Consider the following 144179-nt stretch of genomic DNA (forward strand, 5'->3'; position numbering starts at 1 on the left):
TTCTTTTCTATGAGAGAATCCTAGGAAAGACTTCTAAATGCCCAGAGAGCGCATCCACACTTATCATTGATTCACATTCAATATTAGTCCACACAAAAGTGCTCTAGCAATATGCTGTTAATCCTACTGTGTCAATGTTTTCCACTTTATATAAATGACAGATGCATTAAATATTTTTCTTCTTATTACTTTTATACCATACATAGTTTTCATTAATTGAAGTGGTTAAGGTATATTTTCCTAAAAGTGGTTAAGTTTACATAAATAATCGATGCAACAATTTTTTCTCTGATTATTCTTAATTTTCTTATAAATAGATCAATAAGTATTTTTTTAATAAAAGCCTTCTTTATTTTTTAAGAACAAATTTTTTATTATTATTATTTTGCATTAGGAGAATTACATATATATATATATATATACACACACACACACACATACACAACATTTTTTTTTTGTTAAATACGAATGAACAATTGTAGATTTTATGGATACGAGTTAGAGATTCTTATTATATTTTTCATTTTTGAAAAATAATAAATATTTTAAATATTTTTCTAATATTGACTTGTATATATATGTTTATAAAGTGACATTTATTTTTTAAATTTAATTAATTTTTTATAAGTTACATAACATGTAAAACTATTAGGGTCTGTTTGGATACAGCTGAAAACTGAAAACTGAAAAATACTGTAACAAAATAATTTTTAAATGTGTGAATAGTACCGTGGGACCCATTTTTAAAGAAAAAGTTGTTGAAAAGTGAGATTTGTAGGTCCTGTGAAGAGTGCACGGGACCCACTGATGTGCTAAAAAGGGATTGAAAAGTCAAATATTATGGCTACTGTTCATGAACAGTGCATAAATAGTAGCCGTAACAGTGAATTTGTTAGGATGCCCAAAAAAAAAAAAAAAAAACGCTAGACGCAAACGCGCTGGCTTTTTCAGCCAAATCCAAACGTAACCTTATTATACTCCTAACTGCATAATGTTTAAATTATTTTTCAAAAACTCTTGTTCTAAGATATTTAAACTTTAAAGAATGTTAATTGTGATCAATATGATTTAAAAGATAGTTAACACCTTACAACACTGGCTAAATGTTATAAAATAACATATGTTAAATTATGTGATCAGCATACTTTATGTGTATAATCTATTTGTGTGTGTTTATATATATATATATATATGAATGTAAAACTATTAGGGTCTGTTTGGATACAGCTGAAAACTGAAAACTGAAAAATACTGTAGCAAAATAATTTTTAAATATGTGAATAGTATCGTGTAACCCATTTTTAATGAAAAAGTTGCTAAAAAAATAGATTTGTGGGTCCTGTGAACAGTGCACGAGACTCACTGATGTGCTAAAAAGGGATTGAAAAGTCAAATATTATGGCTACTGTTCATGAACAGTGCATAAACAGTAGCCGTAACAATGAATTTGTTAGGATGCCAAAAAAAAAAAAAAACACCAGACGCAGATGCGCTAGCTTTTTCAGCCGAATCCAAACGTAACCTTAGTATACTCCTAACTGCATAATGTTTAAATTATTTTTCAAAAACTCTTGTTCTAAAATATTTAAACTTTAAAGAATGTTAATTGTGATCAATATGATTTAAAAGATAGTTCACACCTTACAACACTGGCTAAATGTTATAAAATAACATATGTTAAATTATGTGATCAGCATACTTTATGTATAATCTATTTGTGTGTGTGTTTATATATATATATATATATATATATATATGAATTTATATTATCTTAATATATTTAGTTTGACCCTCTTATAATAATAAATTTGACATCAACCCTCTTATCTGTCATCACGCATATCATAAAATTAGATTTCAATGTATCGTGCTTTGAAAAATAAACAATCAAAATGGAGATTTCAGAGAAAGTCATTTCATATTTACCTTGAAAAAGAAACATAATGAAAATTGAAAATGAGATTTCATTTGACTAATTAAAAGCAATATAAAGCAATTCCCAAAAAAAAAAAAATGCAGTGAGCTCAAGTATAATAAAAAAACCAGATGTATGCCAAAAATATATGCAATCTCCAAACCTCAACATAAACTATTCATAGAAATGGCACTTGCCCTTTACAAAAGGTGGACGAGATTACTGAGCCAGCTCACCAGAACCAGTGATTATGAGAGATTTGTATGGACCTTGAGGTTTTGGCACTATATAAATTGGGAGCTTAATGTACAAACCGAAGAGGAATAACTATAGATCATTGGGATGTGAATATTCATTGTTAAAGGACATTGCAGGGTCGCTAATACTAACCATTTATATAATTATTAAATTTTCTCAGTGGTATATACATGGTTTTAAAAACTAAACCGATCAAAGATCCAAAAAAGAGAGTGGTTCTCGGTTTTATGGTCTAATTGAGGTTGGACCGATAGTTAAACTGATGACATCATAATTAATAAAATAAAATTATTTTTATGTAAAATTTTCATATCTTATATTAAAATAATTGTAAAATAAAAGAACTTTTATACATAATTTTTTTTTCTAAATCTTTTTTTTTTTTTTTTTATAGAGAGTTTTAACCTACAATGTCTGCTCCTTATGATAGCTTTTGGTGTAGGTGGGATTTGAACCCTAGAGTTCTTATTCAACCATCAAAGACTTTACTAGTTGAATTAACTAGAACCCACTTTTTTTTTCTTTTCTTTTTTTCTTTTTTTATATGAGACATCACAAAATTTTACACATTTGCAAAAACAAATGTACAACATTATACACATTAATGTCCCCCACTGTTCAAGTTGCTGCTTTTCTTTTATATATATATATATATATATATATATATATATATATATATTTTTTTTTTATATATATATATATTTTTATTTATATATATATATATATATGTATGTATGTATGTATGTATGTATATAATTAATTTCATGGGAAAATGTCTATTAACTTTTTTTTGGGTTTCATAAATTAATTTATTATGAAATGTCTATAATATCTCTATATTTATTTGGATTTTTTATTCAATTTTTTAATTTTTACTAATTTAATATATTTATTTATATTTTAAATAATTATTAAATTAATTATAACATTATCACGGTTCAATTTCGGTTTGATCTCGGTTGGAACTCAAAAACTTTAAACCTTTCTCTTTTACGGTTTATTAAACGGTCCGGATCTGAAAACCATAATAGTGTATATAGACTGACCGTCAATGATAAATGGAAAGAAGGTTTAGCGATAATACTATTATAATCGACAGATTCCATACTACTTTAATTAAGTCCTTTTCTTTTTGCTAGATACTGTAATTAAAAATACTGCTTCTCCAGTCTATCTTTTGATTAATTTAAAAAAAAAATTAAAATCTTCTTCTTCAACATATATGCATAAAATCATTTAAATATAACAAAATGAGTAGTTAAAAAAAAAAAAAAAAAAAAAAAAAAAAAAAAAAAAAGAGGAGTTTTATGCATAAAATCATTTAAATATAACAAAATGAGTAGTTTAAAAAAAAAAAAAAAAGGAGTTTTATGGAAAATGGGTCGTTTTCTAAAAGCGTTTTCCATAAACAAATTGAGGATTAGTTTACTTATATCCATCAAAAGTTATCATATGCTCATCTTCATGAACATTTGAATTCGATAATAGTATGTAATAAATTTTCATGCAACATCTTTTTGCATGATTGATTTTGCAAACTTTCAATTACGAAGTAAAACAGATAATGCTGAAAAAGATAAGAAAAACATTGTTGTATTTTCTAAATGATATTTAAGAATCCCAAAGTTATATTGTCATCTTAAAGCTATAAGTATAAGATTTATTTTTTGAGGACGGGGTAATGAATTACCATTTCTCTAAAAACCTAAACTATGAGAATATGATAAATTTAATTATTTAATCATGTAATTTTAATACTCTCCCTTATGGGTTCTAGTTGGCTCAATTGATAAAATCTCTGATAGTTGTATAAGAGATCTGAGATTCAATCTCCGCCTATACCAAAAACTGATTGATATTTTGGTTTAATAATAAAGAGCTATCATCAGGAGCAGATGTCATAAGTTGAAACTTTCTTTTAAAAAAAAAAAAAAAAAAAAAAAAAAAACTACTTTAATAGGAGAACCCAACAAATGAGATTTTGAAAATGGGAAGTAGAGTGGAGGAGATAAGGAAATAAGGATTGAACTCAAAACTTCTTACTCTAATATCATAATAAATTATCGATTATCTTAAAAGCTTATTAAATTACCGATTCTCCTAAAATTTTAAGTTATTGAGATATGATAAATTAATTATATTATTTAACCACATAATTCTAACATGAGAGAGTATTGTAATGAGACATGCATCTTGTATTTTTGTTGAAGCCAAACAATCCAACAATAATATTTAAAACCTTTCCAAAACTTACCGAAATCAATATCTGGTAGACATGTTTGTGTTTGAAGTTTAATATAGATTGAGAGTTTAATTTGTTACCTGCTTAAAATGAAATTTACCACACACACCAAAAAAAAAAAAAAAATTTGCTTTTTTTTTTTTTTTTTTTTTTTTTTTTTTATTTTTTTTTTTTTTTTTATACCGTTCAGAAAGAAAAGTTACATAAAGTCTTGGTTGACCATACAGTGATGAATTGGCATAGTGGTTGCCAACTTAGCTAGGTTACTGACATAGCTATTTACAATTCTTGGGACATAGATAGAGTGAAAGTAAACATCATTTTGGGCTAAGGAAGCCCAGTCAGTTAACAAAACTCTCTCCTGCCAGCTGGGAGGCAAAAACCATTTGTGACATTTACAGCTCTCTTACTACCACATAGGAACAAAAATTGGTTGAATCCCAAGCTCCTAGCCTTAACTGCTGCCTCGATCATTGCTTCCTGAATGGCTATAGAGATTAACTTCCCTGTACAACTGGTAATCCCCTGCATAAGCATAACTCCTTGAATGCTCTTAGCTTCGTAGGCAAGTCCAGTCCGATTAAGCCTCTTCTCTCTACCAGCTGCAACTTTGATGATAAGCTGCCAGGGTCCAGGGACCACCAACTTTAGAAGCAACTCTATGCTTGGACAAGCTGCAGTGGGATGAGGAAGATAAACATCTAAAAGCCTCTTTGTACTTTTGTTGTCCATCACTTCAGTGTGAAACAAATTCTGAGACTCATAAATAATCTGAACCAGTTGTCTGTGCCTCCAAGCCAAGAGAAAACCACCACTGAGACCTTCTCTTGGAAGCTCCCAACCTTCAAGAAAAACCACAGTTCTGCCAGTGGTTATATAGACAAGATATTTTTTTGTCTCAATTTCAATTTTTTATTGTAAAGTTTTGCTCGTCTCTACTAAAGGTTTTTTTGTCATTCATGTCTTTACAGATTTCATTTCCATTGAAATTTTTTTATTCACTTAGGAAAAAACTTTAGTAATTTATATTGAAAGTGAAACTTTTTAATATTTTATTACGGAGATGTTAAAATATGAATTTTTTTTTTTTTTTTTAATGACTAGAATATGAATTTCATATTATGAAAGATTAACCATTGAGCATAAATTGATAGGATCCTTTTTTTTATAGTTTTTTAATGATATATATTTGTATATATCTAACATTATTATACAATACAACTTTTTATACTCATTTGAGTTTAAAAACTTTAAAGTTTTCCTACAAAATTATTAATTAAACATTTTAAAGTAAACATTGGGTTCAGGTTAGTTAGCTCCATTTTGTTATAGGCGTGTTGCCAGTACTTAGGCCTCAGTGGCCAGCTTGTAATTGCTGTTTGTTGTTTTATATATGCACCTGATTAACCCCAAAAAAAAAAAAAAAAAAAAAAAAAAAAAAAAGAAGAAGAAGAAGAAGAAGTTAGCTCCATTTTGCTTCAGGGGCAGGAGGGGCAATTAATTGTGTCAGATGAAAACGATTTGGTCAAGATTTAAACAAAGTTTTGAGTGTTTTGAGGTTTTGACTTAAGAGTGAAGGAGTCATATGGGTACCCTACCCACCTTGCTCTAATAATTTTAGCCTGCTTTCACAGTTCTTCCTTATCCAATATCCAAGTCAACTACCTGTTAATATATGTTTTCTTTGTTATGAAAATAAGTGAGAGAAAGAAAGTTCTACTATTAAAATCATGCTTCTCAAATTCGGACATGACCGTACGGTCCGATCCAATTAACCGTGAACTCTCATCATTTTAGTTCTTTTAATTCTAACTATCTGACCCGATTAACTGTGAACTCTAATCATTTCGGTTATTTTAACCCTAAGAATTTCTCTTTGTGAAAAAAGCATGGAACTACTCGAACAACAATCAAACCATATGGTTTCAAGAATCGTGGCCGGCTTTATAAGCAGTTCGTACAGTTCCAAATTTTTTTACTATATTTTTTAAACGATAGCTCTTCGAGTTTTCTTTCTTAATGTTCAATTATTCAGCTCCCAAAAAAAGAGTGTACAGATAATGATAAACTGTTTTCACTCTTAAGTGCTGAGTTCGACCTTGAAGTACCTGTATACGATGCTTGTAGCAGATGTTATGGTGGAGCAGGCCTATGTGTACTTGACAAGAATGGAAAATTCCAGTGTGCCATTGCAAAGAAAGGTATGGACATCGAATAACTCCAAAAATTTTGGGCCTACACACATATATTGAAAATGCATGTAGAGTTCTTTACATATAAATTTATTTACATTCTTATTTATGTTAAATCCTAATACAAGTGCTACAAGTATTTCTATTTCAGGTTTGACTTATCTTCGGTAATTTTTTTAATGGAGGTCTCTTTTTATTTTAAATACACAATGGCAAGTGGTATTGGGTTTTAATCTCCACATTTTATTTAGTTAGTGGGTGATGTAGCAATTGCTTATTCAAATAAAAGGAAATTCCAATTAAAATGTACTGGAGGTAAGCTAGACCTTTCTATTTCATGCCAATATGCCATGATGCATCCTAATGTGTCCCTCCCTCCCTCCAAAATCTTGGCCCCCTCCCTCCAATCTTGGCCCTTAACCAAAATCTAACATAAATAGCATCACAAATCAAACTAAACAATCACAAATCATCAACCCACAAAATTTGATAAAAAAAATTGGCAAAAATTAATAAAAAAATTTAATACCCGCAATCCACATATCCACAGATCAACCCATTTTATCATGAGATATTGACCCAAAAAAAAAATTGAAAAGAGTGTTAAATTACTGATTATCCTAAAAGTTTAAACTATTGGGATATGGTAAATTTAATCAATTGTCTCAAAAGTTTAAACTATTGGATATGGTAAATTTAATAATTTAACCATACACTTCTAACACTTCTCCTCGTAGACACCGCATTTTGTACCTCTTACGATTCAGGCCCCTGTTCCCCAATGATGGTAAAATTCTAAAGCCCTTGATTTAGGGCCTAATTAGATTTAAATTGACTTGAAGAAGGTTTTTATGAAAAATATAACTCTTTTATGAGCTGAGTAAAACTATTTTTGGAAAATAAAGGCCACATAAACCCTAAGGCATGCGTACACAGACATGCGTATGCGTACGCATGCTCTAAACCTGCGTATGCATGCTAGGTTTCCAAAAACTATGAAAGGCAAGTGTTTTGTATTAAAGTTGAGATTTGGAATTAATTTCACATCGTTTGGGAACCATTCCAACCCCCCATTTTTCCAATATAAAAAACCATACATAGTACCTATTCAAAACACACACAAAATTTTATGGGAAAACACAAGATTCACTAGAAATAGTGAATCAAAGAGGGAGTTTTTGACAAAACATCCTCAAGTCAATATTTTCTAACTGGGGCCTTTTTTGGCATTGATTTTCGAGTTTTAAGATTACTAATTACTTTTATATTTGATTATGAATAGATTGATTGAGAGAAACGATCAAAATCAAGCCAATGAGCTTTGTTCTTGAGGTAATACTCCAAGTCCTTTTTCTTTTCTTTAATTTGATTATTGTTTTCCTTGTTTTTCTTGTTTATATATGCTATAATATTTTTGTTTAGTTTAGGTTTACATAGTTTTTCTGTCTTTAAGCATGTTAGGTTGTTAGATTTATTAGTTTTAGTTTCTGGCCTGTTTTTGTTCTTGCTGTTTCTGGGTTAGGGTTCTGGGCGTGTATGCGAACACAAGCGTTCTACATGCGCATACATACTCGAAGTATGCATACGCATACAATTGGGTTGCGTACGTAATCCCTATGTATGTACATCCATACTCAAGCCCAAAACCTCTAATCCAAATCTTTTTGCTTATGTTTCTTTGTTTCTTTGATACAACATGCTTCTGCCTTGTTCCTTTCTGTGCTCATAAGTCTCCGTTTCTTTGTTTTTGTGTGTTTGTTTGTCTTTAACACATTAGATTAAGGTTTTCCTTCAATGTTTTATTTGATATACCATGAACACGCATTCATATGATCATGCATTGATGCATAGGTGCTATGATGCAGTGAGGTAAGTGAGGTAAGTCATGCATTCACATGAACATGCATTTTGGATGATGAACATAATGAATATGTTTGTTTGATGCTTTGATACTATGCTTAGATGTTTGGGTTGTATTTAATGTTAATACCTTGCTGCCATGTCTATGTTTCTGCTATTGTGATATCTTGTTTGTTTGTTTCTTGGATGAGATAATATGATATGTATGATAGATGTATGCTAAGCTTGATGTAAGTTGCCATGATAGATGTATGTTAAGGTTTTGGAATGATTGTTACCATGTTGATTGTTAGATGAATGTTAGTGTGTGTGTGTGTGTGAGTTTACGATGCAATATTGAACATGCCTTTAATGAGATTAAGATATAAGACATAATGAGTGGAAGTCAACCCATGGGTCAGGTGGGGTTGGGTAACTAACACCTTTCCATCCCCATACTTAAACTCCAAACCCATACTCTGGTAGTAAGATCAGTCCTTCCACATAAAGGGACTATATTTATGGTTCTTATACCTAATTTAGGTGGCGAGTCCATCTTTTTTTCCACCCCAGTCTACTCAGTCAAGGCGTACTCCGTTCTCTTAGGAGAAGACCGTTATGCCCACACCCCTCACGTGTGGACCGAAACTACCTTTTAATAGGTGAGGCCTAACACATGGGAATTTTAAATGGGAGGTAGAGTGGAGGAGACAAGGATCGAACTCAGGGTCTTTTGTTCTGATATCATGTTAAATTACCAATTGTTCCAAAAGTTTAAGCTATTGGGATATGGTAAATTTAATCATTTAACCACATACTTCTAACAAAGACCAACAATATTGTTATATAGACTAGAAAAATAAAGTCCAAGAGTTGTACAAGAAAATGGGGAGAGAGAGAGAGAGAGAGGCGTGGAGCTGCAACACCGACAAACCACGATCACGCTGCCACTAGCCACTCCTCGGTCCTCACCTCGCCAGATCTGTGATTCTCAACTCCCATCGCACAAGTATTTCTCTCACTTCAAAGCCTCTTTCTAATTTTCTATTTGTGAATTAATTGAATTGATCAGTCTCTGTATTGTTAGTGACTAACGTATTTGTGTGTTTTGCTGAGCTGAGATGTGAGAAGTAAGATGTGGCAGACTATTTCTGTAACTTTGTGTTTTAGAGACAGAGAGTTAGAATAAAGTAGTTAAGTTGTGTAATAGAAGGGTAGTGTGTTATTATAAATTAATAGTGTTGGTAGTGGGGTAACAACATGTGTGGGGGCAACATGTGAGTGATAGAGTGAGTGTAGACCATATGCTTGAATAATTTATATAGTGTATTCTAACTCTTTCTAATTAATACACTATTCTAACTATTTTTGAGATAGAGACAAAGAACTAATAAAATAAAAATGTAACACAAATATAACAAAGTAAAATTGTCACACTTGCCCACATTGCTAACTCATAATGCTATAATTATTAACTGAAAACTAATAAATTTGTAAATCAAGAAGTATGAAATTTATAATTAATGCATCATGCATATCACCTACATTCTTGTATTTGTCATTACTTGTGACAACAATCAATCCTTTTGTGAAATAATAAACGTAATTCTTGTTTGATTTGTGTCGTTGTCTTTGTTGGTAGATTACATTGTAATGTATTAAGAAACAATGATTGTGTTTTGTATTTTTGTTTATAGTTTGTTAATACTAAATGGATGCTTATTTGGAGCTCTATGATATTATTTTTTTTGCTTATACCCGGTCCCCCCTAACTAGAAATCCTAATTTTGTCCTTGCCCGCCTACACCATACATGATGCATACTAAGAGGCACCACACACACACAAGCATTGCTCGCCCATACAGGCCAATTTGGATTGGGTTGGGCATGTGCTGGACCATGATTAATGATGATGAAGACATACTTAAGTATTTTATAGCATTTAACATTGTGTCAATTCTAAAAAAAAAAAACATTGCGTCATATGGGCCTATTTTTAGAGCGGTTGTAGTGAGTAAAATTGTGGCCCACCTAACAATCCCTCTCTCATAATTTCACTTCCATGACTCGAACTCATGACCTTGGCTCTGATACCACTTGTCAAACCATGTTATATCACTTCATTTCAAAACCAATTGGAAATGAGAAAGACAGACTAGAATTTTTTTTATAACATTCAACATCACATCCCCCAATATATTCAAATTAACTCCTTTTATATTAATAGAATAAGTAAAAAATAATGAACTTTCTTGTTATAAAATCTATATCAAATAATTGTAGACGGATCTTCCTTGTTCTTTTTAAAATACTATCAGGATTCTAATAATAAAAAATAATAATTAAAAAAAATTGGCTCTGTTAATTTGTTACATTAAAATTTTTTTATTATTATTATTTAACTAAAAGTTGGACAAAAAGGAATTTCGATCGAGCAAATATGATTTGCTATTCAGTAAAAAGGCATGTGAGAGAATTTGAAAAGAAGTTGAGGCAATGATCTCGAGAGACACTTGGTAGACCGAAATGGTTAGAACCTGAGAGAATTTTGTTACAAACTCCCTTGCTGTTCCAACCTTAGTTCCGCCATTGATTTAGGAAAAACCAAATTTTGCCCAACAATACGTATTTAAGTGGGTTAATCCCACATTCCCACATTGGAAAATGAATGTAATTTGAAAAGGTTTAAAGATTATGCTGTATATTCAAGAGTTAGACCCTTTTAGATATACAGCACTATCAGTTTCTTTAAAATCTTCTCCCCTCTCCCCATGTGTGTTTGTTAAAATACTTAGTATTCTTAACAACAACAACAACAACAACAAAAAGGAAAAGAAAAGAAAAGATATATGCTTTCCAAAGCTCAACTAAAGCTATGCTTTCCAAAGCTCAACTGAAGGTATTCATTAGTAGCAAGGGCAGCTCTTCTAGCAATTGAAGTTGCTCCATGGTTCTAGCTTTGCATTATCGAAGGTAATTCGGCTATTGTACCGTGCCCTCTCTCTAATAATGTAGATGATGTGAAAACTATTCTCTCTAATTTTGTTGCTTGGGACTTTGTTCATGTTGGTAGAGATGTTTATATTTTGGCCCATAGTGTGGCTTTCTTGGGCTATGTCCTATTTACTGATGGGTAATTGCCATCTCTTCTCGTCCCTCCTCTATTTTGGACTAAGAAGAAGGAGATGGGCGGCATGAGCCTGGTCCTTTGGGTATTTTTGTAAAATAAAAATGATTATTCAACAAAAATATACCCTCAGAAACTATTTGTATTTTAATAGAAAGAAACGATACTTTTTTTTCTTTTTCTTTTTTTACTGAGAAACAACACTTTCTTACCACCACAAAAGGTGTACAACATTAAACCCTTTGAATTGGATACTTAAGAGTTATGCTGAGAATATTGAGCCAGATCACTAATACCAACGTTATGATAATTTATATGGTCCTTGAGGTTTTGGCTCTAAATTGGTAGCTTACAGGCCATTTGGGTGATTTTGGGGTAGAGGAAAATAGGGGAGAAAATAGGTTTTTTGATTGTTTGGTTGAGGGGAAAATGTGAAAGATTTTTGTGGGATTTGGGTATTTTCTCTCTGCTCTGAACTCACTAAAAATGAATTAACCCCCAAATGACTTGAATATCATTCTTCTCTAGTTTTTATTCCTCTCTCGTCACTGCTTGTTTGCTTTTATTTATTTAATTTATTGGTAATGATTATTGGGCGTGATTGCTTTTTGATTGTTTGCTTTTATTTATTTATATTTTTACTAGGCATGATAAATTATTTGTGTTGGCTGTTTGCCTTTTTTTTTCGTTTTTAATGAGAAATGCTACAAACACAAATTATGTTACTACATTTTTTACAAATTGCTGATGTGACTTAATTATTTTCTAAATAATTATTGGTAAGTAAAAATGTTATATTAGTGGTGGCCCAGATTAGAACTAGTAAAAATTTGTCATATCAATAATTTGTAAAAATATTGTAAAATAGTTTGTGACTGTAGTATTACTCTTTTTTAATTTGGTGGATTGCTTCTTCTTCTTTTTTAGTTTTTTTTTCCTATTTTAAACTGGGCATGAATTTTTTTTAATAAGGTCAATGACTAAATTTATATAAACTACCTTTTACATTCTCTCTTTTCTTCTCAACTATACAAATGAGTTTTAGTCTCTCAACTTTTTCATTATCCTAACCAAACACACATAAGAGAAAATTAATTTTTTTTCCATTCTCCTATCATTTTCCATCCCCCCAACCAAATAGAGACTTAATGTATGAACCGACCCATAAAATAGGGATTGATGTAAGTATGGGCTTCTCATTATCCCATATGAACCCCATTGTTAAAGGGCATTGCAAACCGGAGCGGCCCAACATAATTTGGGACCTAAGGCGAAAAATTTATGCGGGGCCTTCAATATGTAAATATTAATTAAACAAAATTATTTAATACTAATCAAATTAAGGTTAATTTGATATGTTAAATACATAAATAATACTAACTAGACTAATGTTAATTTCATATAGAGAATTGAATATCATAGTTGAATTATAAATATTAATAAAAAGAAATAAAAATATATTGCAATTGAAAGAGATACTTTATTTTGGATATAAGACGATGCATAGTTAAATAAAGTTGTAATCTAATTTTTAATTTTATATTTTGATTTTAAGAGAGAGAGATAGATATTATTTGGTATGTGGCTTTGTAGGATATTAGTTTACAAAAATCAAAGTCTCAAACTATCAGGGGAGATTAATCTATAATTGATGATTTAACACATTTGCAACATCTTTTTGAAATATTTTAGGGTTTTAATTGAGTTAAAGTTCTATTGGTCTTGTAATTTGAGAGTCTTAATAGAAATGAAAAAGAAAAATGCATTAATTAAAAGTACTATAAAATGTTCAAAATATAATGTGACATTGTCTCTCATTGATGAACTTCATCAATTTAACTAATAACTGTTTATATCAATTTTTTGTGATTAATAACATGACAATTTGTAAACCAATAGTAAAATTTGTAGTATCTTTAACATCACTAATAAAAAAAATGTACAACCTTTAGAAAATATATATATAGTTTTATAAAAATTTGGGATTTTAACTATGGAAAGAGGGGCCTTTTTTCCTTAAAATTTTTTTATATTTTGGTGGGGCCTTAGGCCTAGGCCTAACTTGCCTAGGCCTTGAGCCGGCCCTGAAAAGTTGCTAACATTTGATATTATGTATTAGGATCATACATTAATATTTTATGGAAGGACAATGGCTATTAAATTTGTGTGCATCTATTACGAACATGTGTGGATGCACACAAGTGTGTAACAAGTTTTCCCCTAACCACAGGCTTGTCAATGGAGGAGGATAGCATGTGGGCTGGTGAAATTTAGGTTTAGGTTATCTCCATTTTGATTCAAGCTCCTCTTTTCTTGGGAAATTAATTGTACCAAAACACACACAACTCACACCACACATCTTCACGATTCTTACATGAATAATTATTAGATACTTCTAGAGTACGGTGATGTGGTATTTCCTTCTCTTATATTCTATTTTCTCACATTTATGATGAATCTCACTAATTAAATTCATAATACGATCTCTCACGAATGTGAAATGAAGGAGCACCACATCATTATTCCTGACAAAAAGTGTCTAATAATTTACCTTCATAAACAAGTCACATAGATTTCCGCAAAAAATTTTGACTGCTCCGACGTTTTGAAGAGCATAAAAGAAGTGAGTCTTTCATCTGCGCGTTAATGGGGATGATGATAAGGAACTTTCCTCGGTGGTGTCCCTAGCCGAGGTATGAAAGGGATATCGCCATGCAATGCACAGACCATGTTCCAACAAGTACCTAAAGACGGTAACAAGGACAATTGTAATACCTAAAAAAAGAGGGAGTCTGAAGCTTTTTGTGAAACTTTCGGTGGATTTAGACTTATTGCCATGTTTCGGATGAGTACCACCCTTTTTTCACTAGTCTACCTTAACCAATTTTCAAGTCTATTACCGTGTTAAACAGTGAACCCACATAATTGGCAAAAACAGAGAACCCATATGTATTATATAAAATATGGAGTAATGACTAATGAAGCAAGAAGAAAATAAACTATACAAACACGTTGGGATGTCGTGTGTCTCTCTGTTTGTTTTCTTTCTTCTCTCTCACCTCTTGCTACTTCACTCAGCTGAAGAAGTAAACAGAACGCTCCCAAATTGTTCACCCATTCAATGTGGAAAACTCGGTATCATTGGTTTTCCATTCACAGATAGCTCACACCCATATTGCGGTTTATTGCCAGTAAAATGTGACGAAATACCTCCGACGATCCAACTGGGGTGGAGTAGAGGACCATATGAAGTTATAAATTTCTCTTACAATAACACCACACTGTTCACACACATCAAGGGCCTTTTACTTTCCGATGCATTGAATACCCAAAAATGCGAATCCGTAACCAATTTTATTCTTCCCAACTCTCCATTTATCTCTTTCAAACTCACCACACCTTGTCAGACACTGTATAAATGCAATCGCACTCTTAATATTACTTCCCCTAGAAATTTCACGTATAGGAGCTGCGGAGACTATAACATCTACGATAGTCATGTAAACGATGACTCTGAGTTTTTCTTCTGATGAATGTTCCTTTATTCAGCTCCCAAGAAAAAGGCATTCAGATAAAGATACACTGTTTTCACTCGTAAGTGCTGAGTTCGATCTTCAAGTGTATGTATCTGATGCTTGCAGCAGTTGTTATGGTCGAGGAGGTCTATGTGAACTCGAACAGAATGGAAAGTTTCATTGTGCCATTGCAGACAAAGGTATATATAGACATCGAATAACTCAAAACAAAATTGGACCTACATGTACACATATATTGAAAATGCATGTAGGGTTCTTTGCATATAAATTTCTTTACATTCTTACGTTATGGTAAATCCTAATGCAAGTATTAGGGCTGTCCAGATCCGACCGGAGCCTGACAACCCAGCCAAACCGCCTGACGCCGACCTAATTCTAGCCCGAACCGAAGGTCTAGTCGGTCGGCGGTGGGTTTCCGTTCTCAAGAACTAATACCGACGGGTCGAGTGGCGGGTTTGCTTCTCCAAAACCCAAGCAACCCGAACCTGACCAGAGTTGTATAAAAAATCCGGCCAAATCCTGCAAAATCAAGCCAGATCTGGCGAGATCTCAACCAAATCTGGCGAGATCTTGACCAGATCCGGCTAGATCTAGTGGGATTTAGCCAGATCCGGCCAATTCCAGCAATTTTTAGTGAAAAAATTCAGATTCCAGCGAGAAAAAATGAAGATACTTGAGAGATTTTTTAGATTCTGGCAATATTTTTCAGATTCCGGCGACTTTTTTTTTTTTTTTTTTCAGATTTCGATATTCTTTGTACTTCGGCAACCAACCGAATCGACCGACACTCACCCGCACCTGAAACCGACTCGACCGATTTTTCCAGCGGTCAGTTCCGGGTTCCTCTGCCCCTCCACCCGACGCCGGTGGGTCGAGTCTAGGTTGGGCCCAAAACCGACTCGGCCCGACCTGTGGACAGCCCTAGCAAGAACTACAAATATTTCTGTTCCATTCTATATCAAATAATTGTAGACAGATCTTCCTTGTTCTTTTTTAAATACTATCGGGATTATAATAATAAAAAATAACAATTAAAAAAAATTGGCTCGGTTAATTTGTTACATTAAATTTTATTATTATTATTCAACTAACAGTGATGTTCTTTGGTGCTTTAGATACAAGGTGTCAGAAATTGAAGGCGATGGTGATAAGTAACATACTTCTTTAATCAAATTGTTTTGTTGATACTAATATACACATGTTTGCTTGGATAGCATATCCTCTATAGAACTCAAATGATTCTGTGTGGAAGTGATCTAATCTGTCTTCAACAAATAAAATGTGACCCCTTTTTTACCCCTTCACATAGTGTGTCTAATAGTAATTATTGTATATTCATGCAATGATATAAGGTTCTGTTGGGAAAATTTAGACCCCGGTTGATAGAATTAATAAGTTTTAAATCCAATTTGTTAATTAGATTTATTATCAATAAAACTTATTAAAACAAACAAACATCAATATCATGTCAAAATAATGCAATGGAAAAATAAATAAGACAAGATATGATGAGCCAGGAAATCCAATGAAACCAACCAGTTTCACAGTAAAAAACCTAGGGGGAAACCTTCCTGAAAAGCAATCCATTATAGAAAAGAGAAGTTTCAGATCTAGTACAAAATCTTTGTCCCTAGACTCTACAATCCCAGTAGATGAACTCACAACAGAAATCTTCTACCGGTTCAAAACCTCTGAACTCTTCAATATATGAATGTCACCCATTGATGCACGAATCCCAGTACGTGACTAACTCTTTTGCATGAATCCCAGTACGTGACTCACTCACCAACTTGAGAAAGAAGTGTAAGGTTGAATTTATTCAACCATCTAATTGGCTTTATTCCGTGTCAAATTTGCTTGTAATTCAGCATTTAGTAACCCTGTATTTAGGTGGGTTTGATGTAAGGGTAGTGAGTGAGATAGAGTGAAGATTGCTCAAGAGTGTGCAAGAAAATAGAGACTCGTGGCTGGGACTTGCGGCTGCAAGCCGCCAGACGCAGCACACGTGCCAAGCATGCTGGAAGATGAACAATCATACTAGCTGGAGCACTACAAGACAAAATAGGACAACTGGCCTTACAGTTAACTCGCGACTGGATCTCGCGACTTGGTCAAGCCGCGAGCCACCCCTGTTTTGTAAAACCTGACGTTTCACATTCCTCTCCCACTCCAGTATAAATACCCATTTTACCCACGATTGAGAGAGAGCTTCCAGAGAGAATTTTGAGAGAGAAACCCTAAAGAAAAACAAGATTGATTCACCCACAATCTATACCTTAGAGTCTCTCCAAATTCCTCAACTCTCTTCCTCTCTATTGTCAAATCCTTGAGAGGCATTATACCAAACCTGGTTCTCACCATCATCATCACTGTGAGACAGTTGTTTGGATTTCTGGGAAGCAGTTAAGAAGGAACCAATCTTCATTGGTTGATGCTATGGTCTAGTAGCGGAATCCGGGAAGCTAGAAAAGAAAAAGGTTCGGCGCAACCTCGTTGGAGCAAGAAGCTTGAAGGGCTTAGGTACATCGGGTAGATTAGGCTTGGAGGGTCTATTGCTATTCATGTATCTCAACTACATTTTCTAGTGGATTATTGATCGCTTGGAGGGCAGCGGAGAGGTTTTACGTCGAGTGCTTCGGTTTCCTCTTCGATAACGCATCGTGTGTTGTCCTTGTGTTTGCATCTCTCTTCCCTTTATCTTTGCCATTTTATTTTCTGCTGTGGATGTGATTTATAATTGGCTTAGATTGTTTTCCAATTTTGTTTATAGCTTATGTTCATTTTCCGCACACTAGTTGTTTGATATAAAGTTTGATACGGTTAATTTGTAAATTGGGGGTTTAAACGTTCAAGGGTGTTTATACACATATTTGAACTTTCAATTGGTATCAGAGCGGGTACACTTGTTGTGGTTTAAATACCTAAGTGTGATCCTTGACCCCTTGTGTTTATTTGCCATGGATTGTGCTTTGTATGACTCTTTGCATGATTTGGTTGGTGATGAATGTAACATACCACATGTTTGTGAAAATGCCTCTATGAGTGTTAATCCTTATAAGTGTGATGACATGTTATTTGAATCTATGGATGTTGTTGACAAACTCTTGAAGAAAAATGCTAAGAAGTTTCAAAAGAATTTGAGCAAGTTATTTTGTGAAAAGGATGATTTGATTGCTAAGCTCAATGAATCCAACAAATTGGTTGAGAAATATAAAAAACTTGCTGAAATTTCTCTTGAAAAGCTGAAAGAGTTTGAACGTTTGAATATAGACTTGGATGCTAAACTTGTTTTGTCTAACAAACTTGTTGATGATCTTAAATGTGAAAATGAATCTCTTAAGATGCATGCCAAGTGTTTGATTGCTGAACCTATTATTAAAAATGATGAAAATATTTGTTGCAATCATGTTGTGGTACCCGATTTTGTGCCTAGTGTGTGTTCTACCTTAAAGGACAAATCGGTGTACATTCCTCCACATAAAAGAAATCAAAAGGTGGAGAGAAAGGCTGTTAAGTCAAAGCCTTCGTTTAGGTCTCAACCTAAGGTTTTGAATGGATCTAAGTTTGTTCCAACTTGCCACCATTGCGGTGTGATTGGTCATATAAGACCTCAATGTCATAAGTTGAAGAAGGAACAAAACCATGTTGCTAGATCTCTTCCCAAAAAGCCTGGTGGACCTAAACACATTGTCTGTCACCATTGTGGTGCCTTTGGTCATCTAAGACCTCAATGCTCTAAGTTTCATGCTTTTAAAAGAATCAAAAGAAAAGAAAAACTTGAGCTTTTTGGAAGTTGTGATAAAAAGAGTAAACCGGTTTTGAGTGAAAATAGCATGTTGTTAAAGAAAATGTTTAATGCTCTCAACTCCTTGACTATGTGCATCTCCGGTTCTCATTCTTCCAACCCTCGTCTCACTTCTCTTGAGACACTCATTCCAAACCATCATTCTGTTTGGATGAGGAAGGGTTCCTTTGGTTGAGCTTTTGCTCTTTTGGTCCTTGATCTAATTCTTTCGATCTTTATAGGACCCTTCATGCATTAAATGTCATATCTTCATGCATTTTGTGCATCTTAAATTTATTTATATGCATTGTTTTGTTTTTTATCTTACTTTTATATTTCAGTTTTGTGTGAGTAAAAAATCCAAAACCACATAAAAAGTGAAAAATTCAAAAAGTTTGATCGTATATGTTTGAACACATATCACATGTGAGTTTGGCCTTGTACCTTTGTACAAATGGCTTTGTGCATTTACGAGCTTAGCTTGTTATTTTTGCACTTATATCTTCGTGGAAAAAATCTTGACATCTTTGTGTGATTGTTGTAAATCGATCTTCAAGCTTGTCATGAATGATTAGTCAATAGTTATGTTGGTATTGATACATGCGTAGACTTGTGCTTATATCTCTTCCCACTCTTTTATTTTTATTGCTTAAAGAGCTCAATAAATGTAAATCTCAAAATGAAAAGAGATACTGAACTGCAAAAGCCGTCGCATATGCTAGTATTTGACTAGGAAAAAGGGAAAGCGACTTGTATTGAAAATGTTTGATGCCCAAAAGCCAAAGGCTTGTTCATCAAATTGAAATATCAAAAATTTCAGGCATCAACCTCAAAAATGAGATGTATTGCTCAAAATGAGTTGTATTGATTCAAAATGATCAAATGATATGAATTGTAAGAAGCCAAATGAAAAGCTTCAATCTTATGTAATCATTTTCTTGTGGGAGGTCATATATGTTCATTTCTATAATTGAGATAGACCACTTGACTTAGTACTAGTTGTGTATGACTTGATTGAATTGATCATTGAAACTTCACTCTAGACTAAGGACTATTCCACATTTGATACACACACATAACACACTTGCCTAATGTTCAATGAATGTCTTATTCATTTGTTAGATTGTACTTGTCTAAATGTGATGTGTGTGTGCTCAATCTTATATGGATTAATCCAAAAAGATTTTTGATCATTTTATATGTTTTTGGAAGTGATTTTTATCACTTTTTGTGTTTATGTTTAGTGCTTACTTTGTTTTTCAATGTTTAAACATGTTCTGTATTGAAAAACAGGTGTCAGAGTTTTTCGCGGCTCAGCTGGCGACTCGCCAGTCGCGAAACCCCAGTCGCGAGCTCATCCAGAAGCTTTTGGCGACTCTCGCGACTCGCGAAAATTTTCGCGACTGAACCTGCGACTCGCCCAGTCGCGAAACGCCCAGAAACAGCTTTTTAAAGGGCTTTTTGTGGGAAACTTGTTTTAAACCTCTCTCATCCTCTCTAAAACCCCTCTTTCAATATTTTTACATCAAAACCCAACCAATTTGAATGGTTTTTCATTCCATTAACATTTCTAAGGTATTTATAAACTCTTTTCATTAATTTTGATCCTTAGATTATGTTTTGGAGAATTTTGTGCTCTTGGTTGGGATTTTTATCATAGGGGTTGGGAAAACTTAATTTTTGTCAAATTTCTTCATGGGTTTGGTTTCTTTTGCTGATTTGCATTGGTTGTTGGCCCCTTGTGGCAAATAGAACTTGTATTAAGGGTGGATTTCATGATGTTCATGCATTGTTTCACATTATTGTTCATAGTGTGCATGCTAGGTGTTTGATAAAATGCCTCTTAGACTTTTTCTCGCTTGTTTGGACTCCAATGAGTACCAAACTTTGGGGTTTCTCATGTTTCCTCAGTAGGAACATGTTTGGTTCATTGGTTGTGTATTTAACACACCTTGCCCCACATGTGCATTTTTCATGCATTGTTTATGCATTGCACTTAGCCACCTCTTGCACACACTTTTGCTACCTTTGTCATGCATTGATCTGACCTTGCTTCTTCATCCTAGCATGTCATGTCTACCTTATGCTCTGTAACATTTTACATTGTCTTAGGTTTAAGCTTCATTTTCTCATTCATCTCACACCCCTCATGCATCATTAGCATTGTTCGTACTTTCATCTCTTGCCCTCGTTTCTTCTTGACCCTTTGTCTATTCCTGACAAAAAGGGGGAGAGTATACTCTAGAGAGTATACCGGAGTGTTTTGTCATTTATATATGACTCTTGTGCACATCCTTAGGGGGAGAAATTCTATTTCTCATGCACATTTGTAGGGGGAGAGTTATTCCATAGGGGAGATGCATATACCAAGGGGGAGAAGACATTGTGCTAACTAGGAAACTTTGTTCTGTTTGTTTTTTTGTTGGCTTTATGGTGCTTTGAGTTATGCTTTGTTGTTCTCATTACATCATGTTTGTGCTTTGGACATGCATATATCCCTATACTATTGTGCTTCTTTGAATGCATGTTCGGATGATCATTTACTTTGCTATAAGATCATTTTAGTCATTTCTATATGACTGTTTTGGTGTATGATCAAGTTACTCACATGTTTCACATCATATTTACTTGATCGCAATTTACTTGTTACATTATACTTGTCCTTTTATTACTTGCTTTACCTTGAGGGTCTAATGTGTTTTATGCAAGTGTTTCAGGTTACAAGTATATATGTTCCAAGTGCATCACAGCCTCTCATCACTTTGAAGGGGAGAAACTTTAAGCACTTTTAGTTTATATTGTTTAAATTTATATTCAGTATTATGTGTTTTGTACCCATGTGCTTTTGTAAGCTTTTAGGGTTTATGTTTTATGCATAGTTTGTAGGCTTTATGGTATGTACCTTGCTTAATGCAGCCTTTATGCTATGTTGAAATCAGTACTTTAATCTAAATGTTATGCATTTTGGTTTATGTACTGTCACTCTTGTGCCCTTGTAGGATTGTTCCTAGATGTTTATACCTTATGTGTTATGCATTGGTTGAGTGTTGAACATACAAGTGTCTTGCCTTGTGCTTGTTAACTTGTATGTCCTTGTGTTCATTCCAAGTGTGAATGAGCACTGTGATCACTACCTTGTGGTGTTCACTTGGTTGATCAAGTCATGGTTTGTTTCTTAACTCCATCTTTGCTTGATCACATATTGCCTGTTTCATATGCATTTTATAATTTTCTGCTTACAATGATCATGGTGTATTGTTGTGTTTCAGGAGTATTATGTTCATATGATTCAAGTGCTTCACAGCTTCTAGAGTTAGGTGTGAGTGAGTTTTGTTCAACTGTTCCCAACTCACATGTTAAGTCTAGAGTCTGTTTTAGAGTTTTGTCACGAAATAGCCAAAGGGGGAGATTGTAAGGTTGAATTTATTCAACCATCTATTTGGCTTTATTCCGTGTCAAATTTGCTTGTAATTCAGCATTTAGTAACCCTGTATTTAGGTGGGTTTGATGTAAGGGTAGTGAGTGAGATAGAGTGAAGATTGCTCAAGAATGTGCAAGAAAACAGAGACTCGCGGCTGCAAGCCGCCAGACGCAGCACACGTGCCAAGCATGCTGGAAGATGAATAGTCATGCTAGCTGGAGCACTACAGGACAAAACAGGACAACTGGCCATACGGTTAACTCGAGACTGGATCTCGCGACTTGGTCAAGCCGCGAGGTCAAGCCGCGAGCCACCCCTGTTTTGTAAAACCTGACGTTTCACATTCCTCTCCCACTCCAGTATAAATACCCCTTTTACCCATGATTGAGAGAAAGTTTCCAGAGAGAATTTTGAGAGAGAAACCCTAAAGAAAAACAAGATTGATTCACCCACAATCTATACCTTAGAGTCTCTCCAAATTCCTCAACTCTCTTCCTCTCCATTGTCAAATCCTTGAGAGGCATTATACCAAACCTGGTTCTCACCATCATCATCACTGTGAGACAGTTGTTTGGATTTCTGGGAAGCAGTTTGGAAGGAACCAATCTCCATTGGTTGATGCTATGGTCTAGTAGCGGAATCCGGGAAGCTAGAAAAGAAAAAGGTTCGGCGCAATCTCGTTGGAGCAAGAAGCTTGGAGGGCTTAGGTACATCGGGTAGATTAGGCTTGGAGGGTCTATTGCTGTTCATGTATCCCAACTACATTTTCTAGTGGATTATTGACCGCTTGGAGGGCGGCGGAGAGGTTTTACGCCGAGTGCTTCGATTTCCTCTTCGATAACACATCGTGTGTTGTCCTTGTGTTTGCATCTCTCTTCCCTTTATCTTTGCCATTTTATTTTCTGCTGTGGATGTGATTTATAATTGGCTTAGATTGTTTTCCAATTCTGTTTATAGCTTATGTTCATTTTCCGCACACTAGTTGTTTAATATAAACCTTGATACGGTTAATTTGTAAATTGGGGGTCTAAACGTTCAAAGGTGTTCATACACATATTTGAACTTTCAAGAAGAATGTTGGCTGCAAAGTTCTTCACTTTATCAACAATGAAGATCAAGAAGCACTTGGTTACAAAACCCTAAGGCACAAAGACGCAGTAGCTTCTTTCAGAGAGAATAAGGCATCGGTCACCTTTTGCATATATTCTCCTTGTATTCTCTTATGTGACGACCTCTAAAATAAGCCTTATATAGGACCAAGGTTGTGAGAAAAGAAAATCTACACAAATACATAAGCTTGGGCCGAAAATCAGATCTGGAAATCTGAATTCCCATAACCTCAATCGATCGAGAGGTGTCGAGGAGGTGTCGAGATTTAAACTTCGATAGATATAGCTATCAAGAAGCTATCGAGGAGCTGTCGAGGAGACAGGAGCTTTCTCGATCGATCCACCAGCTATCGAGAGGTGTCGAGCAGTTGTCGAGCTATCTATCCGCAGGTGTCGAGCTATCTGTCCAGCTTTAATGAACAGCTTTTCTTCACTTGTTTCTTGGTCCAATCTTTATGGCTTTAATACTAGACTTGAACAACATGTTTCTTGAAGTATTAAACACATCCTTGATCTACCCAAATACAAGTAAAGTGCATTTTGTCAAAGGATTAGCCAATTACATAAATGAATGACATATGTTCTTAACAAATGAAACACATATGTCCTAACAGGTTCCACTATCAATTTTTTATGGTTCGATATGATGCACTTGTATCAATTACATGGATGGAATCCATTAGTACAATAGCTAAAATTTTCATAGTTCACGATTTTCCACCAAGGCTCTCTATCTCCTGTCAATCAAAACCTAACTCCTTTATTCTACTTAAGGTACTAGATGCCAAATCATCCTTAGCATTTGCTTCTTCATTGTTAGTCATTTGTCACCACAAAGAAAATGCATTTTTATTGAGGGGCTCAAGACATTGTAAAATGCAATTTTATTGAGACTCGAGACATTATCACTAAGTTGTTTTGAGTTACTATCGTGTCACCACATAACTTCATAATCTCTATTTTTTTTTTTAATTCTAGTTACAATCACTTTATTTATTGGAATTGGAGCTCTGATGGTTATAGTTTGCTACTTTGGAAGAAAGTTCTCATCAATTAAGATAATTAATTTTTGGAAGAAGAAAACTCTAACTCATAAGAGTGTCGAGGCCTTTCTAAGGAATCATGAACCTCTTGTTATTAGAAGATACATATATTCAAATATAAAGTCAATGACCAAGTCCTTTAATAATAAATTAGGCCAAAGGGGCTATGGTTGTGTCTATAAGGGGCAATTACAAGATGGTTGTTTTATGGCAGTGAAGGTTCTGGAAGAATCGAAAGGTAATGGAGAGGAATTCATTAATGAGGTTGCAAGTATTAGTAGGACTTCCCATGTTAACATTGTCACTCTTAAGGGCTTTTGCTCTGAGGGATCTAAAAGAGCTCTTATCTACAAGCTTATGCCTAATGGATCTCTTGAGAAGTTCATATATAAAAGAAATCCTTCGAATTTTGATCATCAACTGGGGTGGGAAACATTATACAACATTTCACGAGGCTTAGAGTACTTGCATAGAGGTTGTAACACACAAATTTTGCATTTTGACATAAAGCCTCACAACATTCTATTAGATGAGAACTTCTGTCCAAAAATTTCTAATTTTGGCCTCTCAAAAATATGTCCTAAAGAAAAGAGTATTATATCAATGGTGGGTGCAAGGGGGACCATGAGATATATAGCTCTGGAAGTGTTTAGTAGAACTTTTGGAGAGGTCTCTCACAAGTCAAATGTCTATAGCTATGGAATGATGGTCTTAGAAATGGTGGGAGGCCAAAAGAATGTTGATGTTACCGTTAATTTTTCAAGTGAAATATATTTTCCACATTGGATTTACAAGCATCTTGAACTAAATGAAGAATTGGGACTGCTCCGCCTTTTAAAGGAAGGACATGAAGACTGTGCAAGGAAGATGATAATAGTGAGTTTGTGGTGCATACAAATTGACCCCTCAAACCGACCATCAATGAGTAGGGTGGTGGAAATGTTGGAAGGGAGTCTTAACTCCTTGCAAATCCCCCCCAAACCTTTCCTATTTTCTCCACCAAGAAGATCATTGACGAATTCTTCAATTGAAATGTTATCAATACAATAGGACTCTCTATCCTAGATATAATACATCTCTTCTTTAAGGGAAAAATTGAATTTAGGAGGTATTGAACTTTGTGAACTGCATTTCGTTTTAGCTTGTCAATGAACATTTTTTCATTATTGCTTAAAATATTTGATGAAATCTTTATTGCCTTAACAATGAAATCAATAATGCTGACAGTCCAATATTAATTATGATGTACAACAGACAACACATTCCTTCCTGGAGCAATAGGGGAGCAAGTAGTCACAACGCAAGATCAAAATGGGGTACTAGTAGAGGCCATCGGGGTGATAGTATTGGAATTGTATAAAATTTGGTAAGTTAAAGGGAAACGGCATTCTGATCCAGACTCATGGTATACCATGAGCATCACCTAAATTTAGGTGAATTCCTTTGTTAAGGCCTCGAAAACAATGTTTTTGCTATTTATAGTAATATTTGTTTTTCCTTAATAACTTTTAGTTTAAAAGTTAGAATAAGAATTCGTCTGTTTTAGGACAACCCTTAAGGTCAGTAGTTTATGCATTTAACTCAATTTTGCCATTTTTGGTAAATTTTAGTATTTTGTCACCTAATCGTATAATTAGTGAGAATTAGGATTTTAGACATTTTTTCTCAGTATTTATATGTTTTATAGCCGTCAAAGGTAAATCAAATTATTATCAATAAACACAAATTTTTTTGTCAAATTCTTTCTCTGATGGATTCCAGTTTTTCTCATTGTGGATTCAAGAAAACCCCTTGGGGATTCGAGGTTTACTACCAAAAGCTAATAGTTTAGTTTCTATTCCATTAAAAGATCATCGTGTGTGCTTTCTTTAGGCTTCTGCAACATCAAATTGAGAACAACAGTTTACTTGACAATACAATGAATGCAAATAGTATCATAGGCAAACTATTAAGTTTTAGATTGAAGGATACATTTTATATCTTTTTTCCCTTTTCATCGTGGAAAGTTGTGGACCTTATTTCTCTTTAGCATTAGCTATTTCAAATTTTTATTCCTTAGAACGCATAAAATCTAGAAAATTGCAGACTTGATCATAAAATATTTGATCCAGAACGCACATATATTTGACAGTAATATCGATCATTAAAACTAAAAATTTTAACAAATATCCAACTTTATTATTAAGAACATAGAATTGGTAGTGGATGCAATGTCAACCTATATAAAGCTTAGTTGAACATATAAAAAAAAAAAAAAAAGGCAAATTTTGTTTTCAGCTGACAGCTTATAGTAACAATATTGATCCATAATGCATGAATCTTGATTCCCTATAAGAACCATGCATTTTCTCTGTTGGATCATCAAAAGTTATGGCCCTTCTATGGTTACTTTAAAATCTAGACTCACTTCATTAAATTCAATCTCAGGATCATGATTGGTGTTAGGTTTCTTTTGTGTTGACATATTCTGCCAAAGTTTTCTTGTAATAAAACATTTGATTATTTTGTATATTGTGGATCAATTTGTAATTGGGTTGGGATTTCAAGAACTGAAATTGTAGTTGGACAATAAGGAATTTCGATCGAGCAAATGTGATTTGTTGTTTGGCAAAAAGGCATGTGAGAGAATTTGAAAAGAAGTTGAGGCAGTGATCTCGCAAGACACTCGGTAGACCTAAATGGGTAGAACCTGAGAGAATTTTGTTACAAACTCCCTTGCTGTTCCAACCTTAGTTCCGCCGTTGATTTAGGAAGAACCAAATTTTTTCCCTACAATACATATTTAAGATACATGCTTTCCAAAGCTCAACTAAAACTATTCATTAATAGCGAGGGCAGCTCCCCTAGCAATTGAAGTTGCTCCATGGTTCTAGCAGCTCTCCTAGCAATCAAAGGTGATTCAGCTATTGTACTGTGGTCTCTCTCTAGTATTATGGATGATGTGAAAACTATTCTCTCTACTTTTGTTACTTGGGATTTTGTCCATGTTGGCAAAGATGTTTATATTTTCTCCCATAGTGTGGCTTTCAAGTTCTTGGGCTATGTCATATTTACTGATAGGCTAGTTGCCATCTCTTCTCAATCCTCCTCTGTTTCGGACCTAGCAGAAAGAGATAGGCTTGGTCCGTCGGGTGGTTTTGTAAAATAAAAATCATTATTCAGCAAAAATAAACCCTCAGAAACTATTCATGTTTTTATAAAAAGAAACAACACTTTCTTATAGCCACAAAAGGTGTATGAAAATAAGCCCTCTAAATCAAAAACATAAGGGATGTGCTAAGATTACTGAGCTAGCTCACCAGAACTAGTAGTTATGATAAATTTATATGGACCATGCTATTTTTGGCTGTAAATTGGTAGCTTAGAGGCCATTTGGGTGATTTTTGGGTAGAGGAAAATAGGGGAGAAAATGGATTTTTTGATTGTTTGGTTAAGAAAGGAAAAGGTGAAAGATTTTGGTGGGATCCAGCTATTTTCTCTCTGGACCCACTAAAAACGAATTATCCCCCAGTTTAGGGAGAAAATGGGGAATAGAAGGGTAATTACAGTTAAATGACTTTTTTGAGAAGAAGTCAAATGACTTGACTACCATTCTTCTCTCGTTTTGATTGTTTGCCTCTTCTTCTTTTTTGGGTTACTTGTTTGGTTTTTTTTTTTTTTTTTTTTTTTTTTCCTCGTCAACTAGGTGTAATTTCTTGTTTGCTTTTGTATATTGATTTATTTTATTGGTAATGATTGCTTGTTTTTGTTGATTGTTTGCTCTCTCTTTTTTCTTTTTTCTTTTTTCTTTTTCAACTGGGCATGATTACTTGTTTGTGTCGGCTATTTGCCTTTCTTTCTTTTTTAATGAGTAATTCTACAGACACAAACTATTTTACAATATTTTTACAAATGGCTGATGTGGCTTAAGTATTTCCCAAATAATTATTGGTAAATAAAAATGTAATGTTAGTGGTGGCCTAGATTAGAACTAGTAAGAATATGCAACATCAATAGTTTGTAAAAATATTGTAAAATAGTTTATAACTGTAGCATTACTCTTTTTTAATTAGGCAAGTTGCTTCTTCTTCTTCTTCTTCTTCTTCTTCTTCTTTTCCTATTTTAAACTAGGCATGAATTTTTTTAATAAGGTCAATGACTAAATTTATATAAACTACCTTTTTCATTCTCTCTCTCTTTTCTTCTCAACTAAACATGTACAAATGAGTTTTAATTAAACTCAACTTTTTCATTATCGCAATCAAACACACATGAGAGAAAATTATTTTTTTTCCATCCTCCTATCATTTTCCATTCCCGCAACCAAATAGAGACTTAATGTATGAACCGACGAAGAATAACTATAAAATAGGGATCGATGTATGTATGGGCTTCCCATTATCCCATATGAACCCCATTGTTAAAGGGCATTGCAAAGTTTTTAGCATTTGATATTATATATGTAATATTAGGATCTTAAAATCTTTTATGGAAGGACAGTGTCTATTACAAAGTTTTGAGTGTTCTGAGGTTTTGACTCGAGAGTCAATGAGTCGAGTGAGTCTTTCCACTACGCGTCAATGGAGAAGATAAGTGGCAAATTCCCCATTGTGGTCTCTGGTTGTGGAACAAAGGGATTTTCCAATGCACATACTAATATATCATGTTTCATAATAATTTTAGCCTATTTTCACAGGTCTTCCTTATCCAATATCCAAGTCAACCACCTGTTAATATATATTTTTTCTTTATTATGAAAATAAGTGAGAGAAGAAAGTTATACTATTAAAATCATGATTCTCAGACCTGGACCGGATCGAATGGTCTGATCCGGTTAACTATGAACTCCTTGTTATTCCAGTTTTTTTAATCCTAAGAACCTTTCTATGTGAAAAAAGCATGGAACCGCTCGAATTGCAATCAGATTGTTCTAAGAACCGTGACCGATTTTAGCAGTTCACACGATTCCATTTTTTTTACTATATTTTTGCTAGAAAACATATCTCAACCCATAAAGAATTTGAATATAAAAATAAAAAATAAAATAAAAAATTTGCGAGAGAGAGAAAAAAAAACAAAGAGCCAAGTTACCAACATCACTGTTACTTTTCTAGTAGTATATTTTTCTAATCATCCCCACCTCCCATTTTCTTTCTCCTTCTTGGCAACACTTCGCCTAGAAGGCAACAGCTAGAAACTCATCCCCTGGTATTGTCTCTTATTTCTTGAGTAGTGTACTAAGCACTGGTAACTTGTATGATTATATTCTTGTTTGGGAAATGTTAACCAATATTTTTACAGTATTGATTTAAGAGCTATTTTTAGAAATATTTTATTGAAAAAATGATAAAACAATAAATATAGTTGACAATTTTTTATATTTTTTTTATCAAAGTAGTGTCAAAACCTTCCTATTATGATTTATTAATAATTGCTTTAAAGACATCTGTTAACATGACTCATGTTGTTTTTGTTAAGTCTGCCCACTGTTTTGCACAAAACCACTACCTCATGACGTCATGAGATTTGACTATTCACAAAAGTCTTTTGACGATGCGAGCCACACTGAGTACCCGTTTGGTTTGGACGTTTTACTGCGTTTCAGGGTTTGCATTTTGGGCATGGGACCCACGCTACAGTTGCACGCAATAAACGCGTCCTTCTTCTTTTCTTTTTTCTTTTTTCTTCACGCGTTTTAGGAGTAATGCGGCTACTGTTCATGAACAGTAGCTGCAAATGTTGACTTTTCCATGGTGAACAGTGCATCTGTACACTGTTCACGGACCCACAAATTCCACTTTTTAGCAACCTTTTCATTAAAAATGGGTCCCACGGCACTATTCACACATTTAAAAAATATTTTGTTACAGTGTTTTCAGTTTCAGTTTTCAGTTTTAGTAAAAGTAAGCTCAATTCAAACAGACCCTAAAACGAGGAAAAGACCTACACATCTTAGCCACCAAAAAAAAAAAAAAAAAAAAGGAGGAAAAACACGGCACCCAGAAGAACACAAAAAGAAGTTTTCAGTTAAGACTAACCAGCCTCGATTTAGTGGACTTAATACCTAGCACTACACCAAAAAAAAAAAAAAAAATGGGGGAAATGAATCTAATAAATGTCCAGAAAGTGCATCCACATTAATCAAAGTGTTTAAGGTATATTTTCCTAAAAGTAGATAAGTTGACGGAAATGCGTAGATGAGCACATTATGCAACATTTTTTTTCTTTGATTATTCTTATGTTCCTATAAATAGATTATTAAATTCGTTTTTAAAAGTCTTCTTTATTTTCTAAGAACAAAACCTTTTTTTTCTTTTTTTGCATTAGAAGAATTACAGATAAAAAATAAAATTAAAAAAAAGAGAGTAAACAATTGTGAATTTTATGGATTAGAGTTAGAGATCTTTATTGTATTTGTCATCTAAGAGTATATATATATGTATATATATATATATATATATATAATATTTCTTATATTAACTTGAATAAGTTTAGAGATATATAAAGTGAGATTTATTATTGAAATTATTTAAAATAAATTAATTTTTGTATATGTTTCATAACTTTTAAAACTATTAGTGTACTTTAACCATTTAATATCTAAATCACTTAACAAAAATAAATCTTGTTCTAAAATGTTTAACCGTTAAAAAATGTTAATTGTGATCAATATGATCATTTAAAAGATAATTCACAGCTTACAAAATTGACTAGATGAGAAAAAAATATTTTGAATTATATAAAACTTAATCAATTTGATATAAATATTTTATTATATATGATAAAATAACATATGTTAAATTAAGTTATCGACCTACTTTATATATAATATGTGCATGTGTGTTTGTATATGTATAGTCATCACTCATTTCAAAGACTTACATTCCAATATATCATGCTCTGACAAATAAACAATAAAAATGGAGATTGAAGGAAAAGTCACCTTCATTTTTTTTCACCTTGAAAAGTTAGCCAAAAAAATTGAAAATAAGATTTCACTAGATTAAAAGCAGTACAAATCAATTAAAAATAATAATAATTGTGAGAATAATGTACAAACATAGAAATTGGGATGTAGTTTCTAACAAAAATAAATAAATAAATAGGATGTGAGAATTAATGGGCTTCCCATTATCCCATATGAACCACATTGTTAAAGGGTATTGCAAAGTTTCTAACATCTGATATTAGGTAATATTAGGATCATACAATATTTTATGGAATGACAATGTCTTACAAACTATTGTGTGGATGCACACAGGTGTGTAACAAGTTTTCCCTTTTTTGGAATGATGCATCAGACCATAGGCTCGTCAATGGAGGAGGATGGCATATGGGCTGATCAAATTTAGGTTTGGGTTAGCTCCATTTTTATTCAGGTTCCTCTTTTCAGGGGAAATTAAGTTTGTGTTTGGTATTAGTTGAAAAAGTCTTTTTTTTTATCTTTTACTATTTAGCTTATTTTAGTTATTATTCAACTCATTTTTACTATTATTTATGGATTTCATTGCACTTTTTGATACTATTCATAGATCTCATTTTATTATTTCAGCTACTTTTTAACTTTATTTACAGTACTTTCAGTAAAAAGTTTTCAGTTACAACTAAATAAAATGTTCCCAAACGGACTCTAATTGTACCAAATCCACGTGACTCACATTATACATAATCTTCATGATTCTTACATGAATAAGTATTAGATATTTTTGGAATACGATGATATGGTATTTCCTCCTTTCACATTTATGGTAAATTTCACTAATTAAATTCATAATACAGTCTCTCATGAACATGAAATGAAAGAATTTCATATCACTATACCCTGGAAAAAGTATCATTTCATATCACCGTCCCCTAAAAAAAGTACCTAATAATTTTCCGTCTTAGACAAGTAACATGAATTTCCGCGAAAAAATTTGACTGCGCATCAATAGGAATGATGATGAGTAAGGAACTTTCCTCGGTGGTGTCCCTAGCCAAGGTATGAAAGGGATGGATATCCCCATGCAATGCGCCGACCATGTTTCCTACAAGTCTACAGACAATAATAACGATAATTGTAACGCTTCAAAAAAGAGGGAGTCTGAAGCTTTTCGTGAAACTTTCGGTAACTTTAGACTTATTGCCATGTTTGGGTTGAGTACCTCCGATTTTCACAAGTCTTCCGTATCCAAATTTCTAGTCTATTACCGTGTTAAACAGTGAACCCACATGATTAGCAAAAACAGAGAACCCTCATATGTTATATAAAATATGGAGTAATGAAGCAAGAAGAAAATAAATTACACAAATACGTTGTTTTAGTTTTTAGGGATGGCTTGTGTCTCTCTGTTTGTTTTCTTTCTTCTCTCACAACTCTTTCTGCTTCACTCAGCTGAAGAAGTAAACAGAACACTCCCAAATTGTTCACCCTTTCACTGTGGAAAATTCGGTATCATCGGTTTTCCTTTCACAGATAGCTCACACCCACATTGCGGTTTATTGCCAGTAAAATGTGACGAAATACCTCCGACGATCCAACTGGGGTGGAGTAGAGGACCATATAAAGTTAAAAATATCTCTTACACTAATACCACACAATCTACACGTATCAAGGATCTTTTACTTTCCGATGCCTTGAATACCCAAAAATGCGAATCCGTAACCAATTTTACTCTTCCCAACAATCCATTTATCTCTTTCAAACTCACCACACCTTGTCAGACAGTGTTTAAATGCAATCGCACTCTTAATATCACTTCCCCTAGAAATTTTACGTATAGGAGCTGTGGGGACTATAACCTCTACTATAGTCATTTAAACGATGACTCTTCGAGTTTTTCTTCTAATGAATGTTCCTTTATTCAGCTCCCAAGAAAAAAGCATTCAGATAGAGATACACTGTTTTCACTCGTAAGTGCTGAGTTCGACCTTCAGGTGTATGTTTCTGATGCTTGCAGCAGTTGTTATGGTCGGGGAGGTCTATGTGAACTCGAACAGAATGGAAAGTTTCACTGTGCCATTGCAGACAAAGGTATATATAGACATCGAATAACTCAAAACAAAATTAGACCTACATGTACACAGTACACATACATTGAAAATGCATGTAGGGTTCTTTGCATATAAATTTCTTTACATTCTTATGTTATGGTAAATCCTAATACAAGTACTGCAAATATTTCTGTTCCGTTGCTTGATGCATCCCAAGGGGCATCACACACGCGAGGGTTGCCCCGCTGCATGGCCGGTTTGGATTGGGCTTTGATTATCTGGTTTTAAAATTTTTTTATTATTTGAACTATTTTTTATCCAGAACAATATGTCTCTTTGCTACACTTTTTCTATATCGGTGCAAATGTGTGTATAAATAGTTCGACTCTCACTCATTTGATTCAGTTTTTACATTCTTATTTTTGTACATAGAGACAAAAACAGAAAAAAGATATAGTTCTATTTGTTGTACACTCAAATTGTTGTACTTCTTTTGTATGTTGTTAATCATTATGTCTTTGGAGACGGACGTCCAAGAAACTTAAAGTACTCGTTGTTAGGGGTGAAACATTCACAATCTATTTGTCTGCAATACCTTTTAGTCCATAACAATTTGTCAATTCACTAATGCACACGTTTTTGATTGGGTGCAAATGTTTCTTTAAACTATTTGCCCTTCTTTCATTTCAAACAAATTTGGCATGTCTATATTCATGCATAAAGTCAGAGAGAGAAAGAGACGCAATTCTATTTGTGTGCACTCAAATTGTTGTGCTTTTTTTGTGTGTTGATCATTGTATCTTGGGAGATATACATCCAAGAGACTCAAAGCATAGTTTTGAGGGGTTAAAAATCAGTTGTAGAAATTTGCGATGAAGAATATAAAAATAGATGAGAAAAAAACATGATAGTTTAATCTTGTGGCCTACATCCATTGGACAGGAGCCTAAAGGGCCACATTTTCTCACACTCTTTTTTTTTTTTTAGAATCTAGGATATCTAGATCTCTTCGAATATCTGACTACTTCCTAGTAAATGCGAAGTCCCTTCATCTCGCACACACCAAGTTATTACAGAAGGTAATAACTTGGGAATGATCTTAACATACTGACCAAAGGTTTTGAAACCAAAACCCCAAAGATGTCATGAGACCTTAAAAACCATTAAGTCAACCTCTTAGGATTCTCAGATATATACTTTTCCTGAAAATACTTCAAAATATAGTATCTATATTTATTATGGGATTAAATATAAAGTTAAAAATAATTTGAATTTGAATTTTATATTAATTGTTTCAATCCCACGATTTTCTCCAACAATCATTACTTTTTTTGAATCAACCTCTTGATTAGATCTTCAATGACATAAAAACGAATTTGTAGATTAATACATAGAAAAAAAATGAACTTTGTTATTATAAAATCTGTATCAGATAATCGTAGACTGATCTTCATTGCTCTTTGTTAAGTACAATTGAGATTTAAATTTAAAAACAAATAAACAAATTTGGCTCCATTAATTTGTTTCATTATTATTAATTTTTTAAATTATTCAACTAACAGTGATGTTCTTTGATGCTTTAGATGCAGGGAGTCAGAGATTGAAAGCGATAGTGATAGGTAACATTACTTGTTTAATCAAATTATTTGTTGATACTAATATACACATGTTTGGTTGGATCGCCTACCTATAGAAAAATGATTCTATATGGAAGTGAGCTTGTGTGTCTTTAAAACATAAACCGTGACCCCTTTTTTATTCCCTCTCAGTCTCTCATAGTGTATCTAACTACCAAATCTTTAGAGTATTATTCATGCAATTATATAAGGTTCTGCTATCAATTTGATAATGGTTCCATTTGCTCTATTTTATTATTGTTCAATGCTATGTACTAGCTTGTATGTACGAATCCATCAGTACAATAGCTAAATTTTTCATAGTTCATGATTTTCCTCCGAGGCTCCCAATCTCCTGTCAAATAAAACCTAACTCCTCTATTCTGCTTAAGGTATTGGATGCCAAGTCGTCCTTAGCTTTTGCTTCTTCATTGTTAGTCTTTTGTCACTACAAAGAAAATGCAAATATATTGAGGTTCAAGACATTGTCAATAGGTTGTTTGAGTTATGGTTATGTCACCACATAACATTATAATCTCTGTCCTTTAAGCATGCTTCATTTGTTGGACCACATAACTTTTTAATCTCTATTCTTTTATTACAGCTACTTCATCTGTTGGAATTGGAGTTCTAATGGTTATAATACGCTGCTTCTGGAAAAAGTTCACATTAATAAAAATAATTAATATTTGGAAGAAGGAAACTCTAACTCACCCGGATTTTGAAGCCTTTTTAAGGAATTATGGACCTCTTGCTATTAGAAGATACAGTTATGCAGATATAAAGACAATGACCAAGTCCTTTAATGATAAATTAGGCCAAGGGGGCTATGGTATTGTCTATAAGGGGACATTACAAGATGGCACTTTTGTAGCAGTGAAGGTTCTGATCAAAGAAACGAAAGATAATGGAGAGGAGTTTGTTAATGAGGTTGGAAGCATTAGTAGGACCTCTCATGTTAACATTGTCACTCTTAAGGGATTTTGTGTTGAGGGTTCTAAAAGGGCTCTTATCTATGAGCTTATGCCTAATGGATCTCTTGAGAAGTTCATATATAAAGGAAATCCCTCAAATTCTAATCATCAGTTGGGTTGGGAAACATTATATAAGATTTCAATCGGCATTGCACGAGGCTTAGAGTACTCGCATAGAGGTTGCAACACACAAATTTTGCATTTTGATATAAAGCCTCACAACATTCTATTGGATGAGAATTTTTTTCCAAAGATTTCTGATTTTGGCCTCGCAAAAATATGTCCTAGTGAAAAGAGTAATATATCAATGGTGGGTGCAAGAGGGACTACAGGATATATAGCTCCTGAAGTATTTTGTAGGAATTTTGGAGGGATCCCTCACAAGTCAGATGTCTATAGCTATGGAATGGTGGTTTTAGAAATGGTGGGAGGCCGAAAGAATGTTGATGTTAGTGTTGATTTTTCAAGTGAAATATATTTTCCACATTGGATTTACAAGCATCTTGAACTAAATGAAGAATTAGGACTGCCAGGATTTTTAAATGAAGGAGATGAAGAAAGTACAAGAAAGATGATAATAATGAGTTTGTGGTGCATACAAACTAACCCCTCAAACCGACCATCAATGAGTAGAGTGGTGGAAATGTTGGAAGGGAGTCTCAATTCCTTGCAAATCCCCCCTAAACCTTACTTGTTTTCTCCACCAAGAAGATCACCGACAGAGTCTTCAACTATAATGCTGTCAATACAATAGGACTCTTTGTCCTAGATAGAATACATCTCTTCTTTAAGGGAAACATTGAGTTGTATTTAGTTTTAGCTTGTCAATGAAAATCTTTTCATTATTGCTTAAAATATTTAATGAAACCTTTATGGCATTCGCAATGAAATTAGTAATGTTGACAATCCAGTACTAATTGAGAACTACAGTATACTTGACAATACAATGAATACAAATCGTGCGTATCATAGGCAAAATATTAAGTTTTAGATTGGAGGATACATTTTATATATATATATATATATATATATATATATATTTCCCCTTTCATCATGGAAAGTTATGGACCTTATTTCTCTTGAGCGTTAGCTATTTCAAATTTTTGTTCCTCAAACTGCATAAATTGTGGAAAGTTGTGGACCTTATCATTAAATATTTTATCAAGAATGCACTAAGTTTAAATTCCTCAATGGAATGGATTGGTACGTAATATCGATCATTGTACTAAAAATTTTAACAAACATCCAACTTTATTATTCAAAACACAGAATTGGTTGTGGATGCAATGTCAACATATATAAAGCTTAGTTGAACATATAAAAAAGAAAGGGCAAATTTCGTTTTCAGTTGAGATCTTGGAGTAATAATTGCTTCATAATGCATGAACCTTCATAGTTGATTCCCTATAAGAACCGTGCATTTTCTCTATTGGATCATCAAAAGTTATATGGCTCTTCTACGGTTACTTCCAAATCTAGACTTGCTTCATTAAATCCATTCTCAGGATCATGATTGATGTTAGGTTTCTTTTGTGTTGGCATACTATGCCAAAGTTTTCTTGTAATTAAACATTTGATTATTTTGTATTTTGTGGATCAATTTGAATTGGATTGGGATTTCAAGAGCTGAAATTGAAGTTGGACAAAATGGAATTTCGATCGAGCAAATATGACTTACTGTTCTGCAAAAAAGGCACATGGGAGAATTTTAAAATAAGTTGAGGCAATAATCTTGTAGGACACTTGGTCGACCGAAATGGTTAGAACCTAAGAGAATTTTGTTACAAACTCCCTTGCTGTTCCAACCTTAGCTCCGCCATTGATTTAGGAAAAACCAAAATTTTGCCCTAAAATATGTATTTAAGATATATGTTTTCCAAAGCTCAACAAACTATTCATTAGTAGCGAGGGCAGCTCTTCTAGCAATTGAAGTTGCTCCATGGTTCTGGATTTGCCATTATTAAAGGTGATTCTGCTATTGTTGTTAAAGCTGTATGTGAAAACCCAAAAGGTGTACCATGGTCTCTCTTTAGTCTTTAGTATTATAGATGATATCAAAACTCCACTCTAATTTTGTTGCTTGGGACTTTGTCCATGTTGGTAGAGATGTTAATATTTTGTTCCATAGTGTAGCTTTCTTGGGCTATGTCCTATTTACTGATGGGCTAGCTACCCTCTCTTCTTTGCCCTTCTCTGTTTTGGACTTAGCATAGAGATATGGGCCTGGTCCTTCTGGTGTTTTTTTTTTTTTAATGAAATAAAATATGATTATTCATCAAAAACAAACCCTCGGAAAGTATTCATGTTCATAGAAAGAAACGACACACTTTCTTACCCCCACAAAAAGTGGACTAGATTAAATTATTAAACCCTTTGAATCAAAAACGTGAAAGATATGTCAAGATTACTAAGCCAACTCACTAGAGAACAAGCAATAATGAGAAATTTATATGGACCATAAGGTTTTGGGAGCTTAGTGGCCATTTGATTGGGGGTGATTTGGGGGAGGTTGGAAAAGAAGCATAGAAAAATAAGGAAGAAAATTGGTTCTTAGCTGGTTGAGAGGGGAAAGTGAGAGATTTTCGTGGGGTCTAAGTGTTTTCTTTCTGGACCTACAAAAAATGAATCCTCCAATTTGAGGATAAATGAGTAGGAGAAGGGTAATTGCAATCAAATGATTTAACTATCCTTGATTGTTTGCCTCCCTTTTTTCTTTGGGTTGGTTGTTTGTTTTTATTGATTTATTTTTGAACTGGGCATGATGACTTTTTTTTTTTTTTTTTTGCCTTCTCTTTTTCTTTTGTTGGCTGTTTGCTTTTTTTTTTTTTTTTTTTTAACTTGGCATGAATGGTGATTGCTTTTTTTATTTTTTGGTTGGTTGGTTTTTTTCTTTTCTTTATATGATTTTTTTTAATAAGAGCATAGGAGTAAATTAATATAAACTACTTTTTCCATTCTCTTGTTTTTATCCTCAACCAAACAAAAAAAAAAAAAATTCCCTCCACTTTTTCATTCACCCAACCAAACACACGAGGGAAAAAAAAATTCCATCCTCTCACCATTTTTCATTTCTCATCCAAATAGAGACTTAGGGTTTGTTTGGGTGGGGTGATTTTAGGAGGGAGAGAAAAGCAAAGAGAAAATAGTTTTGTGGGTGTTTGGTTGGAGTGATTTTAGGAGAGAAAATTGGTGAGATCTGGGTGTTTTCTTTCTAGACCTACCAAAATGTTTTCTCCCCAAATTAGGGAAAAAACTAAAGAGAAGAAAATTTGGAACAAAAAATCCCACTTGGGGGCCATAATAACCCTATTGCAACTTTCACATTATTTTTACCATGTGTTTTCGGTTTTTTTTTTTTTTTTTTCTTCTTCTTCTTTTTATTCTTTAGTTTTTGTCTTTTTTTGGTACTTCTCATTCTCCATTTTTTTTTTGGGTTTGTCCACCCCTTTTTTTCATTTCTTTTTGGGAGTAGATTTGTATTTTCTATCCTTTCATTTTTCTTTCCAACCAAATACAAAAAAAAGAAAACTAAAATATTTCTGTCCTTCTACTATTTCATCCCCCAACCAAACAGAGCCTTAATGTATGAACCAGAATGGAGATCGATGTACATATGGGCTTCCCATTGTCCCATATTAATCCCCATTGTTAAAGGACACTGCAAAGTTTGTAACCATATTATGTAGTTTTCTCGGTGATATATGGCCCATTTAGATTTATCTTTCAATAATATTGGGATCATACACCATGGATTACGAAGGAATGGCATTGCAGACAAAGCTTGTCAGTGGCGGAGGATGGCATTGGGCCGATCAAATTTAGATTTGGATCAACTCCATTATAATTCAAGGCCCCTTTGCAAGGGCCCTTAACCGTACAGAATCTACATGACTCACTCTATACGTCTTCCTAATTCTTAAAAAGTAATTATTATATGTTTTTGAAGTACGGTGGTGTGATATTTCTTTCTCTCATATTCATGATGGAACTCACTAATTAAATTTATAATAGGATTTATAATTTCAAAAAATGTAAAAGGAGGGAGCACCTATCAAATAATTTTCCTTTGTTGTGAAAATTAATCCAATTACACAAGATTAAAGAAGATAAAAGAAAAATAGACACAGAATACTATTTGTCTATGTCCACATATAACAACATAAAAAGTTCCACTATAAAAATATGTAGATTATAATATTAGCACATAGACACTCTCACAACATCTACACCTTAAATACATCATTGGTCCTCGGAAGCACCTTGTTATATTTGACTATAATATTATTGCACTATTTTTCCTATACGACTAATTTTTCTCGTTTCTCCACAAAAAAAATATATATATATATTAAAAAAAGACCAATTCTTTCTCTCATTTGGACAATGGCTTGGCAACATGTACATAAAATAGCAAGGGGCGGTGCTTTTACACGAAGAAGCAAACCAAATTTTACATAGTTTTCATGCGCTTGTTATACACGGCCAACTCAATGTTCTAGATTAACTAGGATGGGGTCACACATCAATTGACCAAGCAAGCCACCGACTTAATAAATCTCCACCATGACATGAACTAATACCTCCGTTGCCACCACCATAGCGACTATCACAAGTTAGAAAAACCAACCAAATCCAAACAAAAAAGAGCTAACGAGTCTTTCAACTGCGTGTCAATGGGGTTGATAATGAGCAAGGAATTTTCCTCAGGTAGTATGCAGGGGATTTTCCATGCAATGCGCACGTCATGTTTCCAACAAGTCGACAGATATCGACAAAGTAATTTACACTTAAAAAAAAGGAGTCTGAAGCTTTTTGTGAAACTTTCGGTGACTTTATGTTTCAGATGAGCAGGACACCGTCTTTCACAAGTCTTCCTAATCCAAATTTCAAGTCTATTACCGTGTTAAACAGAGAACCTACATGTCATTGTATAAAATATGGAGTAATAAAGCAAGTAATTAAGAAAAGAAATTATACAATTACAAACACGCTGTTTAAGTTTTATTTTGGGATGGATTGTGTCTCTTTGTTTGTTTTCTTTCTTCTCACACACCTCTTGCTGCTTCACTCAGCTGAAGAAGTAAACAGAATAGTCCCAAATTGTTCACCCTTTCCATGTGGAAAACTTGGTATCATTGGTTTTCCATTTACAGATAGCTCAAACCCACTTTGCGGTTTATTACCAGTAAAATGTGACAAAATACCTCCGACGATCCAACTGGGGTGGAATAGAGGACCATATGAAGTTATAAATATCTCTTACACTAACACCACACTGTTCACACGTGTCAAGGACCTTTTACTTTCCGATGCCTTGAATGCCCAAAAATGCGAATCCGTAACCAATTTTACTCTTCCCAACTCTCCATTTATCTCTTTTAAACTCACCACACCTAGTCAGACACTGTTTAAATGCAATAGCACACTTGGTAATGCTTCCCCTAGAAATTTCACGTATAGGAGCTGCGGAGACTATAGCCTCTACTATAGTCAATTAAACGATAACTCTCAGTGTTTTCCTGCTCAATGTTCAATTATACAGCTCCCTAGAAAAAAGCATTCGGATAAAGATGCTCTGTTTTCACTCTTAAGTGCTGAGTTCGAGCTTGAAGTGAATGTATCTGAAGCTTGCAGTAGTTGTTACGGTGGAGGTGGTCATTGTGAACTCGAACAGAATGAGGAATTTCAGTGTGACATTGCAAAGAAAGGTAGACATCGAATAACTCAAAACACATTGGACCTACTTGTACACACATATATTGAAAATGCATGTAGGGTTCTTTTTGAATATATATATATATATATATATATATATATATATATATATATCTTTACATTCTTATGTTATAGTAAATCCTAATACAATTACTGCAAGTATTTCTGTTCCATGCCACGATGCATCCCAAGGGAAATCACACACGCAAGGGTCTGATTATCTAGTTTTAACTTTTTTTATTATTTGTGCGTACTATTCTTTATCCAAAACAAAATGTTTATTTGCTATACCATTTCTTGATCGGTGCAAGTGTGTATATAAATAGTTGTCCCTCCATCCTTCCAGACAAAACTTTTGTATGCACTGGCCCATATGCTCTTAGAGTGCGTTTGGGAAGCGCGTTTTGCGCTTCCCAAACGCACGTTTGCGTTTAAGATTTTTTTTTTTTTTTTTTTTTCAGAGAATGAACAGTAAAAGTATTGTTCATATACTGTGCGGGAGACAAATTTTACTGTGCATACACTGTTTACATACTGTTCATGAGACCCACATTCACTTTATTCGTAAAAAAAATATTAAAAATGGATCCCACGGTACTACTTACACATTTAAAAATTATTTTGCTACAATGTTTTTCAGTTTTCAGTTTCAGTTTTCAGTTTTCAGCTGTATCCAAACGGACCCTAGTCTCACTAACAGGCAGGTCCCATATGTGTGGGGCTCACCAGTCAGTGAGACAAAGGTCTCATATACCCGGTGCATGAGATGTCTTCTTCTCATTTGAGCTAGTTTTTACATACTTATTTTTGTACATATGATAAGATATAGTTCTATTTACTGTACACTTAAATTTTTGTGCTTCTTTTGTGTCCGGTTAATCACTAAATCTTTGGAGATAAATGTCCAATAAAGTTAAAGAATTGTTGTTAGGGGTGAAATCAGTCACAATCTATCTATTTGTGTGCGCTGCTTTTTTGGTCCATAACAATTTGTCAATTCACTAATTCACATATTTTGAATTGGTGCAAGTGTTTCTATAAACTGTTTGCCCTTCATTCATTTCAAACAAATTTTGTATTCTTATCCTTGTGAATAGAGTCAAAGAGAGAAAGAAACATAATTCTGTTTGGAGTGCACTCAAATTGTTGTGCTTCTTTTATATGTTGATCATTATATCTTGGGAGATATATGTCCAAGAGGCTCATAGCATAGTTTCGAGGGGTGAAAATTTGTTGTAGAAATTGGTGATGAAGAAGATAGAAAGAGGAGAGAAAAACGTGAGAGTTTATGTTCTTCAATCTTGTGGCCTACATCCACTGGACAAGAGCCTAAAGGGCCACATTTTCTCATACATTTTTTTCCTTTTAGAAATGAAGATATCTAAACCTCTTTGAGTATCCGGTTTGGCTTACCTCCATTACTTTTTCAACTTGACATTTAGTTAGTTTCTCCTTGAGATAGAATGATGTAATAGTGAGTTTTAATCTCCACATTTTTTATAGTTAATTAGTAATATGGCAATTTCTCATTAAAACAAGAGGAGATTCCAATTAAAAAAGTACTGGAAGTAAGCAAAATTCTTTGATTATCTGATTATTTCCTCGTAAGTGTACAGACCTCCCATCTCACACACAAGTTATTATAAGGGTAATTCCTTGGGAATGGCCCCAAGATATTGGCTAAAGGTTTCGAAACCAAAATTTCATGGATATCATAAGGTTTTAAGAACTATTAAACAACATTTTGGATTCTTATACTGTTTTCTTAATAAAACATGTATCCATATTTATTATGAGATTACATATAAAAGTCAAAAATAATTTAAACTTCAATTGTATATTAGTTGTCTCGATTCTGAATGGTGGAGAGAGTTCGAAAGTTACTTTGAGGAAAAGAGAAGAAAAGAAAGAAAGAATTAAACCAATAACATTGTTGATTATGATGATTTTGGGGAAGATAGAAAAAGAGAAAGAAAAAATAGAAGAGAAAATGGATGGGAGGAGTGTTTGACTAAAGGAGAGGGAGAGAGAAAAATAGTGGGGCCAACTAATTTCTCTTTGGGCCGACCAAAACATAATGTCACCAATCGGGGAGAAAATGAGAAATGTGCGTTATGGGTGAAATTCCAGAGCAACCAACAACCTTTTTTTTTTTTTTTTTTTTTTCGGTTTCTTCTATTCTTGGTTTTGGTGCTTATCTCACATTTTGTCTTTTTCTTCTTTTTGTTTTTATCTCTTCTATTTTCATTGGTTTTTTTTTTTTTTTACTCATTTATTTTGGATCCTTTAGCTTGTGCTCTTTTTTTTCTTTCTTTCTTTTAAATTTGAAGTGTCCATACAAAAAAAAAATTTAAGTAAAACATGTGTTACCTTTTGTTTTATTTAATAGGAATATAATTATAAATTCATCCAAACTTCAGTTTTCATTCTCTCATTTTTCATCTCAATCAAACAAATAAATTTTTTATATTTCCACTTTTCCATTATTCCTACCAAACACATATAAGAATAACAAAATCTTTTTTATCTTCCCACATTTCTATCTCTTCCTTATTTGTTATCCTCTGACTTTTTCACTATTTCAACCAAAATGGCCCTAAAGAAAGGCAAAAAAGGTGAGGGTAGAAAGACTACGTGGTAGTGTTTTGAGAAAGGAGCTAGCACTGGGGAAATAGAAAAAATGAAAAAAACAAATGTTACTTTGACTTTGATGAGGTATTGAAGTGATGTTGGCAGGTAAGGGGAGTAAATAAATGAGAAAATACAAAGAAGAAAAAAAAAGTTTTAAATTAGTATTTGGTTTTGGCTTGAGCGTAGTAGATAGTCCTATGATCCTATCTAAATCAATCCAAACTAAGGTCTAAACCGAATAAAAATACTGATTTTATTGTTATAAAATTTTATATAATAATAATAATAATAACAACAACTACAATAATCATAATGATTGGATAAACTAAAATTGAGATTATCACTCAATAAATAGCAATATAAATGATTTTTTTTGTAATTTATTTTAAATATTTATATTTATCTTTTAAGTGTATATATGGAGCGATAAACTCAAATGGTACACCAATATATACCAGTACCAAAATATTATGGTATAATAAAATGGTCACTAGAAAGGTATTCAAAACATTAGTCTCAATCTCACAAATATTTCCTCTTGCAATTGGTCCCATTATTTTCTTTTGATTCAATGTCTTGATTTGTCTTTCAATGACATGGAAACAAATTGGTAGATTAATACGTAGAAAAAGAATGGACTTTCTTGTTATAAATTTGTATAAGATAATTGTAGACTGATCTTCAGTGTTCTTCGTTAAGTACAGTTGAGATTTAAAATTTTCAAAAATAAAATAAACGATTTAGTTCCGTTAATTTGTTACATTATTATTATTTTTAATTATTCAACTAACAGTGATGTTCTTTAATGCTTTAGTTACATGGAGCCAGAGATTGAAAGCGACGGTGATAGGTAATATATTTCCTTAATCAAATTCTTTAAGGTTGTAGCCTTACTCAATATCTTTTTATTATATGTAAATTTTGACAAATTCACTATTGAATTAATTACATCTTATTCCTATATCCTTCATGCTTACAAGATTTCTAGAAAATTAAAAATCAATAATTATGTTATCAATAAATTGTTTAAATTGCAAGTTTTTGTAGTTTAAAATTATGCATAAAACATAAACTTATAGGTTATGTAGTAAATAATATCTAATTGATACAAAATTTGACATGTGTATTAAGAGCGTAAAGAACATACAATTTAACGGTTAGATTTTCAAAATATATAGTAATATTATTTTATTAAGTTACAACCAATTTTTTAGTTAAAATTTATCTTTTTTTATCCCTTCTCACAGTGTATCTAACTATCAAATCTTTATAGAGTATCATTCATGCAATGACAATCGGTTTTGGTAATTGGCTCCATTTGCTCTTTTTTCTTTTTTTTCTTTTTTTTGGTTCAAGGCGATGTACTTGTAGGTACGAATCCATCAATACAATAACTAAACTTTTCACAATTCATTGTTATCCTCCGAGGTTCCCTAAACCCTAAACCTAACTCCTTTATTCTGCTTAAGGTATTGGATGTCTAGTGGCAGCTTAAAAAAAAAAAAAAAAAATTCTAGGTAGTGATTAAGGAACTTAAATTATAAAAAAAATATAATAAAAAGATAAATTCATATATTAATTAACAAAAAAAACATATAAATACATAAAGTCTTACAATTTCCTCCTATGAGTTTTTTTTTATTTTAAAATCGTTGCATGTTAATATCATTACTAATGTAGCAAGCTAAATATCTTTCAAAATTTTAGTTGAATAAAATTTTTCTTGATTTTTTTTTTTTTTTTTTTTTGGGTAAGGGCCAAATATATTGTTAAAGGAACCAATCTTTAATGACAAATTTTGGCTACAAACTTAATTGTAGTCTTAGGCTACAGCTCTCACTAAATAAATTAACATTATTACATATTTTAAAAATCTAACCCTTGAATTGCATATTCTCTATGTTCTTAAAATACATGTCAAATTTCATGCTACTCGGATATTATTTATCATTCGATGTAGAGTTGCCCTTGTGGATGCCAAGTCATCCTTAGCATTTGCTTCTTCATTGTTAGTCTTTTGTCACTACAAATAAAATGCAATTTTATTGAGTTTCAAGACATTATCAATAGGTAGTTTGAGTTATAGTTGTCATCACGTAACTTCATAAACTCTACTCTTTTATTACAGCTACTTCATCTGTTGGAATTGGAGTTCTGATGATTACAATCTACTGCTTTTGGCGTAAGTTCTCATTAAATAAAATAATTAATTTTTGGAAGAAGGAAACTCTAACTCATCAGGATGTCGAGGCCTTTCTAAGGAATCATGGACCTCTTGTTATTAGAAGATACAGTTATGCAGATATAAAGACGATGACTAAGTCCTTTAATGATAAATTAGGCCAAGGGGGCTATGGTAGTGTCTATAAAGGGAAGTTACGAGACGGCTGTTTTGTGGCTGTGAAGGTTCTGAAAGAATCAAAAGGTAATGGAGAGGAATTTGTTAATGAGGTTGCCAGCATTAGTAAGACCTCCCATGTTAACATTGTCACTCTTAAGGGATTTTGCATTGAGGGTTCTAAAAGAGCTCTTATCTATGAGCTTATGCCTAATGGATCTCTTGAGAAGTTCATATATAAAGGAAATCCCTCAAATTCTAATCATCAATTGGGTTGGGAAACATTATACAAGATTTCAATAGGAATTGCACGAGGTTTAGAGTACTTGCATAGAGGTTGCAACACACAAATCTTGCATTTTGACATTAAGCCTCACAACATTCTTTTGGATGAGAACTTCTGTCCAAAAATTTCTGATTTTGGCCTCGCAAAAATATGTCCTAGAGAAAAAAGTTTTATATCAATGGTGAGTGCAAGAGGGACTATAGGATATATAGCTCCCGAAGTATTTTGTAGGAATTTTGGAGGGGTCTCTCACAAGGCAGATGTCTATAGCTATGGAATGACGGTTTTAGAAATGGTGGGAGGTCGAAAGAATTTTGATGCTAGTGTTGATTTCACTAGTGAAATATATTTCCCACATTGGATTTACAAGCGTCTTGAACTAGGCAAAGAATTAGGGTTATTGGGCCTTCTAGAGGAAGTAGATCAAGAAAGTGCAAGAAAGATGATAATAGTGAGTTTGTGGTGCATACAATCTGACCCCTTGAACCGTCCATCAATGAGTAGAGTGGTGGATATGTTAGAAGGGAGTCTTGAACCCTTGAAAATCCCCCCTAAACCTTTTTTGTGTTCCCCACCTAGTTCACCTACAGATTCCTCAACTATAATGGTGTAATTACAATATGTACTCTAGGGAAACATTAATTGAGGCTAGGAGGTAATGAACTCTGTGAATTGTATTTATTTTGAGCAATTCAAGAAAATCCTTTTCTTTATTGCTTAAATTATGTAATGAAACCTGGCTTTATGCCATTCACTATGAATTAGTAATGTTGCAAGTCCTATACAAAAAGAAAATGTGATATTGCATGTCACGCCCCAAGCCCTAAAGGGTCCAAAGCATGAGAAAGACGTCTCAAAGTACCTGTAGATTTTTTCTTTTTGACAATCCAATCCACATAAATCATATCAAGAATTATCATAATAATCCCATTAATTATACTCTCAAAGTAACTCAGAACTCTAAGCAATAATTACAAGGACCATTGGCCACAAAAGAATAGAGGTCTGAATAAATAATTATATATCATCAGCTTGTCCCATCAGTGGGAATAATATCACAATCACTATAATATACAAAAGAATGAGTTAAGTCTATTCTAAGATGCACATCATCTAATATCTCCATTATAAAAGTTCAACCTTCATCAGTAGTTAGTCTAACTACTGTTAGCCACCAAAAAACTGTCTTAAAAGATTGTTGTCTACTCTGAAAAGTTTATAAAATAATGAGATGAGATAGAGCCCAGTAAGTAACATAATTAATGAGGGTGGGGGTAATGCAAGTTTCATGATGATAACAATTTACAAATCATGTTTCAATTTGGAAATTTCCAATAATTTATACAAAACCATTTCCAAAAAGAATATGACAAGAATGAATAAAATGACATGGCACAAAACTTCTCAAAATGCTCTCATGAAACAACATACTATAATTTGTGAGCAATAACAATACAATTCCAAACCCAAGGCCACATGATATTGCTGTCACAAAGACGGAACTCATCGCCGACACATAGCTAGAACTAAATATGTCGTCACAAAGATGGAACTAATATGCCGTCACAAATATGGAACTTATTGTCGTCACAAAGACGGGTGCTAAGATACCAATGTCACACAAACTATAGTATCTAGCTAGGTAATCACCGAGTAATCACATATCATAGCACGTGGGTAGAACATAAAGAGCTCACAAATTACCTTTAATTCAAAATACATAATTCACTTCCAAATAGTTTCATAAAATATTTGAATGCCCAAAATATTCACAAGGTTCTCAAAGCCTTCAACTCATTTCTTGTCAAAAAGATTTTATATTAACTTCCCAAATAACATAGGTCAAGATAAAGCATCTTTATATTTTTGCAAATAATACAATAATTCCATAAAACGCATTCTCAAGAATTTAATCAAAGATGCTAGTCTTTTTAATACTAACAAATCATGCAATTCCCCATATACAATAAGAATATGCACTTTCATATATAATCATCTATAGTAGAGTCACAATACAACACTTTTTAGAAAAATATAGTTCCACCATTAATTTTCCAAAATGTGTTTGACCCAAAACAATGTTTATACAATATGGTTATTTTCCAAAAATCTCATTAAAAGCTACTAATCTCGCAACCCGCAAAAGCCTAATTTTCCAAACTCCAAATGAAATTAGCTGGAACCTAAACAATACCAAGCAAACCTATTACAATAAGTATAAAACTTTAAATTATATCTAGCTACCTTTTAGAAATAGCTAACTAAGAAATTAATTAAACAAGTCTAACATTTAACCTCAAAAATAATATATTCCACTTCCAAAGTTTCTCAATAATTTCATTACAAGGCATAGATTCCAACTTTTAATCATGTCATTCCAAGCTTCACATTTACCATAAGAGATCTTAACACTTTATGAATTTCTTCCTCAATATACATGTCATTTTTGGAGACCCACAAAACAATAACATATATAATAATATCCACCATTACAAACCCCAAATGTAAATCTTTCACTAGCTCCAAATAAACAATAAAAATTAGATTCATCAATTATTTCACATTAAAAAGTCAAAACCCCCAAATGATCTTTACTATTGGTAAAGCTTAGATGCTATATCTTTACTATTGGTAAATCTTAAATGGCTACCATCGTACAAAATCCACAACCATTCACCCAAATAGGTCCACCAAAGCAAAACTCATATACATTATCACGAGAATATCACTCCCAAAACTTAGATTACAAAAACCGCTAGCAAAATATGAAAACCCACAAAATGTATAAAAGCTCTTACCTTAAATAAGATGAGATGTAGGAGCTTAAGAGGTTTTATGGAGCTTTTTCGCCGGAAGATAATGGTGGAGGCGGTGGAGTGATGCACCGGTGGGAGAGTGAGGGAGTGTGAGAGAGGATTGTGGGTGTTTGAGACAAAATGAAAAAGAAAAAGAGAGCAAAGTGAGAAGAGAGGAGAGCTAGCCGGCCAAAGAGGAGATATTTTGAGAGAAAATGAGTGGTGGGGAATTAAGAGGTAGGTGGGTGGGCTCACGTGCAAAAATCTGACTACTTTTTTTTTTTTTTAAACTTGTCTTGGGCTGGGGCGTTACATTGCAAGTCCAGTAGTAATTGAGAATTGTGTCTATTACAAAGTATGTGACGTGGTTTGAATTGGTTACTTTCTCTTATTGTTTACGGAAAACAACTAAGCCGACTTTGTTTTGTGTTTTCAATTTGAATCATTTCGCTTGTGCAGCACTTCACCCAACAAAAGAATTGTTTAAATCAATTCCGACTCTAAGCACCAGTTAATACCAAATAATCTTCATTTTCTCTATTACAGTTACTTTATACATATACACACTATCTTTTCAGTTTTCAACGTTTGAGATGAACCTAATGATTTCACTTGTCTGGCATTAGCGTCAGCATTGTCACATTTCTCTGAAAGCTTGAGGTTATTTAGTTATTGCAGAACGCTATTATCACCCATACATGTCACAGTTCATTGATCCTATTCTATTCCAATCCGGGAACAGGTTGTGGGCATAAATAGTCATATTTTACTGTGAAACGGGGTTTCTTCCCAGCCCAAAACAATCACATCCATCTCAGTGATGTTACCATTATAATTAAGTTCTTTTTTAATTACATTTTTTTATGTATTATTTGATTTGAATTTAATTATTCATGGTCAGGTTCACCAGATTTAGTTAAGTTTATTAGTATTTTAAAATAAGAGCACAGATGGACAGTTTTAGTTTGCTTGATGATCCAAGAACTGCATTTGCTTTGTGACATCTGAACAAGGTATACTACAAAAAGTCCAAGCAAAAGAGTAAGATATTTATAGTAGCACAAACCATATATATATATATATATATATATGCATTATATATGCCACATATTCAACAATACAAACATTTGTTACCCAAAAAAAGAAAAAGGAGGGACAAGACAAGAAAAACCTATTTCTAAGTCTTAGAAAATTAACTAGGTAGTTAATTACATTCAAAATGTGATCTGAAACCACTCGCTAAACTAATAGTACTTCAAAGAGCTTTGTTATATATGTAACATTTCAAGGAGTTCTAGGCTTTTCAGGACTGGCCCTGTTATGGTGCAGCGGGTCTGGACCAGAGGGAACATTCCTTAACTCATAACCCACAAAGCTTCCACCATTCACACTGGTTGGTGATCCTTGCAGGCCAACCTTCACAGATTCCCTCTTCTCCTCCAAACCAGCAAGCACCTGTACAAATGGAGTAAATGTTGCTGTAACATTAAAAACTTGTATTGAAGTAAAAAATATAAGCAGAAAAAACTAGGAGAGAAACCACCATTCAAACCCTTTAGAAGCATATATATGTGTTAAAACGGACCTTTCTGTTCTGAGTCTTCAAGGAAACAGAAGGCTTGGTGTAGAAGCACCCATACCCAGTATTGCAATCTGCCAAAAACAGCAACTTTGATTACTAAATAGCTAATGTATATAAATTTTTTAAATGACAACTATCTTATTATTGCCTACTTTAGTGTGTTTGTGTGTGCGTGATAGAAAGAAAGAGATGGACCAGAAGCATCCTCCATGAGCACAAAACACAAAACCAGAAGGAGAGCCAAACATGTAAACATGGATCTTGAGGCCATTATCTTATTAGGGTATTGCAATTGAACCTAGGATGAGCTATAAAAAAACTACTAGTATAGTTTTTAAGAGCAAGATGGGTGAGACAGTGAAGAAATGGAGAAGAAACAACCCTAATTTATAGAAGGTATTGAAAGATATCCACATGAAAATGATTGCTCATGCAGCCACTTGGGGAGAAATGATTGACTTTTGTAGAGATTATATGACACAATGAGTCAGAGTCACAGACCCAAATGATATATTTTGATTATTTTCCTCAACCTAACCAATATTCATCAAATAAAACCATCTCCATGGATATGACAGCGCCGTCTTCAGTGACGTCCCTCACAGCAACAGTACTCTCTCTCCCTAAGCACATGCCAAAACCATCCTAAGATCTCACCTGGAACTCTCTGATCTAGAAACTGACGTCAATTTTTTGGGCATAGATATACAAACAATGTCAAATACCAGGAGTACGATCATATGTATTCCGTTATATATGCCTTTGTAGCTGCAACCGATAACAGCAAGTGCTAATGCTCTGTTCAGCCTAGCTAGATAGATAGCTATGCTAGTCTTCTCGAGCTGCTCAAGTGCCTCTAGCTAGGCTCTAGCAGCTTCACAGATATTCTATTTTGGCTTACACTATTGCAGGTTGCTATGCTCTCTCACTCTCTCAGGATATATAGCTAAGCAGTGGAGCACGTACGAGTACAGCTGGGAAGGGCTGAGCCTCAGGAGTCAAGAACTGGCCAAGTGGTTACATATGATCATGATGGTATACAGTTAATACGGCGTTAATGTAATCGAGGAGAAGATTTTGCATGATGTTTTTATGGATTGATTGATGTGCTTTTCTCTTTTTTTGCTTCCGTGTTCTTTGCTTTGGTTTTGATGGAGTTCTACTTTCTAGCATTAATGCACAAGACGCCCGGTAGCCATAGAAGCAAATAGGTTATGTTTGATTACGTGGAAAGGGAAGCAAAGGAAGGTGATACGAAGGCTTTCTTTTGTTTGGTTAAAATGAAATGAAAAATACTCTAACACGTACACTTGTATAGTGTGCACTTCGTGTACATCGTTCATAATTTCATGCACATTGTTCATATTTTCTAAGCATATTCATATTTATCACTTAAAATAAGTGATGTGTACTAACAATTAATGCACACTATTCAGAGTGCAATAATCAATGCCCAAAATGAAAACAAAGAAAGAAAAGAGAATAGAAGGCAAAAGTTTTTTGTTGGGCCACTCTTTTTCTAATCCCCGAATTACTATTATACATATACCCTTTAAAATATTAAACTTAAGCAGTGTTTGGATATAGGTTATAACGCCAGCATCTTGTGTTTGGCTTCTTTTTTTTTTTTTTTTTTTTTTTGAGAAGCGCATTCTATGGTTGTCCAGTGGGTCCCATATACTGTTCACAGGACCCACAAACCTCTTTTTTTAACAAAAATTTTATTAAAAATGGATCCGATGACACTATTCACATATTTAAAAATTATTTTACTACAGTGTTTTCAATTTCCAGCAAAATAAGCAGTATCCAAACAAACCCTTAGTGAGTGCACTAAACGTCTACGTTTGTGCGTTTTGTTGAAAAAATGTGGGTCTCATGGCACTATTCACAGACTCACAAAAGTCATCCAAACACAGATTTTAATATAAATTTGGATCTCACAGCACTATTCACACATTTAAAAATTATTTTGTTACAGTGTTTTCAATTTTCAGCAATAAGCAGTATCCAAACAAACCCTTAATTTCTTGTAAAATTATTTTGGCAAAAATGAAAAACTGACCCTCTAACTTTCACCTTTTTTCATTTCAGTCTTTTAACTTTCAGTTTTGTCAATTCAGTCCTCTAAATTTCAATTTTTCTCAATTCAAGACTCTGTTACAACTCAATTAGTGTAGCCATTAAAACCACTAAAACGACGTCGTTTTGCATGTGTGTGTGTGTGGTTTTTTTTTTAATTCGAAATTAAAAGAAAATTAGAAAAATCTAAAAAAAAAAAACATAAAGGGGAACGATGTCATTCCCCTTCCCCTGAATCAAAACAAAACAAAGGACCCAAATCCCTAATTTGTGTAGCTTTGAGAGAGAGAGAGAGAGAGAGAGAGAGAGAGAATGAGCCGGTTTGAGAGAGAGAGAGAGAGAGAGAGAGAGAGAGTTCACCGCCCCTGCTCTAGACCTCACCGCCCCTACTCGCTGTGTAAACCACCACCACCCTCGCTGCTGCCTTGATTGAATCGATGATGGAGTTCTGAATCGGTGACGGGTGTGCTCTACCTTGCCTTACCGTAGCTCCTCCTCGCCTGTCCTCCGCTTCTTTCCCAACTACTTTGCAGGTATATTTTTGTAGCTTAATGACTAAACTAAACTAATCAGTATATAAATGGGTCATCTGCGTTGCACCCCAACCAACACTTCTCTCATAAATACCTTCACCCAGCAAAGAATAAGCACAAGAATAGTTTTAGTGTGTTTTTTTGGGTATATGTATTAGCAGAACAACGAGTTGTGTGTTATTTAAAGCTGGTGACTTTTTCTATTGAAGAGTTTTTTTTTTTGCATTTTTTTTTTTTTGTTTATGTTGGACTTTGTTGACTGATAGGTGAGATTAAATGCATTGGGATAATCTACTTTATAATTTTTTTTTTTTTTGTCTGTTTGCTGAATATCTTCACATGCAATTTTATTGTTTCAAAACAATTTGGTCCCCACTTGGAGGAATTGTTTCGAAACAATTTGGTCCTCACTACTATAACCATTGTATGATTGACTACTAGACATTGTACCAAGAGGCAATCAAAGCTAATGTGCATAAAGAGGGTCTGAAACTACACTTCTGCAAATTACTGACACCCCATTGTAACACTCTATGCCAAATTATTTCCGTAACTCTTTTACTCCAATAGAAAATAGAAAATAGAAAACAACAAAATAAGTCAATCAAATAACTGTAAAAATTTTAAACATGTCTAGACAAAAAAAACTGGGTTTTCATCACTTACCCAAAACTTGGCCAGAGCTGGAGCTACGGTAAGGCAAGGCATAGCAAAACTTGGCTGGAGCCAGAGTTACAGTAAGGCAAGGCAGGGCAAAACTTAGTCAGAGTTGGAGCTACGGAGTACACCCATCACTGATTCAGTCAAGGCAAAGCAGTGAGGGTGGTGGTGGTTTACACGGCGAGTAGGGGTGGCGAGGTCTAGAGCAAGGGTGGCGAGGTTCCTCACCGCTGGTGAACTCAGTCTCTCTCTCTCTCTCTCTCTCTCTCTCTCTCTCTCTCTCTCTCTCTCTCTCTCTCTCTCAAACTGGCTCACTCTCTCTCTCTCTCAAAGTTACATGGGTTAGGGATTTGGATCCTTTGTTTTGTTTTGATTCAAGAGAAGGGGAACGATGCCCTTAATGTTTTCTTTTTTCTAGATTTTTCTTATTTTCTTTTAATTCCAATTTTTAAAAAAAAAAACACACACACACACACGCAAAATGGCATCGTTTTAGTGGTTTTAACAGCAACACTAACTGAGTTGTAACGGAGCCCTGAATTGACAAAAATTGAAAGTTAGAGGACTGAATTGACAAAACTGAAAGTTAGAAGACTGAAATAAATAAAAAAAAATGTGAAAGTTAGAGGATTAGTTTTGTATTTTTACAATTATTTTTATATCTTTATTAATTGATAATTTAAAAAGATAAAGTGTCCATCTTTTCTCTTTCTTTTTTTCTTTACATCTAAATTTTTTTTTTTCTTTTCTTTTCTTTTTTCAATTTTCTTATGTTTTTCTTTTGGATCATGCTAACAGACATTATAAAGTAACCATTAAAAAATTTCTTTTATCAAATTTTTGACTAGTTTTATAAAGTATAAAGTTAATAAAACTAATTTTTTAAGTTCTATATATCACTTCGGTCATGTTTTCAACTTCTCTCATCAATTTATATCAATTTTTATTAATTAAACCTCACAATAACTCATTTTTAACCTACGCCTAACGGTGCCGTTATATTTCTTTTTTCTTTTATCTACCCTTCCCTCTCCTTCTCTTTCGTGAAACCAAACCTGACAGAGAGACCAGGGGATAGAATACAGCTGGGATGAGTACTGGTGATGATATGATATGCATTTGATGATGGCAGTATTTTTATGTGATTTTATGGATGATTTTGCATGATGGAATTAGGTGACTGACTGATTGAGATGTAATTTTTGCTTCCATAATTTACTGTGTTTTTACTTTTTATTAACGCAGAAGATGCGGTTGCAGTCAGACTTTTGGGACATCCCTGACATGACATCATGCTTTTTTTTTTCTTTTCTTTTTTTTGGTTAAATACATCATGCTTTAGATTTGGCTGGCTGCCTCTGCTATCTGCATATCTAAATCCACCACCGCAGAATTGTGTATGACGTGGGCTCTTTGGGGTGGCATAAAATAAAATGACAAAAAAAAAAACTCCTTATATTTGTTTTTATTTACAGTCGTTGTATTTTACTTAGGAAAATTATTAAATATTTTCAAGTGTATTATAAATGTGTATTTTTCCTTCTTATATGCAATATAAGTTTTTACTATAAATTTAATTAGTAAAACCCACAATTATGTAAAAGAGAAAGTACATATTTATAGTAGGGTTGTCCACGACTCGGGTCGAATTGAGTTAGAGGTTGACTCGTGACCGACCCGATAGAATCGGGTGAACAGAAATTGGACTCGCAGCCGACCAAATGTTTGAATCAGACTTATCGGCTCGGGTCATCGATTTAGTGGGTCGGACCCATCGGGTGATTTTGGGTTTAAAGCAAACAGAGAAATCAAAACGTAGACCCAGAGAAATCAACCCAAAGAAAATAAAAAACCCAACCCAAACCCAGAAATCAAAATCCAAGCACGAGAAGCCAACTTAGAGAAAATCAAAAACCCAAAGGACAAAAACCACAATCCAAACCTACAGAGAATCAAATAGCAAAAATGAGTCCACAAACTCTAGATCTATGAAACTGAAACGAAGAGAGAGAAAATACTAAACTAGCAGCACCACCCCACCACTCCATCATCCACCATCACCACATCCATCACAAGGTCAAAAAAAAAAAAAAAAAAAAAAAAAAAAAAAAAAAAAAAAAAAAAAAAAAAAAAACCAACTTTGACTCACCATCAGATGCACAAGATCAATGGCAGATCAGAGGAGGCAGAGAGGGGTTTAAGCGAGACTCAAACTAAGGAGTAAGGACAGTGAGTGCAACGATGACTACAGGTCAACGACGAAGGCAGTGTGATCAACTTGACAACAGCGGCGATAAGAAAGGGGCTAGGTTTAGGGATTTAAGAGAGAGAAGAGAGAGAAAGGAGAACATGAATTTGAAACTAAAGCGTGAAACCCATCTTTTTCCTTTTAAATTTCTCACGGGTCGGGTCAATTTTATGGGTTAGTAAATATGGAACCCGAACCGAACCGAACCAAAAACTCGAACTTTTAACTCTAAGAGACCTGCACCCGACCCGTCTAGGCATTCTAATCCGCTCGTGGGCCTTCGGGTCCGATCGGGTTAGACGGGTGGTTCAGGTCTAACGGGTTGTTGGACAGCCCTAATTTATAGTACTTTGCGAGTATCCAATAATTACCCTTAGACCTATTGGTATAATTAGTTCATTACTACTTGCGGATATAGAAATCTTGTTCAAGAAGGTCAGGCTAAATATGATCATATATATATAGAGACACTCAGACAGCCATGGTTTGACTTGGGGGCAATGGCCCTCCCAATTTTTTTTTAAAAAAATATATTATTCTATATATAGGTACTAATTTTAGCAATTTTGTTTTATAAAATTATACTTTTACCCCTTAAAAATATCATTAATTCTTTTAAGAGTATTGTTATAGTCACAAATGTTTCTATAATATTTTTACAAACTGTTAAGGTAGCAAATTCTTATTGATTTGCATTTGGGCCCATAAATTACATTTTCAGTAATTTGTAAAAAAATTTGTAGTTCAAACATTTTCCTCATTTAAAGACCATTGAAAAATATTTATAAGTCTAAAATCTAAAAATGAAATATGCAAGCCCAAAAAAATTAGTACAACAACAAAAATTACCTTTAGTAAAACTTAAAAAATAAAATAAAAAAAATAAAAAATTAAGCCTAATCAACCAATTTTACCTAAATCAAACAATCTAACCCTTTAAAAAATTTTAAACAATTAGCACCTAAGCGATTAAGTAGTAACAAAGTCGAAAGCCGAAATCACTGCATACAATTGACAGCAAAGCCGTCCTTCTAACTTTAAGTTTTGGCTCCGTCCCTATATATATATATATATATATATATATATATATATATATTGTGGCAAGCAAAAATTAAACAAGCTAACTTTTAACCTCACACAATTAATTTATAGAGATGGGGTGTCAATCAACCTTGATTACCCTTGTTAGAGTGAGTTAATATTGAAATAAGAGAATAAGTGCTTGGAATAAATGTGAGCCAAGGAAATTGAATAACATTAGTCTTGGATTGATTAAGTTATGTTTCTCAGGAATGGTCCAAGGTATAGGTTTACACTTGTTCTTGGATTACAATGGTGTCACTTTCTTTTTTCCTCTCTTCAGATGTTTCATGCCCCTCTTCATATAGGCCTCTCTACCTTATATAGTCACCCAGGTTGTATCTTGGCCTTCCATTTGGAGGGCTAGGGTTTATTTCGCTTGATACTTGTCCTATCAGGGTCTTACTAGAAGGTTTCTACACTAGATTGTGAGCTGTGAGTTGTGATGACACTGTTCAGGTGCCATTTTTTCATTAATACGACCAGTTAAGTGGGTTCAGAGCATTAAATGGGGAGATGATGGATGTTTTATCTATATTCTTCCCTTTCTTGCTTAAAGGCCAACTTTCTCTCTCTTCCTCGATTCGTGTCCAATGGTCTTCAGCATTGGACTTCGACCCTTTTGAGGATGTGTCAGTATCCTCAAGGTCCTCGGGTATTCTAGTTTCCTTGGGCTTGTGGTTGAGTTGTCGTATTTGCCCCGAGGATTCGTTGATAGTATTTTCCAAGGTGTGTTCTTCTGGCATTGATCTCTTCTCATTCATTCATGTCCTCAGCTTCTCATCCACACACACATATGTATATTACTCATTGATTTATATGTGATAAAAGTTATAACAAAATAATTTTTCTACGATTCGAAGTAAATAAGTTTTTTAATAATTTAGTTAAAGTTGTTGTTTATTATATTAAAATAATTTATAATTGATATTATACTAATGTCATAAAAATATTACTTTCTAAATATATATCATTTAGACAATCACTCAAAAGGTTTTTTTTTTTTTTTTTTAATCGAGGCTAGTTTGACACAATTTGAGTCGTAAGATAATAACTCCAAATGAATTTTTTTTTTAATAAAATCTCAAATAAAAATATATATTTAAATTTATGTATTATATATATATATATATATATATATATATTTTAAACCATTCTTCTCACATTTTAAGATGAAAAACTATTGATCAAGTTTTTGTAATCAGTTCTCTTAACATTTCATTTTTAATTAATTATATTATTAATTTTCTTAATCTTTCTTAGGCATAATCAATCTTAGATAGAATTTTATTAATTTTAATTTTGAAATAATTTTGTTTGTAAACAGCAATAACAAAATTTCTATAATTTTCTTAGACAAGAAAATGCACTTTAAAAACAAAAATTCAAGGTAAAAAAATTAATAAAATCCTTGGCAATCATGATATTAGAATATATTATTTATTGGATTGAGAGCGTGAGAGAGAAAAAAAGAGAAATATAGAGTACAAGCAAATATTAACATTATTTGGTTTGGTGGCCTCATCTACAGTAAAAAGTGTTAAGAAGCTACGTACATCTTTACCGTATAAAATTATTGTATTACATTGAGTTATTACCTTAGTCTAATCATATACTAATCTTAGATGTAGTACAACTGGTACGAATTATATTGTAGTATAGCTCTGAGTGCGAATCTGCCTGAGGATAAGCAGGCCTGGGCTTTAACGCACAATGGAATATTTAGTGTCCGTAGTGCATATAAGCTAGCCATGGAGATGAGCTCAACTGTGCCGGCGGGTAGTGTATCAAATGGCAGTCAGTTAAGAAGATTTTGGAAGTACTTATGGAGCTCTAATATCCCGCACAAGATCCGCCACTTCGCTTGGAGGGCTTGCAAGGATGTTTTACCCACAAATGAGAATTTGGTTAGGCGCAAGGTGCTGCTGGACAGTGTTTGTGATGAATGCCAGATGGAGGACGAATCTTCAGGCCATTTATTTTGGCACTGTCAACGTGCTAGAGAAGTTTGGCGCACGTCCTCTCTGTTTCTGGGTTCAGTGGAACACCATTTCGGTTCATTCATGGATTTGCTGTGGCACGTAGTGATGATTGCTCAATGGAATCACAGTGGGGTGGAACATTTGATTGTGATAGCTTGGGCGTTGTGGTCAAACCGGAACGAACACAGACATGGCGGTGCGAAGAAGTCAGCACAGGCCGTAGTACAGGGTGCGTTGGAATATTTAGTTACGTATCAGGCGTGTTTGGAGGATACAGATTCGAAGCAGCCTGCTGCAGCAGTGGTATGGACGCCTCCCTCTCCTAATCGCTACAAAATTAATGTAGACGATGCTGTGTTCAAAGAGCAGAAAATGGCAGGGGTGGGGATTTTAATTAGAGATGCAGCGGGTCAGATGATCGGTGCCTGCAATAAAAAACTTGATGCTCCTCTAGGTGCCATGGAGGTTGAAGCTAAGGCTGTTGAGCTGGGCCTTAAATTCGCCAAAGATATGTCTATACAGGACTTCACGCTTGAGGGTGATTCGTTGTCTCTAGTTAATGCTTTGAGGGAGTTATCTCCTCCTCCATTATCTGTTGCTGCTCTGGTTTTTAGTTCCATTACTGTTGCTCATAGCTTCCGTCATGTAGATTTCGCTCACGTTGGTCGAAATGGAAATAAGCCAGCTCATTTACTTGCTAGACATGCTTTAGGCATTGCAGATTTATCTGTTTGGGTTGAAGAGACCCCTTGTTTTCTTGAACAAGCTCTCAACCAGGATGTATTTGTCAATTCTTCTGATTAATAAAGTTTAGTCGTATTTCACATCAAAAAAAAAAATTTTAAATTAATATATCTATAACATCACAACTCAAATTCAAGGTAAAAACTTGATGAAATCTTGAATTTGGAATGCAAGACGTAAAATGGAACAAATGAGAAAGATTTTGGTGGCACCAATTAAACAACGATAGTAAGTATCAACTGTGGCCAAATGACGATTGCAATGCATGGATGATGGTGATGTTAGTTGCCAAAATGATGACATAATTTAGCATATGAAAACATCACAAGTAGCTAGATAATGGTAGTATATATGATATCTGCACTGATAATATTGGTTATTAGCTATATATTATATAGACAACTTTACTAGTGATTGTTCGACAACTATTTTGAGAGCGCTCTACCTTTCTGAGGTTGGCCATGATACCATATTAGAATTATTTATGGGATTGATATATATTGAGAGAGAGCAGAGAGGGAAATAGAGAGCAAAAACAAATATTAATGTGGATAGGCCTGGACAACTTACATCCATAACAAAAGGCTTAAGATCAGTGGAGGCGACGCCACGTACAACTCAGGGTGTTCCTAGGAACACCCTAACCTGAAAAAAAAAACCTAATTTTTTTTTTAATTTTTTTATATTTGCTCTGTATTAGGAACACCCTCAATCACAAAATTAGGAACATTCTCAAATTAAAAAATATATTTGTTCTACTTTCAAGCAAAAACAAAAAAAAAAAAAAAAAAAAGCCCAAAAAAATTCGAACTAAAATCTAAAAAAAAAATAAAAAAAATGCCTCAGTCCCTAAATCAGAAATCACTAAAGACTTTATCAAAAAAAAAAAAAAAAAATCACTGAAGGGCCTAAAGCAAACCTAAAGACAGCAACGCCTCAGTCCCTCACTCTCAAAGCAACACCGCTTGAGCCTCAAGCCACGCCTCAATCCCTCACTGTTAGAGCAACGCCTCAATCATCGAAGATCAGCCCAGTCCCTCACTCTCAAAACAACGCCTCAGTCTCAGAGCAACGCTAACCCTCATTGGAGGACGGAGATCAACAGATCACTCGTCACCTCATCACTGCCTCAGTGGCCTCAGCCTTCAGGCCTCCCTACTCGGCTGCTTCGGTGCTCCTTCCTTCAAGGTATTTCATTTTACTAAGCTAACTTCTCTCTCTCTCTCTCTCTCTCTGAACTGAAATGAAAATTATGAAATGAATGAAACTCTCTCTCTCTCTCTTTATTCTTTAATAAGACTAACTCTCTCTCTCTCTTTTGATTTTTGAACTATGAGTCTGTGATTGGCCGAACTTTAGCTTTATTAATATTTTTTTTGTTTTTGACTTTTTGAATTTGGCTTTATCAGTTTATCTTATCCGTTGGTGTTGGTGTTGGTGTTGGTGTTGGTGTTGGTGTTGGTGAGATATTAATTGTCTTTTAGTGTAATGTGTGATTGTGAAATTTTCTGATTGGTAGGGACATCAAGCATGAGGCGTGCTTGTGCTTGTGACTATTTTTTTGACAATGCAATGTATTGACTTAGACTTAGACTTACTGACTATTTTTTTGTCTTTTGAAATCTCTCTTTTTCTTTGCTCTGCCTTAGACTTAGGCTTTCCTCTAGTTCTCTTTTGGCTAAATTGGCTTTTTGTGCAAGTGTATATATATGTAAATATGTAATTGTGTATTTGTGTTGACTGTTGATTGGCTATTGTCTCTTGAGTGGGGGATGGGGGTGGGGCCGTGGCATTGGATTGAGGTAGTGGTCCTGGTCCACTTAAAAGAAACACCCAAAACAACACATTATTAAAAGACAAAAATAAAAAAATAAAAAATGAACCATGTTAGACAGTGGGTTGAGTCAGGTGGATGATGTAGCGTGTTGATATTCTTTACATTGTGCAAAGCCAACTGAACACCTCAAGTGTGTTAGATTGCTAGTAATTAGTAAAGAAAAATAATGAAACAATTAAACAAAAATAATTAATAATTTTATTAATATTTCAAATGAACTTATAATTTATTGTTTATTCTTTTGTTAGTTATTATTGAAAAATATTTGATAAAGAAATCACATACCTAAGATTAATTTTTTGTGTAAGATTCATCTTCATCTTTTAAGCGGATTTGTGTTAACTTTAACTTAGAAAATCTTCGTTCAGATATGAATTTGCGTGTTTTTTGGTTGTTGTTGGCGTCAATATATGAATTTCTTTTTTTATTAGATTGTGTAAATTATCATTCTTAAGAAACACCCGGGAAGAAATTCCTGGAGTCGCCATTGCTTAAGATGTTATATCTTTACTATATGAATTTTTTGAACCTATTGGGGGGTATGTATAGAGAGATTTATATTAGGCTAAGTAGTTTATGCCAAAAGCCTTATAACTCACTAGCTTTGATAGGTTCTTTTCATAAAGAAAACATATGATCAAATTTCTCATCCTTACTTGTTTTTTTTTGGGTTAATTATACTAATCATAATATGCAATACAAGTACTACAGTATTACAAGTGGTACAAGTACATTGTATCTTTTTCTATTTTTTGAGAAACAAGTAAATTGAATCTTGATTAACATATATCGCTAACAGATATGAGTTTTCTTTTAGAGAGAGTTGGAAAGTTCCAAACAAAAGTTTGATTAAAAAAAACAAAAAGTTAAGTTGCAAATAATTTATAGGTGAATTCTAATTTTGTAGCTTTCTTTTTATTTTGAAGAGGAGAAGTTGGTTTATTTATTATAATGGCTTGATAAGATTGGAATGTAACTATGTAAGACTTAGGAATTTCACTGAATAATTAATAATCAATTGATTATGTGACTTATATTGAATAATAAGAAATTAATTGTATTAGAAGTATCCTAAAATGCCAATGAATAATACATTCAACTCAAATTAAATTTTGGCCTTAATTGATAAAGTTTCTTATTGTCAAATAAGAAATCTGGAAATCAATTTCCACCTACATCATAAATCCATTGATATATCTTGGTCTAATAATAAGAGCAATTATCATGAAGCGATCGCCGTAGATTTGAAATACTATTCTATCAACAACATACACACACAACTGGGATTAAGTTTTCATATACTAGAGGTCATTAATTTAAATCTCTCTGTGACATTGTTTGATTCTTTCCATTAGAAGGGCCTAACAGGTGTGCCTGGGTGGCGAACTTTTGTACCTCTTTTGCATCTTCTGGTATTTTCTTGCATTACCCATATACTTGATCTTTTTCTTCCTTTGAGACACCCAAGAAGTTGTTACTTGCCGTTTTATATAATATAGTATGATCAATGATGTACAATTGTAAGTGTGTATATATATATATAGAGAGAGAGAGAGAGATGTAAATATATTTTCTTATAACTAAAATACTATTACTACTTCTGGATTTAAAATAGAAGATTATAAATTATAAAGCCACACGAGGGAGGGAGGGAGGTGGAAAAAGCTTGAAGAAATTTATAAAATGGGTGATACAGCAAAACTGGCAAAGGTCTCCTATCATTTGACAAAAAATGAAGAACAAAAAGAAAATGAGAAGAAAAAAAAGTGATAAATCCAATCACGAGCTTGGCTGCTCAATGTGCCCAGAAAAAAGACACTAGAATTCTTGAAGCAACATGCATGCTATGCTGAAAGATTCAAAAACTGCTCTATTTTACCTTATTTCAGATTTCAGTAATAATATTGAATCCTAGTAAATTCACACCATCACACTGTTTTATTTATTATCTCAATCATGTTTACCTTGAGGTCCTAAGACCATTTATGTTCTCTTTTTGAACGTAAAATATACACAACAGACACACCCATTCAACTTTAATCGTGTACAACATCTGGTTCTAGACCCAATTGCTTTCTTGTTTTCCCCACAAACAGATCCTTGGACTTGATCATGCCAGGAATACATCCAATAATTGTTGTGAACGGGAATTGTGCCACCGCTTCTGTCCTTCCAAGCGAAACAATTGCCAATGCTGAACTAGCCTTATAAGTTGCCAATTTGCTTTCTCTTCCTCCCATCATCAATATTTTCAAGTTCTTAGCTGCCAATAGAGCATGTTTGTGTGCCAAAAACCCTTGTTTGATTTCCTACAGCATAGATTGTCATGAAACAGTATTGCATCAGATATCAGATTTGCCAGCAAATCACATACTCATACTGCTCTTATTGGAAGTCAATTTGTTAACACATATAACCAACTTGTATTTTGCAAGAATACATCCACACACACACACAAAAAAAAATACAAAAATACAAAACTAAACTAAAAGGGCACATTCTCCAGTAATAGAATGAGAATGCACACTGAATGTACTGTATCTCTACACATCAAATTTTTTTCAGTCATATTAAACATTAACTTTCTGAGATTACACTTTTAGGTTCTTTTCCCACATTATAATCTTTAGTCATATACATTTAAAACTGTATTGGATATGAAAATCATATCATGTTGCAGAATAGACCAAACAGACTATAATAGACCAAAAATATGGACCAGGATAAAAGTTGACCATATAGATACTGCCCACAGCCAAGATGGAACATCTCAGCCAAACAAAGCTGGAGCAGAACAACATGAACAACACTTTCTTAACTAATGAATTATATTTTATTTCATAAAGCAATGATATCATGTCATCAAGAATTTTCCTACTAGTTTTTAAAAAATTTCACAAGCTTGTCAAGTAGCCTTATTTAACTTGGGTTGGGTAGCAACTCAGGAACCAAATTATCATTAAAAAAAACCCTGTCTTCTCCCATGGCATACTCTTTTGGCCTGGTTCAATCTTTTTCCCTTTTTTTTTTTTTTTTTTTTTTTTTTTTTGTTGCGTATCATGTGTAAGTGTCTGTCTAGTCACACTATTTGTTTAGTTTAGAACAGATAAAATTGTGGTAAACATAACTATACAAGCAGCTAATCAAACCCAAAATAATTACAATGTGGCAAATAGCACTTACTGGAACATCAGTAATATCTCCAATCGCGAATATGTTCTTTCGACCTTTGACTCTCAGACTCTCATCAACCCTCAACCTTCCCTGACCATCTAAGTTATTTTTCAACATAGTTTCCTTAAGCCATGCTGAACACAATGGTATCCCTGTGCACAGAAAATGGCAATCTGCTCTGATAGTTTCTCCAGCTGAAGTTTTATACATCCTGATTTCATCTGAATCAGTGCCCAAATCGACTTTCTGCTCCAATTTCACTTCAACTCTCTTTGATTTCAACCAATTCGTAGTCCTTTTAGCAGCTTTTTGTCCGATAAATTCCAGTAATCTTGATCCCTTATGCACCAGGGTAATATTCTTACCTGGGAAATCAACAGCAATTTCTCCAGCAAGTTCAACACCAGTGGGGCCTCCTCCAACAATTAAAATGGAATGAGCTGAAAAAATCTTTTGATTTTCTGCCAGTGCAAAAATTTACATTAGTTAGGCCCAGGTAATGTCAAAGCAGTGTATGGATGCACCTTCGTCTTAATTTGATATAATTTTCTCAATGCAATATAATTGAAGTTAATTATAAAAGTCTGAATTAAAAACAGGCATATAGTCAAATTCCATTAATTAATTGTTTTGAACTTTAAAAATATTCCTTTCAAGGCTGTTCAAAGGTGTGACAGATGGCCTCATAGCCCAATATACTGCTCTTTTCAAAAGATGGAGGTTTGACCCATTATGAGTAGAGAATTATAGGATTAGAGAAAACAAATAATACAAGAAGTTATAAGAGTTTTTGTGTTCAATTTTTCTTTCCATTATATAAAATGCTTAATGACCTTGAGAATGCCTGCTGCGGCGAGGTATAGGTTTGTTCATTTACCAAAAACTAGTTTGTACCCTAGCAAGCATCCTGCTGTGACCTTGTCTAAGATATTGATTATCGACATAAACCAGATAATGATTGATTTTTTGTTACATAAAATGGCTTAGGGCTTAATTTCAACTAATCAATGTAGTCCTGCATTAAGTATTTTTTAAATTACCGATTGTCCCAAAAACTTAAACTATTAGGAAATAGTAAATTTAATCATGTAACCACATAATTCTAACACTCCCCCTTACATGTGGGCTCAAACTACCTTTTAATAGGTGAGGCCCAACACGTGGGATTTTAAATGGGAGGTAGAATGAAGGACACAGGGATCGAACTTAGGACCTCCTGCTCTAATTCTAACAGTAGCCACAGCTTAACCTGTTTCCTATATATCTCGCTTATAAACTGTCATAGTACGGGAAATTCTAAGAAACTAATGCAGCCATCTTCAAACCAGAGATATGCAATCTACAAATCATCTCAGCAATCAAGCTAGCAGTTAATAAAAATGAAGATAATGGTTCAGTTCTTTTATAGTTTTACCTGCTTTGTATTGATTAAGTCTCTCAGTCCTAGTTTTGGGGACAGCATAGCTATGGCCAGTGGCAATGACAAGATAGTCATAGGCAATCGAATGACCGTCAGCAGTCAAGACTTCAGTTTCAGTGATATTGACTGCACTGGATGTAATGATTTGGCCATTGGTGAAATAATCTTTATGGTTGATCACCGACCTTGCAGCAAATGATGGCTCCACCATTGACCTCAAGCTTGCCCATGGAATTTCAAAATACTCCTTCCTGATTCAAATTTGTTTGCACATAGCATCAAAGATTACGACAGCTCTGTACATGGAAAATTCTACAAGGTGGCTCAATATAATGATCTAAACCAATCACCATTTTAGAATTATGAAACACCCTTCAATTCAATGTCAAATTTAAACCCAAAGCCATAGGGAAAAGTGAAATTCATGTATTATTTGTCTCCGCCCCAATTCATTTACGGATTTTGTGCTTCTTTTTTCTACCATGAGTCCTCGACTTCATCTTAATAATACATTTTTCAGCAAATACTAGTCTGAGTTCTGAAATGTAATCTCACAATATGGGATCAAGCCTTTCCTAAACCTCCAATCTCTCCAAAAACCTCCAATCAAACAAATGAATTTCAGGGTTACAAACTACAGCACATATTATCACACTCAAAGCAAAGCATCTACAATCAACTAAGCTATTCAAATTGCATAACCGCTACAAACATGTATGGTACTAGGAAAAACACACACTAAACAGAACAATGTTGTGTGTTCAACATACAACTGAATCATAGTAACCCAGATTGTTTGTTATTTATGTAAAGAGAAAGAGAGAAACTTACGGATCAATGAGGGTGACCTCGGCGAGGTATTGGAGAGTTTTAGCGAGGAGGGAACCGGCTACACCTCCTCCAATAATGACCAATTTACTCTTTTGCCCTTCCAATTCTTGGCCCTCCATCTCCGACCAAGTTCCTTTTTTTTTTTTTTCTTTTTTCAGATCAGCTCTGCTATTTTTGGCTTTTTGCTACAAATATCTTCGTGGATATTTTTAGTGTCGGTGTCCGAGGATTAGGTTGCTATAACTTCCAATAAATAGTACTGGGGAGAGGAATCATTTCGAAGCAAGAGAAGTGTGAACTTGGATTTGTTTAGTGTTGTTTACTTTGCTGCCCCAACCAACGTAAGCTATCACGGCAGCCGGCAGACATCCACGTTAATTAAGTCCACATGTCCCCACCAGATTATAGGATTAAGTAACAACGAATAAGTTTTTCCATATTAAAATAAAGATTTAAAAAAAAAATTCACACATACTCGTTTTGATTTATGTAATATTTTTATAAATTTTTTATAAAAAATTAATAAATAATAAATAATTTTTTTACAATATTTTATACTTTCTATAAAAATAATATCAAAACTTTTTTATAATAATTTATTAACAAATACTTTAAGAAGATTAGTTTATAAACATTTTATGAAAAAAGAAAACATAATTAGTTTTTTTAACAGTTTTTTTTAAATATTTTTCATGAAAGTGACAAAAAAAAATAAAGTTTTTAAGCAAGATATGGACAAATGAACTCAAGCCTACAACTTGTGTGTACATATATTATTATTATTATAATTATGATAAATGTTCTGTCTATACCAAAAATCAATTGATATATTAGTCTGATAATAAAGAATTATTATCAGAAACGGACGTCATAAGTTGAAATCCTCTAAAAAAATAATTATGCCGCATGTGATGTAAGGAGAAAAGACTAACCTCGTCTATCGGTGACTCCTATATATGGATTTAAAATATATATATATATATATATATTTATTTATTAGGAAAACTTCTATAATGATTTGATTAGAATCTTACAGTGTGTTTGGTTGGAGGCTTAGAGCTGACTTAGGGAGGAAGAAAAAAAAAAAAAAGGAGGATAGCATAAAAAAAAAGAAAAAAAAAAAAACTGTTTATCTCATATGTGTTTGGGACTAGGGAGGAAAAGATAAAAGAAAAGATAATACTATACTTATTCTCTTTTTTTTTTTTTTCTTTTTTCTTCTTTTTTTTTTTTTTGCTTTGCAAAGGAAAGACAAATATATGTATTTTACTTTTATATCTTGATAAATAAATAAAATGAATGAAAAGAGTAAATGGGTAAAATTGTAGTTTAGGAACCAAATAAAGTCAAATAAGGCAAATGAATTTTTTTTTTTTTTTTTTATTACTCATTTCTCTTCATTTCTGTCCAAATTGGGCGGATCGTAAAAGTTGGATCCAGTTGATTGAGTTTCCTTCACTTTTTGCTCTCTTTTCTTTTCTCTCATACTAAAAAGCAAAAACTCAATCCTTTCCTTCACCATCCTCTTTCAGTTGTTCCAAACGCAATGTGAATGCACATAAAAGTTCAACACAAAGGGTGGGCCCACATTATACAATTTAGAATCATAGACTATAGCATCCAAAAATGAAGATTAACTATTTTTGGCAAAAGGGAGGGAGGGGGAAGAGAAAAGAAATGGAAGGAAGCAGAGAATAATTCTCCTTCATATTATTTGATTTACAAGGAAGAAAATAAGGGAAAGAGATGGGTCTCATGTAAATCTGTTCCCTTCTTACTCATTTCCTTCCAATTTGGAAGAAAACAAAAAAAAGGTGAGCCCCATGAAAATCTGTTCCCTTCATTTTCCTTTCCCTTCTTCAATTTCTTTCCAAGCAAATAAAGGAGTTTTCTTCTCTTCTTTTTCGTCCCTTTCTTTCCTTTCCTTCCATCCAAAAATAGTGACCAATTACAAAGATAATTATGTCTTATACAGCTGAAAATTATATTTTATTAAATCATTGGCCAAACATGTTTTGATTATACAGTTTTGTCCCTCTAAAAGTAGAGAAATTATATTGTTCTTATGGTGGGCCATGTCAATTGCTGAGTCAATAATCAATTTCTATTTAAAATTTCATATTTTTCATAATTTCAATGTGAGGTCATGTTTGTGCATTTTTCTAAAATTAAAGGTCAAATGCAACTGTAAGTTATGTTTATTTGGGTTCTCTCACTTATCTCTTAATATCATATTAGCTGTTAATCTTTTAAATAATATAATATTAAGAACCTATTAAGACTTGTGCTTAACGTGTGGCCGTGTGCTTATGCTAATAGTCCTCATTTTTTTGCCAATGGTCCTCAGTCTTGTGGCCAAGCACATGCAGTGCTAGTCAAACACATTACACACACACACACACACATATATATATATATATATAGAAAAATGTTGGAGATACAACTATTTTTATAAATAAAAAAAAAATATATATATATATATATATATACAAACCGTTGATGTGGTGAGTGGTTATTAATAAATGAAAAAGTTATGTACTTTTGTTAGTTGTGAGCCCAAATGAAATCTAATAAGAAATTGGCTACACAATAGTTTGTAAAAATGTTTTAAAATAGTTTGTGACTTTAGCATTATTCATATAAATCTGAGGGTTCGTTTGATAAGAGATTTTTAGTAGCGTTGCTTAAGTTTTATGGAAATGCATGTGGACGAAAAAGTATGTGGAAATATGTATTGTGGTGTTTAAACAACAGTTTTCATTGTTTAAACACTGTTACTAAACAAGGCCTTAGTATCTTCTGCAATCCAATCCCCAATATTTGGCCTCGTGTATCATATCTCCACGACCCATTAAAAATCATGCTTAACTTATTATTTTGGAAATTAAACTAGAAATTTTAATTTATTATTTTTAAAGTTTAAAATCTTAATTTTTAATTAGTTACACCACCTAAAATTATTTTATGATATTGTGTATGATTCTTGTACTTTTTAAAATATATATATATATATATATATATTTGACTCAGTTTACATCTTCAATAGTAAATTTCTCTCTCTCTCTCTCTCTCTCTCTCTCTCTCTCTCTCTCTCTCTCTCTCTCCAATCAATCAACAAAATCTCATTCATTTTCTTCATGCTATTTTGATAGTTCCAAATGCATGTTAAGGCACATGATAGTTCGACATCAAAGGGCATGCTCTCATTATAAGGTTCAAAGGTCAGACTATAGCCCTCCAAAATTAAAATTATTGTCTATGTTTGGCAAAGAAAGGAAAGGAAAAGGGGAATAGTTCTCTTTTGTTTGTTTTACAAGGTCTTTTGTTTGTTTTACAAGGTAGAAAGAAGGGAAAGAGATGGACTCCACCCATGTACAACTCTCTCTTCTTTCTTATTTCCTTCCAATTTGGAAGGAAAGAATGGTAGGCCTCATGGAAGTCCATTCCCTCCATTTTCCTTTCTTTTTCTCAATTTCTCTTCAACCAAACAAAGAACATTTCTTCTCATCCATACCCTTCTTTCCTTTTCTCCCATTTTCTTTCCATCCAAACATAGCTAGAAAATAGGGATTTGGCTTCAAGGAAATTACAAAGACTATTATGCATTATATTTATACGGCTGAAAAATATTATATTAAAAGATATTGAAAATATGTTGTTTTACTTAAAATTGTACTTTTAAGCAATGCGATTGAACTCACATTTTCAAGACCAGATATTGTGGGTTCAATCCATATTTTTACATTGACATAGGCAAAAGTAAGTTAGCAATAGTTGAAGGGATTTCAATTTCAATCCCTATTTGAAATTGTGAGGCTAACTCATGATTTTTATTTGAATTCAAAATGCTTATATTTTTTTCAACATTTTGACAAAGCCCCTCTCCCCATTTTTCTCTCAATAACCTCATCCATCATGATTGATTCGTTTTTTTACTGATTCTTATGCAAAGGGGTCTTACTTGAAATTGTGGCTTCATTTCACAATTACTATAATTTTTAAAAAGGTGTATTTAAATCACATTTTTAAAAGTACTATAATGTCTAGATAATGCTATTTTCAATCAAATTTCTAACCTAGAGCATTTACATCTAGGTTTGTAAAAAAAATACACATTTTACATCCTAAAAGACTACTTTATTTATTTTACCAACTCATTTAACAATACACCCAACATCTCAGTTCTTATTTTTATTTACAAACCATTAAAATAATATAAACTACCCAATAAAATAAATATAAAACTATAAGATTAGGAGAGAGAGAGAGAGAGAGAGAGAGAGAGAGGAAAGTGAGAAGAAAATATATATATATATATATATATATAAGCAATTGCTATAGTGAGTATTCGCATCCAGGTATCTAAAAAAAAAAAAAAAAACCTATTTTACACACTCAAAAGCTATTTTATCTATTTTACCATTCCATTTTACAACTCACTTAATATCTCAATTCTTATTTTTCAACCCTATTCATTCTCTCTCTTCCTCCCCAATTCTTTCTTTCTCTTCCACTCTTTTTCTATCTCTTCCTCTGAAACAAACCAAATAAAATACCATATTTTTGTTTTACAACCATGCTACAGTAGTTTGTATATATACAAACTTACTGTTCATAGTTGCTAAATTTTTTTAGCAATAGCAACCCAGATAAAGCATGATTTGGGCCTCTGAGAATGTAAAATGGTAATTAGGGGGATTTTAAACACCCCAATGCTAATGTTCAAGGTTATATTTATACAACCTTACTATAGCAAGTTGGTAAAATGTTTTAGCAATAGATACTCGGATAAAACTAGTTTTAGGTGTGTGTGAGTGTAAAATAACAATTTGGGAGGTTTTACACCCCCAATACTACTGCTCTAAGATGAAGGTCCCTAAAGTCACTTCTTAGGCAATGGTGTCATGGTGTGGGGTTCAAAACAATAAATCTAGTGACATAAGTTTTTTATTACTATTAATGCGGTATGTTGTAATTAGTTTATAGTAATCAATGATGAGTTTTTTTTTTTTTTTTTTATGAGATAATCAATGATGAGTTTATGTGATAGCAATATTTCTCCATTGACAACTCAATACGCTAACAAATTGTGAAAAAGATTATGAAAATTTTTCCCTTTTTAACCTTACCCCTGTTCAAAAGTTGATATTATAAGAATATGCTTATTTATGCATGAGTTGCTAGTCAGCCGACAGGCTAACTCTCAAACTCCAATACCCAAACAAACATAGGCCTTCAGGATTCTGGGCCTTCTGGCTGAAGACTTGACCCTTACAGCCTACTACAAGAATAATCAGCCTCAAGACTATCTCAACGCATAAACTGTTACTTATGGGCCTATGGGCTATGGCTTGGGTTTGAGTGTTTAAAACGTTGCCCCCTATCCAAGAATCTTAGACATACTTTTTTTTATGAACAAGAATCTTAGACATACTGGACCTATAATTGGGTCAAAACTTTATTTTTATTAAAGGACTGCCTATAGTACGTGGATCGATTTTCATTTGTCAAAAAGTCCAATGCTCGGAGAAAGTCAGTTTTTATTTTTATTTTTTTGAGAATAAGTCAGTTTTTAATTTGAGTTTTAAAATTTTAAAGCAATTAATGAGGTTGGCTAGAAACCAAATTTCAAACATTTCTTTTTTAATATTAGAAGTCCGTTTGAATACAACTTAGTTTTGCTAAAACTAAAAACTGAAAATACTGTAGTAAAATAATTTTTAAATGGGTGAATAGTACCGTGGGACCCGTGAACAGTGCGTAAACAGTGCACTTTGTCTTTTGCATAGTGAATCCATATGATGTTACTGTTTATACGCACTGAAAAAAAAAAAAAAAAAAAAAAAAAAAAAAAAACGCAAACATCAAAACGCACCATAGATCCAAACACTCACTAGGTGTAAGTAAGGAGATTCATTGGCCAATCTCTGAATTAAACCTCATAGAGGGATGTCATTGGCCATTGGCCAAACATGCTTTGATTCTACAACTTTTTCCCTCTAAAAGTGAGCAATGGTGTCAATAAAAAACTAATTTTTATTTGAATAATAATACAACCATGAATTATTTTACAATATTTTTATAAATTATTGATATGACGAATTTTTACTGGTTCTCATATAAGTCTACTACTAACATTACTTATTTACTTACAAATCAACACTACTTATCACATCAGCGGTTTGTAAAAATAGTTTGTAGCTTTAGGGTTCTTGAGCAATGGGTAGCGGAATAAAACTAATATTTTCTTTGGGAGGCCATGGTTGTGCAATTGTAAATTACATCTCTTGCATCCATGCACATTATTTGGGTTCTCTCACTTATCTCATAATAAGGTATTAGTTGTTAATCTTTTAAATAATATTAAGAACCTATTATAACTTGTGATTAACGTGTGGCCATGTGATAATCCAGGTAGTAGGCGTGGTTTGAGGTTGAGGCCAAAAGAACCATCACGTTTCTGTATCGCACAAAATCTACGTTATTTTGGAAAGGAACATGGCTACTAGTTTGTCCAACCACTCTAGACAGTGGAACTGTAATGCCCTAGTTGTTGATATCTTCGCATCAAACATTTTAGTATGTACAAAAAACCCAGGCCGCCATTTTTACTCACATGTAGTGGATTATATGCTGTCAGCAGCCAGCTCTGTGACTCTGTCAATACAGTAATCGCTACCTTACTCCACGGAGGGACCCAACGAAGGTAAGTCTACTATCACAATTATTTTTACTACAATTTTGTCGCAACTCATTTACGTTAGGACTTGTAAGTGGTTAAATTATGGATCCACTATTTTTTTATATCATTTACAACTAGTCATGTAAACGAATTATGGTTAAAGTTGTAGAAACTATTATAATAATAGACTTACTTGGACCCAACCTATCTAGTTGAACTAATACACCTACTCGACCAATGTATTTGACCCCAAAAAAAAAAAAAAACTATATTCGTTTGGTATAAACTTATTTGATTTTATAAATTAAAAAAAAAAAAAATTATATGTAAAACTTCATTAATGGCCTTTTTGAGTTTAAAAATTGTAATATATTTTTGTAAATAACTAATGCACCACTTTTTATAATTATTTATTAATTTTATATCATATATATTTAACTCTTTAAAACAATTCTTATGTACGATATGTTTCTAAAAATAGATAAGTTTATGTAATTAACTAATATATCATTTTTCTTCTTCTTACTATTTCTCAATGTTTGGATTATACTGTGAAACAAATGAGTGCGCTGATGGTCTCGCAAAACAAGAAAATCACCAACAACAAGTTTTGACTATATATGAAACTTGCCCTACTTTTGTGTATCTGTGTTATGTAAGAGATATGATCGGTCTAGGGAGTAATAGATTGTATACCTTAAAGCTGGCTATAACTATTGATGTATGTAGGGGTGAAGACACACATAAGCTTGGGGGGCCATGGCCCCCCACAAGGCTTTTGAAACCCCTATATAATACTATATAAAAAAAACAAGCTGGCCCCTGCAAATGTATAAATTGGTCCCTTCGAAAAAATTCACATACCTAGTCTAATGTTAGTTTTAGTGATTTCCCCTTTGAAATATGTTGTGGTTGTATGATCAATCAAAGGGCTAAGGCAATTATCTCTCAAAACTACATAGAATGACACACTAGCACGAGTGATAAAAAATATTTGATACTATAAGTATGTCTCAATTTTATTGGCTGACAATTGGATGTATCTAGAGTATGAAACTATTAGGATTAAAGAAGGTATATGGAAGTAATGAAAATAATTAGCTAAGTGGGGTTGTCTAGCAAATTATGGCATATAAAATGACAAACAAAATAAGAGTGTTAGTTACCTTTCAATCATTAGCCTTTGGTTCAGCAATTGACTGGAGCAATTGTCATATGTGTTTATTTTGTTGTGGGTCTTATGCATTATACAATGTTAATTTCTTTATAGTATTCATTTTGAAATATGACTATTTTTACTATTACAATATTTTAGTTTCTCAAGTGGACTTCACCCAACAAAACACATGTTTACTCAAACCAAAAAAAAAAAAGTTGTCCAAATGCTATTTATTTATTTATTTTAAGTAAACAAAAGTGCACTTTCTTTGTGCATGTTCAAATGTAAAAGTCGCTAAAAGTTTATTGTTTTGCTTATACTAGTGATTTTTTTTTTTTGTGGCATTCTTAATCTTTAAGCTTCATTTCTTTATTTCTTTTATCTCTATCTATCTCACTCATACATACACATAAATATATAAGTTATGACTAATGTACAAACATGTAATTCGGCCCCCTCAAGTTAAAAATCCTAGCTACACCCCCTGGATGTATGAACTTTGCCTTTAACGTTTAGAAGTTGTATTTGAGAATCAAGTCAAAGACATAGTGACTACTAAAAAAAAAAAAAAAAAAATTGCTCTAAAACCTGTTCAATCTACTTGCTCAACTGTAGAATTGACTGCAAGCTTGACACCACTGAACAGATTGAGCTTCAAGATTTTAGAATTACATATTTAGGCCCAGCGCGATTTAAGGCCTTGAGATTCGCGCCCCACATGTCCATAACATATATAAGGCATACTTAGATCATCATAAACATAAAGAGAGGATAGATTGCTTTGGGAAATCACTATTTGGATAACTTTTGGTAAATTATTAGTTGCTCGGAGACAACTTTTGGGTGATCAAAGTCCAAACACACGGGGGTATGGAAGAATATTCTCATCTTGAGAAATAATGCTAGGATATTTCTCAAATTCTTCATATTTTAAATATGATTAAAGACTTTCGCATGACTTTGTTGATATCATGTTTTGAAAAAAGAAAAAAAAAAAAGGTAAAACAATAAAATGTGTAATTATTTTAAACACTTAACAAAAACTATACTACAACTATATTTTAAGGGAACCGCCGCTCAGTTGGGTGAGTTGGTACCTCCCATCCAAACTAGGAATGGCAACGGGTCGGGTTCGGGCCGGGTTTTTTCATACCCGGACCCGATCCGCGGGCCAAGACCCGCGGCCCGAACCCGGCCCGTTTACTAAACGGATTTTTTTCCCGGGACCCGAACCCGGCTCCACGGGCCCCGCGGGCCCCGTCCCTCATGACCAGTCCAGCCCAAAATCAAAAACAAAATTTTTTTTTGGAGAGAAAATCAGAAACAAAAATTTTGATTTATGATTTTTCAGCCCCAAATCACATACACAAACATAAATCCAAACACAATCACAAACATAAACACAAAAATCACAAACATAGATTTCAGATCTACGATTTTCCCTTTCAAAATCACAAACCAAACACAAATTTCAGAATCTCAGATCTATGATTTTCATTTTTCCCTTTCAGAAATCACAAACACAAACACAAACTCACATGATTGAAGCGAAGAACCCAGAAAAAAAAAAGAAAAAAAGAAAAAAGAAAAAAAATGGAGAATGAGGTGGAGTGAGGCCGTGTCACGCTTGTGGCCATGGGCGAGGAAGATGAGAAAGGTAGAGGACTGTGTCGTCTATGCGACAGTGCGAGATCGGCGACGGCGAGGACGAAACGGAGTTGAAAGAGTAGAGAGCCTGTGCGGCGGCGGCGTGGGTAAAGCCTGTGCGACGACGTGAGGAAGATGAGAGGGGCAGAGCACCAGTCTGCTTGTGGCCGTGACGCCGTGTGTGTTGTGGGCTTCTTATGGCTATGTATGTGAGAGAGCTGAGAGATGAAGAGGGAGAGGCGGAGGTGTGAAAAGTTGAAAGTCTGAAATGAGGAGAGTGTAGAAAAGTTTAGGGTTTTTAACTATATATATGTGAGGGTAATTTAGTAATACTGTATATATATATATATAACCGGGTCTTATCCGGGTCGGGTTTCGGATTTTTTTAAAAAATCCGAACCCGACCCGGACCCGCTTCGGATTTTTTTAAAAAAACCCATACCCGACCCTATTCTTTATCGGACCGGGTAAAATCCGGCCCATTAGGGTCGGGCCGGACCGGGTATCCGCGGATCGGATCTAAATTGCCATCCCTAATCCAAACCATAAGTGTTTGGGGGAGCAAGGATAAGTGGGTTCGAGTTACCAAGTTGCAACATATATATTATGTAAGTATTTCTAATAATTAAAAAAAAATATATATATATATATATATATTAATTTTTAGGGATTATCTTACCTCTCTTCTTTTCTTTGTATCAATATGGAATCATTCTTAGTACGAATTATTACATTTTCTTATTATTTATTTAGTTAATGTAAGATTCAAAAACTAATAATTAATTAAATCTCTGAACTTATTCCCTGATAGATTATGGTAATTGATTGCCCCCATTAATTAAATCTCTAAAATTATTCTCTAAACTAATAATAAAGTTTATATATATATATATATATATATATATATATATTTCAATATGGCAATTGGTTTTGCCCACAACTAGATTTAAGGACTTGATGTCTATCCAGTCTAAGCCTTATTGGTTTTGATCAAAACTGGTTGGCAACCATCAAAGACAGTAAATATCCTTGCACTGCATCTTAGGAAGCAATTTAAACAAAGATTGCATTCTTATATCTTGCAAAGCTGGTATGGTTAACAAAATATATCACATACCTTGGCAAAATTTGCCAAACAGTACAATTCCGGAAATATTTTAGGCGGCTGGCATGTGTTCAAAGTTATTTAGTAAGATGGACTCTTTTTGAAAGTTGAGTACAACAAAATCGACTTCCTAACAAAAATTAGTTTTGACATGGATTAAAAAAAGAAGAAAAAAGCCACGTAGGCTATTGAAAGTCGAGCATAATAAAGTCGACTTACACTGAAAGTCGACTATACCAAACTCAACTTCCATGATAGTAAATTTCACATCATCATCTCCACATCTCCAAAACCCATTTTCTCACCCTTTCCACCAAGTCCCCACCGACTCCCAAACCCAACATCATCATCACCATCATCATCAACAACAACAACAACACAGCACTCCGAAGACGATGAGAGCCGAAGCAGTGATGGTGGGCCCACATCGGCCCTAAAGCCCAAACATGACGTTGATGGAGCTTTAATCGAAGTGGTTTGGTGGCCCCGAGGCCACCTGCCCGATTCCAAAAACAAGCCCATGAGCCCGTACATTCTCGAAGTCCCAGGCGGAAACGATGTCGTCGAGGCGATCTCGAAGTTCTGTCACCGCAAAAACACCAATCTCTGCGTCCTAACAGCTTCAAGAACTGTCGCCAATGTCACGTTACGTCAGCTGTCAACCACTCTCGGCACCACCGTTACTTTTCACAGCCGCTTCGACATGTTATCGGTCTCTGCCACCTTCCTAACAACGTCATTTCCTCCAATCCCAAACGGGTTCACCATCTCCCTCTCTGGCCCACAGGGCCAGATCGTCGAAGGACTCATCGCCGAAGCTTTAATCGCCGCCAGAACTGTCTACATTGTAGCTACCTCGTTCAACAACCCCAAGTCGAGTTTGGTACACGCAACTTTCAGTGTAAGTCAAGTTTATTATGCTCGACTTTCAATAGCCTATGTGGCCTTTTTCCTCTTTTTTTAATCCATGTCGGAACTAATTTTTGTTAGGAAGTCAATTTCGCTGTACTACTTTTAAAAAAAGTCTAACTTACTAAATAACTTTAAACACATGCCATCCGCCTAAAATATTTCTGAAATTGTACTGTTTGGCAAATTTTGCCCACGTACCTTCATGTGCTGGCTTGCAATAAAAATAGGATATCAGCAGGGGAAAGCATACTAGTTAAGATAGTTACTTAATTTGGCTTTTTTATTTTCTTTTCTTTATTTTTTGTAGAAATAATTAGCTGGAGATTATAAAAAAATCACTTGTTTAATTTTGAGTGATCTTTCACCAAGTGTCTTTGGTAGACGCCATTAAGTTTGTGTTTGATTCATAAACAGATACAAGATTGGGACCCTCTCAAAAAAATTAAAAAAAAGATACAAGATTGGGACGATGAATTTTGCGAGGCTGTGAATTCCCTCACAAAAACTATATACTTTTAGAATCACTTTTGCAATAAGCTATCACCGGATTGTATAACTATAAGGTTACATAGTATTGACTCGGATCAGTACAAATGCTGTTAGAATGACTTACTACAAATAAGAAATGTAAAAAAAGAAAAAGAAATAGAAAATCATTCAAAACATAGTTCTTTGTAGTGTATATCACATTCCTTTATGTGCATTAGTTTTTGTTTGTAGGAGTTTCAGTTTATGAGTCTTTTTTATAATCTTTAATTACAATTTACAACTAACATATTTACATTGTATTACAACTTAGGGTGAGAGACTTGATATATAGCAAAAGACTTTTAGTCGAGGTCAACATGAATCCTTAATCATAGTTTTCAGAATCGGACCGGACCGGGAGGTCGGACTGTGAAAACCGAGATGAAAACCGGTTTTTTAAACATAAAGAACTAGATTTTTTGTGAATTCTATGAACCGCTAAAACCGGGGTTGGACCGCATGAACCGGTGAGAACCGTGCGGTCCAACCCCTTAGCAATTAAAAAAAAAAAAAACAACTTAACAAAATTTTATTCTACTTAATTAAATTATCCATCTCTTACAAGGAATAAAAAAATTATAATTAAAATCCTTCAAAGATATTCAACTTTACTTCAAAAATTAATCATAAATTTTAATGTTTTCATGGTTATTATTTTATTTTATTAACTTTCTTATTTAATTATTAAATATATACTTGAAAATCATTAAATTTCCCTCACATATATAGATATATTGTCAATTTTGCTAGTTTTATAAATTTAATATCTATATTTAGGCTTTAATTAATTATTAAATTAATTATGACGTTATCGCGGTTCGACCTCGGTTCAACCTCGGTTCGACTTCAAAAACCTTGAACCTCTCCTTTTTACGATTCAATGAACGATCCGGGTCTATAAACCTTGTCCTTAATAGCACAAAGTTGGTTCTCAAAATGTGCATAATGCTAGTAAGAGTAAGAACCCAATGAGATCGAAGTTATGGTTAAGCCACTTAACTGGTGGTGCCCATGGCTTTTCTTTATGCAGGGAAAAAATATATTTAAATTGTGTTCACGTCTCTACTATTTTTATATTTAGTTGAATGATATTTTTTTTGCTGAATATTTAGTTGAATGACATAAGTCAAAACTAATTTCGTCCATATATATATATATAATATAATATAATATAAAATAAAAATCTCATAATTGATTTAAAGAAAAAAAAGACTTTTTTAATTACACTTCAACAATAAATGTGCAACCAACTTTAAGTTGAAGCATCCAGGCCGACCACGTGACATTTTTACTCCAACATTTTTGGTTTTAACAGTCGATTTCAAGATGAGACAATTTGGAAAAAGTATAGAATTACAAAATTTTTCACAACTTCTTATCACAATTGTAATGTGGTAGTGTGATTAGTGAAAAAAAAAAAATTGTAGTTTTATGTCTAAATGATGATTAATCACTTATAGTCTACCATATCAGAATTGTGAAATAATTTGTAATTCTAAAACTACTCGATAATTTAAGTAGATCAATTTCAAAACTCAGTCACATACGATCATTAATTTTTGCGAATCACTAACCATTGGATCATGTCTTTTTTATATTTAATAATCTAATTATCTACCATGTCCTATATCATAATCTCTCTCTCAATGTTATGTTGTGTACTTATAATAACTGTTGAAAAGATTTTGGTTCTATGGTAGTTCAGCGGTGTGTAAAACTAGTATAGTTAGGTCAACTTCATTAAATTGTAACATAATTCTAGTCGAAAAAGTAAAAACATAATGAAAGTTAGTTAAGCTTCTTATGGAAATTTGATTAACATGGAAAGCCAAATCATCTAACTCTAACCACTACCTTGCACTCACACAAATTGACCAACCACAGCCCACTGGTTATGATTTTATTAAATAATCAGCTTTATTTTATTTTATTTTTTGATGCTGACAAATCACAGTCTTCATGGTCATTGAAACGCACTTAGATTTATGGCATAGAAAGTGAGGTCGTACCTTTTTCTTTCCCTTCTGCACCAACCTCCAACTACCTCTCCTTAACTTAAAAACTTCAATGGTAATGGTACTAAAAATTTATTATAAACTGCAAACTCTACAAAGCTAATTTTTGTTGGGTCTAGCTAGTTAATGAGTGCCGTTGTGATTATTTTAAGAAAGTTGTTAGGGTCTAATTAATAGTGGTCCTTAAAAAATTTGTTAATGAATTTTTAATATCATTTATTTGAGAAATAGAATAAAATTGTTACAACATTTTTTTTTTCTTTTATCATAAAAAATTTCCTAAAATGAGTTACTATTAAATGTCTTTAGAGCATCAGTTATTTTTTCTTAATTAAGTTTTAATATTACTTTTATGAAAAATACAAAAAATTGTCAAAAAAACTAATTATTTTTTCTTTTCTTACAAAAAGTTTTTAAAAATATTTCTTAACCTAATATCTTTAGCGCATCCGTTAACCTTTCCCATTTTTATTATTATTATTTTTTAACTATCTTAGGCTGAGAATTATGTAACATTAGTTAGTATTAGTAATTTTTTTAAGAAAAAAAAAAAATAGGAGAAGAAAAAGACGAAGAAAGGTAACTTAGGCAAAAATTAATTATGAGTGAAGCACGTGAGGAAAGTGTGAAGGGGTCCCATGAACAACAAGTGCTATAATAATAATACACTAAATACTATGCCACTTTTCCCCAGATGTCTGCGTCGTTTTCCGTAATTGCATGTGCGCAAGTTAGCGGATTCCAATCCAGTGAATAATCCAGTAGCCCCGGAGCGTAAGAAAGCTCAAGCTTTTTGCTAAAAGCCTAAATCAATGTGTTATGTGCGTAAAAGTTTTGGCATTGTGGCCAACCAATACCAACAATGTCAAAAAGGCAATATGGCATTTAGGTCATGGGTGACATTGATAAGTAAAAAATAAAAATTCCCTCTGCTCTTTGATTTAAGTAACACTTACCAGGCGCCCGTTAGGACTTATAATAGGTAGCGGCAAGAGTTATGCCAAGCACATGGTTCTGAAAACAAAGAGAGCCTACTGACACCTTGCTTCTTTTAATGCACCCTTAAATATGGTTCACCTTATCTTTGTGAGTGTATAATACACTAATCATTTGCTTCAAAATTGTCAACTCATGGTAATCTACATAAATTACTCCTAGTCCTACTAGTAGGCACTTTTTTTTTTTTTTGGGTACAGAAAAAAAAAAGAGTTGGAGGCTACTTGCGTGGTTATATTGTCTGAGCGTTACTATAATAGTATCCAACTCGCTCCAAGACACAAATGAATAGGGCACTCACAAAGTGTGATCGAACCCGTGCAATATGCATGAAAGTCCAAGTTGTTTCCCGTTAGGCTACCAACCATGTGGGTGTAGGCACTATTTTTCACTACTTAATGAGAATTGGAATAAATTAAGAGAGAGAAAGAGAGAGAGTGTGTGTGTGAAAGAGCCTAAGTTTTTATGGTTACAACCATGCTACCGGTTTTTTTGGCTAGGCATTTACTCTTTAGAAAACTTGGCATAAGGTTCCCATGAGTATAAAAATAATAATGAGAGAGAGAGACTCTGTACAAAAATAAATGAGCATTCCAGCTGGGACTGTCGGCGTGAAATGAAGCAAAACTATAATAGAGAAAGAGAGAGAGAGAGAGAGAGAGAGTAGTGGCATAGTTGAAGATTTTAGTTTGAGATCCTGGTTAACCGCTAACCATACTTGCCAGTTAAAATAACCACCTCCTTTCTCGTAATTTCAGATATAAATATATAAATTTTAAAAAATAATAATAAAAATAAAACAAAAAAGGAAAGTAGCAGGAGTGTATTTCTTTCTTTTTATTGTTTCTAAGCAAAAACAGAGTAGAGTGAACAGCAAGGCTAGTACAGTGAAGCACTCGTACAAGATTTTTTTCCGAGCTCGTTGCTGGCTATTATTTTGAGAATGAAATTAAAGAAAAAAAAGGAAATCCTGAAAATTGAATTGAATTTGAAGTAGAAGAAAATTTGAGGGAAACACAATTGTTGTCGGTGGTGGCTATTCTAACAAATACAGTCATATGAGCAAAAAGGAATTCATGTAAAAAGTGTTGGAAAAGGAAAATGGTGAGAAAGCTGAGAAAAATATAAGATCGCTTTTTTTTGAAGGAATAGATTCGATTTCCGATGGAGTCTCGCATGGATCAGTACGAGATCATGGAGCAGATCGGTCGAGGCGCTTTCGGAGCCGCCATTCTCGTCCACCACAAGGCCGAGAAGAAGAAGTAATGCCTCTCTATCTCTATCTCTATCTCTCTCACTATCAATCTCAGTGCTCTGTGTAAAGATACATTTTCCATAGACTGAATTGAAATCCGTGAATCTCCTTTTTTCTTTGTTTCAGGTACGTGTTGAAGAAGATCCGGCTAGCTAGGCAAACCGAGCGTTGCAGAAGATCTGCTCATCAAGAGGTAGCTTCAATTCTGTTTTGTGCAGCAATTTTGGCATGGATAATTACTTTAATTTTGCGATTTTTGGTGAGTAACTGTAGATGGCACTAATTGCGCGAATTCAACACCCTTACATTGTCGAATTTAAGGAGGCGTGGGTCGAGAAGGTGAGGACTATTTTGTGTGTTCTTGATTATATGATCAAAATTGTTCTGTATTTATTTATTTTTCCTGAATTAGAAAGTCCATGTTTTGTAATAATGTAGGGTTGCTATGTTTGTATTGTCACTGGATACTGTGAAGGTGGAGACATGTGAGTTTCTTCTCTGATTTTTATTTACAAACCTCAAATAGAAGGTCTTGATTTCTGTCATTTACATGCAATATCCCACATTTTTTTTCTTTTGCTTGAATTGTTAACAGGGCCGAATTAATGAAAAAGTCCAATGGGGTTTATTTTCCAGAAGAGGTAGTTTTTCTTGTCAAGTAGATTTTTTTTTTTTGTTTTAATTTTTAATTTTTTTTGTTCATATTAGAATTCAATATCTTTGGGTTGATAATTGTGAACATTTCTCAGAAACTCTGCAAGTGGTTCACGCAACTACTACTGGCAGTCGAATATCTACATTCAAATTTCGTCCTACATCGTGATCTAAAAGTATGTGTACAAGCTGGTCGCTTTTCTTTTTCTCCCCATTGGATGTCATCGTTGTAAATGCTAATTTGTTTGTTGCTCTCTTGGCAGTGTTCGAACATCTTTCTAACCAAAGATCAGGATATTCGTCTTGGTTAGTTTGTCTATGTTGTTATTGTGTTGCGATAAGTTTGAAACTGATTTATGATTTAGTTCTGTTACTTATTTATACTGATGTCCCTTGTTATTGTCTTTTGTTTCTGTATAGGGGATTTTGGACTTGCTAAAACACTGAAGGCAGATGACTTGGCCTCTTCGGTATGTGTACTTTATATGGAAATTTCGTTTTTTCATATGCAAAATTTTGGGACAGGAAACTCGATGTTTACATTTAACACCAGACTATAACATAATGATCAAGACCATTCATAAACTAAACAAGTCTAGAAGTAAAACTATTTACTTATCTGTTCATCATTTATCAAAGTAAGTAATGTTATAACTGACAGGCCTACCTAAAGCTAAGGCAAAGCCATTTCAATAAAATTACGATTTTTATAAATTTTGATAGCTTTAATTGAATCTTACGTAGCTCTATACAGTTTTAGAGGTTGATAAATGACAAGGACACTTTATCTTAAATTTCAATTACCTTTTTATCAAGGTTAGAAATTGAAAATTTTAAGTTGTTTGTCCAAAATAACTCTACCTGAAGATGGCTTAAAATTGCTACATAAATATATTAAAATTTTCTCATTCATAGCTTTTCTGTTGAAAACTTATCCATAGGTTCCTATTTTATGAACATCCATATAACTTTGTCCTGATGCTCATTCTGTAAATGTAAATTCAAAGTTATTCACCTCTTATAAGATACTACAGCAACATGGTAATAGAACAAAAGTAAAAGGAATTGTTAATGTTTGTGTTTTCTCTGTGGCATTCGTTAATGCTCTATACCTTCTTGTGCAGGTAGTTGGAACTCCTAATTACATGTGTCCTGAACTGCTGGCGGATATTCCTTATGGTTTTAAATCTGATATTTGGTCTCTAGGTACGTGTTTTATATCCTATTCCAGTGATGTTCTTAAGTCTTGTTGTGCTACACCTTAAATTGTACATTGTTGACACCTATCAAAAAATTGTACATTGTTGACCAGGGTGCTGTATGTATGAAATGTCTGCTCATCGTCCTGCCTTTAAGGCTTTTGTAAGTCCTTTGACCAAATTATATTTCTTGTATTTTGATATTTTATAGGAATAGTTTTCGTAGGTTAATACATTTTTTTAACATCTAGATTATGATAAGATGTCTCTTTCGATGTAATACTTCAACTTAACAAGAACTTACTATATAATTTCTACTACCAGAGTCACCAATTGCGGTTTGACTACAATTTCCTTTTGTTTAAGTAAATTGAACCTTGTCATGCTCTTTGTTTTGTTTCGTATATTGGTAAATTGTGTTTGAATGAGCAATACAATGGAATATCATGAAAATAGTTTGTAGAAGTGCTCCAGAATGAGAAATTGACAGTCAGAATCACAATAAAGACCTTTTTCCAGCAATTAACCCCCCCCCCCCCCCCCCCCCCCCACAACCCCCTTCTTAAAATGTTTTTTTGGGAGCTTTTCACAGAATCATATAGTTGGCAAACCATCTGAACTGCTATTTACTGACTTCACTCTGACTAACTGTAGATGTTAGACATGTCTGTCCATGTTTTACCCAGCCTTTGCTTTCTTCACAAATGGATAGATACATTATGATTATGTGTAAATATAATGTATGTATCATATTTCTTTTTGATAAAAAAATACAACTCATCCACCTGTTTGGGGTGGGCTCCATAACTTCACCCTCCAACCCTTGTTTATGGGAGAAGGATTTGGTCAGAAGAAAACTGGCCTTTGCATTCTGAATATTTTATGTTTTGAAAAAAAAAAAAACAATGCTTTATTTTATGAACTGTTTTGCATTTAGTTCATCTAATTAAATTTTATCACTTTGGAAGTGCTCAATGGTGTAACATATGATCTTATATGCTTTTCACTCTTTGGAAAGGCTTCTATAAATAATTATCTTTAGTTTATGATGACCTATTTTCACTAACTCACTTCATTTTAATTATTTGTTATTAGATATTTGATGTTGGTGTTATACATCTGATTTCAGGATATGGCAGGATTAATTAGCAAGATAAATCGTTCCTCTATTGGTCCTTTGCCGTCCTGCTATTCCCCGTCCTTGTAAGTTCCAGTCTGCTGTTTTTAAACTTATTACACTTGAATTTTGATTGTATGCAACATCATCATAATTACATGAGCATTCAATGTGTTACTCTGGGTCTGTGCAGTGAGTAGGCAATTACTTTGCCTGGCTGCACGTACAGGCCCCACCACTGGAGCCTAGGTGTCTTTCATAGCAGGTTAGATTGCACTTTTTATAAGATGGTGACTATGCTCTTGCTTTGCCTCACTGTGCCTTCAGGCCTCTGTGCTGGAGTTTAGGAGGTGATGGTACCTGGTAGATTGAGTGTGTGTATATATATAGATTTCTATATTGCAAGTGTTATTAAGATATAAATGTCTAGGCTCTCATCTAACACCTCTCATACACCTTTATGGTAGATGGATTTTGAAAACTTATGTGATCTCGTTATGATATAATGGATTTTGTTTTGAGCCTCGTAACTCAATTACTTAAAAAAATTTGGTTGGTGAGTTCATAAAAGAGGTCGTCCATTTTCTTCAATATTGGGTGTGGCCATCTATGCAATGTTCAAATCATTTATTATATAAACAACTTAGATTCTGCCTCCATTATCCTTTTACAATATATACTGTAATCTATTAAGCTTATTTGTTATTACAAACCTTCTCTCCCATTTCTGTTAAGCTGAATAAATCCATATTTTGGGGATTGACCAACATTTTAAGGGGTTAGAGATGGGCATAGAAATTGCTGGTGTCAAACAATTATATATGCTGGTCAAAGAGAGAGTGGCAGTCGCTGGCATTGATGGTTAAAACTAAAAGCTCTCTGATGAGAGACAGAGAAGAGTCAGGGCTATCTACGGTGTGTGGGTGTGAGTGTGGGTGTGTGCGTGTGTGTGTGTGTGTGAGAGAGAGAGAGAGAGAGAGAGAGAAGTGAGAAGAGGAGGTGGGGGGTTAACCAACATTTGACTAAAGTTCTTTACTAAATTGGGTGACTTGATTTCCGCTTATTGTGTCATGTACTCAATTTCACATACTTCATCATATGCTATTAAATATTGGGCATTGTAAAGCATTATAAACAGTTTCTTTTGAATTTCACAAACAGGAAAACACTTATCAAGGGCATGCTGAGGAAAAACCCTGAGCATCGGCCAAATGTAAGCTTCTATACTAAATTTGCTGTGTCAAAATAAAACTATTTCATTAGCAGTACTTCATCTAAACATTTTGGGTGTGTACCTTGGTCAGGCGTCCGAGATTTTGAAGCACCCATATTTGCAGCCCTATGTTGATCAGTATCGCCCATCTTTCAGCCCTCCGACAGAATGTTCCCCAGAGAAGCCTATCTCTGGTGGTCGTAATTCTCGGAGAAATATGGCTGAAAGCCAAAACAGTGCTAGTTCTAGCAGTGACAAAGATAGTTTGCTTTCTAGTGAAAAATACATTCCGGAAATGGTCTCTAACTGCAATAATAAGGGCACTGACACAGATTTGGCTTCGATTGATGATGAAGATGTCTCTGAGAAGCTCCTGCTTAGTGAAGAAGAACATGGGCCTAACACATGCACTGTCAAAAATGATGTGCAAGAGGTGATGAAACCCTCTCATCATGAACAGCAATCCAATATTGAATCAAGGCATCCAAAAACCATTAAGAATATAATGATGGCATTAAAAGAAGGGAAAGTTAGAGAAAATAGTTCTCCAATGAGGGGCAATCGAACAAAGACTGTAGCTGCATTGACCCAAAGAACAAACGCAGAAGCATTGCCTAAAGTGCCCAAACCTAGTGCTGTTGCTCCTGGTTTCAAGTCCAATGCAGATACACCAGCGAAGGCATCCTTTGATTTTGCAAAGCGGATTCAGGGGTCACATTCTTTAAAGCATCAGGTACAACTGCGATTTATATTCTCTGTTATGGTTTCAGTACATGATTTGAACTGATCAAAGATAGATTGTGATTTACCTCTGCAGTTACCTGTTATTGACTCCTCACCTAAAACAAAACCCAGACATGACTTGACTCCTCCATCTGGTCCTGTAAAACAAGTTGTTGAAGATGGACCTCCTACTAAGTCAAGGCAAAGAACCCCTCCTAGTTTGGTCAGACGATTGCCATTTCCAGTACGGATGAAGCAAGTGGAGCTTGATGTTCCAAATGCAGTGAGCAGTTCTGTGAAGGTAGGGCCAAGTGAGATGCCCCATGAGGCTGAAAAGACTCATGCAGTACCTAAAAGTTGTTCAACACATGTTTCTAGGCACATTATACAGGAGCCACTAAAGGCTCAAGAAAGAGGTTCAAAAGGAATGCAAACAGATAGTGGCAATTCATTGTCATCTTCAGTGTCAATTCAAGGATTTGAGCTTTGTGATGATGCAGAAATTCCCTTGATTGACATGAAAGAACAGATACTCCCTAATCGTGAGAGTATCACTCATACTGAATGTATAGAATCACATCTAGCCAGCTGCTCACCTGCTTCCCAGTTGCATGCGCATTCTGAGATGTCTAAAAATATGGCTGGGGAAAACCATGGACATGATAAAAAATCTGTAATTTGCTTGGTCCAAACCTCAGGGGACATCATAGATCTTCAGAATACCACTCCTGATATCGAGAAATTGAGTTCAAGTGTGGTTCAAGAACTCCCAATCCTGAGCTCTGAAGAAAGATTTGTTTGTAAAGATGATACCCCTGTAAGCAGGCCAAGTAGTGGGCATGATACAGTTATACAGTCAAAACTTACATCTACATCCATTGGTGATGACAAGTTCACTGTAAGGGAACTTTTATCATCAGTAGCAGAGACTACCCCTTCAGTTGTGTCTCCTCCTTCATCAAGCCAAAAGAGTTTGCAGCTGGATAAAGGAACCATTTTGCAAAATCCAACAATTGAAAAGCCAACTGCCACCCATCTTTCCCCAGTTTTTGACGATGTCATACATGTTATACGGCATAGTAGTTTCCGTGTTGGAAGTGAGCAGCCAGTACTGGAAACAGTAGAGATGGGGGTTCAGAATATGGATGTTAATAAGCTGATAAATGTAGTGAGGGATGAAATAGAGATGAGAAACGCAACTGCTTCTGCAACATTTAAATCATCAAGTGGCACTGAAGCCTTGAGTTTGAATACAAATGTTTCTGAGATCTCTGGTCTCAAGGAAGTGGATGTGAGAGATGCTGTTCCTTCAGTTCTGAAATCTGATACCCTAGAGCCAACGAAGCCCAACCCCCCTGTGACCGAAGAAGAAACACCGGCAAAGGAAATCTTGGATGTTAAGTCTTTCAGGCAAAGGGCAGATGCACTTGAAGGGCTACTGGAATTGTCTGCAGAGTTGCTGCAGCATAATAGATTGGAGGAGCTCGCAGTTGTTTTGAAGCCTTTTGGAAAAGACAAGGTCTCCCCAAGGGAAACAGCTATTTGGTTAGCAAAAAGTCTTAAAGGAATGATGATTGAGGACAGTGGGCGGAGTTCATGATGTATCAAATCTGTGGTAAGCTTGCTCTGATATGATGCTTTATGTAATTGCTCTCATAGTTCTTAGCTATTTTTTATGCTTTTTGCACATTCAAGCTCGATTTGAATTTAAAGAGAACACGCAGGACTTTTATTTTTTATTTTTTTTTTAGGGAGGGGGGTTCCTTATTATCCAATTCTTTCAATGCCTTCTTCTGTTGTACATAGTGACCATACAAGTTAATAACATTGTCTTCAATTCAAATATACATATATATGCTTTAGCTTGTGGTCTATGTAATTCAAGGCATTGTTTTTTTTTTTTTTCGATCAGTTGTAATTCAAGGCATTGTAATCAATGGTCGTGGTTGATAAAACATAGTGGTCAATGGTTGGAGAAATTGGAGAACCAAAAAAGTAAATGTTTAGGTGTAATTTGGAAATGGATGTTTTAAATTATTCAGAAATTAATGTTTTAGTTAAGATTGAAGTCAGCTTCATTCGACAATCAGTTTTAGCCAAATTTACCCTGATACTTTTGTATGCTAGAGCTCTTGGTACTTAATTTTGAAAATCTAACTGAGAGTGAATTCCAAACAGGCTCTAAATGAAAAGCTCAGGTTCGGCTCGAGAAAAAAGCTTGTTTATGCTCGTTTATTTAGCAGACAAGTTAAGCTCAAGTTTAAGCTTTCCTATCAAATGAGTTAAAACTCAAACATAATAATATATTCGTGAACAAACTTGTAAGTATGAGGCTCAATTTGAATATAGATGTGTTGAAATGTACATATGTATAAAAATATAATTATATAGACAATATTTTATTGTACAAGTTTGTAAATAAATTCACAATATATAAAATTGTCATTTCTAATTCATTGATAACATAAATAGTTCATTTCATTGAAAAAATTATTTATAATTTTTAAAATACAAGGTTGATGGATCTAGTTTTTATTAGTTCATAAATGAAAATCATTTAATTTAATTAACTTAAACAGTATAATTTCAATGACAATTTAGTTATTAATTTTTAACGTAGATTTGTGAAGGAGTAAAAAATTTTAGTTGTGTTGTTTAATATATTTAGGAAAAGAATAAGTTAATCTAGTAGTTCATGAATCAGATTAAACCAAATTTGAACATGCAATCTAACTTGTAGTATCCGTTTGGATACACATCTATGTTTCACGTCTGGCGTTTCACGTCCTTTTTTTTTTCATTGAGAAGCGCGTTTCAGTGCTTTCCAATGGGTCTCGTGCACTGTTCACGAGACCCACAAACCTCTTTTTTTCACCAAAACTTTCTTTAAAAATAGGTCTCATAACACTATTCACACATTTAAAAATTATTTTGCTATAGTGTTTTAAGTTTTCAGCAAAATAAGCGATATATAAACGAACCTGTAATCTAACATGGTAATAAGCTTGAAAAAATTAAATGAACCAATTTTGAACTTTTAATATTTGGCTCATTTTCAGCCCTAATTCCAAATGATCTAACATTTGAATGTGTATATATTATTTAAAAATTATCTTTCCCTTCTAGGTGTTTTGTGTATAAAATCTCTTTAAGGAGGCGGGGAAGTTTGGTGAAATGAAATTAGAGTGTTTAGTTATTTTCGACTTTCAAGTGAGGATTGGAGATTTCTTAAGAGCTGCAATTGGGATTTTGCATGCTGATTATATTTGCTTCTCAAATTTTCAGGTTTTCTTTACTAATTTTAGTGCAAATCCCTATGATACTTCATACTTGTATAAAAGGCCATTGACCCTGGAACATTTATGAGCAACAAGGTAATTGTTTAGAAACGGCTTTCAAAAAGAGGCATCCTGGATATATTTCAATTTTCTCTATCTCTTAAGGGATATGTCAAAGTTGGAAGAGAATAAAGGAGTTTTTTTTTTTTTTTTTTTTGAATGAGAATCATGAGTATATGACACTAACTTAATCCTGTAAACAAATTCATGATCTGAATATAAGATTATTTACCCTTTATGTAGGTTTGATTGTGAATATGAACTCCTTGGGACCTTTGTTGGATGCTTTTTCTAGCATTCAATTGTCCCATCTTTTTCAACTCAACAAATGTTTTCCCGGATTTTGCATTTGTTGCTTCATCTGTATATAGCACATCACATTCAGATTTTAGCTATATTACTCTAAATAATCTGTTGCTGGTGCATTTACCATCCATATTGGCCAGGTTCACGGTCATTTATGTATAGATATTGATGAGTTAAATCATATACTATTAAGAAGCCATCTGTCCCTTTTGACTTTGTCTTGATTACTCCTCTTTTCCTGCTGGAGTGAGGAAACAGAAAGTCATCGTTCCTTAATTGCCCAGTTCAGCCAGGATGTGTGTTATATAATGGAATGTTTGTCGGAGCTTTCAATGATAAGTATGGTAGAGCAGCTGAGCAGGCTGACTTGCATGGTTTGATTATAAAAACTTGGACTTTGGCTGTGAATTATGACATGCAAAACAAAACAATCTTGTATACATAAATGAAGAACAAAATTTTGATCTCATTCTTTATCTAATTTAAATATGATTCCAAGCTCAGATCAGTATGTATTGTACTGCTGCTGATTTAGGAATTAATTTTCTAAAATGTGCCTGTGCAAGAAATTGATGGCGAAGACTTTGGCGAGTCAACCAGGGTCATCTACTACGAAATTTGGGTGCCATTTACAAGTCAGTTAGTTTTTGCTTCTGTGATGTTGCTTTCGCCCCCATTATTACTGCAATTGTTGCCAAGTCTCAATTCAAATCACTCTCGTTTGTATGTAGCTTTGTTCAACTATAATAAGATCACACACTATAGTGGCTGGATTCCCTTTTTTACTGTTTTGAGTGTATGTCATTGTCAAAATCCTTTTAAATGCTCTTGTATGTCATTTTTATTTAAGGTGCATTATTATTATTTTATTATTACCTTTTTGACTAATCACTCTTGGCTGCTGGTTCCGAAACAAAAATACACGACAAATCGTAGTAAGATCGGAATCTAAAACAGTGCCTACGCGGTAATGTGAGTGAAGAACACATTCCTATTTCAGTGATTTCACATTGGAAGGTTCCTGTTTTTAACTATAAAAGGAATCTGATAGGAAGTTACTCATAGGAATCTCATAGGAAGTACGTGTAATGTATCTATTGCTAAAAAAGCTTTCCATTTAGAAGAATTGCTACGAAAAACACTTTACGCGTTACATCTGCATATAAAAAAGCTGACCCATCATTCCCTTTTCTTTCTCATCCATTATTTCACTGATTTCCATAACTGAATTATCTGTCACAGCAAGAGAGAGAGAGAGACAACATCAGCAGCTTTAGCCGTTAGTACTGTCTATAAGCTATAACACAACAACCAACATACTCTATGGTGTCCCCCAACAGCTATTCAACTCAGCCCTCAACCTCCGAGGATTCTGCTGATTACAACTTCCTTCGCCGTTTGATCTTTGTGCTGCTCTCTTTTTTCGTCATAATTACCCTTGTGATCTACATTGCATGGCTTATTCTTAAACCACTATCTCCGGACTTCGAAGTCGACTCTTTCACGGTCTCTAATTTCACTGTTTCCGGCTCACAAATAAGGGGGAAATATGATATCCAATTCACTGTGAGAAACCCCAACAAGAAAGTAGACTTTAATGTCGAAATTTTCGATATCCGTGTGAATTATAGGAGAACCCGTCTTTCTCAGAACTCAGAGGCATCTAGGCATCTGTTTCTGGAGAAGTCGAATCAAACTAGCGTTAAGGCCGAGTTGGACCCGAATTTGAGTCGTTATGTGAGGAAAAATGACTTGGAGAACTTGGGTCAGAACTTAAGCGGGGGTGTGATTTGTTTTGACGTGAGGATGCCTGTTTCAACAACATTTAGTTATGGAAATTGGCCTAGAATCGAAAGATCAATGCTCGTTTATTGCAAGAATCTGAGGGTTACATTCTCGTCTTCTAAGTTGGTTGGAAAGCTCATAGACAGAAGAGAGGATTGCTTAGTACTTTCTGACTAAACATAGGGGAGTCATTCATTAGTTTTCTTGCACAGTCAACACATAGGTTATCGGTTCATTTAATTAGTTAAATTAGGTGAGTTGCAACTTGCAAGTTGCTTTGTTTCTCTTATTTTTTGAATGTGAGTTCATTCATTTGTTGTTCACATTTTGGGGTGTGCCTAGATAGAGATTACCTTTTCAATTTCCGCTGTCACTGTGTACGGTTTATAACTTCACGCGTAAATACTACAAATTAAAGATACCATTCCTTATTCTTTCGCTTTTTGTCGCACTTTCTTTTCCTTTTTCTGCCTTCAATACTGTGTGGTTGAAATGATGTCGAAATGTTATGGAAAATGATGTATACAGGTGATGGATGGTGAAAGAGAAATGAAGCCAATAATGCTTCCACAATTCAATGCAGAATTGTCTCCGCCACTTCTTTTCTACGAGTAATTATTAGATGTTTTTGTAGCACGATTTTTTTTAAAAACATTTTTGGTAGATTTTACTAATTAGAATTATAGTATAATCTACAATGAAAGTGAGAACAAAGAGCATTGTGTCACTATATTATGAAAAATACCCAATAATTTTCTCTTTTATTCACTCCAAAAACAATAAATTATGATGCAAAACTCATAGTTTACACACTTCAATAGTCCAATACCAAAATACTACATCAACTTTCACAAATTAAAGAATTGAAGTCCCACACAATCATTCCCATAGGCAGAAATAAATTGTACATGGGGCCATGATCCTCCCAAAAATTATATAATCCTCTAATAATGGGTAAAACTAAGATCCCAACTCTGTTTTTTAAAGTGATGCTCCCCCCCTTTCCGGGCCTCTTCCCCAAATTCCAATTCCTTTCACTAGTCTTTTCCATCCTCTTCGCAACAAATCAGTTTCTAACTTTTACCTTTAACTTTTAGTCTTTTATACTAACTTTTATTATCGCCGTTCTTTAGAATCTAAATTCAACTTTTCCTACTAAAGTAACTACAAAATTTATATAAAATGTTTACAAATTAATGTGTCCATAAAAGTAATTTGTGGATTTTTACAATTTAATTGATGAAATTTGAATTACTTTATTATGATTGGTGATACATCAATTTTTAAGCATTATACTCTAAAATTTAGAGTGTCTTTATCATCATTTTTTCCCAAAACTCTTACAATATTCTTCCACATTCCAACCACGCAAAAGACTTTCCTCTCTCTCTCTCTCTCTCTCCATTACCGCAAGGACGGAACTAGGATTTGGAAATGAGGGGGGCCAAAGTATTAAAAAAAAAAAAATTGGTATAGACCAAACTTAACATAAGCTTGTTCAATTGCATTGTGTTAATTAATATATTCGTGGTAATTCTAGATTATTCTATAATGAACTATTACCAATTTTATATATGGTGATTTTTCAAAAATTTATTTGATGGATTTTAGAAATTGGGACATCAAATTAGATGTTGACAATACTGCATTTTCAATATGAGCTTCTAAATTATTTTGAATTTTTCTTAATAAAAAAAATCAAAATTGAACATTATTTTTCCATGATCTTAAAAAAAGGCAACAATAATTAATTATAAGGAATTTATCCTACATCTACCTAACCATTTAAATAATATTTTGACATAAGATTGACAAATTTCTCTCATTTTTTAAAAAGTAACACTATCAAACAATTTATTACAGCAAACTCATTATATAATTTTTTAAAAATAAACATTATTATTACAGCAAACACAACTAAAAACTTTTTAAAAAGTAACTTAAAGAAAAATAACATTAAGCATTTCACAGTTCACACCATATGAACTAAAAATCATACACTTGATAATGCCAAATTTGTGCTTTACTTTTTGTTATTAATATTAGTTTGTTTACAGGTAATTCATGTTATTCTTGGGGCAGTTGGGTTTCTTTGTCTGCATGTAATTCATATTATTTTTTGGACAACTGGGTTTCTTTGGACCAGATTTGTGCTTTATTATTATTATTATTATTTTTTATTATCCAGAGGTTATTGTAATTATTCTTCAGCAACTAGGCAAAAGGGATAGAATAGAACATATGCTTTTGGATTTCATGGGCCAATTTATAATTTTTTGGAGGGAGGGGGCCAAGATTGCATATTTTGGGGCAAATTGAAAATTTTCTTTGTGTACACACATACTGTGAATTTTTTTTCCATTTTTTTTAGGGGGGGGTGGCGACGCCAGCCCAAGGCTAACTAGGTCCGTCTCTGCATTACCTCTTCCTTACTATGCTTTCACATAATCACGTTATCATGAACTCCACCATCATTCTCAACAAAGAGTTTTCTTATTTGAAGCTAAGTGAATCTTGAGTAGTACAAAATTTTTCATTCCCTTCTTCATTTCTACTTTACTTAAATTTTTATTTATTTGTCATGATTTTTCTTTGTTAGTTTAATTTCTACTTAGTTGAGAGATACAGAATTTATTTTGAATTTATTTTTGACTGTATTAGTCTTATTTGATGGAATTTAAATTCTATTTATTTTATAGTTGCTTATAATGAATCAATGATTTTGTAATATTTAATTTTTATTAATATTATATTTTCTTGTAGATGTAGTCTTCAAGTGATAACCTTGTTGTAATGACATCCATTATAGCATCCCATGTCTGCGTTTTGAACTCCACCCCACCTCCCCTACTCTCTCTCTCTCTCTCTCTCTCTCTCTCTCTCTCTCTCTCTCTCTCTCTCTCTCTCTCTATATATATATATATATATATATATAAAGAATATGAGAAACTTAGGAGGGAAATGACCTTAAGATGTTCAATTAAACTATAGTTATGTTAGTAATTTCAATGCTAAATAAAATTACACTAATTAAAATTTTTTAACAATAATCTACTTATATATACTTTGAATTTTTCTTAAATTGCTGATTAACATGATAGTTTACCTCAACTCCCAAACCAAAATTCCTAGTTCTACCCCTAATCATTCCCCACATCAGACTAAAGAACCAACAAACCAAAATTAAAATCTCATTCTCCTCTTAGAACTGAAGAAAAATCAAACCCCATCTCGCCAAAAAGAGGCATCTTCAGATTAAGACTTTCCCTTTAAAAAAAAAAAATTAAGGAAAAAAAAAAGGGACGGTGGAAAGGGATTTAATTCGTCTTTTGCTGGACGTACGTAGAGAGACTCTAGCTAGTTACCTTTTTAATCCATATAATATTCCATGCAATTGTACAGTTAACAACGGACAATATATAGACTTTTTTTATATCAAGTTAATGAGTTAACAATGAGGTAGGTAATTACATTCAGTAGTCTCATTTGTCTCTCTAAATATATAAATTTATAAGAAAACTACCTTATATTTAGTTATTTTCATGAGTTGTAACTTGTGATTCTGAATTTTAATATTTATCAAAATCAGCGATCCCCCAAAAAACAATGCATACATTGAATATTATATTGAACAAAGCAAAAATAAATTGTGGGAATTAGATATAAAATTTGCTTAAGTTATTTTTGGATAAAACATGGGTTTGCAACACTCATGAGCGAAAGTGAGGGGAAAAAATAAAGAAAAAAACATGGGTCAGCAGACTCAGCATAGAACTTGATGAACCCAGAGAATCGGGGAACATTCCGTCAGGTTTCCTCATTTGGGAGTTGCTATCTGATCATCATAACGCTCATTGACTAAAACTCAACAACGCAAAGGATGGTAATTGAGCAAAGAAGCTCTAGGTGATGAAATTTTTTATTTGACTGTATTTTTTCCCCCTTTTTATTGAGATAGAATTGACTTTGTATTAAGCTTTAGCTGCAAACTGTCCCCTATGTTTTCTAGGAAATCTTTCAGTTGGTTGTAAATCCCAAATCTAAGATATATTCTAAAATTCTTGGATAAACAATTTGTTTTTTGATAGTCATTTTTACACTCATCGTAAATGCTGATATTAGAAATGAACAAATGACTATCAAAGCTTTATCAACCAAAAAAAAAAAAAAAAGCTGTACAATTAGGTTCTTCAAAGTCTAATTAGTTGTTTCTAAAATAATTGACTAATGGTTCATAATTAAAGAATTTTTTATATCACTAATAAGACTTTTATTAATTAGTGTCCTAAGGATACTAGTTAAGTTGTATTTAATCCTCCATTAAGTAAAGCCTTTTTCTCTCTATATGAAAACAAATACTCACACATAAACCACAATTAATTTAGGAAAATTCTATGTTTACACTGTACTTGTAAATTGTAATATATATGAACTTACATTATAAACATACAAAAAAGAAAAATATTGTACATATTTGTAAAAAGTGGTAAATGTTTGACACTTTTTTTGTCTATCATGTAAATTTACATTGCAAGTATAATGTAAACATATAAAGATCCAAAAATTTAAATATACAAAATTACAAACTAATAAATTATTGACAAGTAGGTATTATAATTTATAATTGAATGTTTATTATTTTTTAATTGGTTCCCTTAATACACTTCTTATCAAGACCCAAGTGATTAGAGTTTTAAGAAGAGTATGTTGAATGTAGGGAATTAACCCGAATTCCCAACCTGTGAGAAACAAAAAAATAGAGAAAATACACGCCAAAGAAAAACAATTACACGCACAAGATAATATTTACGTGGTTCGGCAATTTGCCTACGTCCACGGAGTTGCAGGGATTTCACTATTATCAAAGAAAAATACAAAAGTGCGGCTACAGTTTTTCTTTTCTCTCAAAAACACGGCAACCACAAACCCTAATCACTAAATTGCGTTTTCTACACAAAACGGGCCAAAAAAAATTTTCCCAGGGGCAACCCGCTCCGGCTTGGGCCAATCCATGGACTAAACCTCAGAATATCTCCCATTAAAAACCACGCAACATTATTCGGGTCAGGTCGGGTCATCGAACTGGATCAAACAAAACTAGGCTCCACAAAGCCCAACATTGAATTACTCTCAAATTTTTAGAATATCCTAATTCTCAACCTATCTTCTAGTAGACCAAGCAAACAAGATTGAGAGTCTGAGATTCCAAGAAAAAAGAGAGAGATAATATCGATTCTTTTTGTTGATCAGAAATGGAGGAAGATGAGGGTTTTTACGTGGTGAATTTGGAAGATAAAAATAAAATTTTGAAACACCATAATCCGAAGCATAATTACAGTGATCATGAGCTCCAACTGGCTGATCTACCCTCACAACCAATCCAAGACATGAAGAGAGAGACCACCATATCCAATGCTACCAAATCCAACACCCCTCAAACTGAAGAAAATAGTTGGGTTAATTATCATCTTCTATTGTCCATTGGCTTTGGGCTCTTCATGACCTCTATTTGCATTCTTATGTATCCATCTATGGTTGATGATTCTCTATTACTAGAAATCTGAGTTGATTATGTATTTCTCTCACCCTTCAACATCTTGGCATCTCAATATACCACCAATTGCAACGTTAGCTTCTATGTCACAAACCCTAGCAACCAGGCAAGCTTTTCGTACAGTAACATTGTTGCTTCAGTTTTCTTCAAGGAGAAGCTTTTATTAATTACAATTCTTGCACCCTTTTATCGATCAGGGCACTAAGGACCAGACTTTTGTTAACGCAAGCTTAAATCATTCACATGTAGTTGTTGACTATCGTGAACTGGAAAATCAAAAAGATAACTTAGTCGATTCGAGGTAACTAGCCTCCTGAACTTGAGAGGGATAATAGAGTTTTTGGTTTAATTTCTGCTTCATTCATTCATAATTCCTATGTACATAAATACTAGTGAGGAGATAATCCTCATCACCACAAATTCCTAAAACATAGGACCCAACTCCTATTTGAATTGAAATACAAATATTAATCCTAATCCTAATCCTAATCCTAATCCTAATTTATTGCAGAAATTCTCATCCTAATCTACTGCAAATCTACTGCAGAAGTTTATTTGAATTCAACTTGAAAACCATCATCCTTATCTTCTTATATTGTTATCCACGTGCAATGCAATCTCCTTTCGGTGTTGTTTGAACCATAGCATTCCCTTCCCCTTGAAGGCGAATCTTGTCCTCAAGATTCTAGTGGGGGAATAGTGTTTTTCCTCCATACGCTTCTGCTTCATCAAGAGTATTAAGTAGGAAGACTTGTTGCGTGGTCTTACAATGGTGTCCAGGTCTGAATTTTTCATCGCAGTTATAGCAGAGTCCCTTCTCACGTTTGCCTTGCATCTTGAACCATGATAATTTTTTGAATGTTACTGAAGGTAATATTTGTGAGTTACTTGTTGGATTTGGACTGGATCTTGGCTGGGGTAAAGGAATGAGACCGGTTTTGTGTGGCGGTTCACTTGTGCGTTGGAGTTTCTCCTCTTGTAATCGAGCTAGGCTGGTAGCATGAACAAGTGTTGTAGGAAAAAACAACTTCACCTTTGATCATATTTCATCCTTTAATCCTCCTATGTAACTCCCTATCAAAGCTTTCTCCGGCCATTCTTGCACTCGAGATGCTATTCGCTCAAATTGGGTTTGATATTCTCTAACTGTTCCTGTTTGGCAAAGTTTGGCTAAAGCCTCGTCAAAGTTGTCATAATCAAAGGGTCCAAAACGAACACACAAGTCATGTGTAAATTCTTCCCATGAAACATTCGTTTGTGTTTTCTCAAACCACTAGTACCATTGGAGAGCGTCAACCTGTAGGTGGAAGGAAGCGAGCATTATCTTTTCCTCATCTGTAGTTTTCTGGTACTTGAAAAAATTTTATGCCTTGTAAATCCACCCGGTGGGATCTTCACCATTAAATTGAGGAAATTCTACTCGGGAAATTCGAGTTTGTACACCCCCAATTGTCCCTCCTTGAGTTCCCTCTGAGCCGCTGTTACGATTAGGTGAACTTCCTTCAGGATTATGATTCCGATTGGTTGAACCTTCTTCATGACGGTTGTTGTGAGGAGTAGTATTATTTTGGATGTCCATTCCTTCAATTCTTCATCCCATTTGAGCAATAGCATTGGAGAGAGGCTCCATGGTTTTCTTTATATTAGTAAACTCTTTAACAAACTCTTCCCTTTAGGCTTCAACCTACCTCCGAATGGAGTGATTACTAACTTCCAAGGCTGATATGTGGTCGTCATCGGTTGCGGAACGTGTGGGTGGTGGATTGGGGTTGTTCGTCAAATGGCTCTGATACCAAATGTTGTGAACTGGAAAATCAAAAAGATAACTTAGTCGATTCGAGGTGACTAGCCTCCTGAACTTGAGAGGGATAATAGAGTTTTTGGTTTAATTTCTGCTTCCTTCATTCATAATTCCTACGTACATAAATACTAGTGAGGAGATAATCCTCATCACCACAAATTCCTAAAACATAGGACCCAACTCCTATTTGAATTGAAATACAAATATTAATCCTAATCCTAATTTATTGCAGAAATTCTCATCCTAATCTACTGTAGATCTACTACAGAAGCTTATTTGAATTCAACTTGAAAATCATCATCCTTATCTTCTTATATTGTTATCTACGTGCAATGCAATCTCCTTTTGGTGTTGTTTGAACCATAGAATTGACAATTGGGTCCTAAATGTTGTTGATGAAGTTGAGAGGAGTCATGGTTAATTAGGCTGTGCTTTTAAATGTAAAGGTGGAGACTTTGGTTCATCGTAACCCTGGAACATCATGAAAATGGAGATGACGTATGCAATCTCAATTTGCTGCTTGAAGATTGATAGTGAGGCTTTCCTTTTCAATTCTAATTGAAAATCTTCTCCATGGTACTTTTTTTGCGTAGGAAAGTAAATAATGACTAGCAAACCAGATGTCTAATACAAGTTCTTATACAATAAATTTCCATTTCTGAGATTTTTTCATGTAAGGTCTACTTTGAGACATTGGATCGATGTGATAATTAACTCTTCTTTTCTTTTTCTTTTTTCTTGGTCGCTGAGATATCCAACTTCTGTTTGATCAATTTTTTTTTAAAGAATTAATATATCATATTGTGTTTGTGAATGATTAGATTAAAAAGAGTGTCTTGACTAATCTCTATATACATTTATTAAAGCAAAATTAAATAACTATTGTGGACTACAAAACCATAAGATTAGTAGCACTATAAATCAATGACATTTCAATCAAAAAAAAGAAGAAGAAGAAATCAGTGACTTTATTATGCTATGATTTCCATGCTTATAGATTTTCTTGGTGGTGAAGGTTAACATGTATTGTATGTCATCCATGCATGGACTGAAACATTGGGCCCGTGGCACGTTTGATCTTTTAAGGTAAAGAAACAATGATAATAAGTTAATTTAATTATTCAGCAAAAAAAAAAAAACGTTAATTTAATTATTTGTAGATTCTGATTTTCTTTAAAGAAAAAAATTTTGGATTAATTTCCCAGCTCTGGGCGTCTCATGGGCATAAGTACTTGTATTAGTTTTTTTTTTTTTTTTTTTTATAGGACATGTATTGGGCCTCTTGTATTGGGTTAGAATGAATAGAACATATCATATCATATTATATATAATAAAAGTTGGGCTTAGACGTCATGGTTGTGCCAAGAGGCAGCACCAAATTGCAAAATATTTCTTAGATTTTTAGATTTTAAGAAATAATATATATAAGTTTTCTTCAATTATAATTTCTAAGTGGATAGAATTTTTCTTCAACTATAATTTCTAAGTGAATAAAAATCTTAATTTGATTCAAGCTAAATTACACTTGCTGTATTTCTAAGTGGATAAAAACAAAAATCATAACAATTAAAAGCCGTTTGTTACCTTGACACCCATATTGGAATATTATCGGTCCACATCTTTATTTTCTATTTATATGGAGATCACGGTTCCTAACTAAGTTTTTAAATAATAGTTTCTTAAAAAAAAAAGTTTTTAAATAATAATACTAAATAATAAATAAATAGAAGAAGAATACTGAAGGGTTAATAAAGACCCAGCAATAGTTAGGTCACGTGTGTATATAAAATTCTTTAGACTTTTGACTTTAATTAGCTTTAAACTTTTTGTTCATATAAAATTCTTCAATGTGGAGTGTGTGTGTGTATATATCAAATAATTCATAATTACTACCCATCAATCATACGTTATTTTGCGCTATTATTCTCTTCTTCTACCTATAATCTCTATTATTCTTTTTTTCTACCTACAACATTACAATTACATATTTGTTTACTCTACTTTTTTTTTCCATCAAATTGAATATATTTTGTGTATTTGTTTAGGTTGATTTCCTTAAGTTTAATCCAATTTAGAGAATTGTTATATATTGTCAATTGATTTTTTTTTTTTTTTTTTTAATGTTAGTTTGATTGTTTAGAAATTATATAAGAAATTGAGCTTTCATGTCTAATTAACTAAGAAATTAATTTTTTAGTTTTACGGTAACTCTTAGTCTGTGAATCTGTGATTGATGTTTGAAAATATTAATTTATGTACTACATATGTAGGTCGGTTAATTATGTGTTTCCGAGGCTTACTCAGTTAACTATGTTTTTAAAATTTTTTTTTTTTTTTTTTTGTTTTGGTAAATAACTAAATACTCGGTTAACTATGTTATTATTTCTAAGGCTTACTTGGTTTATTGTGTATTTTTGAGGCTTAATAAATACTATAAATATTATTTTTTAAATATATTATACTCTTTGCAATTGTTGTGCATCTTATTAATATGTTATTATGTTTGTGATTGTTGAAGGGTGTAAAAATTTTTAATTTTTCAAAAATTTTACTTTTCATTTTTCTCTATCAAAATTTCTTTTGTTTTTAGGTAAATGCTAATTATTTTTTTATATTATTTTGTTAGAATGGAAAGACAAAATAAAAGATATGATCTCTTGGATGAAATCAACACTGAAAAAGACAATTGGAATATTAGAGTTAGAGTCACAAGAATGTGGGAAGTTCTTAATATTAAAACAAATAATGAACTTATGAGTGTTGATTTGGTGTTGCTTGATGAGAAGGTAAGTTTTGAAATAAAATAATAAAATTACTTTTAGCTCTTCAAATACAATTGAATTATATTTTCTTGATAAGCTTATTCTCATTTTTTCAAGATAATCTTATTCATGCAAGTATTAGAAAATCATTTGTTAATCATTTTAGAGATATACAAAAAGGTAAAATTTATCGAATAAAATATTTTGGAGTTGTCGAAAACAAGGATGCTTATAGGATTGTGAATCACAAGTACATGATAAGATTTTATGCAACAACATCTGTGAAGTTGTTAGAAACAAATGATGAACTTATTGCAAAACAAAAATTTGAATTGGTTCCATTTGATGAGCTGAAGTATCTTGCTAACAAAAATACAACTCTAATACGTAATTTTGATTATACATTTATACTTAAAATATAGTTACATACTATTATCTTCATAACTCATGATTTTGATTAAGCACTTTATTGTTTGTAGATGTAATAGGAGAAATTGTAGGAATTTCTCCCATGGAAAAGATAGATGTGCGTGGAAAAAATTGAACAAAAGGCTAGATGAACTTCAAGATAACATGTTAGTTAGATATTAATGAATATATTACTTAGATTTGTACATTTTGTCAAGAGATAAATTTTTAATTATCTAACAAAAATGTGTATGCAGGAGGGAAAAAATTAGAATCACATTTTGGGATAAATTTGCAAAGGCAATTAATGAAGAAATATGTTTTGATAATTTTGTGCAGCTTATTATAATTATCACATCAACCATTGTTAAGACATATATGAGTAAGCAATTCTTTCTTTTGATATACATGATATGTGTTTAAACATCATAATTTAAACTACTTATGTATGAATGATGGTAGGGAAATTATCATTGTCTTCTATTGGGATCCAATAAATTACATTTAATAATATGTAAAAGCTATAGTATGAACATCAAACTACTTTTCTCAGTAAATAAATAAAAATAAAAATAAATCAAACTACTGTTGTTCCAATAAAGGAGAACTGTAGGATTCTGATCATTCATATCTTTGATAATTGATGAAAGGATGAGTTCAAATACATGCCAGATATCCCCATATAAATATTATTACTAAAAGTCTATGCTTAAAATTGATTTTCATTTTCTTCTTCTTTTTTCTTGATTTTTTTTTATAAATTATTTATATCCCAACGAACTTCAATTGAGAAAGAATATAATATTTCTTATTTTTTAATGCCTTTCAAAGGTTTTGCAAACCTGTACAAAGAACATAAGAGTCAACAATATCAGAATTCACATAAGTTGTACTTGAACTTTGTTAAGTTACTAAGAATTCTTTCCTACGAGTTGTAAAAGGGAATTTTGGCTTTAAAAAAATTCACTAAGGATTCATTTGAAAAAAATATCTCTAACAAAAATAATTAGCTACTCTACTAGGCAATACATGTGTGCATGTTTTAGCAAGGATGGATGCCAACTTTATCACAAAAATAAAGTAATAATCACATCACTTGTAATTAAAAGTAATGAATAAAATCAAAGAAAAGAAGGTTTAGTTTAGGCAGAATCTCACTGAGTATCCTTAGTAAGGTCGCAGCCAATACTCTTAAAATGCATTGCACAACAAAGGAGCCAAACTCAAAAAAATTTGCAGCCAACACATGTTTAGCATTGTTCCTTAGCATGTTTCAAACCATGCTTCAAGATGTTTCAGGCCATCAGTTGGAAGTTTGGTTGGATGAATGATTTCTCATCCATCAACAGGTTATGTTTTGTTTCTCTATATATATGTAGTAGTCCATCAATAGGTTATATTTATAGAACTTTGCAGCAAAGACAGCAAACAACAAAGACATATAGGACAACATAATGTTTATACAAACAACATTTACCAGTTGAAATAGGATATCATGTCTTTGCAGCAAAGACAACATAATTTGCAGCAAATTTAGTTGGAATAATCAGCACAATAGTAGTTATTAAGAACATCAAAATGGTTATTAACAACATGAGTAGTTATTAACAATGCGGCTTGCAGGACTGATTGGAACGTGGAGAAGTTAAGGTCTGGGTTGTCACCACCTGGGCCCTTTGGAACGCGCGCAACAAGTACTATTTTGAAAATGTACAACTACAACCGAAAGTTATTGTTGATGGTGCCTTAACCCTGCTGTCTGAATACCAGAGACTGATGGAAGCTCATAACAGGAAGTGATTTTTTTGGGTATTGTATTATTTTGTTTTATTAGCCTGGATTCCCAGCTAAGCCCTACAGGCAGCTTAAAAGGTTAGGATATTTGCTTGATGTTGACTAGACGGTTTTGGGTCCAGATTTTCTTTTTCTATGTCGGTTTTGTTAAGTTTATTCAATAAAATTCTATCGTTTCCATTTCCAAAAAAAAAAAAAAAAAAACAATGCGGCTTGCAGCAAACAACATCACACAACAGTACTTATTAACAACAAAATAATGGTTCCTTAATAAACCAAAATGTTGGAATAATCAATAACAAAAAGTTTATACAGTAAACTCAGCACCAAAGCTAGTCTTTAACAATAAAAAATAAATGGTTCCTTAACAAACTAGCAAATACTACCATCATTAACAATAAGTTCACATATGGTAAGATCATTGTTCCTTAGCACAGTAGAATGTGACCCTACTAAACCATACAACCAATGCAACAAAAAATGGTTCTAGTGGTAATTAGCATAATAAACATAAGAACAGAAACAGTAACTGCAACCCCACAAAAAGCAACCCAAACTTGCCCCCTTTCCTTAACCAACTCCCCTACATTAAACTACTAACTAAATCCATCCAGCCCCTTCTTCTATTCGGTTTCAGCATGATGAAAGAGGCCCTACCATCGAGCTTGTGGAGTTCATTAAGGACCTTGAACATGGCGTAATCATCAACATTTTCAATACTATTAAGAATTGCGACGACCTTGTCCATTGAGAACCTATCACCCATCAACGCAGATTCAACAGTTTCCTTTTGACTATCGTTATCCTTATTACTACACCTTTTCCTTAACATGCTTGTGAACTTTATTACAGCATCGGTCATATATTCAATGGGCTTCCTTTCCTCTTCTTCCCTGCCAAGGTCTCAGAGTGAGATGGCTGCTTTCCAGCGCGCTTGCTGCATTGCCCTGCAACTGGGGTGGGCAGCTCCTCCACATCATCTGGACTATCGGGTTCGACACTGACGTATACTTCATGCGTTAGGAAAGCGGCGTCTAATTCTCGCTTTTCATCATTGTTAGGGATTGGTTAGGTAGAGGAAATTTGTAGAAATCCAATTACAGTGCCCATGTTGAACAACTGTCCGAGCAAGTCATAGTAGTTTAGCCCATTTTTACGAAACTCTTTGCACCTAGGGTTGGCCTATCAAGATGTGGTATATATGGGATTATTCACATGTGGTATATGTGGGATTATTTATATGAAAACTTTAGTGAATCAACGGCATGAAAATTATAAAGTAGACCTATAACACTCACTGCCATTGCTTGTGCCCAAGTCATGTCACTACCTGTGACTGTGTTGGTAACAGAATCCCATCCCATTCCGATTTGATCGATTAACTGGGCTAAAACATGGTGTCTTTGCTTTAACCTTTGATATTTCTGGCGTAATTGTTCTTTGCGATAGGTTTTTCCGGCTCGTTGATTGAACTCATTTCGAACAACTGTCCAAAACCCTTTTTGAATTACCCAATAGGCATGTTCCCTTTGGCTTTTTCTTCAACCAAAACATCGATGAAGTGTTTCTCAATAGGTGGAGGCCATAACTTCCAATCCTCAGTGTCGAATGATGCAGCCATCTAATAAGAAATACACACTTAAGCATAGTAGGTAAGTCAGAGTGTACATGGTTGCCTAGTAAATTCAAGGTTTCTATTTTCCTAAATTACTTTTATGATTTCTCAGACTTGAACCTAATCCTCACCAATATCAGTAACTGAAGAATAGTAAAATGGTCTTTTGCACAGAAAACTCTACCAAACATGTTGTAGCATTATGTATTAAGTTCAAATATAGCTAGAGCAACACATTTACCAATTAACTCAAACAAGTTATTACAGGTATATATAAAAGAAATTGCAGTGAAGACAAGTTACATACAACATAGGGAAACAAAACAAAATTAACATCACAATTATAAATGATTTATATGAAATCAAATATACACTTTAGGCCTTTATTAATGATATCTAAAAAGTTCATTTTCCTAAACCCTATTGTGCTTCAAAAAGCTCATTTAAGAAATCCATACTTAGCTTTAGTTAGATTGGCATGGAGGAAAATCGTGTCCAAAATCAAGAGCAACAATCAACAACAATTGTGAAGAAATATGAACACCGTGGGTGAATGATTGTTCAATAGTAACTAAGAACAAATGCAACAGCAAAATTGAACATTGAACTCAACAGCAAAATTAAACACTTACCATAGGTGTAGGAACTGCATTGGAGGAGGATGAATATGGCGGAATGACTGAGAAGGAAGACGCTATGTCTGCAAACTCTATAATATACTCAGCTAATGGTAGATGCGCTGTGCAAGGGCACTTAAAATTGATTTGAGATAAAGTCTATTGGTTGTTTAAAAAAATCTTGCCCAAAACATAGATTAAAGGCGTGGCTGGACTATTTGAGTAAATATGGTGGTTGGGGAGATGAATCAAGCCGTACGGATTTGGGATTAATTTTGGTGAATTTAGGGTTTCATAATTTGGTTCTTTGTGTGTTTATGAATACTCTTAGATGGTCGTTGGGATAAGTAATAAGGGATTCGGGTGGGTGTGTGGGATTAATGAAGGGTTAATGAAGGGAGCTACTTGCCACGTGATGGGACTGTTGTTGTGCAAGAGGGAGAGGAGAAGTGAGCTTTAGGAAGGATGAGAGGATAGAGACTCAGAACAGACAAATGGCATGGGAGAGAAGAGAGTTGAGGTGTCACTTCAGGTAGGCCCAATGTATTTCAACCAAACGATAACATGACTCAAACACCATTTGAACAACATAACTCAAACATACATTTGAACAACACGCCTTACCAAACACAGAACTTATTGTGGGGCCCACATGTTTGGGCATTTAAACAACAAACAACACTGCTGAAACACCCATACCAAATGGTACCTTAGTCTCCTCTACTTGGTTCAATAATATAGTCTATGAAAAGACATCTAGGGCCAAAGACCTTTGCTTGCTTCTTGTTAGATCAACTAATCTAAAACTACAAAAATTCATCATTAATACAAGGGTAATAGATGTGTTGCAAATCTTAGTGTCTAAACATCTAAAAATTGAGTTATATCAATAATGTGATAAGACTTTGTTTGGGTCATTTGTTCAAAGAGGATATTTGGTTCAACATGTTAAAAAATAAAGAGTTGATAATCTTTTGTCCATATCACTTAAACTATAATGAATTTCTTAGTGAAACTTGCTTCAATGGAAAGTTAGCATGCGTTTCATTCCACTTTAAGGAGTCAAGACACACTTTTTCCAGCCAAAAACCCAATATCACGTGTTTGGTAAATCTTAGCAAACACGCATTGTAAAAAAGTGACTTTTTGAAATATGAAGGGGACTTGCATTATCATGTAGTAGCTAGGGAGCTGTAGTTGCAAAATTTCACAAGCGCATTATAAATATTACCATTGGAATGAGTAAGATACAGCCACTTGAAATTGATACAACAACTTTGTATCAGAGAGTTTGCTCATAATTCACTTGAGTGAAATTGTTAGGTCTAGAATTTTAAAATTTGCTAGAAAATGTGTTTATGCTAGATATTAATCATACTTTATAAACCTATCTAAGTCACTTATCCCAAGACTTTTAGAGGCAAGAAAGAAATTTATACCAAAGTTAAACATTCCAAACTTTTTCCTTTCTTCTTGAACCTAAAAGGAGAATAATCCTTTTGATTTGTTTTAAAAACAAGAAAAACTATTGTGTTTAAGTGAGCTTTAAACATTTCTTGAATCACAAAGATCTTTTTCTGTGTTCACTAACGTCCTTAAAGTACCTGAGGTTTTTGTTCATGCGAACTAGGAGTTTGTGAAGAAATTCACACAAGAAGATTCCAAAGATTCTAGAGCTACTACAGTAGAGAGGCAAATAGAATTCTACAAATAGAGTCTAATTATTTAAGTGTCTTATAAGGAGATCGTTAGAACTTCTCTTATTATAGTGAATTTTCTACTAGATGTGTCTTGAAGCGGTTTTACAATTGAAATGTTTGAAGTGGTTTTTTATCATCTTTGGTTTTGCATCTCATTATCAAATCATGTCATGCTCTAATGACCTTTATATTGCTTGCTTTAAGAGTAGGTATATACTGGTAAAAGTATTATTATGTTTGTGGATCACTTGGCTGAGATAAATCGATAATTCCGCTACCTAATTTGCACAAGGATTCTAAAGTAAATTTTCAATTAAAGATCTGATCCTACACCCGATGTCACTTTATAGCCTCAAAGAAAAAACCATAAAATTACAAAAAGTTTTGACTCCATGCTAACTTGGTGATAAAGTCTTTGATCAACAATGACTAATGGGCTAAATCCCTTTCCTTCCAAGGTTAGGAACTAAAATGCCATATCTAAAGGGCCAGGTGTTAGGTAATTATTGTTCACTAATGATAAGACCGAATCCCTAAAATAAAAAGAAAAAAGAGAACAACCCAGAAAGTTAAGACTTCCTGGTCATATTCTTTTGGACTGTCCAAAGCATCCAGAGATGTATACTTTACATGATCAAAAGTTTTCCCAACTTTTTGCATTTTTGATTTACTATATAACTTTTTAAGTTGTTGAGAAAAGCCAGTGTCCTACTACATCACATAGAGGAGTTATTTTACAAAAACAAAACAAAAAATCAATGGACTACGACTGACTGACAAAGCAATGTCTTTTTTCTATATGTTGAACTCTGAGGTGTTGCACACTTGCGCTGGCTGAGAAACATTGACAACATGAGGGACAACAAAGTCTAAAATCTAAATAAAGATCCTAATTAGGTTTTTTTTTTTTTTTTTTTTTTTGCACCAATGAAAAGAAAACATTTATGGAGATAATACAAGTATATAAAAGATATCAAGGAATTAAATTAAAACAAACAATTATGTCAACAAATATTACAAAATTGCAAAAGCCTATGAACCGATAAGACTTTACACTAGACAACAGAAGCTGGTTTTTGGGTCTTCAACCCAAACAAATTCTCAAATAATTTAGGAGCCATAGGAGGAAGATCCATAGTCTGAGGAGCCATGAAATTGACAATCTTTTCATGAACATTATACCTGCAAAATTATAACGCACGAGAATAATATAAAATACACATTCAGATATGACCACAACTCAAAATAGGAAATTTTTTGGAGCTTGGGAGGGAGTAGTTACCTTATTTTGCGACTCTTTGAGGCACGCCGATCAACGATCTTTCTCTTCTTAGTTTGCAACCTTTTCAAAGCATAAAAATCTGTGTAATAAGGAATGGTTAAAATCAAGGAGTCATTCCCAGAATGTTCAATTAGTAGATTTCCTTTGAATACAATAGGACAAGTATGCAAATGATATTCACCAAAAACCAAGTTCCATTTGAAAGTGTAGAAAAATATCTTTTAATTGCTTTTTTTAATAAAAAAGGAAAATTTTATAAATTGTCAGCTGCGAGTCTATTTTCATGTAGACTACATAGCTAAGTTCCAGAAAAACTATGGTAAAATTCATAGATATAGATAATAAAATGATATTGACCTTTGTCACTGGGTTCTCTTCAACTAATGGGCAGAATAAAATGGCACAGTATCAGGCAATTATGTCCATCCATCCATCTTCACATCCAAAGCAGAGCTATAACCAAAATGGGTATGACTCATGAGGTATAGAAGAAAAACCCTCCCACCCCCACCCCCCACACCCTCTGCCCCCATTTTTTTTTCCTCTTTTGAATACAGAAATTGATTCATTCATAATCAAGCAACAAAATTCTATGCAGTCATTTGGACAAACTTATTTTCATCATAAAATAAAATTTATAGCTTTGTTAAAGCATCATCTTTTTCTAGGTATAGCTGTAATTTTTTGTATAATAAACAGAATAAGCTCAAACAAACATTGAGCAACACATCAACCTACTGCAACCAGCAATCCTCTTCCTTTTTCTAAGGCTTGGGACCAAGTGTTGGGATATTAAGAAGCAACATGTTCATAGAATGAGAATGTTAAGATAGATAAGTAGCAATACAAGGATAGTAGGGACACACAATGAAGAAAATTGCTTAAATTAGTCATGTGCAAAGGAGAGCAATTAATGTACCAATGAGAAAAGGTGATTTGATTCTAGATGAGAGAATAAAAAGAGATAGCGAAAGACCTAAAATAACCCTAGTCGAAGAAGTAAAAAATGGCATAGTAATTAAGGAGATAACAAAGAGTACAATTTTGAATAAGATAGAATGGTGGAGAAGAATACATGTGGCCAACTCAAATTAGTCTCATGGGAATCCATCACTGACCCTAAATTTTTGGCAACAACAGATTATTGTAGTTGTTGCAATTAACAAGAGAAGATGTCACAATATGAACATGAATACAGAAACTCTTATAGATTGAGTCCAAGAGCAGAAAAATAAATATACAAATTTCAAAATGCCACAATTTTACCAGATGATTTTGGGTCATTTGTCTCTAAGAATTCCTTCAGTAATTGTGTGTAAAATTCGGAGTCATCCAAAAGTTCTGGATCACCATCAGCTTGTACTTCCTATTCAAAGTAGAAGGATATAGCAAACATCATAATGTGATGAGAAAAGCATAACTTTAATAATTTTACACAATCCTCTCCCTCATTTTACTTTTCTCTGCATAAATAAGACTGCATAATATCTAATGACATATGGCAGTCATCATTCAGTAATCCCCATCAGCATATACTTTTTACTCAAAGTTATATAAATAACATTTTATACTTACAGAATGATAAGGCTGACAAATGTATCCAAGAGGAATAATGTCTCTCTGAGCTTACAAAAACATTTCATTTATTTAGTTTTTCACATAACAAATTATATATGTTACAAAATTAAGTTGCATTATATCTTATGAGTCATGACAATATGATTGCCATCATATTGAACAGAAGCAGTGAGGTGTTCTTCACACACAAATAATGGGTTCTATTTACATAGCACCTGAGGGAACAAATGATATGCAAAAGAAGGCCATGGAGTAAAGTTGAAGCCTTATCAATAAAATAAATAAAATATATTACTTATCAATGAAATGTGTGAATTTGAAAGTCACCTAGCAGATCTGATCAGAGCTAGAAATTCAATTTCCATAGGCCTTCAAAATACACCTTTACTAAATCTTATTGATCTTTTCCTTAAATCATAAGTTATAATAAGTGTCCATTTCGATGAGTGGTGGATTAATATTAAGTTGTTTGTTCAGCTTATTTTGTTCATGTACAAGTTTATAAGTTCTACGTTTTCTTAGTACAACTATACTTTTGCCCAGCTCATTTTTTAAGCCAATGAACCAATGAAAATAAGTTCTCCCAAACAAGCACTTAGATTTGGTACCCATGCAAACCCAACTTTTTTCCCAGAAAGTACCACCAGCAACCATTTCTGTTTATATTGCCTATTTATCTTGTTTTTCGACCATAACAAGATACCTAAAAAGTATTTTGGCATTCTGAAGGCATATTTGAAGGAGATTGGACTATCCAATGTGCTTATCATTAGAAAGCACAAATCAACCCACTGAGTGCACTATTGCAAAGATTGAAGTCAACACCATGAGTGACACAAAACATTCGAGGTTGTCTCTGAGTATCCCAAAATTAACTTCAATGTTAATGGTTCTGCTTGCCATGATAGTCCATTTTAGAAAATGATTTGGTACCTTCAAATGCAATCCAATATTCACTCTCTTAGGTGGAGTTTGGATTCACGTTGCGTTTTCCTGCGTTTTTCTTTTCTTTTCTTTTTTTTTTTTTTTGGCACGCGTTTTCCCCAACAACGGCTACTGTTCATGAATGCACTGTTCATGGACCTATAAATTTCATTTTTCAACAACTTTTTCATTAAAAATGGGTCCCATGTTACTATTCACACATTTAAAAATTATTTTGCTACAGTGTTTTCAGTTTCAGCAAAATAAGTTCTATCCAAACATATCCTTAGACATACAAGCACATGTACAAGAAAGATTTTATTTTTAGAGAATCTGGTATTTAAACAAATTTCCATAGTTTTGCTCTCAGGTGGGGTTCTAGAATCAAAATGAACATTCTATAATCAACTCAAGTAGACACACAAAAGTAGGATTACCTCTCCCTTAGCGCTATTTTCCCTGTCAGGATCCTGCCATCAACATGCCAGGTATTAGAATACAAATGTCAAATAGGCTAATTTTTATGTAACCTTGTCCATTTAATCTACATGTGTGTGTGGCCTTCATCTGAGTGTAAATATACATTCTCTCTTAAGTATAAAAAAATAAAAATAAAAAGAAGAAAGAAAGAGAGATTATATTACAGTTCCAAATACACTGACTGTTGATCTCCTCAGTTGCATCTGCTTGAGCATTCTACTTGGATCTCTCATATAATCAGCAACTTGCTCACTAATATTCTGTGTATGGAATAGAAGAATTTAGTGAGCCTGTTTTACACCTAATGGGCATGGTAATCAGCCCAGTCATAAGGCCTAACCTGATTAAAAGCATGCAATTTTCCTTTAATAGCAGCAGCACCAGTTGCCACCTCTGTCTTCCTCTGCCATTTGTCTATTGATTTGTCTCTGAAGGAAGCTATTCTAAAGGATACAAACATGAATAATACATTCAACGCCCAAATTAAGAAATTAATTGCACTAGTAGGCTTTTAACGCAAAGATGATGTGGTACAGTGATAGATATACAACAGAACTAAAAAAAGGCAATAAAGCATGAAACATGGGTATATAAGGGTAAGCATTACTTTTAACGTGTACTTTACTAAGATTAAGACAGGTAATTGGAGTCTCTTTTTTTATAAGACAAGTAATTGGATTCAGGTTGTTGAAAACAAAAACCAAAAAAACAAATAAAACTATTACCAACTTAACTGAGATAATTCTGCTCCAATACCGGGATTTTCCTCCTCTAGGTTTTCAATCTCAATAATGTGTATATATCCCAAAAAAGATACATTCACGGAAACCTCCATAACATTATTAGCAAAAGACAAATAACAAAGGTGGTATAAAAGAACGAAAAAAGGACTAACAGCCCCCCTCAAGCACTGTTCCAGCTCACTTGAACATATCATCATCATCAGAAAGAGGCTGTTGTTATGTCTACCTAAGTATGTCACCCAACTCATTGGTATTGGATGAAGAATTCAAAAACTTGATTTCCTACATTTTACGAAAGAAGGATGAGTTCAATGTTCAACAGATCATAAGTGCATCTAGAGGATGATCAAAGTACCTCAAATGCAATTGAGAAACCCTTGACCAATCTTCATCACCTTCAACATTCGAGTTCTTAGAAGCTTCTGAATGCTTGGATGATCTTTCAGAATTACCTTAAGAAGAGAAACCTTGTTAGGATAAGCAAGCTAAATCAATAACTTTTCATGCACATATGTAGTTTATTCTTGAATAGTAATCATGCACAGAAATCATAGCCTGAAACCAAAGCAATAGAACCATGCAAACCAAGTCTTAAGCCTAACTGACAAGCTCTTGCTGGCTTTACAATTCAGTCAACATTTATCATTAGCTTTACGTTGAAGAAAGATTGCAAAAGAAAATTGGAAATATCAGAACCCTTGCAGGAAAAAGAAAAAACAATAAAAATCAAAGGAATAGCATAAATATTGAAAAGAATGCTTTAAAGATTTGGTATAGTCTTCTCTATTCATAATATCTGACTTTGTTGTACAGAGATTATAAACTCTTTGAGAGATAAAAAGTATGATAAGGAACTCTAAATTTAGAAAATAGAATCTAGCAAAATGGAAAAAATTTCATACACAATGCCAGGTGATTAGATAACCAAATAATACAATACAAAGAGATCTGAATATGCTGTATTGACACCCTCATCTGAATTACAGAATGAAGACCTAATTGGCTCCTGCAGACAATCCATCATCTTCAGACACTATGTTTAGATATTAAAGAGCTAGAATTAAGTTAAATAAGAGTAAAATACCAAAAAAGACCTGGGGTAATCTATTTGCACTTGAGAATGCTTTCTGAACTAACAATCTGAGCTCCAGAGCTTTGTCCCAAAGAGCCTTCAGGAAAAAGGAGAAAGAAGTTTATCAATGTTTAACCACACTCATAAGAGAGGGAAATGGTATAAAGAATAAACTAATTGCTCCAAAGAGTATAATTATTAAGAAAGGAAAGTAACAGTCAAGAACACTATTTAAATAAAAAATAAAAAATAAAACTGATACAACCAAAGGAAGGAAAACTAATGACTGAATCTGTAAAACCCACACCTTTTGATATTTCACTGCCTGACCCTTAAGAAGATCTTCATCCTTGTGACGCTTCAAATCATTAAAAATATCTCTAAATGAAAATTGAAACCCAACAATTATAAAACGGCATACATTTAACAGATATGCATGGACATATATGTCATAACAAACATGCCTAATATCACGTATGTGAGTAATTGAGCATCTGTGTGCCACAAAGAAACTACCGACCAAACATTTTATAGATCCACCTTTCACCTAAACAACCATAATCATGATGAAAGAGAAAAGCATGGGTATGACATGAGGAATTTCTGAAAAATTATAACATGAAATAGCTGGTACGATACTAGTAAGACAAGGATACAACACGAGTCGGCACCCTAAATGACGTGTCCATGCCTCTTAGGAGAAAAGTAACACGCTACAATGTCACAGAAAAGAAGTCGGTTTGCTGACACAAAAAAATAAATAAAAAATAACCTTCCCAATTCATTGGAATACACCCTCCCCATAGATTTTCCTCCAAATTGTAAGTAAAAATTACTTGGTACAAGTCCTCTAAGATTTCAAAAAAATCATATAAAAACCCACACTCAAAAACTAAAAATCAATATGTTTCAATGTTATTATACACAAAATCAAGTGTACAACCAAATGTGATAAACAAATAACAGTCTTTCATTTCCTGGTGCTTAAGATTCTTATACTCTTCTTCTAGCTGTTCCATCTGCTCATCTCCATTGTTAGCTTCTCCTTCATCTCCCTCTCCATCTTCATCTTCGTAATTAGCTTCTTCTTCTTCTTCATGCCCCAACTACATCATATATTGCTCAATTAACAAGAATCACAAACACAAAAACCAAACCCAATAACGATATTAATCAAAATTTCACTAATTATGGTAAAAATTAAAAATAGCTTTTTTTTTGGCTCACAGTTAGATTCCCGTTCTCCATGTCTTCATCAAAATCTTCGAAATCGCTGTCGATGTCTTGCGCTTTTTTCGACCGCTTCGAATGTAAACCCATTATGAAAACATAAGAATTTCCAAAGAAGAACCAAATAGTTTTCCAAAACCTTGAATGAAGAAGAAGGAGTTTAGCTGAGACCGGGTTTTGTTAAAGATTTGGGCTTTTGATCAGAGGAAGAGGAAAGGTTTTGTAGTTAGTTGGGCTGGGCTTCATTCAAGACAGGGCTTTACTAGAAAGCTGTGATTCATTATTTCAATCAAATAGGCTGAAAGCGGACCAGTTAATTAAGAGGAAATTATATTAACAGGCTTGATTAGGGGTACGCAGCCACGCGGTGAGCACAGAGCGAACTATTCTTTCGCCTTTTACTAAAGGCTTGATTAGGGGTCTAATGGGAGTAAGTTTGAGAAAATATAAAATAGAATTTAGAGCTCAGTAAAATACAATTTTTCCCTTTAAAAAAAAAATAGTAAGATTATTTTCAATCAAATAGGCTTTACTAGTAAGCTGATATAAAAACCAATATGTTAAATTATTTATTAACTGTAAATAAATTAATTAAAAACAAGAAGAGAATTTTTTGAAATTTAAATAGGATTATTGTGTGGGTCAAAATTAAACAATTGTATAACTTTCACATTTTTATTTATGTTAATGTTGAGAGCTTCACAATGGAAGAATTAAAAAAAAAAATAGCAACAATGAAAGAAATATTCCATAATAAATCTGGTCTTAAACTCCAACTTGACTGAGGTTCATGTTATTGGTGAAATCGTGATTGTGCTCAAAACTGGTGATGATTATATATATGTTTTGTGGGGCCCAATAATTCGTGGGCCAGGCCCATTTACTCGTTGGGGTCCAAAGGCCCAAGCCGAGGAAGGTGATGGCACAGGCTCGGCAATACAAGTACGAAATAGTCTTGGGACACAGCCGAGGACGATTCGGTCCTCGGCATGTCCGAGATCTCACAAGAAGAAAGGGCAAAAATGGTATAGAAACAACTTAGGAAAAAATCTAAAATATCTGTGCCAATAGAAAGGGGTATGCTGGAAAGTGTAACGACCAGGGAAAGCTGCCCTTACTGCCATTCAATACTCTGCACCTGATAGAGCCATACTCTCCAGCTTTTACAACCACCCCCAACCACTCTGGGTATGGGCTGATGGGACAAGTATCAGTCTTGGAACGTCGATCCTACACGTGGACGAAGGATAAAAAACACAGGCTAGTATAAAAGGAAAAGTAAGCAATTCATAGCAGGGGCTGGGAAAAATGGCCAAAAACCAGAGCCTCCCAGCCCGCCTCCAGGAGAAAGACTCTAGGGGCGAAGACGACTTAACCATGTATAGATATCATGAAAAACCCACTGCCTGGTGACCAAAGTCTAGCCTTTCAAACCCACACTCTACAAATGATATTGTTTGGGCCTTTTTACGAGCGAGCCCAACACTGTTATAGTTCGTTACGAATCGTGTCCTTACAATTGGCGCCGTCTGTGGGAAAGGCTTATGTGTTGGCATAGGCGGTAGGTCGAGAGAGTTCCTTTGTTATTTTTAACAGCTGGTTATAGAGTTCTAGTGTAAAGTTCCGCTAGGGGTTATGATTCTTGACTAGGGGCTACGCTTGATAGCGTCAATCGCATGGATGGTTCTAGGGGCTTGGTCGAGGAGCTAATTCCCCTAAAGCCAAGGTCCCGCACCAAAAAAAAAAAAAAAAACTGAGTTTTGGACAGAACCAAAGTATTGTATGGTCCTCGGACTCAAATCTATGGGGAAACCAACTACTTAGATGAGAAAACTGAGTTTTGGACAGAACCAAGGTATTGTATGGTCCTCGGACTCAAACCTATGGGGAAACCAACTACTTAGATGAGAAAACTGAGTTTTGGACAGAACCAAGGTATCGTATGGTCCTCGAACTCAAACTTATGGGGAAACCAACTACTTAGATGAGAAAACTGAGTTTTGGACAAAACCAAGGTATTGTATGGTCCTCGGACTCAAACCTATGGTGAAACCAACTACTTAGATGAGAAAACTGAGTTTTGGACAGAACCAAGGTATTGTATGGTCCTCGGACTCAAACCTATGGGGAAACCAACTACTTTAGATGAGAAAACTGAGTTTTTGACAGAACCAAGGTATTGTATGGTCCTCGGACTCAAACCTATGGTGAAACCAACTACTTAGATGAGAAAACTGAGTTTTGGACAGAACCAAGGTATTGTATGGTCCTCGGACTCAAACCTATGGGGAAACCAACTACTTAGATGAGAAAACTGAGTTTTGGACAGAACCAAGGTATTGTATGGTCCTCGGACTCAAACCTATGGTGAAACCAACTACTTAGATAAGAAAACTGAGTTTTGGACAGAACCAAGGTATTGTATGGTCCTCGGACTCAGACCTATGGTGAAACCAACTACTTAGATGAGAAAAATGAGTTTTGGATAGAATTAAGGTATTGTATGGTCCTCGAACTCAAACCTATGGTGAAACCAACTACTTAGATGAGAAAACTGAGTTTTGGACAGAACCAAGGTATTGTATGGTCCTCGGACTCAAACCCATGGTAAAGTCGGCTACTGAATAAAGATTCTAAGTTCTCAATCCTCGGCTCAAATACCATAAAAGGTTAAAGTTATTAAAGTTGTTAGGAAGATGGTAAAACACCCTATTACTCAGCAACCTGGAGGGGCTGTTCATTTCCGAGTTATATGTCTTCGGATGATTACCTTCTGCACCGCACCTAGCATTCAGTTGTCATCTCGGCTATTTTTGGGGTAAGTATTGTTTTCACAGGTCGGCAGTGTTGTGCCAAGCAACTTTATTAAATTCATGATAATATCTTTTCCTTAGCAAAGGTTTTTGACCCTAAGTGTCATTAGTTCAAGTCTGTCTTATTGTGCCGAACAGCACTCGTAAGTTCATGATAGTGCCTTTTTCCTTGATAAGGGATTTCAGCCCCAAGTATCGCTTATTCGACTCAGTAGTATTAAGTCGAATAGTTTCGGTAAACACAAAGCAAGATCTTTTTATTAACTAGGATGTCGGTCCTAGACGTCGATCCAAGTGTAAAAATAAAAAAAGTTTTACAAGATTGTATGTCTATTCATGGCGTAATCATTTCGGAAATAAAGAGATAGAACATGTGGAATAAAACAATAACAACTTTTATTGATATAAAGAGGTATTACAACGTACAAATAAGGGCTTAAACAAGCCTATACAGAAGGTGGATTACAAAAATAATAAAAGGAAACAACAACAAATATAACAAATAAGCAGTCCGATGTCTTTTTAAACTCGTCTCCGAAGTCCTTCCAAACTCTACCCCAGTAGCGCCCATATTGAGAGGAGGACCTTCTTCAAAAGAAGATGGAGGAGATGAAGAGACAGAAGGAGGAGATGAAGAGACAGAAGGAGGAGAAGAAGAGGAAGAAGGAAAAGCGCTAGGATGGATCTGGCGGTGGAAAGAAGAAGAAAGAGAGGCAAAAGGAGGTACCAGTGAAGGAAGAGAGGAAGAAGCAGGGACACTTAGTCCCTGCGTCAGTCCTGACTCCTAACACGCTGGTGCCATGTTAGTTATGCTCATAAGAGAGCGGCTGGTATTGATAATGGGTGACCCCAGCTCAGTCGCGCCGAAAGTTTGACGTGACGAGCCCCTGCTTCGGATTTTGGCTAAAAGGAGGGTAAGAAGGAACTTGAGTCTCCACCATCCCTGCCCTGATCGGGCCATTTTGAGCTTCATAACAATATGGTGTTTCTGGGAGAGGTATGGTTCCTCCATTACTTATTCCTATCTCAAACGTATCACGATTTAGGGGGTAACCAACGAGTAAAGTAAACTCTGAAGGGGGATAAGGGTATCAGATTTCAGAAGGGTGAAAAGGGTCTCTGTATAAGAGAAATAGCCTCCGGCTTTTCTTTTTATATGAAGGGCGAAACGGAAGATTTTTAATCTGTTCAGATTTCCAAGAAAATCTGTAAACGAGAATATATCTGTTCCACTTCCCCACATCGTCAAACAAACCGTCGAATTTAAATAGTCTCGTAAATGGAAGTCATTAAAGGCGCGTTTCGGATAATCAAACGGCGAGAACGCGTTATGCGTGAGTTCAGAGGAATGTCTCGTGGACCGGTACATTTCCTGGACAGATGAAGAACCGCTAGCATTAATGAAAGGCTGAAATAAATGAGCCGTAATAAAGGCCTGGTATTACCAAAACCCCCCTCTCCGACCAAGAGTTCGGACAGCAGGGTTTTGAGGGGCTATTGTGGGGCCCAATAATTCGTGGGCCAGGCCCATTTACTCGTTGGGGTCCAAAGGCCCAAACCGAGGAAGGTGATGGCTCAGGCTCGGCAATACAAGTACGAAATAGCCTTGGGACACAGCCGAGGATGATTCGGTCCTCGGCATGTCCCAGATCTCACAAGAAGAAATGGCAAAAATGGTATAGAAACAACTTGGGAAAAAATCTAAAATATCTGTGCTAATAGAAAAGGGTATGCTGGAAAGTGTAACGACTAGGGAAAGCTGCCCTTACTGTCATTCAATACTCTGCACCTGACAAAGCCATACTCTCCAGCTTTTACAACCACCCCCAACCACTCTGGGTATGGGCTGATGGGACAAGTATTAGTCTTGAAACGTCGATCCTACACGTGGACGAAGGATAAAAAACACAGGCTAGTATAAAAGGAAAAGTAAGCAATTCATAGCAGGGGCTGGGAAAAATGGCAAAAAACCAGAGCCTCCCAACCCGCCTCCAGGAGAAAGACTCCAAGGGCGAAGACGACTTAACCATGTATGGATATCACGAAAAACCCACCACCTGGTGACCAAAGCCTAATATTTCAAACCCACGCTCTACAAATGATATTGTTTGGGTCTTTTTACGAGCGAGCCCAACACTGTTATGGTTCGTTACGAATCGTGTCCTTACATGTTTGTATAAATAATAGAATAAATGATTCTATGATATATTCTATTATTTAAAGCCTTAATCAAAAACTTGCAATATCATTTTTTTTAAATATATATTATAATAAATAATTTTGTGGGGCCCGGCCCAGAAATAATGGGCTATTCCAAATTCAGGCCCGTCCGAGGAGCGTCCTGTCCGAAGAGAAACCACGTATGAAGCATTACTCAATCCCATAAACGCCAAGGAAACCTGTCCGAGGAGTAACTCCTCCTCGGACATCATGAAACCCAGACGAGGAACTCTCCCCAGCCACTTCGGTTCGTCCTCCCAACATATAAAATGAATAAAATCCAAAATATCCCATGGAGAGCTACCACCACATTAATTGCGCCCCAACCACCCTCTTGGCCGCATTAATGAGGAAATGACCCCTGAACAGTACCGCCTTGGCCTCTGCAACTCATATGGGGAGAGATGAAGGCGTCTGATGGGACAGCCACTCAAGTATGTGCTTAGATAGTCAACAAGTGTAGGGTTGAGATGAGAGAAGGGAACTATATAATGTAGTGGAGTCCCTTAAAGAGGGGGACGAAAATTTCTGTATGGGGAACTAAAGAAATAAACTTATACGGGAGAGATCCATTTTCATGTCTTTATTTTCAGCAACCATATTGCCCATGCATCAGACTGAATAGACACGCTAAGGCCAAGTTCTTTGACCCATCCTCTACAAATATTTATTATGGGTTGCGCTTTGGGTCAGGACCGGATCAATCGAATTTGGGCCAGGAAAATCGTGCAACTACAATTGGCGCCGTCTGTGGGAAGAACTAGAGCATCAGCTAGCACAACGGTCAAGCATGGCAGAACTAGGTCCGCACCAGGAGAATCCTCACCAGGCTAACTCCCAACAGACACAACCCGCCGAGTCCCAGAGGCAAAATAATCCCGTCAACCCAGGCCGCAGGGGAAATCGTGAGGGAAGTGTGCATACTATCCGGACAAGCCAGAGTCACACTCAGATAGGTAGTCACGTGTCCCAGAAGCGAAATAGTCACCAGGCCATGCAGCGAGAGATAGATGATCTGAAGAGGAAGCTACGACGAGCACAGCGAAGGCGATCTCCTTCAGACTCAGACAAGTCCTCTAATGCGGAGGATGTGAGTTACCGACGAAGGTCAAGGACCCCCCCAAGTGAAACCTTTACCTACGAAAAGGAACTACGCCCTGTGCGGAAGTATGAGAGCCCATCTAGTAAGGGTTCGGGAAACGACGCCATGAAGAAGGCGTTGGATCAGGTTTCAAGGTCCCCCTTCACGTATAGAATTGAAGGGGCTGAGCTGCCTCGACGGTTCAACCAACCGGCGTTCGCCATCTATAGTGGTCGATCAGACCCGGTAGAGCATGTGAGTCAATTTAACCAAAAGATGGCGATCTACTCGCAAAATGAGGCCCTTATGTGTAAAATCTTCCCGTCCAGCTTGGGATCAATGGCGATGAGATGGTTCAACGGCCTGAAAACAAATTCCATAAGCTCTTACAAGCAGCTCACTCGGGATTTCTGCTCTCGCTTTATCACCAACACCAGAGTCCCCAAGCCTCTCGGTTCGCTATTGTCCTTGTCCATGCACGAGGGAGAGACTCTGAAAGCATACTCCGATAGATACTGGGAAGTATATAATGACTTGGATGATAACCACGATGCTGTCGCTATCAGCACATTCAAAAGCGGCCTCCCCACCGACCATGGCTTAAGGAAATCCCTCACTGGCAAACCGGTTGCCAACGTTGATCAGTTGAAGGATAGGATAGACAAGTACAAAAGAGTGGAGGAAGATCAGCTACAAGGGAGGGGGAAGGAGAAGGTTATCCACCCCAAAGCAAATGATTTCAGGTCGGAACGGCACAATCATGGTCAGCCGAGGAGAGATTTTTCGCGACAGGCTGGGCAGAGTAACCCGCAAACAGTGAATGCCATATTCAAAGAGCCCGTACAACAGGTACTGGAGAAAGTAAGAGATGAACCCTATTTCAGGTGGCCGGGAAAGATGGCTGGAGAACCTTCCAAACGTAACCAGAACCTGTGGAAACATCTGGATCAGTTGGTCTGATAAGGAAAGTTACGTCACCTGCTGCACCCATCGAGCGGCCACACCGGCCAAGCAACACAAGAACCTCGAAAGGACGTGACCTTAAGACCACCCACCGGGACGATACATGTCATCTTCGCTACACCAGAAAGAACGGGACCACCCATCCCTAGGGTGTTAGCTGTTGATCGGTTCCCCTCCGGGAGCAGGCAGAGGGAACACAAAAGGTCAAAAAAGGGAAGCTCTTTGATACTGGGGTTCTCGGATGAGGATAAGAGAGGAACTATTCAACCTCACGATGATGCCTTGGTGGTCACTCTGAGGATTGGGGGCTTTGACGTGAAAAGGGTGTTGGTGGATTCGGGAAGTGCAGTAGAGATAATGTACCCTGATCTATACAAGGGGCTGAACCTGAAGCTAGAAGATTTGGCAGTTTATGACTCCCCCCTTCTTAGCTTCGAGGGAAGAATGGTTACGCCAAAAGGACAAATCCGACTACCCATACAGACTGGGACGGAGGTGGTGGAAGTGAATTTTATCGTCGTCGACGTTTACTCACCCTACATCGCGATAGTCGCCAGGCCATGGATCCACGCCCTGGAAGCCGTAACCTCCACACTTCATCAGAAGGTGAAATACCCATCCAAAGGACAAGTGGAAGAGATCCGAGGAGATCATGCCGTGTCCAGGCATTGTATGGTGGCCGCCGTCTTACATCGGCCCCATGCTGAGTCCTCGGCCCCTGAAAGTTTATAGCAATCAGCCGCCTCGGCAGAGCAAGACGACGAACTGGCCGAGGAGATAGGGTGTGAAAGTTTAGATAAAATCGCTGTCAACGACGACCCGGGGAAGTTCTTTCTGGTCGGCTCGGAATTGCCCTCTCAAGAAAAGGAGGAACTGGTCGGATTTCTTAGAGAAAATGTCGACGTGTTCGTATGGGAAGCCTACGACGCCCTGGGCGTCAATCCCAGCCTTATTTGTCACCACCTGAACGTCAACCCCTCTTCCACTCCGAAGAAGCAGCCACCCCGACGCCCTTCAAAGGAACATGCTAGTGCCGTAAAAGACGAAGTGGCAAAGCTAAAAAGAGCGGGGGCTATCAAAGAGGTCTTTTACCCAGAGTGGTTGGCAAACACAGTGGTGGTAAAGAAGAAGACAGGGAAATGGAAGGTCTGCGTAGACTTCACGGACCTGAACAAGGCATGCCCAAAGGACCCATTCCCCCTACCCCGAATTGATCGATTGGTGGATGCAACCGTGGGGCACCCTCAAATGAGCTTCCTGGACGCCTTCCAAGGCTATCATCAGATACCCCTTGCGCTAGAGGACCAGGAGAAAACGGCTTTCATGATGCCCATCGGAAACTATCATTACAAGGTGATGCCGTTTGGGCTAAAGAACGCAAGCTCAACCTACCAAAGAATGATGACTCGGATGTTTGAACCACAACCGGGCAAGTTGGGGCCCAATTGGGAGGGACCATACCGTGTCACATCCGTGGCCGGAATAGGTGCCTATTACCTAGAAGATTTAGATGAAAAAGCTGTACCTCGACCATGGGATGTAAATAACCTCAGAAGATATTATTATTAATGAGAATGGCTTAGCACACGTTTTCTTTCATGATTATCCGCTGCTTGCTGGGCTACTGACAACTATTCATAGTTTTAAACAGAACCCAAGTCCTGCATGGCTCCTCGGACCACAGACTTGGGGGAAATTATTACTAATATAAGTTTTAAACAGAACCTAGTCCTGCATGGCTCCACGGACCACAGACTAAGGGGAAATTAATACTTAAGGCAACTATCCATAGTTTTAAACAGAACCCAAGTCCTGCATGGCTCCTCGGACCACAGACTTGGGGGAAATTATTACTAATATAAGTTTTAAACAGAACCTAGTCCTGCATGGCTCCACGGACCACAGACTAAGGGGAAATTAATACTTAAGGCAACTATCCATAGTTTTAAACAGAACCCAAGTCCTGCATGGCTCCTCGGACCACAGACTTGGGGGAAATTATTACTAATATAAGTTTTAAACAGAACCTAGTCCTGCATGGCTCCACGGACCACAGACTAAGGGGAAATTAATACTTAAGGCAACTATCCATAGTTTTAAACAGAACCCAAGTCCTGCATGGCTCCTCGGACCACAGACTTGGGGGAAATTATTACTAATATAAGTTTTAAACAGAACCTAGTCCTGCATGGCTCCACGGACCACAGACTAAAGGGAAATTAATACTTAAGGCAACTATCCATAGTTTTAAACAGAACCCAAGTCCTGCATGGCTCCTCGGACCACAGACTTGGGGGAAATTATTACTAATATAAGTTTTAAACAGAACCTAGTCCTGCATGGCTCCACGGACCACAGACTAAGGGGAAATTAATACTTAAGGCAACTATCCATAGTTTTAAACAGAACCCAAGTCCTGCATGGCTCCTCGGACCACAGACTTGGGGGAAATTATTACTAATATAAGTTTTAAACAGAACCTAGTCCTGCATGGCTCCACGGACCACAGACTAAGGGGAAATTAATACTTAAGGCAACTATCCATAGTTTTAAACAGAACCCAAGTCCTGCATGGCTCCTCGGACCACAGACTTGGGGGAAATTATTACTAATATAAGTTTTAAACAGAACCTAGTCCTGCATGGCTCCACGGACCACAGACTAAGGGGAAATTAATACTTAAGGCAACTATCCATAGTTTTAAACAGAACCCAAGTCCTGCATGGCTCCTCGGACCACAGACTTGGGGGAAATTATTACTAATATAAGTTTTAAACAGAACCTAGTCCTGCATGGCTCCACGGACCACAGACTAAAGAGAAATTAATACTTAAGACAACTATCATAGCTCTAAAATGAACCTAAGTCTTGCATGGCTCCTCGGGCCACAGACTTGGGGGAAATTATTGCTTATGGTAGATTGGGAGATCATTACTTAAAGGGAACCATTTTAATACATGCGCGCAGTCTGGCACCATCGCAACCCTCAGATGCGCAGCCCAAAAACCCATTTTTATCTTGACCGTTTATCTGTATCTACATAGTTGCAAATGTTTAAAGAAGAGCGCTACTGACGTGCATCCATAGTAAGCAAAACGAACATTTTATATTAATATTCCGAGTACATTAGAAGGAGAGGTCCTTACAAAAGAGCGGGAAAATTGGACGACTCTCGGTCAAAAAAGGAAAGAGTACAAAGATCAAAAGCCTAGAAGGCTAAGCCTCAGCAGGAGGATCTCCTTTCTGCTCGGGCTGAGGAGGCGGAACCTCGATGGTAGAGTCTGCGACGGGATCATCCGCCATATTGGGCACAAGGACAGCATCAGGCGTCGCCAGATCCTGCTCAGAGGCAGCTTGAACACCATCAGGATGCGCTCGGATCTCTTTAGGATAGAAGATGCTCTCGGGCAGTCTCAGCGCCGAGTCAGCAGGAACTCCTGCAGCGTCGAGGGCACGAGACCATGAGATATCGCAATACTCCCGGCATACCTCGGGGATTTCCTCGGATAGCCTGGCCTCCGTCTCTTCGGCCCCGAGCTGGCGTGCGGCACTCTTCTCAGCCTCTGTGGCTTCTCGGATCAGTTGGGCCTCCTCTTTGGCCCGTCGCAGCTCATCCTCGACCCTTTGCAGAGCGGTCTTGAGATCCTGCACTGCCTGTTTCTCGGTGGCAAGGTTAATCTGGGTCGAGAACAGCTCCTTGCGCTGGTCCTCTGCCTGGGCCTCAGCACTCTTCAAACCAGCCTCTGCAGACTTGCGCCGGTTCTCCGACTCCTTGAACTTGTCCATAAGTTCAGTGTAATCGTGCTGGAGGGACCCCAAGGTTTTCTCCACCTCCGCTCGCGCCTGGTTCTCGACCTCAGCCCGACTACTATTACCACGGCAAAATTCCTCAGCCACGAACACCTGCTGGGTAATCTACAAACGAAACAAGATTGCTGTAATCTAAGGTCAAAGAAATTAATGAAACAGTAAAGGATTACTTACCATCGCGAGATCCCTTTTAAGGGATAGGAAGATCTCGGGCTGAGAGAACCGCCTATAAGCCTCCATATCCCGAGGAAGGAGTAGGGGCTGCTCTAAGGCCTCGGCCACGTAGCCCGCCCGGCCTCGATTGTACTCTCGGATCGAAGCATTGTAGGGAATGGCCACCCCATCCAGCTCCAATCTGGGGCCCCATACACGCGGGGTAGCATGTACATCCGCAAGAGTCTCCTCGTCTCGACTCTCCGAGGAGTTTCCCCTTCTGCTCCTTGGCGCGCGAGTGGTTTTTTGCTGCTTGGTCGGTTGGGCAACCACCTCGCCCTCCTCAGGAGTGTCGGCCGGCCTTTTCTTCTTTAAGTCCAGATTAACCTTAAGGCCAAGGTCTGAGGTGTCCGTAGGAACCACAGGAGGGAGGGTCTTGCCCTGTGGTGGAGTTGGTGCCTTCGAGGACTGTCCTTTCGGCAACCGGCCTTTCCCTCGGGAGGCCATCAGCTCCTTTAGAGTTTTTCCCTTTTCTGCCATGGGCTCTACCTCCTCGTCCGAAGTATCGTCCGAGCAGAGAATGATGGAAGGAACACCAACTGCAGAATGTCGGTCCTGCTCTCCTTCGGGATCAGAAAATTCCACCAGGGGGGTCTGTTGAACTTCCTCCTTAAAATAAAACTCGTCTATTTCTGCCTCAAGGGAAAGACGAGATGATTCAGCTTCCTCTTCGACCTGAGCGGCAGCACCAGGCTCGTTTGGCGGAGGTAGCTGCTCTGCCAAGTAGGGATCTCTAACACCGGGCAACACAATTGGTGGCAGATCGTGTTCAGCTAGGAGCCCGTCCCTGGACACGTCAATCCGAGCCAACCTCGGACTACCAGCCCTTATGGCGTGACCGATAGCCTGGAAAGAGCTGCTCAGGGGTTGATAGCCCAGAACCAGATGGGCAGCACGCAACTGCCCGTCCTCGGAAACGTAGATCTCCGACCTAAGAAGGTAGTTCAGCGCTGGCACGTTCACAAAGTTTAGCCGAGGGGCGACGTGAATTTTATCTGCAAACAATCAAGGAAAAGGGGATTAGTCCACGAAATCTTCCAGTTATAAAGAAAGCAAAAAGTGTAACCCCTCAATGCTAAATCCTATCCCAAAAGGGACCGATCCTAGAAACGCCGCACCTGGGTTTCCTGCCCGAGTTGGACAATGAATACCGTCGAACCACTCCCCAGAAGCAATAAGGAAATCATTCTTCACTGTCTTATTGGATATTGGGAGACAAGAGATCAACCTAACGTCCTCGCTCCGGGATTTAAGATAATACCCCTCATCCCCGAGGCGGTGACATTCGTACAGATAAGCCACATCGTGCCAAGTAAGGCCTAGATTCATCCGCTCGTTTAAGACATCTACACAGCCTAGTATCTTGAACATATTCGGGGCACACTGGTACGACGTCAACCTATGGTTGAACAAGTACTCCCTTGTAATCCTACGCATGGGAAGTGTCATCCCTCCCTCTATGAAGGCAATCATGGGGATAACGACTTCTCCCGCACGCCTATCTGTCAATATTCCTTCAAGAGGACAGTACCGCAGCCCAACCCCCGGGGGAATGTGATATTTAGCCCTAAGGCTTCCATAGCGGCGGGGGTGTTAACTAATTTCTCAAATCTACCCATCTGGACTGAACCGAGGAACAAAAGTAAAGACTCAGAAAAAAAAAAGTAGAGTCCGAGGAGGAAATTGAAACAGCAAGATGAACGAAATGTACTGGTACCTTCACAAAACGTTCAATGAGGCGCCTGGGAATCTCTCGTGGACGAAACGCTTCACAAAAACGGTTACGATGGCGTAACGGTCGCAAGTGTTCGTGTATCTCTGGGGTTCGATGGAGTTCTCTGGAAGCCTCTAAGGTTTGTGAAATGCAGATAAAAGAAGAAATTGAACCCCTATGACGTCTCATATAGCCAGGAGGAGAGAGAAAAGATCGCTTCTGCCTAAAAATACGGGAAAAAACGATAGCCGTTCGATCTACGCCACACCGTTGGATGAGGGAACATAACGCCTCCAGAAGTTAATGGCCGCGCCTCGTAAATTGCAGCGCGTCAGAAGTAACGGTCCGCACGCGCGCCACACGCTCTCCTTATTTCCACCCTCTCCCAAAATATCAAAACCCCGTCTTTTCCTCCTCAGAGGGAGATAGAAACCGGAGTTTTGAGGGACTAATGTGGAGCCCGGCCCAGAAATAATGGGCTATTCCAAATTCAGGCCCGTCCGAGGAGCGTCCTGTCCGAAGAGAAACCACGTATGAAGCATTACTCAATCCCATAAACGCCAAGGAAACCTGTCCGAGGAGTAACTCCTCCTCGGACATCACGAAGCCCAGACGAGGAACTCTCCCCAGCCACTTCGGTTCGTCCTCCCAACATATAAAATGAATAAAATCCAAAATATCCCATGGAGAGCTACCACCACATTAATTGCGCCCCAACCACCCTCTTGGCCGCATTAATGAGGAAATGACCTCTGAACAGTACCGCCTTGGCCTCTGCAACTCACATGGGGAGAGATGAAGGTGTCTGATGGGACAGCCACTCAAGTATGTGCTTAGATAGTCAACAAGTGTAGGGTTGAGATGAGAGAAGGGAACTATATAATGTAGTGGAGTCCCTTAAAGAGGGGGACGAAAATTTCTGTATGGGGAACTAAAGAAATAAACTTATACGGGAGAGATCCATTTTCATGTCTTTATTTTCAGCAACCATATTGCCCATGCATCAGACTGAATAGACACGCTAAGGCCAAGTTCTTTGACCCATCCTCTACAAATATTTATTGTGGGTTGCGCTTTGGGCCAGGACCTGATCAATCGAATTTGGGCCAGGAAAATCGTGCAACTACAAATTTCATATAAAAACACAATCATAACAAATATTTATTAATTGTCATAATATTTATTAAATAGTTCCATTTAGAACTTGTAGGGACACGATTTGCAATGACCCAACACGATACTGGGTTCCCCCGTAAATAGGCCCAAACAATATGATTTGTAGAGCGTGGGTGTAAAGAACTAGGTTAACTTTTGTATAATGAAAAGACTCATCCTCACGTATATTGACGGCCCCAAGCTAGCACAACGATCGTTTTGCTTGTTAATTAGCACAGATTTTTTTCTCTTTTCGTTCTTCTTCTTTTTTGCTAGGTTTTCCTTTTCTCTTCTTTTTCTTTTTTTTTTTTCGATCCCCCCTTTGCATGTTCTTCTTTCAGTTTATATACCACTATTTTCCTTCCATCCTCACCACACACGTGTAGGTTAGGTTCGGAGGATTTCTTTCTGTCCCATCTAGCACCTCCTGGAACTTCCTACGGGCAGCTGTAAGGCTTCAGGTATCACCTCCACATTAATGCGGCCAGAGAGTTGGTTGAGAAGTCATTAATGTGGAGGCAGCTGTGGTTATAGATATTTGTTTATCTTTTCCCTTTTACCCTTGATCTATTATCCTATCTGCATTGGTGACATAATTCTGAGGCCCGGCTGCAACAAGACCGCGCCCTTGTTCGTCCTCGGACGAATAGTGCCGAGGAGTATGGCGTCCTCGGACAAATACAGCACCTCACCGTCGTGATATTGACTACCACCCCCTTCAGCAATTACCTTATGACCTGACTTGATCTCCTCGGACGGATATGCATCCTCGGATAGACCACAGGCCCAACAATCCTGACCTTAATAGGCCTATTGATCGAATGGCCCCCACAGAACTAAAATCATAATAAAAAAATATTAATAACTACAATAATTATCAAATTCATATTTAATATATTATACACAAACAAAATCAAAATAAATTTGTATTAATAACTATAATAATTTTCAATTTTCAAACTTTCTTTATAATTCTTGAAACTTCTAGTAATTGAGTTTAAATACTATGTTAGTTTTTAGACCCCTTAAAATACAATTGGATTAACCTAGTTAATTAGCCAAGTTATTACTTAGTCCAAATTCCAGATTTAGGTTATCACAATCAAACAATCATATCATGCATAGCAGCGGAAATATAAAAAACACAATGATATGATGACCTAGGAAACCACACCGATAAAAACCTGGGGAGGATTTAACCTAGTTATCCTTAAGGTAAACCTGAATCCACTATAAAAGAATCGAAGTTTTATAATAGGACTTAGACCACTAACATCCTATTGCTACCCACTAGTAGAAACTTACTGACACAACCATGTGTAAACTCCGAGACCACGGACTCCTTCTTTCTTGGATTCTCCAACAAGGACAAGCTCACCCGCTTATGTTTCTTTAAGCTCCTTAGTGCAACAACTGAATGATCATCAAGCTCTCAATCAAATCTCCTTCTTGATAATCCTAAGCATGTGTGAAGGCAACCACCTCTAGATCTCGCAAAAGATTCACACACACAGTAAAATAGAGCAACCTAAAAAACGTGGCTATGGTTTGCCTTTTATACTTAAGGCAAAACATAAAACCCTACAAGTTTTAATAGGCTAGGGCTGAGTTGGAAAAATCTGCAAAAAAAAATTTCTGCCCGAGATTCGATCGATCGAGCCAGGCCGAAAGTCACTAATACTTCTACAACCACTCGATTCCAACTTTACATACAACGCACACACTTTGAGCAAGTCTAAACAAGACTAACAACTGTTTTGATTATGGTTTGCCAACATTACACATTAGAGTTCTAAATACATTAGTTCCTAAGTCTTTAGAACCTAACATACTATTTTAAATTTTTTTATAAATTACACCAACCTCCCTTGAGTTTTATGAAAATGACACTTTGCTCCAAATGTTTGTATAAATAATACTCTACCATTGATTTCTATAATCACAATAGAATAAGTAGATTTTTTTTTTCGTAACTTTCTTAGCTTGCAATTATGTTTTTAGAAGAAAAAAAAAAATGCAAACTATGAAAGAAATGACACTCTCCTTACTTGAGTTTTGTATAAATGGAATAACACTTAGGGATAGGGATAGATTAGGCCATTTGTAACTTGTATTTTGTTTGTTTTCTATTCTTTTAATATGAGACTAGTATTATGATCGTGTAATTGCTTGAATTAATTAAAAAATTTATATAAAGAAGAAAAAAAACATAAAATTATTATCGAAACTGTTATAATAATTTGTGAGAATATCTAAATTAATACTACCATAATGCATACATACATATTAATTAAGCCAATAGGAATAGTTAGAGCCCAAGTTTTATAAAAACAACTACCTGAATTCCTACACGATGTACAGTGCAACTTATTATCAGTTTTCTTCAATATTTTAGTAAATTTTACCAAGAATCTTGTAGCTTCCAATAGAGACATTCATGAATTAAATTCCCTAACTATCAATGTATAAAAAATTTTCAATAAATTTCTTTGTAAAAATTGTAATTTTTAGTTATTTTATAGACACAATAGAAAGACACTAAGATTGCATGATATGGTAGTTAATAGTGATAAGCATGTTTCATGCCTACTAAAAAAATGCATATATCATTCAATTTTTTTATTTTTTATTTTTTTACATACTTAATTGTGTGTTACTAATTTTTTCCCATTTTTGTTCGAGTTTCAATTATTGCATGATATAGTGTTTCAATTGTTTCTCACATTAAAAAAAAATATTGTTTCTCATATAAATCTTAGAAAAATTATATTTGTAAGGACGCGATTTGTAGCGACCCATGATAGTGTTGGGTTCACACGTGAAAAGGCTCAAACAATATCATTTATAGAGCGTGGGTTTGAAAGGTTAGGCCTTAGTCACCAGACGGCGGGTTTTTTTTTTGTGGTGTTCATACATGATTTAAATCGTGTTCGCCCTAGGAGTCTTTCTCCTGGAGGCGGGCTGGGAGGCTCTGATTTTTGGCCATTTTTCCCAGCCTCTTTCTTGGTGCACTAATCTTTGCATTATATAGCCCTTCTTGGTTGATCTTAGCCTTCCACTTGTTAGTCAAGCAGGTGCCCACTTCTGTACACGTCCCATCAGTTGTCCCCCCTTGATTTCTGATAGTTGCGATGATCGAAGTCACCCTATCCAGGCGTCTTTTCTCATTAATATGGTCAGGACGCTGGCGGGTGCATTTAATGCGGAGGGGACGTATTTACCCTGAACCAGTTTTGCACCGTACCCCCACATGGGTCCCATTCTACTCGAACTTCCTTCAGGGGGCTTTTGGGGGCAGCCTTCATCAAGATGTTGCTCTTCCCCCTGAAGTCCTGGAGTGCCGAGGACAGGGTCGTCCTCGGATGTTCACCTTGACACTTCGGCCTTTCCCCATTCGTCCTCGGCACGCACCTTCCTCGGCATGGGCCCGAGCCCTAATAGAGCGTGGGCCGGATCACAAGTTCTCTAGCCCCACAATAGCCCCTCAAAATCCTACTATCCGGCTCCTCGGACGGATAGGAAGGTTTTGATGACGCCAAACATCTGTCAATGCCTGTCAATCCTTGTCACCTATCGGTTCCCGAGACTTTTCATCTGCCCGAGACACGTTCCTGGAGTCCCTGGAAGGTGAAACGTGGCCTCATTAAATACGGGCGGTTCTGTGTTTCCCACGTTCTACGGCATGATGAAGATCAAACGGTGGTGATTCCTTGGTCTTTATGGGCGAGAAAATTTGTGCAGTTACTCTAGAAAATATAAATGACTTTTTGGAACGGATCTGCCTCTTCAGTTTTGCACTTAAGAGTTCTAGCGCATACACCCTGGGTTCATCTGAACTTTCGTCCAAACTCAAGTCTATCTCCAGTACAAAAAGCCTATCTGAAGCGCCTTTCCTCTGTTATGTAAGTTCCCTGCCTCCATTAACTCGTGCTTTTTCTTTTCTGGGTTTATTTTTCTCTGGTTCCCTTCCTTCTCCCGTTGCTGGTTGAGTTTGTTGAGTAAATCATAAAAATGGTTAAATCAAGACTAAGGAAATTAGTCGATACTGAAGAGGCGATGAACAAGTTCATCGCCGATTACAAAATTCCTCCCAACGTAAGTCTGAGGCATTGTAAGATGGGGGAGTGGCACTATAAGAGGGAAACGGGCGAGGTAGTAATTCCTGTCCTCACCTTTGTAGAGGGGGGTATGAGAATCCCTATGGGGTCGGTAACGAGGGGTTACCTCAGGCACTTCCGATTAGCCCCTACCCAATGCGCCGGCAACATGTTTAGGATTCTGGGTTGCGTGGATGCTTTAAACGAAAAGATGGGGCTAAGACTGACCCACCATGACGTGAATTGGTGCTATAATCTCCAAAGTTTGAAGGGGAAATCCTACTGCATAAAGACGAGAGACGAGAGGGTTCGACTAATCCAATGCCTCCCTGATTCCAACAAGGGATTAAACAAGGATTTCCTTATCGTCTCTGGTGAATGGCACGATGGCGATCCGTGCCCCATAGTAGAAGGAGAACCAGGTGGGGTATTGGGAATGGAAGGGCGCTGACCCTTTACGCCATCCTAATCTGATGTTGTTCGGTAATTAACCATGCATATGTGTTTTTCTTTTGTAGATCCACACGCCTATCAACAGCATTTTCACTTAGTCAATGTAAAAATGTGCTCCCCCCTAGATCAAGGGTTTTACATGGAGTCGCCACTTATTTAATTTAAAAGGAAAAACAAGAAAACCTTTAATGAAAAATACTTCTGTTGTATTAATGTATATGACAATTTACATCGAATTTTGTAACAAAAATTTACAATGCTTTTTGTCCTAGATACAATCTAAGAAAAGTAAATTACATTGCTTTATTTCCTAGTTACATTCTAAAAAAAAGTAAAATTGTAAATACAAGAGCATTGTCTAGAACCCTTGATCTTGGTTCGGAGGCTAATTTACGAGATGGGAAGGGATTAAGCACCCATCTTGCCCGGTGAAACCGGTCTCCTAGGTTAAGGTGGCCAATGTCATGTCATGTCAAACAAATACAAAGAATATGTCATATAAACATGTGATTTGCAGGAAGTGTAAATAAACATATGTTAGGGGTATTTGACATAAAGAGAAAAAATAAAAAATAAAATAAAACTTGTTAGATAACAAAAATGAAGGTAATGGCATGTTCATCCAAGAGATCAATATAAATAAAGAATTCCTAGTCTAGACATGTTCATCTAAGCATGTGAGGGAAAAAAAAAATTGTCATGTTATTTGTCATCAACATAATTGCAAAGAGAAGCAAATAAAAATAAAACCTTTAAGCATATTTGATCATCCAAGCAATTATGAAGAGAAGTAAAGGAAAAACCCTAGACATGTTTATCTAGACAAAATCAAAATACTTTGACATGTTTGTTCAAGCATTTAAAAAAGTAAAACAACTACCTAGACATGTTCATCTAAGTATTAAAGAGAAAATTGTGTTTTAGCCTAGAAGTGCTCATCTAAGCATTCAAAAGAAAATTGTGTATTGGCCTAGAAGTGTTCATCTAAACATGTAAGAGAAAACCAATAAGACATAGGCATGTTCATCCAAGCATAGAATAAAAGAAGTGAATAATGATTTGTAAGCATTTATTCTAGCATGTATAAAGAATTAAAAAAAGTTAACTACTTACCAGCATAAATTAAAAGGGGAAATGATCACCTAAAGGGCTAGGAAGAAAGCAAGGAAGTACTCAACTACAACCAAAGTAAGAACAATGGTTGCTCAATAGCTTTTTTTTTTCTGCTTTCTCACTAGCTCTCTAGAGGGAATTCGGGGTCCAGAGAATGGAAGAGGTCTTCTCTATTTATAGGGGAAGGGATGGCTTAGCTTTAAAGCTAAATTATTAGCTTTCTTCTGAAGCTAAGGGAGGAGATAATCTGTTTAAATGAGCTGGGGATGGATTTGGTGTTGATCTCCATTCAAATTTTGAAATGATGCTGCACCTGCTTCGTATTTTGCCTCTAATTTTCCGCTCAAAATTCCAATTGATTCAATATGGGTGTCTTTTGAAAGGAAATTCAATTATCTACAACTTTTTCAGAAATAGAGAAAGCCAAATTTCAACGTTATCCATGCCAAAAATGTGTTTCAAATTGCTGCTGAAAATAGTAACGTATTTTGAGCATTTTTGAATTTTTTTCATAGGCTGTATCTGTTTCTTTACCCAATTTATTTTTCAAAAATATTTCTTCTGAAACAAAGGGAAAGGATAAGTCTATTAGATAGGCTTGAACAGATTTGACGTTGAACTCATTTGGAATTTTGAGAGAAAATTGAAGATAATGCTGAATTTATGTTGTCTTCTGCACCTGTTTCGTATTTTGGCCATAACTTGCTGCTCAAAATTCCAATTGATTCGGATTGATGTTTTTTGAAAGGAAATTTAATTCTCTACAACTTTTATAGAAATAGAGAAATCCAAATTTCAACGTTTTTCTGACCAAAAATGTGATTCAAGTTTCAGCTGAAGATAATGACGTTTTTTGAGAATTTTTCTTTTTTTTTGAATTTTTCATGGATCATATCTCCAAGAATTTTTTTCAAAAGAGCAGATAAGATGCCATAAAGAAAAACATTTTTTATTTTTTTAAAAAAATGAAATAAAATGAAATCCAATCAAAAATCACACTTGATTAATTTTAAATTAATTCTTGTGAGAACCAATCAAAATTAAGTGTTTAGAATAGGATGTGATCAGGCCCATCGTGTAGGCGAGGCCATGATCATTGAAAATTGCTTGTATGATAACTTTTGATCAGGTGGTCCGATCAAAACCCATGACATACCATTATGATCGTTAGAACATCAAGATTTGTTTTGTATCACAAATCTAAAGATCTACCGGTTGGTTAAATGCCCATGACATACCATTACGATCGTTAGAATATCAAGATTTGTTTTGTATCACAAATCTGAAGATCTACCGGTTGGTTAAATGCAATTTGTAAAATGGGGTGTCTACAGTTAACTGGGTGGACTTGGAGACTGTTCTATAAGCGGCATTTTTCGTAAATGACGGAGATGGTCAAGTCCGAGCCGCTCACAAAATATTAGGGTACCCTCCTGTTCAGAAGTCATTTGCAGACGCAAGGCACGTGATCAGCGCCAGTCGTCCTCGGCTTCCAAAAATTACCGTGGTCGAGACAGGATTTTTAATCTCCAAGGTACCATCTATCCCAAAGAGCATCCCACTGGTGGGCCCTTCCTCATCTCATCAAGTAGCGGAGGACGAAGGCGAGTTAAATCAGCCCGAGGAAGGGTTTGGGGTGTTTGACCTAGCCAACCCATCCGAGAATCCTTCTGGTGATATAGGGGACCCAGCCCTATCCGAGGCGGAATTGTCGTCAGTAGGCATCTCTTCCCAAGCCGAGATGGGACTCAAGAGAAGGCCCCCGACCCCCCTATTCGAACTCCTCGAGGGTCAACCAGGGAAGGATGCGCAGGGAACGCCACAACTCAATGCTCCTTCCCCACCACCTCAGCCCCAGACTGTCCAGACTAGGTCATCTTCCACCAAGTCACAGCCACAATCCCCCCACCCCAAACTTCCTGTTCCCCCCCAACCAACTCTGCCTCCTCGGCCGGAAGGCACTGATTCAAAGAGAAAGAAGAGCCCCAAGGGCAAGGAAACCATAGATGGGGGAAAATCCCAACCTTCTAAGGAGAAGGAGGAGGCTCCACGTACAAAACAACTGAAGATTGGGCACCAAAGCAAGGGTAAAGAGACTGAAGTCCAATCCTCCAAGGCAAAGGAAAGGGGATCGAGGCCCAGTCCTCGCCAAATGCCTAGCTTCCTGCCCCAATGCTTCACGGGGGTCCACTGCTGGAAACTGCATCCATGAGGGACCTTGGAGATGGCGAGGGTGGCTACGTGGCAGACGCACTAGGGAGAACCATGCTGCTCCCCGTTGACGTGGATGGGCTGAGGAAAATGAGGATGCAGGAGGTCTTCCTCAGTACTAAGAGGTACTTGGGCATGGTAAGGCTTCTTGAAACCTAAAACTTTTTAACTCTCACTCCCGGTTTGTCATTAACGATGTATTTATCTCCCTTGCCAGACTCTCCAGGCCACCTATAGGATGGAGGAAGAGGTGAACAATAAGAGTAAGGCGGCCGAGAATGAACGCTCCAAGCGCTTAGCGGCCGCGAAGACTCTCCAAGCTTCTGAGGAGGACCTCGCCAAGGCCAAGGCTGACCTAACAGTCGCTATCCGAGAAAGGGATAGCGCCTCGGCGGGCTTAGTTAGCGCCCAAAAACAGGCCGAGGACCAAACAAAACATCTGCTAGAAGTCGAGGATCAGTTGCAAATAGCTAAAGAGCTGATCAAGGATTTAAATAAAAAACTGGTCGCGGAGGAGCATGACAAAGGTGTGGCGGAGTATGCCCGTGACGAAGCCATAAGGGCCAAGGGGGAGGCCGAGTTTGCTAGGAACGAGGCTGAGGCTGCCAAGGAAACAGCCGAGGATGATGATTATAATGCGGGGGTAGCTGAAACGCAAGCCATCCTTAAAGCCCAGATTCCTGGAGTGTGCAGGCTTTACTGCTCCCAAGTTTGGGAAGAGTCCTTGAAGTAAGCTGGGGTGAATGCTTCATCCGATTTGTGGAAAGCGGAGAACATATTCTACCCTACAGCCATTCGTGAGGCCATCTCCACCAGCTCCATGGCTGTGAGCGACCAACCCGAGGAAGGGGTCACTCAATCGGAAACCGTACAGGTCAGCGCCTCTCCTGGCGAGACGCTCAAAGAGGGAGGACTTCTGGATGTGATAGAAACATCTCGGTGTACGGATCCCGAGGTATCCAAAGTGGTTGCTGAGCCCGCGGTTGGAACTCAGATGCCTAATACTGAGGAGCCAGCCATACTTGACCAGCCCCTAGAGGCAATTCCCCTTGCTGTGGTCTCCATGAGTACCGATACTGACCCTGTTCAGCCTTCCCCAGAGGGGACTATCCTCCAGGGCATCGAAGCTAATCCCGTTCCGCCTTCCGAGGGTGTGGTTGACGCAAAATTAAAGAAGTAGAAACCTTGGCCAGGCTTCGTATTTGTTTTTAGTTTCACGATTAACTTATTTCTTTTTCACTTTGAAAACTTTGTAATCTGCTAGTAGGTTGAACCTATTGAACACATATATGAAATTCTTTTCTTCTTTTTTCCTTTTGGTTACTTGTTAGTTGCCCTTGCCAATACTTACTATTATTTATGAATTTTGAACTAATTGTTTTAACACGTATGAGCAGCTGTACATGCGATATATCTAGAATCATGCTTTAGAACGTTAGCTTACCTGCACTTGTAGAGCCTCGAATTCATGTCTGACCCTCATTCAATGAAGATATAGTCATTATCAGAGATGTCACATGTAGTGTTAGGCCTTGCTTAGTATCCAGGTTTGTTTAAAGTAGTTGGTTTCCCCATAGGTTTGAGTCCGAGGACCATCCAATACCTTAGTCCTGTCCAAAACTTGATTTTGATAAGTAGTTGGTTTCCCCATAGGTTTGAGTCCGAAGACCATGCAATACCTTGGTTCTGTCCAAAACTTGATTTTGATAAATAGTTGGTTTCCCCATAGGTTTGAGTCCGAGGACCATGCAATACCTTGATTCTGTCCAAAACTTGATTTTCATAAGTAGTTGGTTTCCCCATAGGTTTGAGTCTGAGGACCATGCAATACCTTGGTTCTGTCCAAAACTCAATTTTGATAAGTAGTTGGTTTCCCCATAGGTTTGAGTCCGAGGACCATGCAATACCTTGGTTCTGTCCAAAACTTGATTTTCATAAGTAGTTGGTTTCCCCATAGGCTTGAGTCCGAGGACCATGCAATACCTTAGTTCTGTCCAAAACTTGATTTTCATAAGTAGTTGGTTTCCCCATAGGTTTGAGTCCGAGGACCATGCAATACCTTGGTTCTGTCCAAAACTTGATTTTCATAAGTTCGACTATGGCGTGGGACCTTGGTTTAGGAGGATTAGCAACTCGGCCAAGCCCCTAGAACCGTCCATGCTGCTGACGCTACGAAGCGCAGCCCCTAGTTAAGAAACGTAGCCCCTAGTGGAACTTTACGCCAAAACACGATATCCGGCTACTGAAAATGATGTGAAGGAGGGTATCAACCCACCACCAGTGCCAAGACACAAGCCCTCCCCATAGACGGCGCCAATTATAAGGACGCGATTTGTAGCGACCCATGATAGTATTGGGTTCGCACGTGAAAAGGCCCAAACAATATCATTTATAGAGCGTGGGTTTGAAAGGTTAGGCCTTAGTCACCAGACGGCGGGTTTTTTTTGTGGTGTTCATACATGATTTAAATCGTGTTCGCCCTGGGAGTCTTTCTCCTGGAGGCGGGCTGGGAGGTTCTGGTTTTTAGCCATTTTTTCCAGCCTCTTTCTTGGTGCACTAATCTTTGCATTATATAGCCCTTCTTGGTTGATCTTGGCCCTTCACTTGTTAGTCAGGCAAGTGCCCACTTCTATACACGTCCCATCAGCTATCCCCCCTTACTTTCTGTTAGTTGCGATGATCGAAGTCACCCTGTCCAGGCGTCTTTTCTCATTAATATGGTCAGGACGCTGGCGGGTGCATTTAATGCGGAGGGGACGTATTTACCTTGAACCAGTTTTGCACCATACCCCCACATGGGTCCCATTCTACTCGCACTTCCTTCAGGGGGCTTTTTGGGGGCAGCCTTCATCGAGACGTTGCTCTTCCCCCTGAAGTCCTGGAGTGCCAAGGATAGGGTCGTCCTCGGATGTTCACTTGGACACTTCGACCTTTCCCCATTCGTCCTCGGCACGCACCTTCCTCGGCATGGGCCCGAGTCCTAATAGAACGTGGGCCGGATCACAAGTTCCTTGGCCCCACAATATTAAAATTTCGTTATGCTATAACAAAATAAATATTTTTATTCTAACACACACAGACACACACACACACATATATATCTCACATGTGACTGAAAGAAGTTAGGAAATTTAAAGGATTAAGATTAATTTTAGTGAATTCAAAATATTTAATTTTTTATGGTTTTTTTGTTAATTGTTTTTAAAGCAACTAAATATAAGTAAGAATGTCATATTCTAAATTTATTATTATTATTCCAACTAAAAATTATCTCTTATATAGAGTTTATAAAAATAATCATATAAATTCATTTAATATAAATAATTAATGCACAACTATAGATAATTAATATATGTATTTACTCTATTGGTTAATTCAATGAATTAATACTTTGATATAAATGCAACTTTGTTGATTTAGAAGCCTAAATAAAGAAAAATTCAAGGAATCCGTTACATGGTAGAACCTTATGCTCTCCCGTATAAGGTCTCCGCTTTTATATATACTAGCATATAACCCATGCAAATGCACAGATGCATTTAAAATTAAATACAATTTTTTTTTTTATAAAAATAGAAATTATGGGGCCTAATGATTTGTGGCCCTGGCCCATTTATTCTTTGGGGCCCAAGGCCCGAGCCGAGGAAAGTTATGGTTCAGGATCGGTAATACAAGTACAAAATAGTCTTGGGACACAGCCGAGGACGATTCAGTCCTCAGCATGTCCGAGGTCTCACTGGAAGGAAGGGTAAAAACGGTATAGGAACAGTTTGGAAAAAATCTAAAATATCTAGGTCAATAGAGAAGGGTACGCTGGAAAGTATAACGACCAGGGAAAGCTGCCCTTACTGCCATTCAATACTCTGCACCTAACAGAGCCATACTCTCCAGCTTTTACAACCATTCCTAACCACTCTGGATATGGGTTGATGGGACAAGTATCAGTCTTGGAAAAGTTGATCCTACACGTGGACGAAGGATAAGGAACCTAGGCTAGTATAAAAGGAAAAGTAAGCAATCTAAAGCAGAGGCTGGGAAAAATGGCCAAAAACCAGAGCCTCCCAGCCCGCCTCCAGGAGAAAGACTCCCAGGGCGAACACGATTTAAATCATGTATGAACACCACAAAAAAAACCCGCCGTCTGGTGACTAAGGCCTAGCCTTTCAAACCCACGCTCTATAAATGATATTGTTTGG

The 144179-nt window shown here is 35.3% G+C and overlaps 7 protein-coding genes and 1 long non-coding RNA gene across 10 annotated transcripts; 5 read left to right on the forward strand and 3 right to left on the reverse strand.

The window, feature by feature from the left end:
* The first annotated feature begins 24439 nt into the window (after positions 1-24439).
* On the forward strand, positions 24440-25516 carry LOC115995013 (PR5-like receptor kinase). Its single transcript, XM_031119412.1, has one exon. It carries the CDS (start codon positions 24593-24595, stop codon positions 25514-25516), a length of 924 nt encoding a protein of 307 aa, XP_030975272.1. The 5' UTR covers positions 24440-24592.
* Positions 25517-35646: 10130 nt separating this feature from the next.
* On the forward strand, positions 35647-47630 carry LOC115995021 (LEAF RUST 10 DISEASE-RESISTANCE LOCUS RECEPTOR-LIKE PROTEIN KINASE-like 2.5). The gene is made up of 2 exons (XM_031119425.1): positions 35647-36749; positions 46466-47630. Exons 1-2 carry the CDS (start codon positions 35668-35670, stop codon positions 47589-47591), a joined length of 2208 nt encoding a protein of 735 aa, XP_030975285.1. The 5' UTR covers positions 35647-35667; the 3' UTR covers positions 47592-47630.
* A 254-nt stretch (positions 47631-47884) lies between these two features.
* LOC115978657 lies at positions 47885-49979 on the reverse strand. The gene is made up of 2 exons (XR_004088809.1): positions 49777-49979; positions 47885-48185 (listed from the first exon to the last, which is right to left on the reverse strand). It is a non-coding gene; the product is annotated as an uncharacterized LOC115978657 (long non-coding RNA).
* A 14387-nt stretch (positions 49980-64366) lies between these two features.
* LOC115978663 (apoptosis-inducing factor homolog B) lies at positions 64367-68300 on the reverse strand. Its single transcript, XM_031100503.1, has 4 exons — positions 67947-68300; positions 67110-67366; positions 65705-66156; positions 64367-64830 (listed from the first exon to the last, which is right to left on the reverse strand). Exons 1-4 carry the CDS (start codon positions 68063-68065, stop codon positions 64558-64560), a joined length of 1101 nt encoding a protein of 366 aa, XP_030956363.1. The 5' UTR covers positions 68066-68300; the 3' UTR covers positions 64367-64557.
* A 10490-nt stretch (positions 68301-78790) lies between these two features.
* On the forward strand, positions 78791-79503 carry LOC115995036 (AT-hook motif nuclear-localized protein 17-like). The gene is made up of 2 exons (XM_031119448.1): positions 78791-78884; positions 78920-79503. Exons 1-2 carry the CDS (start codon positions 78791-78793, stop codon positions 79501-79503), a joined length of 678 nt encoding a protein of 225 aa, XP_030975308.1.
* Positions 79504-83772: 4269 nt separating this feature from the next.
* Positions 83773-91130, forward strand: LOC115978673 (serine/threonine-protein kinase Nek5). Its single transcript, XM_031100515.1, has 14 exons — positions 83773-84252; positions 84372-84438; positions 84519-84584; positions 84684-84730; positions 84841-84886; positions 84995-85075; positions 85163-85205; positions 85320-85369; positions 86024-86105; positions 86212-86261; positions 87228-87301; positions 88377-88428; positions 88520-89161; positions 89246-91130. Exons 1-14 carry the CDS (start codon positions 84155-84157, stop codon positions 90749-90751), a joined length of 2904 nt encoding a protein of 967 aa, XP_030956375.1. The 5' UTR covers positions 83773-84154; the 3' UTR covers positions 90752-91130.
* Positions 91131-93963: 2833 nt separating this feature from the next.
* Positions 93964-95014, forward strand: LOC115977545 (NDR1/HIN1-like protein 3). The gene has a single exon (XM_031099488.1). The coding sequence runs from the start codon at positions 94119-94121 to the stop codon at positions 94755-94757; it is 639 nt and encodes a 212-aa protein (XP_030955348.1). The 5' UTR covers positions 93964-94118; the 3' UTR covers positions 94758-95014.
* Positions 95015-111793: 16779 nt separating this feature from the next.
* Positions 111794-118352, reverse strand: LOC115978680 (protein AATF-like). Of its 3 annotated transcripts, XM_031100533.1 has the most exons (12): positions 118138-118352; positions 118005-118016; positions 117883-117959; positions 117218-117290; positions 116923-117007; positions 116194-116290; positions 115436-115538; positions 115260-115355; positions 115053-115085; positions 113380-113479; positions 112114-112192; positions 111794-112013 (listed from the first exon to the last, which is right to left on the reverse strand). In XM_031100533.1, the coding sequence occupies exons 1-12, from the start codon at positions 118228-118230 to the stop codon at positions 111887-111889; spliced, it is 975 nt and encodes a 324-aa protein (XP_030956393.1). In that variant the 5' UTR covers positions 118231-118352; the 3' UTR covers positions 111794-111886. The 3 variants fall into 3 exon arrangements, 2 of the variants coding, with proteins under 2 accessions (XP_030956393.1, XP_030956384.1); XM_031100524.1 differs by having other exon boundaries at positions 117883-118016; positions 118138-118349; XR_004088817.1 differs by lacking the exon at positions 111794-112013 and adding an exon at positions 112471-112566 and having other exon boundaries at positions 117883-118016.
* Between the last annotated feature and the right edge of the window lie 25827 nt (positions 118353-144179).

Source organism: Quercus lobata, chromosome 1, assembly GCF_001633185.2.
Source record: "Quercus lobata isolate SW786 chromosome 1, ValleyOak3.0 Primary Assembly, whole genome shotgun sequence".
NCBI classification, from domain to species: domain Eukaryota; kingdom Viridiplantae; phylum Streptophyta; class Magnoliopsida; order Fagales; family Fagaceae; genus Quercus; species Quercus lobata.

Coding starts and splice junctions, on each gene's coding strand:
- LOC115977545 (XM_031099488.1), top strand. CDS start 94,119: ATGGTGTCCCCCAACAGCTATTCAACTCAGCCCTCAACCTCCGAGGAT.
- LOC115978663 (XM_031100503.1), bottom strand. CDS start 68,065: ATGGAGGGCCAAGAATTGGAAGGGCAAAAGAGTAAATTGGTCATTATT. Junction 66,157..67,109: donor ACTTAATCAATACAAAGCAG/GTAAAACTATAA, acceptor TTGCACTGGCAG/AAAATCAAAAGATTTTTTCA. Junction 64,831..65,704: donor GAGATATTACTGATGTTCCA/GTAAGTGCTATT, acceptor TCTATGCTGTAG/GAAATCAAACAAGGGTTTTT.
- LOC115995021 (XM_031119425.1), top strand. CDS start 35,668: ATGGTTATAATACGCTGCTTCTGGAAAAAGTTCACATTAATAAAAATA. Junction 36,750..46,465: donor GAGTCTTCAACTATAATGCT/GTCAATACAATA, acceptor ACTTCATAAACT/CTACTCTTTTATTACAGCTA.
- LOC115978673 (XM_031100515.1), top strand. CDS start 84,155: ATGGAGTCTCGCATGGATCAGTACGAGATCATGGAGCAGATCGGTCGA. Junction 85,206..85,319: donor AGATCAGGATATTCGTCTTG/GTTAGTTTGTCT, acceptor GTTTCTGTATAG/GGGATTTTGGACTTGCTAAA. Junction 87,302..88,376: donor TCCTGCTATTCCCCGTCCTT/GTAAGTTCCAGT, acceptor TTTCACAAACAG/GAAAACACTTATCAAGGGCA.
- LOC115995036 (XM_031119448.1), top strand. CDS start 78,791: ATGATAGTAAATTTCACATCATCATCTCCACATCTCCAAAACCCATTT. Junction 78,885..78,919: donor CGACTCCCAAACCCAACATC/ATCATCACCATC, acceptor CAACAACAACAC/AGCACTCCGAAGACGATGAG.
- LOC115978680 (XM_031100524.1), bottom strand. CDS start 118,230: ATGGGTTTACATTCGAAGCGGTCGAAAAAAGCGCAAGACATCGACAGC. Junction 116,291..116,922: donor ATTACCCCAGGTCTTTTTTG/GTATTTTACTCT, acceptor TCTCTTCTTAAG/GTAATTCTGAAAGATCATCC. Junction 115,356..115,435: donor AATTGCATGCTTTTAATCAG/GTTAGGCCTTAT, acceptor TTCCATACACAG/AATATTAGTGAGCAAGTTGC.
- LOC115995013 (XM_031119412.1), top strand. CDS start 24,593: ATGACCAAGTCCTTTAATAATAAATTAGGCCAAAGGGGCTATGGTTGT.